The sequence below is a fragment of the Dromaius novaehollandiae genome, chromosome W (assembly GCF_036370855.1).
Source record: "Dromaius novaehollandiae isolate bDroNov1 chromosome W, bDroNov1.hap1, whole genome shotgun sequence".
NCBI lineage: Eukaryota > Metazoa > Chordata > Aves > Casuariiformes > Dromaiidae > Dromaius > Dromaius novaehollandiae.
The window spans coordinates 2,333,445-2,477,623 of record NC_088130.1 but is presented as its reverse complement, the minus strand read 5'-3'; the positions used below and the strand labels follow the sequence as shown (position 1 = coordinate 2,477,623).

Genomic DNA, 144,179 nt, shown 5'->3' with positions numbered 1-144,179 from the left:
CATCGTGGTCGTGAGGCAGGTCCAAGGTCAAGCCAGGAAGTCAGTCTACATGTCAGAGTCGGGATCAATGGGGTCCATGGCCAGGCGCAGTGTGACCACAAGGCGGGAAAGGGAGGGATGGATACTGGCATAGAGAGACACTCAAGGTTTGTGAGGGGTAAACAAAGCAGATTTAATCAAGGACTTACACTCCAAACTGCACGGGGAGCCCTGGGAACTGCGTGGAGGGGTCGCTGATGGGAAGCTGCTGGACCAACGGGTTGCATACCATCAGCTTCCCAGGGATCAAGCTGAGGTTCCTTGGTTCCTCCTCCTTGAGAATAGGGGTGAGATTTGCTTTCGTCCAGTCCCCAGGAATCTCCCCTGATCGCCATGACCTTTCAAAGATAATCGAGAGTGGCCTCGCAATGACATCAGCCAGCTCCCTCAGCACTCGTGGGTGCATCCCATCAGGGCCCATGGACTTGTGTATGTCCAGTTTATTTAAATGTTCCCTAACATGATCCTCCTCCACTGAGGGTAAGTCCTCCTTGCTCCAGATGACCCCTCTGGTCTCAGAGGCCTGGGATTCCTGAAGGCCAGTCTTACCACTAAAGACTGAGGCAAAGGCGGCATTCAGTGCCTTGGCCTTTTCCATGTCCTTTGTCACCAAGGCCCCTGCCCCATTCAGCAGTAGGCACACATTTTCCCTAGTCTTCCTTTTGCTGCGGATGTACTTGTAGAAGCCTTTCTCGTTGCACTTCACGGCCCTCACCAAACTCAACTCTGGGTGGGCTTTGGCTTTCCTAACCCCATCCCTGCATGCTCGGACAGTGTCTATATTCTTCCTGGGTCACTTGTCCCTGCTTCCACCCCATGTGCACTTCCTTTTTAGGTTTGAGTTTTGCCAGGAGCTCCTTGTTCATCCATGCAGGTCTCCTGCTGCCTTTGCTTGATTTCCTGCTTGCTGGGGTGGACCATTCTTGAGCTTGGAGGAGGTGATCCTTGAAAATCAACCATCTCTCTTGGACCTCTCTTCCCTCCAGGGCTGTATCCCATGGGATTCTTCCAAGCAGGTCCCTGAAGAGGCCAAAGTCTGCTCTCCTGAAGTCCAAGGTTGTGATCCTGCTCTTTGCCTCGTTCCCTCCTCTCAGGATCCTCACCTCCACCATCTCATGGTCACTGAAGCCAAGGCTATCCCTCACCAGTCTTTCCTTGTTTATTAGTATGAGGTCCAGTAGAGTGCCTCCCCTCGTTGACCCCTTGATCACCTGTGTTAGGAAATTGCTGTTAATGCACTTCAGAAACCTCCTGGATTCCTTGTGCCCTGCTGTGTTGTCCCTCCAGCAGATATCAGGGTGGTTCAAGTCCCCCATGAGGACTAGGGCATGCGAAGGTGAGGCTTCTTCCAGTTGTCTGAAGAAGGACTCTACTACTACTTCTTCCTGATCAGGCGGTCTATAGCAGACACCCACCACAATGTCACCCATGCTGGTCTGCCCTCTAATCCTGACCCATAAGCTCTCATCTGGCCTCTCACCTGTCCCTAAGCAGAACTCCATGCATGCCAGCTGCTCTCTCACATAAAGGGCACCTGCCCCTCCTCACCTTCCTGGCCTGTCCTTCCTGAAGAGCCCATATCCATCCATGTCATTGCTCCAGTTGTATAAGCTATCCCACCACATTGCTGTGATCCCAATGACATCATAGCTCTGTAACTGCACACATGCCTCCAATTCCCCCTGTTTGTTTCCCATGCTGCGTGCATTAGTGTACAGGCACTTCAGAGAGGCACCCAGTTGTACCGATTTGCCAGAAAGGGCATGAGAGCTTTCCCCATAATGCTGTCCTGTAGGCACTTCCTTATTTATGTGCATACACTTGGGGTGACTCCACTTTAGCCCTATTTTGTTGATTACAAGGTCCCTGCTGTTTACATGACCCCACACACTTTGCTTGCCAGCCTGGTCCACCCCTTCCTCACATGACTGTTGGTCATTCTCTCCCTCTGTCAGAGTCCAGTACTCCGACCAGTTTTTTTTTTTTTTTAAGATATTCCACACACAGTGCAATGTTTTATATAAAAGTTTACTTTGAAGGTATTTGATGTTACATGGGATTTTTGATTTAGCAGAGTGATCCAGCAATATACCAAAATCAATACAAGTGTATACACAGATATGTAATATATTATTTTCCAAATGCCAAAGATGGCAAAGAGCATTCATTTTCTAGGTGTTACAATTTAGTGATATGGAAATAACCAAAAATGAGGTGCATGTTTACCTTCTGAGTCAAAAAGGCCCCCCAAAAAGCCCACCACTGTGAATGCCCAGAAGTCTACTTATCTATTATTTTTAATCACAGTAATTTCTAATAGTACGTGTAGCTTTTCTGTCCAGCCAGTTTAAAGCATATTTTATATTTTTCAGTTTGTTTCAGCTTTTTCTCCACTTCTTAATTTTAGGTGTGGTATATTGGAGGGGAGAGAAGTGCTGTTTAGGATTACTCTTTCAGTTTTACATTTACTTTAAAACAGTTTCCATTTTTTTTTTGTTAATGATGTTATTTACAAACGTGTAGCTATAACTTTGTAACTCCTTACATCTCTGGCAAGAGTGGGAGCACACTTCTCATTTTGTTGTTTTATAGCTGTCCCAGGGTGTATTTAGATAATAGGAAGTAATGCTTTGGAGGAGATTCTATGATACTGGATGTGATAGAGTAGTGATGTCAGAGGTGAAAATCCTGGTGTAGTCAGTTGTGCCCTGCTCACTCTTCTAGGACAGGTAAAGTGGGTATGGATTTTCTGAGGTAATATGAAATATTTCATATTGAAATATGAAAGTCTTGTTTGTTATGTGTGGATATTAAGAATCCATAATGCTTTTAATAGAGATCTTACTACTAATTTCTAGGCTAAACTTTGTGGGAATCTAACCAAGAAACAGTAATTAAAAGTATGGCTTATCTGAATGGATTTTAATGGGACAAGGGATTGATCTCTTTCTTTGTTAGTTTAAGCCATAGGCATACAATATTGCTTTTTCTTAATTTAAGAAAAATCAAGCTATAAAAGCCTGCAGCATGATAATTATGTTTGCCTATGAAATGTTCTTAGCCTTCTGTTGTTGCAAGTAGTACCTACTAGAGCAGAGATGAAAGACAGGGGTGTGTGTGGGGGAAATAGCATCTCTTATTCAGCTTTTTATTTCCTGTATTTAACAGGACACTGCATGTGGTCACTTGTAGTGCTTTAGTTGTGTGCCTTTGTTTATGGCAAATAAAATACTTGCCATGTTTGCTGATGGCAAAATTGGGGAAAGGGGATATTAAACCCAAGTAAGTAAGTAATATGTACTCATTCCTGTGTTGCTGCATCAATGCAAGGGCAGGATTAGAACCTAAAACAAGTTCTCACCTTAAAAAAACGTTTATAGATTAAGTCTTTGGAGTCCTTCAGACTGACAAAATCAAAATAGAGGCTAAAACTTGACTCTAATCTTTGTGCCTAGGTATCATAAGCCAGTTTTTCCTTTGTACATGAATAGCTCTATTGCCTGTAGTTATTCTTGTTTCTCACTAGACTTGGCATGAGAAGAATCCCCTTCCCCCCTCCCCCCCCCCCCCCCCCAAAAAAAGAGGGGGAGGTGTTCCTGATGGCTTCATGTATGTTGCCTGTAGGCAGTGCAGCATAATTGAGGTGGAACTTCCTACAAGATCCTGTCAGCATAGATATAAGTCAAACTCTTGATGTTATAGTACCACACTTTTAATGTGGTTTTCTTATTTCAGTGGAAGCTGAAAACGTAATGCAAGATTGTCAGAGGCCAGCACTCTCTGACCAGGTTCTCTTAGATATTCCACACACAGAGAGTGCAACGTTTAATATAAAAGTTTACTTTGAAGGTATTTGATGTTGTACAGGGTTTTTGATTTAGCAGAGTGATCCAGCAATATACCGAAATCACAATACAAGTGTATACACTTATACAGTTCAATCACAGTACCAATGTGATCGCCATTACTGGTCTCTATAATATGCTCACCGTCACAATGCTGGGTGTCCCCAAGAAGGAATACGTGGGTTGAAGCCAGCCCAAGCCCATTGCTCTCTTCAAAATTCCTTTGGTAGTTGTTGAGGTTTTATACTCTGTGTTGGGCTGAGCCACGTATACACTTCCCTCATGCTGGTCTGGCTAATTCAGGGAGACATTCACATTATTTTGATAAACTTGGGAAGAAACATTTACACCTGGTCCAATTAACAGATATGGCTGCTTATCTAAAACAAAGGCCACCCTCTGGTCCCCCTTGTGTTGAGATAAAGTCAGCTCTGTACAACAGCAAGGACTAACGAGCTGCATCCACACTGTTCCTGAGCTTCATGGGGCACCTCACCCTCTGAGCCTTCTCCCATTGTAGGGGTTATTGGTCAGTCACACCCTGCTCTGTTGTTCCTAGTTTAAAGCTCTTCTTACAAGGTTGGCCAGCCTCTTGACAAAGATCTCTAGTAATGCTTCCCAATAGCAGATAGAACTGACTTCAGACCACGCATTTGTTTAGAATTTGGATAATCATTTCCCACACTTTCTTTAAATGAGTATCTTTTTTGTTAAAGCTAGAAAAGAGGATTGTGGTGTTTGCCACTCCCCTGGCCCTTTTCTCTGTGAAGTCTGGCTAAGTTACAACAGGTGCAATGCTTTGTAGGCATTCATTAAACTCAAGTGACTTGAGTTCACTTAAAGGTACTTTTCCATTTGTTTTTTTCCAGCCACACTCACTATCATTTTTGAAATAGCATGGAAGGAAGTATCTTTTCATGTTTTACTTCTATGGGATTCATTTAATACTTTTAACCAATGCAGAAAAGTTAACATTTGTTGGGCTAGAATAGATTTAAAAAACAAATTGTTATAAAATTTGGGATGATATATCTGCTTTCCATTAATATCAGTAGTTCCAGATTTGAAAGTGTTAGGCCCAATGTGATCTGTGCATAGGCAGTTGATCTGAGTGTATGCAGAAAGTTCAATTTAGGAAATTGCAGATTCTTTCTGCCTTAAAGTAGATCTGTTCAGAATGATTGCTAGGCTTTGTATGTAAAGTAGCAATTAGAGTTTTTATTTTCATCAGCAGATTTGAGCCTTGCTCCTTAAATGAAGTGCTTGGATTCGGTTTGTTCTAAGAGCATAGAAAGAACCTTCTAATTTTAAAGTAGCAAAAGTTACTTGATGGCGCAGTAGGATTTGTCTGATCATGCCTCTTGCATAGACTGTTGTTTTCATGGGTAACTTTCCTTTGTTAGATGGTTACAAATGTCAGCTTCTTTCATGACATTTCTTTGCTGCATTAACTATTTCTTAAGCATGAATAGCTGTTCCATACTGTTACATTAGTTTTATGAAATATTAAAAAATCATTCACCAAGAAGCTGAAATAAAACTGCTATCTGATGCTGCTCCCATTGAATTTGAAAGCAGAATTCTGAATAAAGTGCATAATAGGGTATTTTGAGTCACCTTTGGCCTAGCGTCTGCATTGTAGAGCTGTAGCTCAAGGAGACTTTTCTCCTTTCCCTTTTTGACATGTGCTTTTCTTTTTTTGTGAGATTCTGTACAATTTCTAGTTTTGTCTGGAAAAGAACTTGATTTTGGGAACAGTTAAAATTCCTTATCTTGACAGTTTAAAAAACAAAACAAAACACCAGTGTGTGCAGCAGCTGTTGTTCAGAATACATATGTTATTTCTGAATATCAGTGTCAATGTAATGAAGAGCCTTTAGTATGGGCCAGTTGCAATTGCTTTTGCAATAGCCTGGTGATAGCAAGCTATAGTATATTTCTCTATCTGAAAAGGGTGATTAGAGAGGATGTGAAAATGTTTGTTTTTATTTGTAAATAAGAAGCAGAATCTAATGTTTCAGCAGCTGCTTTTAGAGTGGTTTAAAGTAAAACCAGCAAACTTCAGTTGTGAGCATGAATGTAAAATATTCAGTGCATCCATGATTCAGGCTTTCTGTTTCTGGCTCTTCTTAGTACTAATTTGTCATGAATCTTTATAGATAAAGTGTTACCCTGTAGCCCTGTGATACAGTATTGCCATTGCTAGTAACAGCCATAAGCTTTGTGCTGAGTTTGCAAGGCCTCAAGACTGAGGCTTGTGAGGCTTGCTCTGTCTGAACTTTTCCTGTCCTGCCTGCAGCTGTTTTACTTGGTTTAGCTGTGACAGCAATTTCTCTAATTGACTAGCTGTCTATGGCTAATTTGATTTACTTTTGTTTATCTTTGTATGGTGCCACCATGGTTTTATGACTAACATAATGATGTAGTGTAGAGAAATACAGTCCTGGTATGATAACAGAGGCCTTGAGGAGTAGAGAGACAGGATACAGTGTAGAGGAGTGCAGGCATGGGATAATAAGTGATGGGGCACAGGCTATAAACAGCTCACCTGTGGCCAGTTAAAGAAATGCAGACCTGGAGCCAGACAAAACTCATTTTAAGGGTAACAAAGAGAACAAAGAAATAGTATCTAGCATATATAAAAACCACCATACAGACCAATGAAGAAAAAGCAAAGGTGTAAAAGCATGTTAGCAAACATATAAAAATGACCCCAAGTGGATCCTAGAGCAAAGAAGAAGCCATCAGCGCGAACATCATACTCCTCCTGGTGAAGGGCTACAGATACTGACAACTCACTGTAACACCTCCCCACAACCACCACCAGAATGAAACCACCGACCTTAGGACCAAGAGGAGCAGGAGAAACAACACCAGGGATGGGATAGAAACTAAGGAGTGTGTGTATAACAATTTTAAACATATTATTGTTCTTTCTTTTTCTGTGATAATTAGATCTGAACTAATAATGGTTAAACTGTTAAGATTTCAATTATGCTAACAGTAAATTTTTGTCTGTCTGTCTCTCTCTCTCTAAAATATATATATATATATATATAAAAAATATATATAAATATATATAATAATGTGTGCTTCCTCTTTGCCCATAAAAAAAATTCTTAGTGTAACAAAAGTCTGGCATAATAGACTCTTGCCCCCCACAGAACACCTGTTAATTAGTTAAGAGGAGATGTTACTGTTGGAAGTAAAAATGATATTTGCCATTATGGTGAATCTTGCATTTCTTCAATAAACTGGTCCATAGATTCAGGCCATAAATTGGTTTTTTTTGTTTTTTTTTTTTTCTTCTTCCCCTTGGGTTTAGGATGAAATATCTTTGGATATAAAGCAATTACAAACAGTTATAGTAATACTGCTTCACGATTGCAGATGATTTCAGGTGTTTAGGAAGTATATTCTCTTCCCCATTCTTGGAAGAATGTGATGATATAGAAATATCTTTATGAAGGTGTCACAGGAAAACCTGGTCTCCAAATGCATGGGTGCATTTGCATGGGAGGAGAGGGAGCTGGGGGCAGAAGGGTTCAGTCAGATATCCTTCTATTGTTTTGTTTTTCCAGAAAAAATTGACATATTTCTGTTATCTTTTTTTAAGATTGCGTGTGTGTGTGTGAGACTACTAAGCAATTTGAATATAAATTCTTTAGATCTGAGAGAGTTGGAATAATAATGGGGGGGATTCTTCTCTCACATCTTACACGTTACTTCAGAGGAGTTATTTGCAATTTGTACTGCTGTAAATGAGGGAGAGGCTCTTGGGGGGGGGGGAGGAGAAAGCTGTTTCTTCAGAGTAATGTTTAAATGGGAAAAAATCCTTTCATGTTCTCTCCTGGTGCAGATTTCTTTTCACTTTTTTGAACTTTGTTAAATGCGAAACTTTCTTTCATAAGCCAAAAAGAAAAGGGGGGGGGGGGGGGAATGAATCCAAGCAGAGACTAATCTAGAACAGCTAATAGACTGAGCCCTGGCATTAGTGTATAGATTCCTGTTTCTTCTCTAACCATTCTCCTATCTCTGTTTATTCCATGCTAAGCAGATGGCCCAGAAATTAGCCAAAGGCAGGAAGAAGGTGCAGTACAACCTCCATCAGTTTGATGTTATGCCTGTTCTTTTGGGGTTTTTTGTTTTGATTTTTTTTTTTGCCTTTTTATTTTGTGCTTTTATTTTCTGCATCCAGCAATTTTTGTTTAGGTTTATTTCTGAGCCACCATACCAGTTGACGTTTCTTGGAAATCAGTTGCCTAGTTGGCCATTTTTGTTGCTTATCATTAGCCATTTCATGTTAGAAATAGGTTAAAGATTGGATTTATCAAAGGGTATAGTCAGTACCCAAAATACATACCAAAGAAATAGGACTAATGTGGCAAAGGTTTTCTATAAACCATTAGATTAAAAAACAAGTGCCTTTTTATTCCTCTCTGAAGTGTTTTGCTTGATTCACAGATGCGTCAAATTGCTGGATGCAAAAAAGGGAAAAAATATACGCGCACAATTATATGCTGACTGACTCATATTTTAGTAATACAAATATGGAGTTCTTAAAGAGTTATTGGATTTTTTAAAAGGCACTTAAAATTGCAAGCATTTACTTTTTGTTTACAAAGGTACAGCTTCTGGAGTGAATTAGTGCTTTAAATACTATTTTGTCTGACTGTGAAACCCCAGAACTGCACTATAAGTTCTTTAAAACTACACCTGTGGCACATGTTTTTCCATTACTCTGAGCAGTCACTGTTGTTAGCCCATACAGAAGTTCTCCAGGCAAGAGATGCCTTTAGTCCTATAAATGGCCTTCTTTAAGGCAGGTATCACGTGGGGGAGACTCAGTTTGATTTTCATGGAATGTTTATACAGTTCATGTTGCAGTAGTGTATAACTATTGGATCAAGAAGGTGGTCAAGGGTGGCTTTTATGAGATTAAAAATTTTACAAATGACATCTAGCTCACTTTCATATCTAATGCAGGGATTCCACATCTTTGTGTTTATCTTTAACTTCTGAAATCTAATACTCTGTTCTGCATTGCTGTTCTGGTGACTGTCTTAGTGTGCCCTTGTTTGTGATCTAATATCATTATTAAGGATGTTACCTAATGTTGTTGACTCTATTCCATTTATCTGTAGGCTCCAGAAGGTGAATCTCAACCCATGACCGAAGTGGACCTCTTCATTTCTGAGCAGAGCTGCTGGTCCACTTTTATGTGCCCTTCTGCGCAAACTGCTGTGCAGATATATATGTTGTTGTTTTATTATTGAAATAAAATTTCCAATTAATTAACCTTTTTTCAGAAAACCATTGAATTGCTTTGGGGGATTTTTGTGTCTTTTTTTGTTTTTGCAATTCTATCAGTTCTGGTACTAAAATGGTTTGAAACTCAGTCTGATATTCTTTACTCAGGAAAAACATAAGAAATATTAGAGGAAAAAGTTTGGACCTATGGGAAGATTTTTCTTAAAATATAAATGTGTCCTCATTACATACTAGATAGTAAAAGTATTCTGTCTTTTATGATTATAGAAATCTTGATCTGTTCTTGTAGTAGTATTAGAACCCTATTAACAGGGTGCCTGTTGGGGCACATGCCTTGTAAATGGAGAAAAAGACTTTACTAAAGCTTTTACATTGTCTCACATGGTAGTCTCATTACCAAATGAGGGAGACATGGACTACAAGAACCTGTTAATAAGTAGCTATCAATGTAGCATATGAAAATTCAAACCCATCTTAACGTGTTGAAAAAATTGTCTAGGGAAAAAATAGGATTCCTATTTCAGCAAGGATAAATTAAAAGTTATCTGCTTAGGTAGGAATAATGAATTACACAATTACAGGAAGGAGAGAGGTAGTAATGCAGAAAAAGATGTGTTTTTTATTGTGGATTTCAAGCTAAGTTAACAGCTGGGCTTGTGAGCTATGCAGAAATACTGTTCAGAAGACACACAAAATAATATTTCCTCTAGTCATCCCCAGTAAGGCCTCAGCTTTTGCTCACATGATTGAGTCTCTCAAGGTTTTTATGTGATAAGAGAGGTTGGCATGTGTCCCGATCCAATATCGGGAGGGTTTCGTTACGATCCCAAGGATGAGATTAAGACGCTAAAACCGGTCAAATATCGTACAACCTTTTACCTTTATTTTCCACGAAGTGGGAGAAAAGGTGTGTGGGAGGGGGAGGCGAAGGGAAAAAGGGAACAAGGGTAAGGGGAAAAGATAGAGAAAAGTTGGAAAAGGAGAGAGGAAGCTAGCTACCACCACTCCGAGGCCGATGATGTTCCGCTGACTCCGCTCGAATCACAGCTCAAGCTGGGGGGCCTCCGACGAGGGACAAGGAGCGAGGGACGAGAGAGGGAGCGAGACGGGGGGGGGGGGGGGCAAACAAAGAAATCCCTCGGCAATTATAGCTTTTTCAAATTAAGTTTTCCCACCCCTCATGTGGTAGTTCAGACCAATAGTAATATTTGGGTCTGGGGGTCTCCTGCTCCTTATTGGGTCTCCTCACTGTCCCTAGGTAGGCCGTTTACTCTTGCCGTTTCTGCTGACAGGTGTGTCTCCATTCTTGGGTCCAGCCATTAGCTCTCAAGGTCCTGACAAAGAAGGTGATAACTCCAGCAATTAGCACTGTTTCAGCAGTGCACAGGAATGCAAATTGCTGGTAACGCCCTTATCATTCCCGCCTGCAGCAGCTCTGGGCCCTTTCTCACTGTACTAGGGAGTGCGGCCTAAAGCTTCAGCAAATTTAGCCACTCATGCCAAGCAGGTTTTATAGAAGTTGTGCTAAAAACGGACAATAATTTACAGTCCAGATCCCAAACTCTGCCCGATTGTGGTCTCGTTCAGTGCAGGCTCGGTGTGTCCCGGGTGGTCGCGGGGAGACCATCTCGGGGGGCGCAGCAGCCCAGTCCTGTTTCCGCCAGGGACAGATGGCTTGTTCGGGGTTGTGGCCTGCCTGCACCCCATGCACCAAGAAATGTTTAAGGCAAAAAAATTCATTCATCTGTCCGCCACAGCATGTTTGTCTGGTTATTAAGATTTTTTTCCCTCCAGCTAGACTCCCTTTTTCATCTCCCTGATGTCCCAAACATAAGTGTTTACAAAAAAAAAAAAAAAAAAGATTTAGGGGTGCATATGTCTTACTCTGGAGTAGGATACAAGTTCTGTTGTACTGAGTTAACCTACCACATGTAAGGGTGAGGCGGGGGGCACCGCCTGGACTCCCAGCAGGGACGGATACACAAACACAAGGCATACGATGGTCGATATGGAGCATTTATTACCTCTGCGTCTGAACGGGGTTTTCCCGGTCGAGGCAATAATGGAGCAGGGGATCCCTGGCACCGCTGAGCGTCGGTCCAGGGTGAGGAACACAGGGGCAGGGGGGGCACTAGATGAAGTTTTTATGTACCATACACATGCGCAGTAAGCATGTTGAGCTCATTGTTATTCTCGATTCAAAGCCCAGGTGCAGTGCCACCCTGGCACAGGCTCAACTACGTGACTATGGGTCAACATGCCCTGTTGATGCTCCTTTTCCCACGGAACGGTCTGGCTAGCTTCCATCGTCTATCTCCTTGACATTCTTCTGCACTTTCCCATACACTACATAAAAGAGATTCCTCTGAGAGATGTCTGTAAAGGAGATGGAGATGTTTTCATGTTATTACTCTCCTCAATTCCCATAAGGATGGCAAAGGACTTGCTTCCTTTGGTGGTCGAATGGAGAGTAAAGGGTGCGTAACAAAGCTCCTTAATTGGAAGTCAGCATTTTTTTCTAACTTTTTTTCCTGACTTTTCAGCAAGCTTTTTCTGACTCCAGTTCTTTGACCAGCAAGTATCTTCCACTGTTATGGACCTTCTGAGACTCTTAAAGAGGATGTTTGTTTTCTTAATAGAGCTCAAGAAGTTTAATCAAATTCTTCTGTCTTGCTTTTTTAACAGAGGCGCTCTAGTTCAGATAAGGAGTGATGCTGGGAATCCTCTAACCTGTTTTATACAGGTAGCTAAGCTATGTAATGTTTTCCTCTAACTTTGGAACTCATAAATCTGTCAGTTAAAAAAAAAGCCAATAAATCTGATCATTCCAAGAGCTAAGTTGCGTACAGTGTGTGTAGCACCAGTTTCAGCTGAATAAAGTCTTACTTGGTTTTAATGCAGCCCTCGAGCCTTATACTACTTAGTAGAATCTTAAAATACTAATGTCTAGATAAGATAAGATCTATTGGGGAGGGAGAGGCTGGTTTTGTGGTTTAAAGTGCAAGATTGAAAATGGGAAGTTTTAGCTTCCATTAGAGTTCCATGTGTGACCTTCTTATTTAATAGTGCACTTCAGTTTTCTGATCTGTAAAAGGAAGATTGTTCTGGTCTCCCTTCTCCATACCACATGTGGAAGTAAAATGGTTAATGCCTCATAGGCCTTTGCAGGCCTATCTAGCAAAAAACCATGTGCAATGGCCTTGCTGAAGTCTGTGTTCCCACCTATCCGAGGAATGTATTGTCTGTAACAAATTGTACTATCTGTATTGCTGGAGCCTCCTCTCCTGAAGTGATTCACTCCCTTTTTCTGTTTATCCACACACCTGGAGTCCTGTGCAGGGCAAGTCCTATAATCCAAAGGTATGTTAACTCTGTAATGGCCTCGTTAGGGGAGTTCATATCCGCAGAGGCTGGCACTCTGCTGCTCTGTGTTCTCCCCTAGAGCTATAGTGGTAAACTGCTGCTGCTCTGATCTGAACCTAAACTGTATTCCGGTTATTCCACGACAGACAAAAGCATGTTGAGTTTCTCTGGTGGAAAGCGCTACTTACGGTGTTTGTTCTGTCTAATACTTTTCAGAATAGATATACAGCAAAAGAGATGTACAGGCTATCTGCCATATATATATAAAAAATCTGTGTTTTTCTTCCAGAAAGTTGTGTTTAATAGTTCTGCAAGAGGAAAAGGGAAAGACATTATAATAGTGCCTATGAAACTTTCTTTGCAGCAATTGATCCTGTTAAGTGAAGTAGGTAATTTAGGAAAAGAGACCAAAGGGGAAGAAAGTAGAGTAAAAGAAGTGCTGTCCAGTAGCCAGATGCACCTGACTTCCTAGAAATCAATTCTAGTTATTTTGAATGTTTAAAAACATTCAGAATGAAGAGAAAAATTCTTTGGCACCAGTGAAGTTACAATGTTGTCTGCAGCTATAAGTATTTATTAGAGTCCATTTGAAAGCCTTTCTGGGAGTTTATCCATTAGCTATTTTAAATCAAACAGCTAGATTATAGACACACAGTCTTGGGTCCCACAGGTAATGATGTTTTAGAATGTAGAACACAATTTTAATCTTTGAAATTCTTTCCAGGCAAATAAAAGTGTAACTTATTTGAAATTTCTTAAAAAAATAAAAAAATCCATAGTACCATGTCGCGGCCCGAAAGGAGTCGTTCAGGACGACCTCCCTCCCCTTGGGACCAACGACCAAGTTCGTGATGCCCTTGGACTGAATTAAGGTGAAACGACACCAGCCAACCAGTTTTAAGATTTATTAACACAAAGATAAAGCATGTGGTCAAATAGGATAATTCAATGGCGAATACTGCAACTAGCTAGACAAGTCCCATGTCACACGTTTCAAACAGATCTTACCAACATTCAACAAAAGAGAGGGAAAAAGAGAGAAAAGGGGAGAAAGAGAGAGGAAAAAAAGATATCACCACCCGTGGATCCAGCGGCGTCCCGTTGGTCCTCTTCCTTTGGGAGTCTCGGCGGTGGGGGGGGGGCTCCCGTCTGGTGGTAGGTGGGTCCGCTTCACCCTGGGTGTAAGTTTTTGCGATGCGCGTGCAGTAATTACAACTCGAGCAGGGTCCGACCCTAGGTTCCCGCTGAAAAGCTCGGAATGACACGCGTGCAGTGGTTACAGCTCGAGTTGGGTACCTCCAAAGAGGGACCCTGAACAAAGAGATCCCCGGGCAATTATAGCTTTTTTCAAATTAAGTTTCCCACCCCCACGTGGTTTGGGTCTGGGGTCTTCTGCTCCTTATTGGGTCTCATTGTTGTTCCTAGGCAGGCTGTTTCTTTTCTCCCTTATCTTTTCTGTTGCAGTTTCTGCCGACAGGTGTGTCTTCATTCCTCCGGTCCCGCCATCATCTCTCAAGGTCCTGACAAAGAGGTGGTAACTCCAGCAATTAGCACTGTTTCAGCAGTGCACAGGAATGCAAATTGCTGGTAACTCCCTTATCGTTCCCGCCTGCACCAGCTCTGGGGCCCTTTCTCACTGTACTAGGGAGTGCGGCCTAAGGCTTCAGCAAATTTAGCTACTCATGCTAAGCAAGTTTTATAGAAGTTGTGCTAAAAACGGCAATAATTTGCAGTCCAGGTCCCAAAGTCTCTGCCCGATGGTGGTCTGGTTCAGCGCAGGCTCTGTGTGTCCTGGGTGGTCGCAGGGAGACCATTTCGGGGGTCGCAGCAGCCCAGTCCTGTTTCCGCCAGGGACAGATGGCTTGTTCGGGGTTATGGTTTGCTTGCACCTTATGTACCAAGAAACGTTTAAGGCAAAAGTTCATTCATCTGTCCGCCACATACCCATCATTCACTAGATGAATATTTAGAATACTTTCAATCGGCATCTTCCCACATAATGTGGTGCACCTTCTGTCCCTCCCTCCCCAAAGTAGTCCATGCTCCTAGCCACTTTGGGATTTTAAAATGGTGCCTATTTCCCCTCATAAGTGCTTTTTTCAGATCCTTTGAGAAAGTTTCTGAGACTCTTTCCTTTCTTTTTTCCAGTTCTCAGGAACCTCTCCCAATTGCCATGACCTTTCAAAGATGATTGAGAGTGGCCTTGCAATGACATCTGCCAGCAACCTCAGCACTCATGGGTGCATCCTGTCAGGACCTGTGGACTTGTGGATGTCAAGTTTGCTTAAGTGATCCCTAACCTGATCCTCCTCCACCAAGGGAAAGGCTTCCTTGCTCTGGACTTTCCCACTGGTCTCAGGGGCATGGGATTCCTGAAGGATACTTATTGAACAGATTGCAATTCATTAATCCTGCTGGATAATAGACTTGCATGGCAGAAAAGCATGCTTAGATGAAAACTCTATTTGTGGTGCATCTAATGGAGCTTGTAAAGCAAAAAAAAAAGTCAATAATGTAAAACAGCTTTATGTTCTAGAGAAGTAAATAATATGTAATGAACCTGACAAATGTGCACACTTGTAGCTGAGGGGAAAAGGCTCTTCTTGCATGTAGCAAGCTGGTGAATTTCATGCTTTCCATATTGCCATAGCATGAGGTGTGAGAAGCAATATCTGACTGTTTCTTTAAGTTTTCTAAGGGACAAGGAAGAAGGAGGTTGCTGTCACAAGACTACATAGGGCTGGCAGACACCACCACACTGTGCTTTGGAACATACAATTTCATGTGTGTTGCAAGGCTAACCAGTGACAAGAAATGAGGGGCTCTGCAACTGTAGCTCAGCTACCCTACAAGCAGTGTAGAGACGAGACACGACACCCCTGACCTCCTTGACCTCAAGGACTCTAAGCCCTCAGTTGAAGCACTCCAGCCACTACCACTACCTGACTCTACCGGGAGAATCACAGTGAAGCATGACCTCTAGTGGCGGTTTCCTTTTATGTCACACGTCGCATCTCTGTGAATGTAAGGCAAGGCAATCCGGCAATTTTAATAGGAAAGTAAATTTTTCTACTACTTTTAATTGCTGCTATCACTTTGGAGCAAATGTAAGAAAGGAAGTAGTCTGAACTCGATTTTTCTCTGCCTTGCTATGTTGATTAAAAAGTAAAGGGCTTAGATCCTTCAAGGTGTTTAGGTGACTTAGGTGATCTTATGTGCTTAAGCCTCATCAATTGCAATGGGAGGTATTTACTATAAATACTGATTTAAAAATCAGTGAGATTATATAGGCCATAGTTTGGTCTTCAGAATCTTTATATACACATGACAGATAAATAAAAAAAAGCATCTCTGCTTTAAGAGACTAGTCAAAAGATTTTTTTTTGTTTGTTTGAAAATTGAAAAAAAGGCAATAAATACGTTAAACAAAAAGATGAGTAGATAATGGAAACATTTAAATAAAAGGATTTAACTTTATCTGGGAAATAAAGCTGATTGTAAGATTTATTAGAGGAAGAGAGTGGCAGGAATGATGTCTAAATAGCATTATATAATATTTTGGATTTATTTGCTGGAGCTAACTGCATATCATTCGATAAGCTGTACAACAGCATAACTGAGTATCTTAAAGACAGTCACAAGTCATCAGTGTTTTGCTTTACATACTGGTAATGAACAAATCTCTTCTGCACTGCCTGTCCCATTCAACAGTCCTAGACATACCCCACAATACTTATGTGCACAGTAGTCCTATTAAAGATTTTAAATTTGAAACAAAGCATGAGTTTATAGATTGAAATTCTGTCCCTAATACAGTACTCCCACTGGTAGTTATGCTACTTCTCTCAGTAGGTCCAGCATTCAAGATTATTTAGTGAGACAAACAAGCTTTTGAGAATTGGTAGCAGGAGTTTCCGAAGCCTGTGTCCAGGTCTGCAGAGGCAAAAGTATAAACATTCAATACTGACCAAATGCAAATTATTTTGAGTGCCCTGCATTTCTGGTCTTGATGATGTAAATATTGTTAGATTATAAACTCGCTGGGAAAAGTCTCCTATGTTTGTACAGCTATGTTTTGCACAGCAGGGTTCTGGTCCATAACTGTGGTGCCTAGACAGTGCCTTAAGTACTAGCATAGATGAGGGGGATGCTGTGAGAATGTGAAATGCCAGGGCCATCACATAGCTGCAGAGTGAACATGTCACTTCTCCCCCGTTGGTTGTCCTTTGCCTTGTTCTGTTGGTAGTGGGGGACTGAAACAGATATTGGAAAGATGCTTATGAAATCAAGCTTATTAAGTCTCATTTTATGAACTCTGAACCACAGCCAAGCAGTACTCTTCATTTCCCAGAATGCCATTGTGACAAAGCAGGGCATGCTGGGAAATGTAGTCCGACATGGGACACATCTGGTAGCAGTTTTCTGTCCACCCAGGAGCTAACAGGGAGATAGACCCAGAGTGAAGTGCAGTGTTTTCTTTCTCCCTTCCTCTTTACTTCCCACCCTTTACAAAGGGTCTGTGCAGACAGCTTTTTTTGTGCTTTATAGTGGATGCTGTGCAACTTGAATGCTTCACAGATGGATGCTTCTCTTTGCTGTTGTGGTTCATGGTTACAGAGAGCAAAGAAAGCAAGGAGTAGGTTTAGTGATTAACTTAAGAGTCTGTGGATGTGTACAGGTGCCCCACCCTGGTGTTCACCTAATAAGTGGGGCTGAGGGGCACAGCTGAGTGGTGGGTGTTGCATATATGGGATGGACTCTGACACTTGGTTTCTCTGGGCTTTGCAGGATGGGCCAGTCACTCATTCAAACTGTGGGTTAAAGGTGCAGTCTCTTGTCTGGGGGTATAAGGGGTGCCCCATGACCTGAGGCAGGGAGGGGGTTGGTTATGGGTTTCATTTCTGCCTCCTACTCTTGGCAGGGAAAGATGGCTTGAGTGAGGTCGTACTTGTACTCATTTATGTCTGCCCCTGCTCTTTGGCGCCCCAGTGCAGTGCTGAAGGCTGTAGCTGTGTGGGAACAGCAGTGCAGCTGTCTGGTTACTTTCTGTGCTGGGGTTGTTTTGCTTTTATGGTGTTCTTGCAAGGCTTGTATTTAAAGGACTTATTGTTAATAGGACAGTGGATGGGAGGGGAGTGTTAAAAATATTTAGAGGTATTTGAGTTGACAGTTAAACACTTGGGAGGGGGAAAGGAAGAGAGATACTTATTTTCCAAGGTTTTTGTCCAAGACATCAGCAAGTGCAGGACAAATAAGAAGGTCCTAGAAGTTTTCCTTATTGATGGCTACAAGTGTCTGGAATGAATGGAAAAGATCTTACATCTTCTGCATAGGAGTAAAGTTGAGCAAAAAGTAACTATATGTAACCAGTTACACAACTGATCTTGCAAGGGAACTTACTACCAATATAACACAGACTGTACTTGTTGGGCTCTTAGAGTTTTATTGAAGTATAACTATGTACATAATTTTTAATAAAACAAGCTCTGTAGTTTCAGGGCAATCATTTGAATTTCTATTTGCCTCCATTTCAGATACATTGTTGGGAATTAAAAAAAAAGGGATAGCAACAAATCAAATGAAACTATTGACTAGTCTGGCAGGCAAATGAGTCCAACAGTGTACTTGAAAGGCCATTCATAAAAGCACTAATTTAATTAAAGTAGGCTTGCTTGACTTGTCCCTCTTCCCCCTCTCCCTGAACTGCTTGTGGCCCGTAAGCAGCATGTCCTACAACTTGGGAAGTGCAGCCTCACTTAGCAATGCTGATCTTGTCAGTAGAACAGCTGTAGCAGGTCAGCCCAAAGGTAGGCTTTGCTACCAACTTGCTATAGCTGGCCCAGGCAGTACTGCCTGCACAGCGATTTCTCTTCTGTGGGCTTGCAAGTTCCCTGGCCTTTTTCAGCACCTCCCTCGGCTCACACTCTGCTGCATAGGCAGGCTTTTCCGCACTTAGGTTTGCTCCTTAAGAGCTCCTGCTCCACCTGCAGATTTTCAACTACAAAATAGGTTCAGCACCCTGGTAGCAGTCAAGGGGCTGTGGGAGCTCTGTCCAACAAAGCATCTGAGCTGGCAGAGCCTGAGCCACACAGCAGCACCAAGAAGAAACAGCGAGTGATAGTAGTGGGAGACTCCCTGCTGCAGGGGATGAAGGCCCCTATCTGCTGACCTAACCTGTCATCTAGGGAGGTTTGCTGCTTGCCAGGGGCTCAGATTGGGGACATTGTTAAAAGACTGCAGACTTGTCTGGCTGTCCAGATCCAATATCGGGAAGGTTTCGTTACGATCCCAAGGACGAGATTAAGATGCTAAAACCGGTTAAATATCGTACAACCTTTCAACTTTATTTTCCACGAAGTGGGGAGAAAAGGTGGGGAAAAGGCGAAGGGGAGAGGGGAACAAGGGTAAGGGGAAAAGATAGAGAAAGTTGGAAAAGGAGAAAAGAAACTAGCTACCGCCACTCCGAGTCCGATGATGTTCTGACTCCACTCGAGATCTTCAGTTGTCGCAAGACCCCCGACTCCGTTCAAGATCTCCAATCCTCGCAAGCCAGCCCCCCCCCCTATTCACACAGTCTGCAGTTTTTATAGGCCCTTGCCCCGCCTCTGGGAGGTGCTTCCTCACTTGCCATGTAGATTAGCTGTCATGCGCAGTCCACCCCCTCGGAACCTTCCAGAAATGGGCTAGGGGCATCTGGGGGGGGGGTTCTCCTGCTCATGCGCAGATCGCAAATGTGTATGTGCGGTTCGTGCCAGATGTGCTGTTCCCCTAGAAGCCTTCTTCTGCCCTTTTCGCGCCTTTTTTCCCCGCGCAGGCGCATGAGGTTGTTTACCTCTTGGACAGCTCCTGGAGTGCCGTGGCAGCGGCAATGTCGAGACAAAACCGCATTTAGTACCGGTTCTCTACACTGGCCCGTGGACTATTAGCCCCTGCTGCTCTTCCACATGGACTCTGGGGACAATGGTCAAGGACATGGGGGCCCAGGTGGTTTTCTCCTTCCTGCTGATGAGGGGGAAGGACTTGAGGAGAAGCAAATGGATCCTGCAGGTCAACAATTGATTGTGCAGCTGGTATCCACAACAGGGTTTTGTTTTTATGACCATGGGACCCTCCTGAATGGGGCAGGGGACCTGGTAACAAAGGACACTGAAAAGGCCAAGGCACTCAATGCCTTCTTCACCTTGGTCTTTACTGGTAACATTTGCCTGCCTCCAGAATCCCAGGCCCCTGAGACCAGTGGGGAAAGTCTGGAGCAAGGAAGACTTACCCTTGGTGGAGGAGGATCACGTTAGAGAATATTTAAACAAACTGGACATACACAAGTCCATGGGACCTGATGGGATGCACCCACGAGTGCTGAGGGAGCTGGCCGATGTCATTGCAAGGCCACTCTTGATTATCTTTGAAAGGTCATGGTGATCGGGGGAGGTTCCTGAGGACTGGAAGAAAGTAAATGTCACCGCTATCTTCAAGAAGGTTAAGAAGGAGGATCTGGGGATCTACAGGCTGGTCAGCCTCATCTCGATTCCTGGACCCTTTTGCGGCAGGATATATTGATATGAAGCTTGCAGTTAGTCACTCAGAGCTGTACTTTAAATGACTAAGATGATTTTCAGAATCCTGTATGAGTGTTGAAATACAGATTTACCAACTTAATTGAATGCCAAATTTTCAGAAGTTACTGGAAACATTTTTTTATGGAAATTAAACTCTGCTCAAAAAATTTGCTATTAGAAGGCCATGAAGTCTTCACCACTCTGAGAGGAACAAAACTGAAAAAATGTTGTGATTAATATTTGGATACTGAGTATTAATTAGAAATAGCTGAGGCTTGTAAAGTCAGTTGGACTAAGTGACTAGACACATACCGCGTAAACTCTATTAGGTCATGGCCTTAATATGAACACTCTTGTCAGTTTTGTTGGAATTACGATGGAATCTTCATCCTTGGAGATGCTCAGAACTTGTCTAGACAAGGCCCTGAGCACCCTGACCTAACCTCGAAATCAGCAGAGAGGTAGACCACATGACCTCCAAAGGTCCTTTCCAACCTAAATTATTCCATGATTCTATATTATTTTCAAAGACAGGAAAAGACAGGAAATAAATAAACTCCTGGTGTTCTGACCCACACTTCTCATCAAGAGACACATCTTTAACATTCAAAGTTGGAGTAAGTTTTGACTATACTATATGCTGAGAACAACCAAGTAGTGGGTTCTATTTGGACATCTATTTACTTAGTGTTACCACACTAAGCCAGTCCACCACTTATTACTTTGTGAAGATCTTCAGAGTCTTTAAAAATACTACTTAACATAACTAGAAAACTGAAGGGTACATTAAGAAAATAAACCTCACTCTCTTGCTCTAAGTTGGTGCTATTCCCACTGGCTAGTCACATAGTCCAAAAACCTCTGACCCTTGATCAAAAACTTGCTGTCTTGTTGTATTTCCCATATCCCAATGCTGCTTTTTAGTTCTTCCACCTAGGTTTGCAGGGAAAGAAAGAAAGCACATAAACCCCTCTTACCCCTAGCCTTATGCTCAATGCCAACCACTATGCTCAACCCCAAACCCTCCAACCCTTATTCTCAATCACAACCTCTCCAACCCCAACTGTAGTGATCCTAACTGGAAGACTATTGTACATCAAGGAGTTAGTGATCCCCATAACAGCTGACCTGAGTAGGCACAGGCCTGTGCTGTGCTGCACGTATCCCTTGGCTGCAGGATAAACTTAGCTGGCTAATCGCAACAAAGGAGCCTGTAGGCAGCTCCCACTTGGCACCAGCGATTATGTCACCTGCATGTCCTTATCTTTATCTAAAAGTGAAGCAGCATGTTCTCACGTGAGCATCCTTTTGCTTGACAGTAGGCATGGTGAATAGAATTGTTTTCTTCTAAGAAAATCCTGTAAGAGCTCTAAAGACCAAAATGCTGGTGAACTTCTCCACGGGCAGGCTCTGCACAGCATGCTGTGTCCTGATTGAGAGGTCCGTCTGATACTGTATCATCTCAGGCTTCCCAGCATCAGAAGGTACATAAGATTTAATTGTTTATCTTTTATTCCGCTCCTATCTTTGAATATACTGATTAAACATAATATTATACTTAAAGATTTGAGCAGGCATTCTTTCTTACCAAGAACTGGAAGGAATTGGCACCTCCCCAGTGCGTAACCCGTCCAACCCCAACCTTGATGTTCAACCCCAACCCCTCCAAACCCAACCCTTATTCTCAATCCCAACCCCTCCATTGCCAACCCTTATGCTCAACCCCAAGCCTCATGCTCAACCCCAAGCCTCATGCTCAACCCCAACAACCTCAACCAAAACCCCTCCAACCCCAACCCCTGTGTGACACCTCACACAGCAAGACTTATGCTCAACCCCCAACTCCTCCTTTCTGCTAAACCCCCAACCTTTATGTTCAACTCCCATCCCAGTTCTGCCAACTGTTATGGTCAACCACAACCCCTATTCTCAATGCCAAACCCTTCAACCCCAACCCTTATGCTCAACCCCTCATACCCCAGGCCTTTTGCTCAACCCCAACCTAAAACCCCTCCATCTTCAACCCTTATGCTCAGCCCCGCCCCCCCCACTGTTATGCTAAACCCCACCCCCTCCAACCCAAACCCTTCTTCTCAACCCCACCCCCTCCAACCCCAAGCTTCATGCTCAACCCAAACCACTCCAACCCAAACCACTCTATTCCCAACTGTTATGCTAAACCTCAACCCCTCTACCCCTAATGCTCAACCCCTACTGTTATGCTCAACCCCTACCTCTCTAACTCCAACCCTTATGTTCAACCCCAACCTCCGCCAATCACAACTGTTATGTTCAACCCCCCAACCCCAAGCTTCATGCTCAATCCCAAACCATCCACACCCAACCCTTCTGCTCAACCCCAGCCCCTCAAACCCCATCCCTTATGCTGAACCCCAACCCATCTGTTCAACCCCAACCCCTTCAAGCTCAACCCTTATGCTCAACTCCAACCCCCTACAACCGCAATATCTCCATCGCCAACCCTAATGCTTAACCACAACCCCTCAACACTCAAACCCTTCACAACAAACCCTAATCCCTCTAAACCAAACCCTTATGCCCAACCCTTCCAACTTTGCCTAGAACTGTGGGCACTTTCCCCGAGCTCCATGGTACGTCCAGGAACACACTGTACTTTCAGTCCCCTTGGCAGCCCAATAACAGAATCAAAGTCAGAGTAAATACAGAACTGAATTCCTTAAATGCAGGATAGATTCCAGCCCCCCAATTCACATTTTTACATTCAAAAATTTAAGTGATAGACATTATCTTAGGACTCCGATAAATTCTAAGTCCAACAATAAAATGACACCTATATTTTCCCACAGAGTTCCAGTGCAAAGTATATAGTACACCATATTTTAACTTGGGCACAAAACTTGTTCAGAATGTCTGCAGACATTTGGCTGCTGTGTCATAAAAAAGTTTGGAGTACTCACTCCTGAGCTCTTCTATCAGTGTCCTTCATGTAGTTCCCAAACAGGCATTTGCTGTCCCAATGCAATAACAGTGAAGAGGTGGGGAGAAACATTTGAATTAGAAAAAAATAACTTGATAAGAAAGGGCAGACTCTGAAATACTTTATTGAGCCAACTCGTACCTCCGAGTGACTAACTGCAACTTGTACCTTGCTTATGGAATGTAAACACCCACAACCATGTAATAGATGTTTAGTCCAGAACAACCTGCAGAACATCCTTTCATGTCCCTCTCCTGGCTCCTACCCCCTCCTTCCACTTGGACACAAAGCACCCTCCAACATCCCATGACAAGTTTCAGATCTTACAACAGCAGATGAAAAGCCACAAAATCCAGTAAGTCCACAGAAGAGAAAGTATCAACAGTACTTAGATCCTTCCAAGACCAAGGAATTTGTCAGGTGAAAATGATGAACCCTGACCCTTCCCTCATATTCCTGCCAACTTGACCAGGGAAAACACCCTAGTCACACACCTATGTGGTTTTCCAGCACTATTAAAAATACTTATGTGCCCTGCTGAACATTCCTTCTCTAGCTGTGGCAAGTCTCCGGTGCGGCTGAAAAAGTTTTCACATTAATGAAATGGGAGAAAAATATTGTCTAGTCCCTGCTGACAGAAGAAGCTCTGAAGTCTGACAAATTCAATGCAAACGTATATATTTGAAACTAAGACCATCCTTTGCTATGCCTTCCTTCTTCTGTTTTCCACTACAAACATAGGATGAATTACTTAGGACGAAGCACTTACCAAAGGCACAGACTGACTGCAGTAGTCCCACGACAGCTTTCTTATCCAGAAACAGCAGCAGAATTCTTCAAGAGTACAGCTTTCTACAGAGTAGATTACCAACTCTATCATGATGCAGATTGGGTCTGTCTAAGATCATATTTATATTACCTCAATGGTTTTTGCAGTTAGATAACATTAATACATAGTAGCACTGGAAAAATATTTGTCCTGTACAGTGTACTTATGTAGGTAAAAGATAAGTTTAAAAATCATGAAGTACAGATGAAATTTCCTGACTTGCATGAATATGACATTTCTCCAGTGGCTGCTATCTCCACCTCCTGATTCATCATTACTGCTCTGTTTTAGTAGACCCAGTTGTTCTAGATGGGGTTCAAATAAAGGTGGAATCCTGCATTTACCTTAATAGTTGCAGGTGTTTCATATATTTGCTTTGTTCAGCCCAAAAGTACATTATTGCATTTAGTTGATCACCCATGGAGAGACAGCATGTGGAACCATCCTTCTACATAGTGTTGAGCTGGCCATGATAGTTCAGGTAGAGATGCCTTTTGAAAAAGGATACTAGTTAAAATAGATCATAGAGGACCATAGAGAGGGCTTGGCTACTAAGTTTAATGTCTAGGAAGAGTTTACACACCTTCAGGTGCCATCAAGCATAAAATGCGTCAGCCTTTTGGCTTAGTAACGCAAGTCACCAGTTGCTTTGACTGCACTCTGTTCCCAGAACTGTTATCCTAAGGAACAGTTATTTAGAATCTATCTTGTTGCCTGAAAGTTACTTCCAATGATTTGGCCCTGTGTCAATAAAAATTAATTTAAAAAAAATGAAAAACCAACCTACAACCTCCCTGATAGTTCAGTTCCTCTGGAACAATGAAATATCTCCCAAGAGAAAGATATTTCCCAAATTAGAACCTATTGTGGAATTCGCTTGCAGAATAGATAAGGACCAGTGGGCTCATAATAATCAGAACTAGTAGCAAAACCCATCCTTTGTCAATTGGTGTAGCGATCCCAACTGGAAGACTATTGTACATGAAGGAGTTAGTGATCCAGATAACAGTTAACTTAAGTAGGTAAGGTGTCCTTGTCTTTGTCTTAAGTGAAGCAGCAAGTTCTCATGTGAACGTCCTTTTATTTGACAGTAGGAATGATGAATAGAATTGTTTTCTTCTAAGAAAATCCTATAAGAGCTCTTAAGACCAAAATGCTGGTGAACCTCTCCATGGATGGGATCTGCACTGCATGCCATGCCCCGATTAGAGGGCTGTCCGATGCTGCACAGCTTGGGGTTCCCAGCATCAGAAGGGACGTAAGATTATCTATACTATCCGTGTATGGGAAAGTGTGGAAGAATGTCGAGGAGATAGGCGATGGAAGCTAGCCAGACCGTTCCGTGGGAAAAAGAGCATCAACAGGGCATGTTGACCCATAGTCACGTAGTTGAGCCTGTGCCAGGGTGGCACTGCACCTGGGCTTTGAATCGAGAATAACAATGAGCACAACATGCTTACTGCGCATGTGTATGGTACATAAAAACTTCATCTAGTGCCCCCCCCGCCCCGGTGTTCCTCACCCTGGACCGACGCTCAGCGGTGCCAGGGATCCCCCGCTCCATTATTGCCTCGACAGGGAAAATGCCGGGGAACCCCCGTTCAGACGCAGAGGTAATAAATGCTCCATATCGACCATAGTGTGCCTTGTGTTTGTGCATCTGTCCCTGCCGGGAGTCCAGGCGGTGCCCCCGCCTCACCCTTACACTTGGCGTAGTCGGCAGGATACACAAACGACAATGCCGTGGCCGAGGAGAGCGAAGGGGGAGGGCGAGAGTCAAGAAGGGACTGCTCACCTGCGGCTGCCAGGATGGCCCCAGACTGAGCCATGGGGGCCGGCGGCTGCATTGCTTGCCACGCTGGCAGTCCCCGAGGACTGGCCAGAGTTGGCACAGGGGGAAAACGTTACCCCAAAGGCGGTTGAATCCGCTTTACAGGTCATGCCCTTCTGTGCTGCTTCGGAAGCAGCTCGGAAGCTGGCCGGACGATTAGGGTGGGCACTGCTGACAGGCATTCGAGCCTTAGATAACAAGGTATCATCTTTGCAGCAATGAGTAAAGGATCTGGAGAAGGAGACTGGAGATTTGCATGATGCAAGGGCAGTAGCACAGGAGTTGATTACAACCCAAACTGAAAAGAGTCAGGAATTAACCCATAGGGTAGAGCAATTAGCTTTGCAGATGGCTAATAAGCACCACAGGCACTATGGGAAGGTGCCTGCTACTGTTTCTCAGGTGCGGGCGATTATAACTCAACCCTCCTGGGACCCAGAGGAGTGGGATGGCACTATTTGGAGTACTTCCTCTGACTCGGAGGTTGAATTTGCATTAGAAGTCGAACTGACTGCTCCCCAGGTCTGACCTCTTGTGCAATTGAAGGGGGAGAGACAAATAGATAGGGATACTGTAGAGCAGTCAAGGATTTATATGCCAAAAGAATTACATGAGTTTTTAACTACTTTCCAGCAGCAGCCCAGGGAGTCTTTGTTAGCCTGGTTAGTGAGAGCATGGGATGCAGGTGCTGGATCGCTTACTCTCGTAAGGGAGGAGCTGAATTTAATGAGCCCCTTATCAACTGATGCTCAAATACAGTATTATCTTACCCAATTAACTTCTGCATGGGATGGGGCAGGAAATGTTATTGTAACTCCAACATTATATCAATGGTTGTGCGCCGCTGTGGTAGGTGCTTACCCGTCCACAGGTGAGTTAGCCGCTACAGTGGGGGCTTTGGTAAACAATATAAGGAATTTTGCACTTGTTGGTGAACCGGATACTAAGCAAGTGAGAGCAGTTCAGAATTCCAAGGCGAGAAGATTGGCAGGGACTACTAAACTGAGTGGAAAGCTAATGAGGTGACAGATGTGGACTGATTTGCTGCAGGCAGGGGTATTACATGATGAGATAAATGGTCTTTCTACTGCTGACTTATTTAAGCAGCAGTTACCTGCTAATCAGCAATATCAGACACAGCCTACCGCTCCAGCCACAGCATGGAAATTGCCAGCCAAAAGACAATGAGGGGGAGGTGGGTCCCCTGCAATACGAGCATCCTTTGCGGCTTGGCATCCAGGGGACCAAAGCCCTTATGTACCCCTGTGAATTCGCTGGTGCTCTGGAGGAGAAATTGCTGTGCTTGCCTTAGTAGATACTGGGGCAGAAGTTACCGTCCTACATAGCGCGGTAGCTCCAGGGAGGCCACTATCCATATATGTGGGTTGGAAGGATCGGCCACCCCAGCGGTACAGGCAGTAGTTACGTTAACAATCGGCCAAAAAAAAAAAAAATAATTACCCCGGTTTTATTAGCACCGATTCGTGAGTACCTCTTGGGGATCGAGGTGTTACTGGGCAGAGATATTCAGACCCTACAGGAGCAGGGGTGGGCTGTAAACCCTGAGAAGGTACAGGGGCCAGACATCAGTGTGCAATTCTTAGGGATAGTCTGGAGGGGGCAGATGAAAGATGTCCCTGAGAAAGTTCGCAATACTATTCAACAATACCCTGTTGCCACTGCTGTAAAACAACTACAAGCTTTTGGGGGCCTTTTGGAGTTCTGGCGGACCTTTATGCCCCACTTAGCATATTTAATGCGGCCACTACAGCGTTTGACCAAAAAAAAAGGGTAGCCAGTGGCAATGGACTAAAGAGCAGCAGCAAGCCTTTGACCTGTGCAAGGAGGCGGTGGTCCAATGTTCCAAGATATTCACTCCATACGAGGGACAACCTTTCGACCTGGAGGTAACAGTTATGGGGGATAGGATGTCTTGGGGGTTGTGGCAGCAATGTGCCCACGCAAGGTGGGAACCTATAGGTTTCTGGTCCTGTTCCCTGCAAGGGGCCACAGCAAACTATACACCTCTGGAGAAACAGCTTTTGGCTGTGGTGTGGGCTTTGCAGGATACCGAACGAGTTACAGGACGTGACCCGGTGACTGTACACACCCCCATCCCCATTCAGGCATGGGTGACGGATGATACAGTCAGGGCCCATGTCGGGGTGGCCCACGCTGCAACGCAGTGGAAATGGAAACACTGTCTACAAGCCCGGTTTAAGAGGGGAGAAAGAATATGACTACCCTGCATGCAATCTTGTTAGGGGAAGTACAGTTTGAGTGCATGCCTCTATTGTCTGAGCTGGAGGGGCTCCCTCCCCTTGCTCCCCCAATAGACCCATTACCTGTCCAAGCGGCCCCTCCTTTTGGGACGTTATCTCCTGAGCGAGTACAAGCCAAACTGACCCGAGCAATCCCTGCTCGGATATCTGTAATGGAAGGGGGGGGATTGTCCCCTGCATACTTGCCTCTGGGGAGGTAGAATTCTATACATCTGAGCAACTTATGATTACTGAACGAAGAGTTATAAGCTTACATTTAAGACTTGACTGCCCTTCACACTGTGTATGGCTGATTACACCTTTGATACCTGTTAAAATAGCCCCACTCTTATTGACCTCTTCTCAAGATTTATCTTTCCAGGTATCCGTATCCACGCCAGTGAATGTCTCACAGGGAGCACCAATACTGCGAGGAATCCTGATCCACAGTGCTGGAGTGCCTCAAGTTCAGCAAACACCCTCAGTGCACTCTTTAGCCAGTGTGTGGGCACTAACTCCTCAAAAGGAAAAATGGCCTGGCACTGTTTTAGCAGATGGTCCAGGAGCCCCCGCTCTTGTTCTTCCTGATGGCGATACCATGCCTTTATATCCTCCCATCAACAGGTTGTCATGCCGGCATCTGGAAGTTGCTGTTGGAATGTCGCCTCTTGCTGACCACGACAGATGCCATTGATCTGCAAGACCATCCAGCTTCCCATGTAAATACATGGATTTGGCTCACACAAAGATCAGCTAACCTCTCTGCTTTCTGTATTGCAGGAGGACAATCAGTGGATGATGTCTTAACTGCATGTTACATAGGTGTACCAGCTCCACTCGTGGTATTGCAAAGTCACACTTTCCTAAAAAATGTTGACATTTCTGTTACTCCCATGAATTTATACGATTTGGGTATTGTTTCCCAAAAGCTGACACCTTGGGCTTGCTCTTTTCATAGAGCTAACATATCTAAAGCAGATACTTGCTTTCGCTTTGTGAATGCTGTCTCTGTTCTGCAGAATGTAACTGATATGCAGTTCATTTGTAATGACACTATGGATATTACCTATGCATCTGCTCACCTTATACTGCCATTAGGGTGGTTCCTTCTGTGTGGCCCTACAGCATATACATATGTGCTGGCCAACACCACAGGTGGCCTATGCACTGTAGGGCATGTTACTTTAAGCATTCCTCCCTTTATGACGGAGCGGCAGAGGACCCCGTAGCATATCCTAAGATGCCGCTTGTAACCGCCATCTAAGTTTATTTTCTCATGCAGAAGCTCTAGGCCTATTGTTGAGCCTAGCTGGGATCCCGGGGGTGGTGGCACATAATTGTAAACAGTTAGAGCATGTTGCCTGTGCTTTGGCTCAAAGCTTAAATTGGACATCTAGAGCCATTGCCTCTTTAAATAGGGAGTTGGGAGCAGTGCAGCAAGGAACACTGCAAAACCACCTAGGGATCGACTGCCTCCTACTGCGAGATAACCACAGACACCATGACTTCGCCGAGATGTGCTGTTTCAACATCAAAGATGAATCGGCATCTATTGAGAATATCAGCCACCTCGTACAAGGAGGACTCTTGTCTATCTCTTGCTTTGTATTATGTTATGTTTTGATTTCATTACTTTGTAAACTCCCTTGCCCTCATACCCCATGCCCTTCTGAGGATTGGGACGGCCTGTAACTAGCTTTCCATCGTTGGGGTGGAGTCTATGGGAAAGTGCGGAAGAATGTCGAGGAGATAGGCGATGGAAGCTAGCCAGACCGTTCCGTGGGAAAAGGAGCTTCATGAATTCTATTACCTGCGTTCCTGCAAAGTTCACTGGAACAAAGGGGTTTCACAGAGCTGCTCTCAACCCTTGTACACAAACGTTTAAAGCTGGCTAAAAAAAAAAATGCAGTGCTTAAGTTGAGATGTAAATTGGAAATACAAATCATTGATGCCTGAGACCATGGAGGTACAGGAGACATACTAAGCAAATGCTAACACTGAAGTAAAATTACAGTCACTGAGTGCATAAATTCATTGCTCTTGGAAATACCTAATTTAGTGTGTGTGTGTGTGTGTGTGTGTGTGTATCCATTTCCCAGGTGGACCTAAAGCTATAAGAAGTACTACTAAGAAAAATATATTAAATATTGCAAATTAAAGAGCACTAAGAAAGACTGCATATGAAGCAAGGTGGGACAGTAGTAGCTAATCAATGAGGTACTGAAAAAACAAGAGAGGAAAAGAAAGCCTGAATAACTTTCTCTTCAACAAGAAGTTAGAGATTCTAACACCCAGTAGAAAATTCAGTGACCACTAACCAGCTTCATTATATTGCTTATGTTCCTGCTTCTAAGAAAGGGAAAAAACCCCATGTATTAGGCAAGAAAAAACAGCCAATTTATGTTATGAACATCTAACACTTTAAAAGAAGGAAATTTGTACCTGATCCCTAGAACCCTCATTAAATGTAAATTCTGTTTACCAAGAGAAAGCAGGCATCTAACCCATTATCTGCAGCCAAGTGCTGCCTTTGCTGCAATAGTCACCTTCATACTTCATATTACCTGTATCCTTTAGAGTGATAAATGGAAAACTTCATTACAGGTTTACTGTCTTGGATAACCTTATGGATCACCTGTGGGAAAATAAGCTAAATCCAGGTAAGGGCAAGCTTCCTCCATAGCTTGCTACATGTGTAATCATCAGATAAGTTTTAGTGAGCTTTGCCAGAGCTGATTTTGATCCAAATCTAGTTTTCTTCTACTTACATTTACCTTCTGTCAACTTAAATGCAAACTCTGTGTGCAAGATATTGAGGATGCAATTAAGACGAGACGCTCCAATTATTTTTACATTGCTTTCAGCAGTAGCCTGAGATGAATGAATTGAAAAATGAAACCTCTTGAAGAGGAGAATGTTTTGTACCAATTAATTAAGAGACATCTAAGAAGGGTCCAGAGAAGCAGATAGCCAAGGCTCACCTTCCCTTCCCTTGAGTTTCTTTGTATATCCAATATGTAAAGTTCTACTTTAAAGTTACAATGGTAATTCTTAATATTGACAGTGTCATTGAGAAGTAGCAATCAATCATGAGCAACCTCAAATGCTCAAATGCCTGCTCTGCCTGTACCAGAAAGCCTACCTATACTGAAGAAACTTTGAAGATGCTCAGTTGAAAGATTCCATCTCAAAGCAACTCCCACACATCTTTCCTATTTCAGCTCAGCCCTGGGCCTTCAGTCCCTGACTGACCCACGTTGCAGGAGTATCGGTCTCTAGCTCAGCTATAGACATGTCTGTGTGTGGAGAGAAAACCTGCGGGAGATCTGGTGAGGAGTCAGTGACTGGCAGAGGACGTGGTAGCAGCCCCAGAGCGTGCTCTCTACCCACTGACCGAATGCCCGTCAGGGCCAGGCATGCATATTCCGCTTTGTCAGCAGTGTCCAGCTGCTTCCCAGCCAGCAGCTACTCAAGCTTAGCACAGCTGAGATAAGGAAATAGCTCTAGCAGATTTAAGGGGCCCTTGGGATACAACGAGGTGGGTCCTGCCTGGGCAGCCTCCCATCGGCGACCCCTTGGTGCAGTTCCTGGGGCTCCCCGTGCAGCTTGGAGTCTAAGGCCTTCATTAAATCTATCCCGTTTAACCCCTCGCGTGCCTCGAGTGTCTCTCTCCGCTGGTATCCGACCCTCCTTTTCCTGCCTTGCGGTCACATTTGGCGTAGTCGGCAGGATACCGGTGCGGAGATGCCTCTTTGGGGGCGAGAGGACAAGGGGGAGGCTGGGAGCCACGTTCCCGGGTGGCCCGCTGCGGGTCGGTGGGCACCCATGGCTCGCAAGCTGACGGGGTGGGTTGCCCCCGCAGCACGGCCGGAGCGAGAGAGTGAGCCGGGGGGATCCCCAGAGCGGCTCGTGGAGCTGGTCTCCAAGCTCCGGCTGGAAAAGCGGGGCTGGCGGCGTGAAAGGCAGCGGGGGATCTGGGGTGGATCCTACTGACTGCGCTCCGCGCCCTGGGCGAGGCGTTGCTGAGGCAGCGCCAGCGAAACGGGCAGTTGGAAAGCGGTCTCGCAGCCACTAAGGAGGCTCGCCAGCTGACCCAGGAGGCTGCAACTGCAACCGCGGGTCGAGCCGAGAAGCTGCAGCACCGGTGTGCCGCTGTGGCCGCCCGCGGTGCAAACCGCCGGAGGCGACAGGGAGGGCGGCGAGAGGTCCGTCCCCTGCGAAAAGCGGATTGGGAGCCAGAAACTTGGGATGGCAATGTCTGGGACCCCGACGAGCCCCCCCCCCCAGCTTGGAGTCAGACATTGAGCATGAGGGGGAGGCAGCTGCCCGGCCAGTGGCAGAGCAGCGGCTCACGGGACCGAATGCACCCAATATGCAAGGGACCACAACTCCCTCCCCCCCCCCCCCCCCCCCCCAAACAGCAGCAGCAGCAGTTGTAGCAGACAGCAGAACAAGAAATAAGACCCCAGCTGCCCTTGGAAGGCACAGGATTATGTTCAGATAGTGTATCAATAGCTGATGTGTCACACAGCGAATCAGTTGAAGAAAGCCCTTTCTGGCCCCCTTCCCATTCTTTTTCCACTCTTTGATGAGGACAAGCCAATAGCCATCAGTGGAACTTACAACTTGGACTTTGATAACAGTGAGTTAGTTGATTCTTTCCATGCCTTCGGACCAAGCGCTCCAGAAACTAAGTCATGACCCCGAAGTGAATGTTCTAAGAAAGTCTACTGATTCTGTCCCAGTTTTCAGAGCTACATTATCTCCACCTCCTAGCTTGCAAGCTAGTAATTTTGATGGAGCATCTTACCTTGGCAATAATGAGACACTAACACCAGCAGCAGATGTGTACAGTACTGGTTCAAGTAGCACTTCTAGTACCCTTAAGCGAACAAAGAAACCCAGGACAGCTTCCTTAAAAAAAGAAGCAGTCAGAAAAAAAAAAAGCCTCTAGAAGCTCCATCAGTGAAGGAAACACCACAAGAACCGTTTGACCTTAGCCAAGCAGATTCTGCCCCAGGTGAGGAAAAAACAGTATCTGAAACAAAGGTTGACTCAGTAAAACCTGAATGTATGGAACCTTCTAAAATCTCTGCTGAGAAACAGGAGGCCCTGGCTGTGCCTGAAGGATCCTACCCTTTGGATCCAGACAGTTTTGAAGAGATTAGTGCATTTAGCACTGAAGGTGGCAAAGTACAAAACTCTCCCCTTGCCAGTAAGAAAACATTACCACTTTCAATGGCACCAGAGGCTGTGGAGGTGACTCCACCTGACACTGGAGGACAAGACCCTCCAGTCAAAGGCCTTGCAGTGAGGCTGGAATTTGATTAATCTGAAGAAAAGGGGTCAGTGAAGACCAGCAAGAGAGCACTCCTCCTCTCAAAAAAGTAGGTAAAAAGGCTGGTGCCAAAATGCCACTATGGAGGCCAAAGACTAAAAAGTCAGTGGAAAAGCTTGATATGGTTCTCCAGTGGAAATCTAAAGTGATCAGGGCACTCATTTTACAGGGAATGACGTTCAAGATTGGGCTGGAGAGCGAGGAATAGCCTGGGCATGTCACATACCCCACCAGCCGCAAAGAGCGAGTAAACGGGCTGCTCAAAGAGCAGCTGTGCAAACTGTCCCCTACCGGTACCCTCACGGGTTGGAGCAAAAATGTTTGTCAGGCAACTGCCTGCCTCAACGATCGCCCACCGCGTGGCTCTACCCCGTATGCTTGTTTCAAAGGGGAATCCATCGAGTGGCCGCGTGCGCTTGGAGTGCAATGGCTGCACCCCCAAGCCTGCCTCCCCAGGTGAGCCCTGCCCGGGAGTGCAGGGTTGGGTCTGCAATCGCCACACAAAGAAATAACCCTGGAACCAGAGAGCCGCCATCTTGTGAGTATGGGGTTGGCAGTCACCATACCTCAAGGGTATTATGGTCGCTTGGTGCCCTGCAATAGTTTAGCTCTCTGGGGAGGGTGGACATCGTTGCAGGGGTCATTGACTCGAACTACCTTGAGGAGGTGAAGGTTGTGATCCACTACACCGGATCCCAACCCCTGCGATGTGCACAGGGAGACCAAATAGCCCAGCTGATATGTGAGTGGATAGGGGTCCCCCACTATCCAGGAAGGAGATTCCTTGCAGCCCACCCAGTGGTTTCGGGTCTACAGGGTGTGCTGTGTGGGTGCATGATCTGACTAAACCCAAATAGTCAGAAGGGGAAATCATTGCTGTAGTCTCCAAGGACTACATGATGTAAAGTCCAAAGAATCAGCGCAGGACAACCCCTGGCAGTGACTGTCATCATGGCTGTTGAATTTAGGACTATGGGGCAAACGCATTATGCTCCTGGTCTTCTGGGCTGATTAGTATGTGTGCATACATGTTATAATTTACTATATATATATATTTACTTATTTATTTATATTTAAAGGCATGTCTACACACTGGTGGCACCAACACCATGTGTCTGTCGGTCAGAGGGTGGAGTGTAGTGAGAGCACCTGCGGGAGATCTGGCGAGGAGTCAGTGACTGGCAGAGGACGTGGTAGCAGCCCCAGAGTGTGCTCTCTACCCACTGACCGAATGCCCGTCAGGGCCAGGCATGCATATTCCGCTTTGTCAGCGGTGTCCAGCTGCTTCCCGGCCAGCAGCTACTCAAGCTTAGCACAGCTGAGATAAGGAAATAGCTCTAGCAGATTTAAGAGGCCCTTGGGATACAAAGAGGTGAGTCCTGCCTGTGTGTCTGACCTGTGCGTCCAGCAGCCTCCCATCAGCCACCCCTACACGCAGCTCCCAGGGCTCCGGAGATATGGAGCACATGTTATACAAGGAGAGGCTGAGAGAACTGGGTTTGTTCAGCCTTAAGGTGGCTAAGGGGAGACCTTATTGCTGTCTACAACTACCTGATCAGAGAATACAGAGAAGACAGAGCCAGCCTCTTCTTGGAGGTGCACAGTGATAGGATGAGAAGCAATGGACACAAGTTGTAACATGGGACATTCTGAGGTGATATAAGGATAAAAGTTTTTGCCATGAGGGTGGTCAAATACTGGAACAGGGGCCCAGAGAGGCTGTGGAATGTTTGTCCTTGGAGGTGTCCAAGACTTGACTGGACAAGGCCCTGAGCAACCTGGTCTAATTAGACCTGATTTGAGCAGGGGGGTTGGACTAGATGGCCTCCAGAGGTTCCCTTCCAATCTAAATTATTCTATGATTCTATACTTCTAGGGAGCTGAAAAAGGTGAATCATAGCTATGGTGAAGAGGATTAATTTTTCTATGCAGGGATTTAGTGGAAAATATATGTGTGCAAATCAAACAAAATAAAAGATCAAAAATCACTGCCCTGTGCAATTTAGCAGACAGATTACTCCTCACACAGGCTCAATAATGGGATATATAGGGCAAATGACATAAAACTGATGAGTCCCATTTGGAATGTTTAGTTTTTGCAAAGATGCAGTACATAGAATGAAGATTCACTTATCTAATTCTTTCACTGTCTGTGAGTCTGTCCCTATGACGAATAATTTCTCTTAGGGGAAGTTATCCGATTTTACAACGGTTCTGATCTGGGAGTTTTGTTGGCCCAGGTTTCCTGCTCATAACAAAGGCAGACATGTAATAGGGCTCACAGCTGCCTCTTTGCTGCAGCTGTTAATTTTAATGGTTTGCTCACTTTTTTCATCTTGTTAGAAGGCAGTGTGAGGGTGTTATTTTCACCAAAAGTTTCAAGGTAATATCTCATACATTATCATGTTGCCCATGCAAAGTCTCACAGTTTATGACTTCCATAAAGCAAGAATTTTATTTGCAAGGACAGAGCATGGCATGTTATGTATGTAAACAAAATCAAATCCTTTAGGATGACCAAGTCCAACCACTTTGCTTCCAATAGTCGAAATCTTCTGAAGTGTGAAAACATGTTCTGGAATATTTCTGCTGATAGCACAATGCTATTTCAAGTATTTTCTTGATAGTGGTAAATCAACATGAAAACCAGATCTGAACAAAGATGGTGGGCTGACTGTGCTGAAACAGGTCTAACACAACATGATACCCTAGTGTCAGATCTCAGAATGTTCTTGCTGGGAGGAGATTCACTGATGTGTGAAGTACAACATTTTTGCAGGGTTCCTCCTGCTGCACAGTCAAGGCTACTCCATCAACACCTCAGGACCTTCTGAGGACCAAATAACAGCCCTCCTCATTTGTAAATGGCTTTCTATTTTCTTTTGTTAGTGGAAAGTTTGTGCAGGATGAAGAGTACGACTTAGGACCTATAGACACACTTAAAGCCAGGAATGTCAGTTTGGTTCATCTAAGCTAAGATGGCAAGTAGCATCTGAACCAGGGCTGATTAGTCTGCACCCATTGACTCACCAGATCACATGATGAGGGGCTGCTTGCCATCCTTGAGGGAACATTTTCTCCCACCTGTCCAAGGACAAGCCAGCATACTGGGGCACATGTAACTGAGAGGTACATTCTCCTAGAGTCACCACTCCCATCCTTTGGTCCTGGCAGCACAAGCTTGTATGGCAGAGAAGAGAGTTCAGCACTAAGCTCTCCTACACAGACTACACCAAGCACTATAAGGACATTAGCATCTAGTTCCTGCTTGCTGGAACTCCCAGCTGTTCTAGTTATACAGATATTAAGTAATAACTGTAGGCATTAAAAATCCCAGTTCTCTAGAACTAGGGAAATTGGTCTGAATCTCTTGGCCTAAGGCCAGGGTCCCTCAGCTAGGGTTTAATGTTGTCTAAACAATTGTGATACAAACTCTAAGTTCACAGAACTCCACCTTGATACTCCCTCGGGGAGGGGGAGGGGAATTGGTGCCTAACTAACCTTGCACTTAGTCCAGCACAAAAAGCTAATATTTTTACAACACTTGATAGCCTTAACCTACATGCTTTTCCTTTTGTATTTCCTGCTGCTCTTCTGTTTCTGACCTTAGCTTTAGATGGTAGCTGACACTTATTTTACTTTCCTTTAAGGTAGCTTTTCTAGACTGGGAAAGCAAGTAACACTTTTTGCCAATAGTCTTCTCTGCTGGCTGATAGGCTGAGGAATCCTGGCTGGGAATCTTGGGAAAAGCAAACTTATCTTGAGAGCACTCCCTGTATCTCTGGGATACTATTAGTAACCCTGGAGAAGAGTCTTTACTCAGCATTTTATATGTCCCTTCAAACAGATACAGTAGATAATGATTGGCAGTACATAATAGATTATGCAAGCAACTTGCAGAAGCTGCCTTATGGTCTTGCTACTCTGAAGCTCTTCACTCAGTGCCAATATTATGCCACATACTTTGTGAATGCCCCAGGGGCAGGGGCTATGCAGTCTGGTCTTCGTTATACCCCCAATAATTATGACCTGAAAAAAAATGTGTTGTTGACAAACTGCAGGATTCAATTTGGTGTTGAGGGGCTTCTGGACTGATAGTTTTATTCGTAGGAAACCATTCAAAGTGAATGTGATTGTCTCATGAGGAATGGGAAATACATGGATGAAAAAGGCTTATGTAGATTTCCCTTTTCCTACAAGGAATCTTCTAGGTACTATTCCTTTGGTTCCCTGTATCTGTGAAATTCTTGGCCACAAAACCTATCAGCTCTGTATTGCTCAGCTATTGAATGCTGGAGGATGGCAGTGGGGAGTAAATTACTACCTTAAGGCCACAGGACATACAAGTGGGAGCTCAGTTAAAGCAATGGCCCAGAGTTATTGAGAGAACAAGTTGCTTTGTTACATTCTTGATTCAGTTTTATTTATTTATCATACTCATTCCATAATTTGATTAGAAATACTCAATGCAGATCTTTGGACATTAACATGTACCTGAAATATAGCATAGTAAGATATTATCAAGCAGCGAGGAGCACATTGTCAATCTCAGCTCAGAGTCATTGTTCAAGAGGGTTTTATAACTTCGGAATTAAGATACAAATGCTGATTTTTGTTAATCATTTATTGACAAATACCACATTAAGTATTCCCTGGAAAATTCAGATATCAATATTGTATTGCATGCAAGTTACAAAAACATGACATTTTCATGTTTTTCAGGAAGAAAACACTACTTTAAACTATGATTTTCTTTTTATTTAAAGTGAATGACAACTTCAAGACCAAGAGGCCTGGTTTCAGTGCTTAAAGTTAGAATCAGAAGTGTATTTTAGCAGGCCCCTGTAAAGAAAGAGAAAGTAAACTTTAGCCCATGCAAAAGCCAACTTTTGCAAAAAGTAAATTTGCAAAGCCAACCCAGTGCTTTAACAATATTTTTGGTCCTCAGTGAAACTGCAGCTACAGCCATCCCAGGGTACTCCTGAACCACAGTACAAGAGTAAGTCAAGGAGACTGTTTATATTGTTCTGTGCCTGTTGGGCAGGTTTTAGTTCTGTCAGCCTTCACCAATCACAAAGGGTTTTTAGCTTACTCTAACACCTAGGCACTCAGCCCACAAACCAGTTACTCTCTCTCTGCTACAGGAAGCAATACAGAGGGCAAAGGGCAGGGATCCCTCTACCAGCTCTATGACCTTACAGGATGTCCATATGTGCTCTGTAGCTGAGGGCTGGCTCACACGATGACATGCCATTCAGAGGTTTTTAGCAGCTACTTCCTGTCCAACTAGGCCCTAACACGTGCTACTGAGGGAATTCCCCAGTCTAGGTCCTCAAACCTGCTTTAGTTAAGAGCTCATCTCCAGCGAAGGTGGTGTGCATGTGGAGGGTGTGGGAGCCAAGCTGGGATCATGCTACCAAAAAAGTGGAGTTCTTGCCTCCAGTGTAACACTAGAAACTTATATCCTCATCTCAGGGACACCAGATGAGCTGGAAGATAAGCTTCCATAGCTCCAGTCAAAGGTCCTCTCAAAACAGCTGTGAGACCCAACAAAATGATCTGTTGATCTATTTGCACTTATGTGGAGCAACAGCTCACTCCCACTGCCAGCAGACACAGGCAGAACTGCTGCTCAAAGTCTCTCAGTCTCTGCAGTCTCTGTTACACAGGAAGTCTAAGGCTCAAATCATGCTGACAGCTAAGAAAGATGAGTTTGTTCTACACTGAAGCTGGCTTTTCCTGTAGGGAACAGTGCGCAGAGTTAAGGTAATGCAATGTTATCCAGGTGGTCATGCCGGACATTTCCAAGTTCAGAAAAACCATCTTATACCTGTCCAGGCCTTTGTGTGTATCTCATGAGGAGAACCTGACAGAACTGGATTTGTTCAACCTTAAGAAGAGAAGGCTAAGGATGGGGGGAGGGGGTGCAGGTGGTCTTATTGCTGTTTTCAAATACCTAATGGGAGGATGTAGAGAAGATGAAGCCAGACTTCTCAGATTTGCACAGTTATAGGATGAGGGCCAACGGACACAGCTTGCAACATGGGAAATTTTGACTTGATATAAGGAAAACTCTTTTTCACCGTGAGTGTGGTCAAACCTGGAATAGGGGCCCAGAGAGGTGGAATCTCCATCCACTGAGATATTTAAACCTCAACTGGACAAGGCCCTGAGCAACCTGCTCTAAGTTGGCCTTGCTTTGAGCAGGGGGCTAGACCAGAAACCTCCAGAGGTCCCTTCCCACCTAAATTATTCTGTGATTCTTTTGGGATAAGAAAGATGTTCTTCCTTTCGTAGAGTGCCAGCCTCAGAGCACAGGACTGCTATAAGGGGAAAATAAAGGTTGCAGAACCACCCTAAATCTGGCTCACTCTCCCTTCCACAGACTTTGCTTTGCAGCCACTTTCTTATTAAATATGACATTACAAAAAATGTTTCTAAAAGAGTAAAAGTTAGTTTGCAATGGCTCTGTTGCATTTACAGCAGGTACAATTGCCTGGTCCTACAAGCTGCCAATACAATCACTCCAATGTATTTGTTAAGTAACTCAAAGTACCTGACTGCAGCACAGACTGAAACTGGCCAGACATGCAGATTTCCTCCTGCTTCTGACGGACAATGCGCTGAATGGCTGGGGGAAGGCCATGAGGGTTGCGTGAGAAGATCAGGGAGTAGCCATCATAACAGGAGCCATCCTCTTTCAGACTGCGGCAGGCATAGGTAATAGCATAGTTGTCATAGTCTGTGTCAATCACCCAGTAGTTGTCCCCTGAAACATCAGATCAGATGTGTTTGCCATGGTGGAAAACATAGGGCAAAAGCATACACATGCTCATCTAGTAGACAGAGGCTTTACATGGCAGGGACAGCTTCCCAAAGGACAGAAAGTCACCTCTGATTGTTTAGCTTATGTCTACACTGTGAAGTGAAGAATGGGGGCAAACATGGTGTGCCCCGAATCCACTATCTTCCCCATCACCTACAAGATAGACTCTTGTTCAGCCAGAATTTGTGCTTAGTGCATTTCCACATTTGGTTTTTGTGACTAGAGATGTTAGCTGGACCATCTCTCTTCAGGCTTTACATGGCAAAATCCCTTTATATTTCCTGTCTAGGTGGGTGTGTGGGGACAAAGGGCAGGCAGATCATATTTCCTACATGAATAGCCTCAGTAAAACATGGCTTGTATTTCCAGCCTTGTTCTTCAACTGAGTAGATTTTAGTGTGGTTTATCTGCCAGTACTGAAGGAATGTACTTTGTCATGCACTAGCAGGTTGAATCCTGCCCAGCTTCCAGAATTAGCCTCTCTGGCAACCCAACAGCTGTGGGAGATTCAGGCAGGAATTATGTAGGGGCAGACAGCGAGGGATTGGACAAGATAGAGTTAAGGAGCCGAAAGCCTTGGGAGGAATAAATAGCAGTATGTAGATAAGGTAGTAGCCGCACAGAATGAGAAGGAGTGATGATGGGAACATGACCTTCGGGAAAGTACCGATCCGGGCTAGAGCTTATATAAAGGGCTTGCTTGCTTGAATAAAGTTGATTCTGATCCAGCACATCAGAGTCCGTGAATCAGACCGCCACAGAATTACACGGTGTGAAGGATCCATAAATGAGGTGTGGCACATGGAATTTTTGTGAGGGGGACTTAAGGTAGTGCTGCAAACTCCTGTCATGCCTGTCTGACAGGATCAGTGCCTTATTGCTGGGATGAAGATTTGGGTCCATGTGTCATGTCCCACTAGTTATGAGGAATGCTGGAAGTCCAGGAAGAATTGCTTTGCTAGGTTCAGCACAGTGCTTGGCTGTACAAAACCTATTTGCAATGCCATCTCTCTCTAAGCTGTATCTTCCCTGTTAACTAAACTGGTGGACAGGTAGGGTCCCTGGGGAATCTCTGGATCCTACCCCTTCTGTGGAGATAAAAAGCACTGCTTGGAAAAAGCTTCCACCTCCAAGGATGCTTTGTCTCCATTTGGAACAATTTGAGCTCAGCTGTTTTGACGGCTCATATACTGAAATACAGAAGTCTAGGCAGCCATAAACTATAGACTGACCCCAGGGGGCATGAAGAAATTCACTCACCACCACTGGACAGGTAGCTAGCCAGGCCCTGGTATGTCATGTACATTTTTGCTGGAGTGGTTGGGTCAGGTACCGTGTACTGAGCAGCCATATCAGCACAAATTACCCAGAACCTGTAATGAGATCCATGGGATTGAAGAGAAAACCCTGCAATTTGTGCACTTCAAATGAATGTACCAGCCAAAGCCTCATTCAGGGCTTAGGCAAATACCAGGCTATGGTTCAATGCAACTGAACATCTCCATCCTTGGAGATATTCAAAACTCAACTGGACAAAGCCATGAGCAACTGGATCTAGTTGGCCCTGCTTTGAGCAGAAGGTTGGACTGGAGACCTCCAGAGGTTCCTTCCAAACTAAATTATTCTATGATTCTATGTACTTTAAATAACAGTTCTGTGTTTTGTCTCATTGTGATTAGCATTGGCTAGTTCTGTGGACTGCTGAAAGGAACTTCACTCCCTTTTCTATACAGGGTGATCTTACTTTTTATCCTGACTACATACTACATATTCATGGAAACAGACTGAGATCCTGCATGATTTCTAAAGAGGCCATTCAGAAAGCCACAACTATCATTTGTTTATTCTTCCCACACACATTGCATGCCATGTTCAGCTTCATTTGGCCTTGTCTCAAAATATTCTAGAAAGCTTTGCTATTAAACCTAAGGTTCAGGATAGCCTGCTTTACTCCACTGTTCACCCAGTTAAATATTTTTGGTTAGTTAACACTGAATAGCAACAGAGTTAGTATTAGCCTGTAGAAAGTCTCAGTTTTTCTTCTCTATAGCCTGAAAGCCACTTAATCCCTTCACATGTTGCAATCCCTTATAGTAGCCATCACCAAGGAACTCTTAAACTGCCTTCTATCTATTCAGGTCTCATGAAAGTATCCAAGAGCTAACTGAATATTTTCCACGGAAGTCTAAACAATATCACATTGAAAGACTCACTAATGTAACACTCATTTAAACTAATTTCCTTCCCTCAAACCTTCTAAGGAAATCTAATCTGTTGAGCTACTCACTTTCTTGCAGGCTACACTGGCTCCTCTCTTTTTATTCCAATTTATTTGCTTTACCAGTCTATCATTAAAGATTTGACTTTATCATTGAACTGGCAATTTTACAGTAGCTTTGTGATGGGCCTAGACCAGAACCAGGCTGAGAACTAGCTCAGGACTCAATCACCTTTGGCTTCTAATGTATTAATTTTATTGAGCTTCTCTTCTTGATAAAGACAACTCAGTCATGTTGTATGCTCAGGACAGATTACCATTCACACCATCTCTTTAGTATATCATGTCATCAGCTAGAATTAGAAGTTAGGCACACACTTACCCAAAAAGCTTCACTCGGCCTTTGGAAGATGCTGTCATTGTGCCATCTTCCTCAACAGTGTATTCAGCGGAGATATTGTCCTGAAGGAAAAGACCTTCTGGATCCTTCTTGGCTAGGGCATACCATTTCCCTGCATACTAAAATGAAAGATTATTCATGTCTGGATTAATCATCACTGGAAGACTGGCAGAAGACTAACTAGTCACCACCTGGCCTATGGTGAAAGTCTGAGTTTGGGTGGGTATGTACCACACAGGTTTTGCTATACAGTTCAACAAACTCACCTGTATGTTCTTTTCTGAGGCACTAAGCAGAATGGTTCTAGGAAGTCTGAGCTTCTGTATGCATTTACACTTTAGCACTTGAGACATTCATGGAGTGGTAGCCCAACGCTGCAAGCTGCTCTGAAATGCCATCCTGAAATGCCTCACCCATAACTCAAGAGCCACTGCTGTGAATCAGGCCAGTTGCTATTCCCATTTAGGCCTTGGTTTCTTTGTGGAGGATGGTGACGAGGAGACCAAATCATAGCCACAAAGCCATTATCAAAATGTCTGGAGCCACTAGCCAGTTTCCCCTATTGTTGCTGACAGGCTAAAGTTGAGCTTGTGCTCATGATCTTTAATGGTGTAAAGTGTCTACACAGAGAAGCAGATTATGCCCATGACAAAGAAGAGTGTGTTAGGGTGACTAGCTGCAAGGGGAACTAAAATGAGATTAAGAACAAGAATAAAATTCCTAGAAAAAAAAAGTGACCTTGAAAATTTAAAACCAATATCTGCTAAAATGAAAATAGGGTACAAGCAAGTCATTGCATGACTGGGAGAGCTTCAGAAGTTACCTTTATCAGTAGAAATAATGGGGGAAGCAGAACATAGCTCTCATCAATTGAACTCTTCAGCTAAAGCGATGAAATCTGTCTGGAAGTTACATGCTTAAGGAAGATTGAGATGGCGTTTGTAACCCTCAAATACATGAGGCTGAGCATAACACTGATTTATTAAAACACTAAGGTTATCAAATCACTTTCCCCAGAAATGTGCTTATTTTCAGCAAGTCTAATTTTGTAGGAAAAAAGTTCTGGAACACCACAAATTCTGGTTGTGGCTGGAAGTGATATGGTAGCATGTTTTGTAGACAACCAGTCAAAACAGGTACTGGCACATCATTCTGAACCATTCTAAAACAGTTAGCCCTGGTTTTCTGTTCAGAGGCAGACAAATGAGACACCCTATTTAGAACTTAAGACAGTCTGTGCTTAGGACACCCAGCTTAGTTAAAAGTTTGGGTTGACCTGACTCCCAAGAATGGACAGCAGTGGATGTAAATCTTCCAGGGTACTTGTTTGAGCTTTCCTTCTATTAGGGATCTAAAAAGTGTTTCATTCATGGAACTGCCCAAAACAGAGCCATACCAAACTCGAGCTAACAGAAGATTATGCCAATTATAATAGTCTAGCATCCCCAACATTTCTGTGGCCAGTGTGACCATAATGTCCAGCAGGTTAAACACTAGCAAAAAAGAGCAAACTATAGAAACAGTGTTTGAGAGACAGTATATATAAAAAGTTAACTTCCTAGTGAGGAACCCTTTTAGATTAATACATTCTATACACTGGAAAACTAGTTTATATAGTGATGCTTCTCCTGGTATATTGTGTTTAGCAGATGAAGTAGCCATAATTACCCTCTTTGGATCAAAATTGTCTTTCACAGAGAAAGACTCCACTGTACAGGTCTGAGCTAGGCTATATTCGACAGTGGAGAAGAGCAATGCCAGGAAAACATACTGTGCGTATTTCATTCTGCAAGACAAAAGCAAACATGCGGAGTCTTATTTCATGTAGCACATATCAATAGTTAGTGCTGTGCCTACAAATTAATTCCCCCCATTTTAAAACTAGTTTCATTCCATGCTGAGCACAGTACTATTTCACTGAAAAACCTGGATCACTGCTATGCCTGAATCCAGTCAGATTTGTATCCCTGACCACCAGTGGCAATTACTTTGCCAGAGTATTTTGCTTGCCATTTGCAATACTGCAATTCACATCACTTTTACATTATAAATAAGCCGGACTCTGGAAAAGGTTGGTAAGAGTTGATAAAATTAGAAATTCATTGAATTTTTGTTTTGACAACAAAGGTAATGTTCTGATGAGCTCTGGTAAAACCTTGTTGGTTGGAAATACATTGTTTCTAAATATTTCATGGTGCTTATCCATTTTTCTTTAAAACCAGCAAAACTGTGTTATGTTCAGTTTTCATCACCCAATCAGGCATTTCCTAGCTGTCTACTCTAATGACAAAATACATTTTAACAATAGTCTCAGTCAGATCATTTACCATACAAACTTAACAGATGATATTCAATCTCTGGAGGCTTGATCTGCCATTATAACACAGCCATAAGCTGGCCAAGGTTGTATTCATCTCCTAGTCTATGCCAGCTCATCCATATCCCAGCATGCTTGTTCCCAACACTTTGGGAAAAGAGAGCACCTACCTATACATTCTTGCAGAGTATTCATCCCTGAATATCTATTCTGATGCCAAGTTAAAACACAAATATTTAAAACTGAGCTGAGCTACCAACCCAAGGCTTCCAAACACCCAAGCAGCTATTCTGTTCCCAACTGCAGCCACACAAGCTTCAGTTTCCTATTTCAGGAGACTCTAACCTGATTCCTCTCTGCTGAAGAGACACCTACCTGTTGGGACAGAGATGCTGGAGGTCCCTGAGACTACTCTGCTACAGTCTTTGGACTGCAGTCAGCAGGAGAGTTTTTGCATGAATTGCCCTTCAGCTGCCTTTAAATAACGAGTCTGCAAAGTCCCTAATTGGTTATTTTTGCTCGTGTGCCTGAATAAAACGTTTAATCTTGGATAATCCATTATGTAAAAACCAATAGTAATCCCCACACTGGTGGGTCTGACTGCTATACTAATACAAACACAGCTTTTGCATAATGGAAAAAACCAGCCCAGAAAGCTGGGGCAGATCTATCATGAGTACTTCTAATACTTGCATCATCAAATTAAGGTGATCCTCCTGCAAGAGCTGATAGATATTACACATTATCTGCTGAATGGAAAACAAGATTTTTGCCTCTAAGTCCACATCAAAACCTTGGAGTCCCCAGTTCTCCTATGCATCGGAACTTCTCCATACACATTCTTCCCAGGTTGTCTCATCAACATTTCCAGTTGCACAAATGCTATAGCTCTCTCCTTCCCAAGATGTTCCTGCTAGAACCTTTCCACAGGGTTACAATAAAGCACAAATTAATAGGAAGACAGAAAATGCTTGAAAAAACTTTTTGGTAGTGAACTGCATCTACCTTGCTTATAATTTCTTTGACTGTCCAGAGAATTTCTCTTCTGCACAGGCTATTCATGTACCCAGACTTTTTCTACCCAGAAAGTCTCACCTGGGTAGAAGTTAAAGATGTTGGACATTTGTCCAGGACTTGCCAGCTTTGACAGTTACTTCTGCAACTGGGCTGCTGGACATCCAAAAGTCTAGGACATATCCATTAGGGATGACTCTACAGTTCCTACAGAGTAAGCCCAGAGTCCTGAACTTTTGGTACTGCTTCAACAGTCTGGACATTCACAGTAAGTCTGAAGCTTTCTAAACACGTTGGACTTGCTGCAATCACTTGTCCAGGAACTCCTGAACAGAAACATGCAACCCCTCCCCATGCCTCGTGTGCTTTCCAGACAAGTTTTTTAGGGCTGCCCCTCCCTAAAGATAATGCTTGCTGCTAGGGGAAACTCTGATTTGAGCTGCCTCTGTGCAGATTCCACCTACATTTTAGAGGCAGGTATTCTGCACGCACATGTCTGGGGGAGGAACTTGGTGTAATCTGTTCTTCCAAGTGTTCAGAGTAAAACTGTCTTTTGGTGGTTGTTTTGCATGCAAACCCTTCACAAACAACACCCTAAGTAAAAAGGCAGAAGCTTGCTGAGCACAGACTTGCTGCTCCCCTCTCATTCCAAAAGGCCTTGGTCCATTGGTCATGAGAGCCGGCTTGAACAGTACCTATTTGCATAGGCTGCTCCAGGAACAAAGCTCTCCTCTCTGGGGCATCAGAGCTGCAGGGGAGAAGTTGCACATGGAGCAGGCAGATGGCTTTGCTCATGGTAGGGATGCTAAGAGCCTAGAATAGGACCCCTTTGGAATTTTAACTTAGAGAATTTTTTTTCCATCAGCCATATCAAAAAGTAAGTACCCTTGTGGGTGAGAGGATAAATGAGTTGTACACTATGCCTTTTAGCTTTCTCTCTTCTGCATTCCTTCCCATGCTTGTTTTCATATGTCCTAGTTCATGGGAAGTGGCTCATGGGAAGCAGGACTGGCTTGGAGATGCAGATGATCCTGTAGGAATCCAAGCTTCTGCTCCTGACCCAAGATGACAAGAGGTCCCAGCTTAGTCTCCTTTCACCTGCTCTGAAGAGGGAGCTGAAGCACATCTCTTTTGCGTAGCTATGCAGCAGATTACTGCTAGCTCAACTTTCTGATCCACAGAGCCCTGCCACTGGGAAATTCCTTTGTAGGAGAACACAGAACTGCAAGAAGTCATTGCCACTTGTACAGAAAGTTTTACAGAGATTTACAGAAAGGTTTACACTTCACAACCTGAAACACCACCAACCAGTCTGTACTCAATCTCTGCCCCAGACATGCACAAACAGAATATTGGTAACTACCCATGAAACGTAAGTAGAAGCTGCAGAGGTGTCCACCCTGAAAGTTTCTGCTGGTAGTGGGCACTGTTCTTCCCACAAAATGTGCATTAAAAAAAATTCTCTCTTGAAAAGGAGACAGGAAGGCAGGGTGGTTAAGCCGTGGATTTCATTGCAGCAGGATGTTGTAGGTGCTAAAAATTTACATGAGCTCAAGGGTAGACTGGACAAGTTCACAGAAGAGAAATCCACTGAGGACTGCTAAATACCTAAAACCTGCTCCTGGCTCAGGAACTGCTTAAGCTGCAAATTGTTGGAGGCTGGGAGAGTACTTGAAGGAAGTTCCACTACATTCTTGCCCTCCTTTTTATCCTGTTCCCTAGGAGTCCACTTTTGGGCACTGTCAGGATACCATGCTAGATAGAGCTTTGGTCCCCTGGTACTGATGAAAGGGGGTGGACAGGACCCTGCCTAGCCAGAGAGTGACCAGAAGAAAGTGCCACAGCATGCCTCCCTAAGCAGTGATTGAGGGGGCTGAATGCATTCTCTGTGTCCTCATTAGTAGCAACAGGGCTGCATCATTCCACTCTGTATTGCTGCCAGCTAGCGTAGCAACGCCTCAGGATCTACATTTCCATAGAGCTCAGTGTTCTTGGTAAGTGGCTTTCTTTGGGGAAGATGGAAGACTTTATTGCTGGCCAGCATTATACTGCTTGTCCAGAAAGATTTTTGGAAAATACCAGAGGTTCCTTAAGAGAGCGCTTCACTCCTTACCCCACCTGAGGGTCTCTCAAAGCAATGGCCCCTTTTTCTCCCTGGGTATTTTGGACAGGCTTATCCAGGGACAGCAAGACCTGGAAGCATAGGGAGATGACATATGCTCAGCTGCTGTGACAAATTCCTGGGTGCGCCATGCCCTGGGCAATGTGGATATACCTTGTACTGCTTGAATCCTTGGCTTGTTTTTCTAGAATGATGCCAAATGACCATTCTCTGAACTATTCCTTCAGCTGCAGCTGTCTATGATAAAAGATCACTGCATATACTGTGCTCCAGAGATCATCAGGGTCCTGGAGGGATTGCACAAGGCTGACAGCTTTCCATACTGAGTGTCAAGATAACAAGCTCTGTTAATTCAGGCAAAACTTGTTACATAAGTCCTCACACACACTACACCAGCTACCTGTTCGGCTTCCCTAGACAGCACTCCTTTTCCTTGCATTCTTTGCCAACAGCATTTACTTTGTTTAGGAATGAAAGAAAAGCCAACTAAAAGCCCATTTAATTACTTTAAATTGTTTGGCCATTTAAAGAACAACATAAAGGTGCTTTTTAATCTGCTTTTTGAGGCCTGGATGCCCACTAACTTTTCAAAGGACTCTCACCTGAAACAGAATCCAAGTGCAGAACTGTTCCTTTCCAACACAAACAGAATGGTGATTTGAGAGAGACTGAATTGCAGTACTTACTGTAAATTAGAAAGGCTTCAAAACATTTAGTCTGTTTTCAACAAAAAAGGATTAGTTTATGTATGTTCCTGTGAGACATAGGTGACACCTGGAGCCACACTTAGGTGACCAGTTAATCCCATGGGGATTATACACATGCTAATAATAGCTAATTACAGCACAAGCTTTTGGTTGGTGGCCATAGCATTGGTCACTGCATTATTTGCAGTTTGCAGCAAGAAGAAAAAAAAATGCACTAACCAACCTTTCAGTTTCACAGTATTGTGGTAGTTTATGTTGGGCTTATAAAATAGAGAGGATTCTAGAAAAGCATCAAGGCATATTCCTGAATCAGTTAAACTTGATGTAACATGAAATGACTCTTCAAAAACAAAGAGGTACAGGACGAGCTGGCTAAAGAAAAGGAGGGCCAAAGGCCTTTCCAGGTCTTCCCATCATGATGCATGTCTTCAGATCAAGACTGAGACTGACCGTTGTTTTTCTCGAAGAGTTGGTCTGAACAAACAAAACATATATTCCATTTACTAGACTCAGCACAGGAGTAATCAGTAGATTTAATGGCCTGCAGTAAAACATATTTTCAGATAAGATGCTTTAGTGATACCTTCTGCCCTATCCTATGAAACATGGGAAAAGGAATTTTGGTCTTCCTGTTTCAAACAGACCCTGTCCTCATGTCTGTATTTATTGGAATAAGCACTGGGTAAGCTGTTCTGGGATTTATTGCAATTGCTCTGCCAGCTTAGATTTAGCAACATGTGCTAGCTCAGCAGCAGATGGCACATTGTAAGATCTCTAAATAGCCTCCCCCATCAGGCATTAAATTCCCTGCTGTCCAGCTAGCAATCAAGTTGTGTGCTTATTTACCGGGGTTCTTGAAAGCAACTAAATATAGATGTGTTTTGAGATGCCTTTGACAAATATCAGAGCGGTTATTGTTCATTAAGTAGAGAGGATTTCCTGCTCTAGCTTTAGCTCTAATTCATATTCTTAATAAAAGAAGGGCTTCCTTACAGAGTATCATATATGCATACTTACGTATTGGGTGACCTAGGTTCTATTTCCAGATTTGCCAAGGACTGAAACATTGGCAAATTTTTCTAGTCCCTCACCAAGACAAGAGGCAAAAGAAATAAGGCTTTCCCATGGTGGTAGAACACATGAAGGCCATTTGGTTAAGGAATGCTTAGTTTTTGTGACTTCAGCTCAGAATTGCTGATTTTTCCTAAATCAAGGAAGTGATACAATATAGATAGACAGGAAATCATTTGAAGTTTGTTCCTGTGTGATTCAAGGGTAAGGTTCTTGGGTATGTTACATCATTAGGTAAAAGCAAGATAAATCATTGCCTTACGACTTTGAAGGTGCCATTTAAATACCTCACAGTTTTAAATGGCATAAACTGAAATGCCCCTTTCCTTTCTGAAGTAAGAGAATGTCATTCTCTTGGTTTGAAGACCAGGGCCTCTTGCTCTCTTGTGAACATGACACAGCTTGAACAGAGATGGTACATATTCCCCTGCACTTAGCAAGTAAAAACAGAGAGCAGCTGAAAGCAGGAAGGAATGGACAACCACAGCTCCTCTGCTAGCAAAGGGGAGTCACTTCTTAATGGGAATGGTCTCTTCCATACTGTAGCTTCCATATAATACTAATGGAGTTTAACCACTAGCTCACTTTCCCTAGGCTACGTGGGCAAAAAGAAAGGCTCTAAAGCATACTACAATTCCTCACACACTACCTGCTTCCCTCACAATTTAAATGTTTACCAAGGAAGAGACCAGTGACTGGACTGTGCCAAGGACACATCAAATTGTTTGGAATGGGTTTAAGGCTTTCTATACTTTACTGGCTTGTATAAGATAGACATACTCTAGATGGTAGTGTTAAGGGTCTTCAGTCTCTTCCCCCCCCGACCCCAACCTCTTCCCCTTAACATACAAGCAGTTGTTTCATTTTGAGCAAATAAGTTGCGCTTACATTTTGTTATGCAGCGCTCTAATTAGAGACAGTGTTATGAGAAGCAAGAAAATTACTCTGTATATGGGCCTGGCTAGAGTCAATTCTTGAACTGAAGTTCCCTTAAAAAGTAGAAGTCTCAGCCCAGGATAAATTATGTCTTTTAGAGGACTGACTGCATAGCCTAGTCTGTAATTTGATGATTATATTAAGTAATGTATTAGAGATTAGCATGCTGAGGTTTGGCCTCTAAATTGGGTATTACAAGGAAATCGGTTTATGTAAGAAAGCTTGGAAAACCATAACAGAGGTAGCCATCCTATAAGTGATTATCTTCTGCTGAGCTTGATATAGGTAAGATCTCGGGAATACTGCATCCAGCTGGGAGTATCACATTCCCATAGAGAAAATTGAAGAGCAACATGGTATCAGCCTTCAAACATGCAAGCTGCTTCTGCAAGGAGAAAGGGAATAATCTGTTCACCATGAACACAGTGGATGGAACAAGAAGTATTGGCTTCAATTGCAGCCCCGGAGATTTAAATTAGCATTGGCAATATAGCATTGGTAATATTTTCTAACAATAGGGACATAGCGGCATTAAAATAGATTGCCTGGGGACACTGGATTCTCCATGTTCTGGGATTTTTAAGAACCATCTAGACAAATATCTGTTAGGAATGAGGTAGGTGTAGCTGACCCTGCGCTGTTTTAAAGGGATGGATCAGGTGATCACTTGAGGTCACTTCCAAGACTTATGATTCCATGATTTAAATTCAGGGCCCCAAGAAAACATACTAGGCAATAATTAATAACTTTCATTACAAAACTAGACAAAATGACATTTCTATTATGACCCAGTATTCACAATACAGCAAAGTTATATTCCAACATCTGGCTTAACACGGGTTGGTTGATCACCTCTGTTCTAGGACTAGAACATGTGTGTGCATAGACAAGTTATACTTTACATACCCTGATCCTCAGATCACTGCTTTATTCTCTGATTGGACAAAGCTCTAGACATTTATTACTACCCATTACATAGGGCAACAGTACACTCGTGTCATTGGGATTTAACATGCTTATATCACAGAATCACAGAATGGTTGAGGTTGGAAGGGACCTCTGGAGATCATCTAGTCCAACCCCCCTGCTCAAGCAGGGTCACCTAGAGCACGTTGCCCAGGACCCTCTCCAGATAGCTTTTGAATATCTCCAAGGAAGGAGACTCCACAACCTCTCTGGGCAACCTGGTCCAGTGCTCTGTCACCCTCACAGTAAAGGAGTTTTTCCTCATGTTCAGACAGAACTTCCTGTGTTTCAGTTTGTGCCCATTGCCTCTTGTGCTATCGCTGGGCACCACTGAAAAGAGTCTGGCCCCGTCCTCTTTACACCCTCCCTTCAGATACTTATACACCTTGATAAGATCCCCCCTCAGTCTTCTCTTTTCCATGCTGAACAGGCCCAGCTCTCTCAGCCTTTCCTCATATGAGAGACGCTCCAGTCCCTTAGTCATCTTAGTAGCCCTTTGCTGGACTTGCTCCAGTAGCTCCATGTCTCTCTTGTATTGGGGAGGCCAGAACTGGACACAGCACTCCAGGTGTGGCCTCACCATATGGGCTTATACAGGCCAATACAGAAACATTTCCAATTTGCTTATAGCTAGTATAAACTTCTGGGGGCACACATTGGCCCTTTATCTCTTAGGCTCCCTGCCCAATGTTTGCTTCCTTCCAAAAGTTACATTAAAGTTACTGCAATTAGCACGATCATTGCTTTTTTATTCCCACTAAGCACACTGAAACATGTATTGTAATTGTCTTGCTGCAATAGGCCTGTGGACATTTATCTGGTTGTAGATCAATGGAAAAACAAGGATTATCTCTCACTCCATATGTTCTGGTGCTTTGAGAGCAGAATCTCAACTGTGGTATTCCTAGAGCTTTTGTCATCAGGCTTTGCAGCAAAAGTAAACTACAGCATCAACCCCAAACCCTTTAGCATTCTGCTGCCTTAGCAGCACAGAGTGGATGCAGAGCTGGCTGCTGTACTGAAGTGGGATTTTAAGTTATAGGAACCTGCTGGCCAAAGGAGCTATTCAGTTTCTGTACCATTGCCTGATTTTAGCACAACCACTGTGCAGTCTTGAAGATGGTTGAAACTTGAACAGCAAGCTGCTGTATTTCACTCTCCAAGTTATGCCAGATTCCCCAATGGCCTCTCACTCATCTGTTCCAAGACACCATCCAAGCCTGAGGAAACCTGAGGATTATCTGATCACCAAATGCAAAGGTGGATCTTTTAGGTTTGGTTTCCTGGCATGCCTAGTATTTACTACTACTGTAACTGGGTTCATAAACACTGTTTGCAGATTTTATCATTTTAATCATAGCTCTTGTGATATTTGTTTAAAAAATTGGATATATATTTAATTTCCTCAGCTTCTGGAGTGCAGTGATTACCCATTTCAACAAAGAAAGCTTAGAGCACTTGTATTTTCAGAGAGGATAAGGGTGATAACTACAAGCTAAGAAAGGAAAAAAAACAAACGTGAAGGGAAACAAGCTTTCTGGTCCCCAACATCAGGAAGCAGCAAGGACTGGCTGCCCCCTAAGGAAGAGGGAGCCAAGCACGATAACAAGGCCAGCAGGACAGGGGCCGTGCCAGCCAGGGCCCAGTCCCACAATACCTGAGGAAGGGAAACAAGGCAAGCCCAGAGTTGGTAGCCAGGTTCAATCAAGAGTGCAGAACATGAGGCAACTTTGTGGTGATGAGGAAGGTCTGAGGTCAAGCCAGAAAGTCAGTCTGCAGGTCAGGGTCCAGATCAACAGGATCCATGACCAGGCACAGGCATAACTGTGGCTAAGCGAGAGACTGGTACTCCTACAACAGATTGTCAAACAGAGAGCAAAGGCCCAGGCCTAGGCCCATGGGCAGAGGGTGTGGGTGGAGGCCCCAGGTAAGGCTGGTCAGGGCCATTAAAGCCTATTAGTGCCCTCAGGGCCCTGACAGCAGCAGCAGCAGCAGCAGCAGCAGCAGCAGCAGCAGCAGCTTCCCTCAATTCCCCCCCACCCTCTCAGGTGTGTCCTCACACTTTACAGAGATCTGGGTTCAGAAGGGGCTTTCTGTAGAGTGATTTAATTGCTGTGGGTTGTCAGTGGGCTATTTCAGGAGACACAGAGCCAGGGCAGGGACAGGGAACGGGACGTGGCATAGGAGACTGGGGGGGGGGGGGGGGGGTTTACAGGCTACCTATGAAAGGCTACATAGACTGGGTGGGCTTGGGAAGCTGGGAAAGCTTAGGGGAGGGGTCTTGGGTGCCCCTGACAGGTCCTGAAGGTGAGGCTAGGCAGACTTGGCGGGGGGGGTGTCAATTAGGAGACTGGGGTTGGGCAGGGGGTCAGTGCTGAGGGGAGATCAAAGCACATGACCAGGCTGGTCACTCGGGAGGAGTCATAGGAACAAGGTTCTGCACAGCCATAGGTCAGGCTCCACAGTGCTCAGCTCAGGGCTCAAGAAGGCCTGAGCTAACTGTCAGGGAGCAGCAAAGGCTGGCTGCTCCCTCAGGGATGGGGAACCAGGAGCCAAGTGTGACAATGTGACCAGCAGGGCAGGGGCCTTGTCAGTCAGGGCCCAGCCCCACAGTACCTGAGCAAGGTGAGCAGGGCAGACCCAGGGATAGCAGCCAGGTTCAACCAAGAGTCTGGATCATCAGGCAAGTCTGTGGTGATGAGGAAGATCCAAGGTCAGGCCCAGAAGTCAGTTTGTGGGTCAGGGTCTAGAATCATGAGCAGAGGGTGGTGTGCTGCAGTGTGTGTGCCTCCCAGGTGAGGCTGATCAGGGCCATTAAGGCCTATTAGTACACTCAGGGCTCTGACAAGCAAATCTTTGTGCTTCAAGCTAGTCTCAGGATATTTTAATGGCCTGATTTTTTTTTTCCCCTTCCTTGAGGGAAGCCTGAAGGAAAGTGGTTGTTTGCTTGAAGTGAACACCCTTACCACATTTTGTGATGAGGTAACAGATCAGAGCCTATTTTATTCCCCGTGTTATCCCCAGTATGCCTTCTAAAGATGTGAAGCGTAGATTGTATATTGAGTATTCTTGGGGACTTATGTATCATTTTGGATCTAGGTCCTTTTTTTGTTCACAGAACTAAAGAAGCATAGCACCAAAACTACAGTACCTATAAGCTCTAAGTTGTTATAAACCATGATGTAGAAATAGAACATCTTCTCTCCTATCATATACTGCAAACAATAAGTGCTCCTTCCAGTATATTCCAACAGGACATTTATTTTTTTTATATGACGTGCATCTCAAGGTGCTTTACAAAAATGATACTGTAAGTAAGCAGCTTGAGTAGTACTGGATAAGCCAGGATGTATGTGCCAGCCCTGAAGATGGATTTAAAAGCTAAAACCAGAAACACAAATTGCCAAAGCCAAAGGAAATTATAGATCTGTACGTGTATGCAGCCAAAGGCCATGAGCCAGACACCTTGCTTCAGTAAGCTTTAACAGACACAGTTTCAATCTGCAACAGAAGGTGGAAACAGACTGAGGAGAGAAGGTTTAAGTTAGAATATCCCTCTGCACTTCAAGGAGAGAGCAAGAATGAACATGAAGCTGATTAATGAGTCATGGAACTAGAAAATAAGCCAAAGGCTTTGCTGTACAACTGTATTTCAGTTTGCTGTCTGTGCTTTCTCTGCTGAAGAAAAGAATAGCTTACGTTATATTGCTTTCAATTTGAAAATGACCTGAAGGGAATCAGATTTTTGCCCCATTTAAGCTATAAAAGATATTCTAATCATTTTTTTCCCCAGAGGACGTTTTTTGCTTTAAACCTTAAACAACTGATTGTCTCTGAGATAGGAGTAAATCTTCCATGGATAGAAAACTTGAGGATCTTTCCCAAGGCATTCTTTTCTTCAGCTGAGAGCACTTAGGTAGCAAATTGATTTGTGTTACAGAGGAGTCCAGTGGCTTCAGTCAACTCTCAGAGTCCCAGATACGTTACCAACTGTACAAACTTACAACTAGAATATTCTTGACCCAAAGACCAAGTGTACATCCACTTCAGATTGGGCAACAAACTGGAGGAGTTGAGAACTGCAATATTGATTTGAACAGGTAGTTATCAATGTCAATTATGAACACTGTCGCTATACCAAATTAAGCTAAGTAATGAACATTAAGCGTCCCTCTTTCTGCAAGGAGAAAATGAGATGATTTTTCCACTGACAGAGCAGTCCATAGAGTGCCCAAATACCAGTAGCAACTTCAGCAAGCCCTATGTCAATTAAGTACCTACAATTCCACTACAGGAAGCTATGACCACTCCTTACACTAACTATATAACTTACCCAATTGTTGTTCTCTGGAATATTAGTACTTGTTTCCTCTTTGCTGCATCCTTCTACCTGCAGATGTGCATTTATCCAATGTCATGTCCTTCTTTACATTTTTCCCCCATGTGCTTGGAACCAGGCTTTAAGATTACACAAGTCTTTTCCAATTTCTTATCATTTCTTAGTTTGGAGCTGCTCTTATCAGTGGTGCTATCCTCAATCCTAAAATTCTGTTTCTCTGGTTACTCAGAGGAGTTTATCCTTCAAGAAAAGGCTGTTTTCTGTGAGTACATTCATGTCCAACATCCTAAAGTCTTCCTGACAGGACCAGTCCTTGAGGTATCTCAATCTCTATTATCTTGTCATACTGTCAACTGCTCTCTAAAGTCACCTGAACGTCCATTTCTTTGAGCATCATTCCATGCCTGGTTTAGTCATCCTTGAGCTGTTGTGGTAAGAATCACTCAGCATCATTTGTTCCCACCTGAATAACAATGAGTAGATTCTGACCCATTCCCTTTAGGATTCTTTCAGCCTTGACTCCCACCTTTCCTAATGTTCCTCTTGACATGCAGCAAACTCTTCTGTCTCCTAGATCATTTCCGATGCCAGGAATGTGGTTTTTCTCAACAAGAAATCCCAATAGTGTGGACCAGCCTTTTTGAGTTTGGTCCTCTCTCTTCTGTTTATCCTCCTGGCTGATCAGCAGCATACCTTCTCTTTTTTAATCACTGTATTCTCTATACTGTCCTTATTCCTCCCCAGGGTTTCAGTTCCTGGCTATTTCTATTGTTTCTTCCTCACTCCTTGTGGGCCCAGTAGCTCTTTTCTTCTTCCCCATTACTTCACCATCTCTTCTCTCTTTGTTTTGGAGCACAGAGTCAGTTCCTCTTCTCCATTTCTTCTCTGCTAGGCAATCTTTCCCTCTGCCTTTTTCTTGTGACCATGTTTCCCACTAATCAGCTCCCTCATCTAAGGTTCTTTCCTTTTGTTCTGCAGACATCTGAAAACTTTAAGTTGTTCCTGCAGCCTCTCCTCCATTTCCTCAATGATGTTGCATGAGCAACCCCACTTCTGCCATTCCCTAGTTCTAAGGACTTGAATTTCAATGTTAGTATTCCTTAACATAAAGTTATATATAACATATATAAAGTTTTATATATGTTTTTCCCCTTGTATTTTCCCCCAAACCATGCCAAGACTATCTGGGGAAGGTGGTAGCACAAAGAATGCACATGATAGAGATTGGGAAGACTTTGCTGATCTTTTTCATTCTTCAGCTTCACAGGACATTTAACCAACCAGGTAATCTTACCCAAGGTTCTGTGATTTGTGCTAAGAACTTTTGATACAAGTCAATTGAAGGATCAACAAACTCACATATTCTTACTGCAGAAATTGCCATTGCCACTGTATTGTAACCGTTTTTAAAACTGAGTCATCTCCCCATAAAACTAAAAGGAGGAGAAATTATGCACATCTACAATTGATACAGAGAGGATGAAGATAAGAAGGAATGTCACCATGCCAAATATGATGGACACTCTCAAGGTTCAGGCACCTTTCCAGTCTTGCTGCATAGCGAAGATACCTGTTCTCAAAGATGTCTCTCCCAAAACACCTAATGTTGCCAAATCCCAAACTGACCTATAAGGCCTAAGGGAAGAGCACCTTGCCACTTCTTGGAAACCCAGAACTTGTGCTAGAGTTCTGAACACTATAGGAGTGGACCACTTATAAAATGTCATTCCCTTGGGAATGGAACAGCTTTTGTTGATCCTCCAGCATAAAATCTCTCTTAGCACTAGTCAATTATTAAGGTAAAAAAAAAAAAATGGAGTTTATTTTAAAGCTTAGCAGGATTAATAAAAAAAAGTTTTGCATTTAGAGAGTTTTAAAGAAATAAAATAGCTACCTGATAGCTAGCTTTAGGTTAGCTTGAAGAGGTACTTTCTCTGTCTCACCAAGTTATGGAGCTTGAAAGCATGAAAGCTGGCATAAAGTCAAGAGCATACCTCTTAATTGTTGCCTATGCAGAACAGGCTACAGAACTAGGTTAAAACTGTCCATTTACATGTGTGTATTTTGCACCATTTTGTCCCTGGGAGATCCATTCAGATTCAAACCTCCCATTGAGGGTTAGCTGTAATTCATAAAGTCAATATTTAAATTAGGCTATTAGCTTGAAAATATTTCTCTCAAAGGATTAATAACTGCTACACCCTAGTTTTGGAAGAGCTGATATCCCTTGGGAATGGCAAGATGGAGTCATATCCTGGTTAAGCAGTAAAAGTTCTCTGATGACTATAAAATACATGGTTTACCCTTTGCAATTGAAATACTAGCTCCCCATCCTTATGCACACTGATGGGTGGGGTTTTAAATTTAATTACATTATCCTTTACAATTCTGCTACACTTCAGGCATCATCTACCCAGCAAAATGAACATGTGTCTGAATAGCCTGCATGGATTAGCTCAACCTATCCAGCATGAGCAACAAGAAGGAAGTAGAGATATAGAATAAACAGCTAACACTTGAGTTGTATCTTCTGTAGCCCTATGACTGGTCACTAAGCCATACTTCTGTACTTTTGCTGCTATATTTTCCCATACCAGACAGACTAAGCTGCAACAGGTGTGCTAGCTCTGGCTGCAGTCATGCAACATTTGGGCTGGCTGCAGTAATGAGGAACCCTGAAAGTTTGAAGTTTCTTAGCAGATGAGATTAAGGCTGAATCTTAAGAGATTTGTGTTGTGGTGCCATCTAAAGGCTCAGAGAAAGAAATGGAGGAGAAAGAAATATTGGAGACTTCTGAGAGAGATATCTATGTTTTCAAATGCTAGCTCTTTATCTGAAAAAAAATCCACAGATGACTGCAATAATTAGCCAGACTATCAGTAAAAAAGGAGATCTGACATAGGAGGGGCAAGAAACATGAATATGATCCCCACTAGACTCAAGAGACTTGAGGCAGGAAGCTTATTCTCAGACACAAGCAGATGACATGAAAATATTACTTGGTAAATTAAATAAGCTACAATGTTCTTATGCCAATGGATGAATAAACCAGAAAGGTTTGAGTGTAGCTGTCAATACAGCAACCTCTGAGGATAATGTTTAATCAAATTAGTAACTTGCAGCTCCAGCATCAGCCTCTTCATTAGAAGGAAAGCATTGTTTCCCATTAAGGAGGGGCAAAAGCATATAATCACAGAATCATTCAGGTTGGAAGGAACCTCGGGAGGTCTCTAGTCCAACCTCCTGCTCAAAATAGGATTTTTTCAGCTCAACCCCCAAGCCAAACATACTCAGCTATTTGCATACATCTCAACAAAACAACCACACCCCTTTATGTAAGCTTATACATAAAGAATGAAGCCACACAACCTGAAAAGCACCATATGGTACTGATTCCAATGGACTCCCTGTTCAGATAAAGGTCATCCTGAATATATCCTTCAGCTGTATAGCTGTGTTGTGATCTCCATTTGGTACAAAATCCAAATCAAGGCCAGTCTTTGACATTGAAATAATTAATGAAAGTGGCTCTGAACTCCTGAGAAAGCTTCTCTACATCCACAACTCTGAACTCTTGGGACAAAGAAAGTCCACTAGGACAAGAAAACTGCCAGGACACAGTATGCTAGGCTGTAATAAGAGCTACACCTCGCCTTAGACTGCCTCCAAATTCCAGGAGATATGAGGCTTCATTCTTTTGGGATATCAAAATCCAAAATAAAATTGTTGGATTCCTGACAAGTTTTTTAAACATTTTTATCTTACCTAGCCCTTTTTCTCCTTATCAGTACAGGATAAAATGAAGTTGGCAATTTTACAATATTCTGGAAGCATCCAGGTTGATACTGGGAGGGAGGCTATGGAAGGTGGAAGGATGCCTCCTGCTTTCACCATGCATTAGTTAAGAAAAACTGCATCAAGGAAAGTTTTTCCTGGTGTCTAGCCAACAGTTTCATGATATCTAACAGACCATCTTGGGAGGCTGCGAGTTCTCAGAACCACAGGAAAAATAGGTCCCTTCCAGCCCTAAGAAGTTGTTAATCTGTATCACTTCCACCAGGCACATGTCATTACACTTACATGACATTATACTTACCTGACAGATGTTTGCTTGGGAGAGGATGGCATCTCCATTTTTAGAGGTACATATGATCAAGCAAGACAATCTGAGTGCTTCACTATTCTTACTGTTGAGAAACCCCTTCTAATGTCAATCTGAAATCTTGTCCCATCCAAAATGATGATGGAGAATTGACTGTTCCTTTCCTTTTTGCAGTAGCCTTTTATGTATTTGGAGATTGTTTAGTCTAGAAAAGAGAGGACTGAGAAGGGACATGACAAACCTAACTCCTTCGGTCTTTCCTTATGGGTCACATTTTCCAGCTGCCTTACAGGTGACACTTCTGTTCAGTACATCCTCATATAATCTATTATATAATAGAATGCACATCCTTTTCTGCATGGCATTGTTGACATATGTTCAGCCTGTGATAAGCCCAGATCCTTTTCTAGCTAGTGATTCACCATCCTGAATTCTATAGGTAACTGTTCTCCCCATATGTAGAGCCTTACACTTACTCTTGTTGCTTTGTATTCAACTTCCCCTGTACACACCTGTCTCCAACTCAGTTCTAATTTTGTCCTCAAACACATTTACAGACTCCCAATCTTGGCTTATATGCCAATTTAATATGCATATTTTCCACCTCATCAGTCAGGCTATTAGTGAAAATACTGACAAACTCTAGACCCAGGACAGCCCCCCCCCCCCCCCCAAGAATCCTACTCAATTAAACCTTCTATTTTGTTAGTGTACTATTAACAATCACTCTTCATTTTCCAAATAGATTTGTGACCACCTTATGGCTACTTAATCTAGGCTACACTTCCCTCATTTTATGAGAAAGAATATCTCACATGTCATTTTCTAAAGTCAATATCTATGACATCTGTTACTTCTATCCATAGGTTTGCTACCCTGGCACAGAGGAAATTAGATTGGTTCAACACAGTGGGTTCTTAACAAAACCACAGTGGCTGCTACTTATCTCCTTGTTATCATTTAGATATTTACAAATAATTTATTTGTTCTAGTATTTTCTCAGGAGCTGAATTTAAAGCTGTCTGTTGTAGAATTCTCTAACTTCTCCTTTTTTAATAAAGGAGTCATTATATTTGCCTTTTTCTAGCATTTCAAAACCTCAAAAATTCTCCTCAAATTGTCAGAAATAACCACTAACAGCTCAGAGGATACTTCAGCTAGCCCTCTAAGTACCTGATTAGGTATTTTCATTAGGTTCACCAGATGGAAAACTTCAATTTAGGTAAGTACTTATTAACCTGTTCCTTCTGTATGAGTTGAGTTTTTACTTCTTTGTTGTGGTGTTAATTAGCCATCAAATTACTTCAATTTTTAATCTGAAGGTCAAAAAAGTGCTTATTATCCCAACCTCTTGGTGTTGGTTTTGATATTTTTCCCTTTCTGTTGAGTAGCAAGTCAATGCTTTCCTTGATCTTCCTACTCTTACCAATGTACTGATAGAACAGTTTCTTGCTACACTTTATGTCCCTTATTTTGCATCTTGACCTTTCTGACTTTGTTTTTTACTAGTTCATGCTATATTTTATACTTGTCTTTACTAATCTGGTCTAGCTTCCACTCTCTATGCTTTTCTTCTTGTGTTTGAAATTAATGAAGAGCTCACAATTTAGAAACTGGCCTCTTACTACACTTCCTATCATTTCTCTAAGTTGTGCTTTTGCCTATAATCACATTTCTTTAAACAACTGTCTGCTCTTCCTAACTCATTTTTTCCTTAGTTCTTGTTTCCCATAAGTTTTCATTTCATGGTCACTGACACCTGCCTTCCATCTTCGCATTTTCAACTAGTTCCTTCCTCTTGCCTAGAGTCAAAACCTAAGTAACCCCTCTCTTGTTTCCTCTATCTTCTGCATCCAAATGCTGTCACAACATATTACAAGAACTTGTTGTGGCGGACTGATGAATGAATTTTTTGCCTTAAACATTTCTTGGTGCATGGGGTGCAGGCAGGCCACAACCACTGGGCTGCTGCGACCCCTGAGATGGTCTCCCTGCGACCACCCGGGACACACCAAGCCTGCACTGAACGAGAACTTCTATAAAACCTGCTTGGCATGAGTGGCTAAATTTGCTGAAGCTTTAGGCCGCACTCCCTAGTACAGTGAGAAAGGGCCCAGAGCTGCTGCAGGCGGGAATGATAAGGGCGTTACCAGCAATTTGCATTCCTGTGCACTGCTGAAACAGTGCTAATTGCTGGAGTTATCACCTTCTTTGTCAGGACCTTGGGAGCTAATGGCTGGACCTAGGAATGGAGACACACCTGTCAGCAGAAACGGCAAGAGTAAACGGCCTACCTAGGGACAGTGATGAGACCCAATAAGGAGCAGGAGACCCCAGACCCAAATATTACTATTGGTCTGAACTACCACGTGAGGGGTGGGAAAACTTCCACCCTCTTTCTCACTCCCTCTCTTGGCCCTCGCTCCTCGTCCCTCGCCGGAGGCCCCCCAGCTTGAGCTGTGATTCGAGCGGAGTCAGCGGAACATCATCGGCCTCGGAGTGGTGGTAGCTAGCTTCCTCTCTCCTTTTCCAACTTTTCTCTATCTTTTCCCCTTACCCTTGTTCCCTTTTTTCCCTTCGCCTCCCCTTCGCCTCCCCCCCCCCCACACACACACGCCTTTTCTCCCCACTTCGTGAAAAATAAAGGTAAAAGGTTGTACGATATTTGACCGGTTTTAGCGTCTTAATCTCGTCCTTGGGATCGTAACGAAACCCTCCCGATATTGGATCAGGACACTTGTTGGACAGTCTGTGATCTGATGTATTCCTTTCCCTACAGATGTCAAACAGTTAAAATTCCACATTGTCATCAAGTCCTATGTTTGGAACAATTCTGCTAGTTGCTCACAGAAAGGTTCATCTACTCAATCTCCCTACTTTGGTGATCTAGAGTAGATTTCCCCCGTGACAGTGCTGAGCAGATTCTTGTCCCTCAATATTCTGGACATCTGAGCCAGTATATGCACCATTAATATACAAAGCAACACCTCTTCCTTTTTTCCTCCACCAGTTTTCCCTTAGCAATCTTTTCATTTTGATATTCTGATTATGTGAATTATCCCAGCAAGTCTCTACTATGCTAGAATCAGAAACTGAAAATCCTCTTATTTCCCAGACATCTTGCTCCAGCATAAAGGTATCTAAGATGTTCAGCCAGTTGACTCAATATCCTTCTTATTATGTCTCCAACAATCCAGAGAACTGGCAAAGAGAAAGGGAGGAAATGGGATTGTTAATAATTTGTAGGTCTTTATCCAGGTTGCCACTGTTTTACCTGTGATCTTTTGAGGACAACAGTTCTTTTTTAAGCCATTCATCACTGGTTTGCATAACTCCATGTGAAGATGCTCACTCCCTTTTTCATGAGATGGGCAGATACGGAGCCCAACAGCTCATGAAACACTATTCTGTCCCTGAGGGAGCCAAAGCCCTCCTCATGCATCCATCTCCTGAGCTCTTGACCCTCAAATGGAAGGATTTATAACACTGCCACCAAAGCTCCTTCTCTCTTTATCCTCCTCCCAGACACTCATTTGATCTGCTTTGCGCCATTTCTGGTAGTATTATTAGCACTCACACTGACAGGCAGCCTGCGATTTTATTGCATGCGCAGGGTGACCCTCAACTGTCTTCCAATAACATATAGGATTTAGACTGATGGTTCCCTCTATTCCCCTCAGGAGGGAGTCACCAAACATCATCTGCTTCCTCTTAGGAGTGGTGGCCATTAATCTTGTGGCCTTTGTGGCATTTTGTCTTCCACCATGATGCTGATCCTTGCTTGCTGTTAGGACAGCATGGTGGTTCTTGCTCTTGAGAGGTGGCTACATGAACATAAAATCCCATCTGTCTCCAGATTCATTCCAGGCATACAGCCTGCCCTTCCTCCATTGCCATTGATGTGGCAAACTGTTCTAGTTGTCCCAGGTGTTGTTTTGTCCATGGGGTTTCAGCCCAGCCACCACTACCTGAAGTTCTACAATTTTCTTCCTAAAGTGATCCCACCAAGAGGCACCTCTCATACTGGATGTTTTCCTATTTCTTGGTGTTCACTGGCAAGAAATGTGGGCTACAACCCTTGCAAATTCAGTTCAAAACCTCTATTGAAGCATTCAGGATTGGTGTCCCCATCTGGGCACAGCCCTTATAGCAGCGGATAGAGGAATATGTGATAATGGCGATGGCTCTGAGAGAGCAGCATAAACTCTCCATTCTTGTTCTGTCTATTTTGTTCCTTGTTATCACAGAATCACAGAATACTTTAGATTGGAAGGGACCTCTGGAAGTCCAACACCCTGCTCAAAGCAGGGCCAAATTAGAGTAGGTTGCTCAGGGCCTTGTCCGGTCGAGGTTTGAATATCTCCAAGGATGGAGATCCCACAACCTCTCTGGGCCCCTGTTCAAGTGTTTGACCACACTCACGGTGAAAAAATTTTCCTTATATCTAATCAGAATTTCACATATTCCAACTTACATCTGTTGCCTCTCATCCTATCACTGTTCACGTCCAAGAAGAGTCTGGCTTCATCTTCTCTATATCCTCCCATTCGGTAGTTGAAGACAGCAATAAGATTTTTCCCCTGAGACTTCTCTTCTCAAGGCTGAACAAACCCCGTTCTCTCAGCCTCTCCTCATACACCATGTGCTCCAGCCCCTGACCATCTTGGTGGCCCTCTGCTGGACTCACTTGAGTATATCCATATCTGTCTTGTTCTGGGAAGCCCAAAACAGGACACAGTACTCCAGATATGGTCTCACCAGTGCTGAACAGAGGGGAAGAATCATTTCCCTCAACCTGCTGGCTACACTCTTACTAATACAGCCCAGGATGCAGTTGTCTGCCTTCTTTGATGCAAGGGACACTGCTGCCTCATGTTCAACTGGGTGTCCACCAGGACTCCCAGATCCTTTTCTGCAGAGCTGATTCCTAGCCAGTCAACCCCCAGCCTATACAGGTGCATGGGGTTATTCCAGCCCAGATATAGGACTTGGCATTTGCTTTTGTTGAACTTCCTGAGGTTCCTGTCTGCTCATTTCTCAAGCCTGTTGAGGTCCCTCTGAATAGCAGCTCTGCCCTCCAGCATATTGACCACTCCCTCCAATTTTGTATCATCCACAAACTTGCTGAGGGTGCGCTCTGTCCCATTGTTCAGGTCATTGATGAATAAGTTGAATGAGATTGGACCCAGTATCAATCTCTGAGGCATACCACTAAACCAGCTGCCATCTGGACTTTGAACCACTGATCACAACCCTTTGAGCCTGGTGGTCCAGCCAATTTTTTACCCACTTTATCATCCACTTATCTAGTCCATATTTTACCAATTTAGCAAAAAGAATACTGTCGGATAACATGTCAAAGGCCTTGCCCAAGTCAAGGTATATGTATGGGAAAGTGCGGAAGAACGTCGAGGAGATAGGCGATGGAAGCTAGCCAGACCGTTCCGTGGGAAAAGGAGCATCAACAGGGCATGTTGACCCATAGTCACGTAGTTGAGCCTGTGCCAGGGTGGCGCTGCACCTGGGCTTTGAATCGGGAATAACAATGAGCTCAACATGCTTACTGCGCATGTGTATGGTACATAAAAACTTCATCTAGTGCCCCCTCCCCACCCCCGGTGTTCCTCACCCTGGACCGACACTCAGCGGTGCCAGGGATCCCCCGCTCCATTATTGCCTCGATCGGGAAAATGCCAGGGAACCCCCGTTCAGACGCAGAGGTAATAAAGGCTCCATATCGACCATAGTGTGCCTTGTGTTTGTGCATCTGTCCCTGCCGGGAGTCCAGGCGGTGCCCCCGCCTCACCCTTACACTTGGCGTAGTCGGCAGGATACACAAACGACAATGCCGTGGCCGAGGAGAGCGAAGGGGGAGGGCGAGAGTCAAGAAGGGACTGCTCACCTGCGGCTGCCAGGATGGCCCCAGACTGAGCCATGGGGGCCGGCGGCTGCATTGCTTGCCACGCTGGCAGTCCCCGAGGACTGGCCAGAGTTGGCACAGGGGGAAAACGTTACCCCAAAGGCGGTTGAATCCGCTTTACAGGTCATGCCCTTCTGTGCTGCTTCGGAAGCAGCTCGGAAGCTGGCCGGACGATTAGGGTGGGCACTGCTGACAGGCATTCGAGCCTTAGATAACAAGGTATCATCTTTGCAGCAATGAGTAAAGGATCTGGAGAAGGAGACTGGAGATTTGCATGATGCGAGGGCAGTAGCACAGGAGTTGATTACAACCCAAACTGAAAAGAGTCAGGAATTAACCCATAGGGTAGAGCAATTAGCTTTGCAGATGGCTAATAAGCACCACAGGCACTATGGGAAGGTGCCTGCTACTGTTTCTCAGGTGTGGGCGATTATAACTCAACCCTCCTGGGACCCAGAGGAGTGGGATGGCACTATTTGGAGTACTTCCTCTGGCTTGGAGGTTGAATTTGCCTTAGAAGGAGAACTGACTGCTCCCCAGGTCTGACCTCTTGTGCAATTGAAGAGGGGAGAGACAAATAGATAGGAATACTGTAGAGCAGTCAAGGATTTATATGCCAAAAGAATTACGTGAGTTTTTAACTACTTTCCAGCAGCAGCCCAGGGAGTCTTTGTTAGCCTGGTTAGTGAGAGCATGGGATGCAGGTGCTGGATCGCTTACTCTCGTAAGGGAGGAGCTGAATTTAATGAGCCCCTTATCAACTGATGCTCAAATACAGTATTATCTTACCCAATTAACTTCTGCATGGGATGGGGCAGGAAATGTTATTGTAACTCCAACATTATATCAATGGTTGTGCGCCGCTGTGGTAGGTGCTTACCCGTCCACCGGTGAGTTAGCCGCTACAGTGGGGGCTTTGGTAAACAATATAAGGAGTTTTGCACTTGTTGGTGAACCGGATACTAAGCAAGTGAGAGCAGTTCGGAATTCCAAGGCGAGAAGATTGGCAGGGACTACTAAACTGAGTGGAAAGCTAACGAGGTGACAGATGTGGACTGATTTGCTGCAGGCAGGGGTATTACATGATGAGATAAATGGTCTTTCTACTGCTGACTTATTTAAGCAGCAGTTACCTGCTAATCAGCAATATCAGACACAGCCTACCGCTCCAGCCACAGCATGGAAATTGCCAGCCAAAAGACAATGAGGGGGAGGCGGGTCCCCTGCAATACGAGCATCCTTTGCGGCTTGGCATCCAGGGGACCAAAGCCCTTATGTACCCCTGTGAATTCGCTGGTGCTCTGGAGGAGAAATTGCTGTGCTTGCTGTAGTAGATACTGGGGCAGAAGTTACCGTCCTACATAGCGCGGTAGCTCCAGGGAGGCCACTATCCATATATGTGGGTTGGAAGGATTGGCCACCCCAGCGGTACAGGCAGTAGTTATGTTAACAATAGGCCAAAAAAAAAAAAAATAATTACCCCGGTTTTATTAGCACCGATTCGTGAGTACCTCTTGGGGATCGAGGTGTTACTGGGCAGAGATATTCAGACCCTACAGGAGCAGGGGTGGCCTGTAAACCCTGAGAAGGTACAGGGGCTGGACATCAGTATGCAATTCTTAGGGATAGTCTGGAGGGGGCAGATGAAAGATGTCCCTGAGAAAGTTCGCAATACTATTCAACAATACCCTGTTGCCACTGCTGTAAAACAACTACAAGCTTTTGGGGGCCTTTTGGAGTTCTGGCGGACCTTTATGCCCCACTTAGCATATTTAATGCGGCCACTACAGCGTTTGACCAAAAAAAAAGGGTAGCCAGTGGCAATGGACTAAAGAGCAGCAGCAAGCCTTTGACCTGTGCAAGGAGGCGGTGGTCCAATGTTCCAAGATATTCACTCCATACGAGGGACAACCTTTCGACCTGGAGGTAACACTTATGGGGGATACGATGTCTTGGGGGTTGTGGCAGCAATGTGTCCACGCAAGGCGGGAACCTATAGGTTTCTGGTCCTGTTCCCTGCAAGGGGCCACAGCAAATTGTACACCTCTGGAGAAACAGCTTTTGGCTGTGGTGTGGGCTTTGCAGGATACCGAACGAGTTACAGGACGTGACCCGGTGACTGTACACACCCCCACCCCCATTCAGGCATGGGTGATGGATGATACAGTCAGGGCCCATGTAGGGGTGGCCCAAGCTGCAACGCAGTGGAAATGGAAACACTGTCTACAAGCCCGGTTTAAGAGGGGAGAAAGAATATGACTACCCTGCATGCAATCTTGTTAGGGGAAGTACAGTTTGAGTGCATGCCTCTATTGTCTGAGCTGGAGGGGCTCCCTCCCCTTGCTCCCCCAATAGACCCATTACCTGTCCAAGCGGCCCCTCCTTTTGGGACGTTATCTCCTGAGCGAGTACAAGCCAAACTGACCCGAGCAATCCCTGCTCGGATATCTGTAATGGAAGGGGGGGGATTGTCCCCTGCATACTTGCCTCTGGGGAGGCAGAATTCTATACATCTGAGCAACTTATGATTACTGAACAAAGAGTTATAAGCTTACATTTAAGACTTGACTGCCCTTCACACTGTGTATGGCTGATTACACCTTTGATACCTGTTAAAATAGCCCCACTCTTATTGACCTCTTCTCAAGATTTATCTTTCCAGGTATCCGTATCCACGCCAGTGAATGTCTCACAGGGAGCACCAATACTGTGAGGAATCCTGATCCACAGTGCTGGAGTGCCTCAAGTTCAGCAAACACCCTCAGTGCACTCTTTAGCCAGTGTGTGGGCACTAACTCCTCAAAAGGAAAAATGGCCTGGCACTGTTTTAGCAGATGGTCCAGGAGCCCCCGCTCTTGTTCTTCCTGATGGCGATACCATGCCTTTATATCCTCCCATCAACAGGTTGTCATGCCGGCATCTGGAAGTTGCTGTTGGAATGTCACCTCTTGCTGACCACGACAGATGCCATTGATCTACAAGACCATCCAGCTTCCCATGTAAATACATGGATTTGGCTCGCACAAAGATCAGCTAACCTCTCTGCTTTCTGTATTGCAGGAGGACGATCAGTGGATGATGTCTTAACTACATGTTACATAGGTGTACCAGCTCCACTCGTGGTATTGCAGAGTTATACAAAAAATTGATATTTCTGTTACTCCCATGAATTTATACGATTTGAGTATTGTTTCCCAAAAGCTGACACCTTGGGCTTGCTCTTTTCATAGAGCTAACATATCTAAAGCAGATGCTTGCTTTCGCTTTGTAAATACTGCCTCTGTTCTGCAGAATGTAACTGATATGCAGTTCATTTGTAATGACACTATGGATATTACCTATGCATCTGCTCACCTTATACTGCCATTAGGGTGGTTCCTTCTGTGTGGCCCTACAGCATATACATGTGCTGGCCAACACCACAGGTGCCCCATGCACTGTAGGTCGTGTTACTTTAAGCATTCCTCCCTTTATGATGGAGCGGCGGCGGACCCCGTAGCATATCCTAAGATGCCGCTTGTAACCGCCATCTAAGTTTATTTTCTCATGCAGAAGCTCTAGGCCTCTTGTTGAGCCTAGCTGGGATCCCGGGGGTGGTGGCACATAATTGTAAACAGTTAGAGCATGTTGCCTGTGCTTTGGCTCAAAGCTTAAATTGGACATCTAGAGCCATTGCCTCTTTAAATAGGGAGTTGGGAGCAGTGCAGCAAGGAACACTGCAAAACCACCTAGGGATCGACTGCCTCCTACTGCGAGATAACCACAGACACCATGACTTCGCCGAGATGTGCTGTTTCAACATCAAAGATGAATCGGCATCTATTGAGAATATCGGCCACCTCATACAAGGAGGACTCTTGTCTATCTCTTGCTTTGTATTATGTTATGTTTTGATTTCATTACTTTGTAAACTCCCTTGCCCTCATACCCCATGCCCTTCTGAGGATTGGGACGGCCTGTAACTAGCTTTCCATCGCGAGGGTCGAGTGTATGGGAAAGTGCGGAAGAATGTCGAGGAGATAGACGATGGAAGCTAGCCAGGCCGTTCTGTGGGAAAAGGAGCATCAACAGGGCATGTTGACCCATAGTCACGTAGTTGAGCCTGTGCCAGGGTGGTGCTGCACCTGGGCTTTGAATCGGGAATAACGATGAGCTCAACATGCTTACTGCGCATGTGTATGGTATATAAAAACTTCATCTAGTGCCCCCCCCCCCCCTGGTGTTCCTCACCCTGGACCGACGCTCAGCAGTGCCAGGGATCTCCTGCTCCATTATTGCCTCTATTGGGAAAATGGCGGGAAACTCCCCGTTCAGACGCAGAGGTAATAAATGCTCCATATCGACCATCGTATGCCTTGTGTTTGTGTATCCGTCCCTGCTGGGAGTCCAGGCGGTGCCCCGCCTCACCCTTACACTATACAACATCCTCTGCCCTTCCCCCATTATCCAATGAGCCATTCATGTCATTATAGAAGGCTATCAGGTTCTTGTCCTTCAAGTGCTTGGACATAGCTTCCAGGAGGATTTGTTCCATAATCCTCCTGGGGACTTAGGTTAAGCTGACTGGCCTCTAGTTCCTCATATCCTCCTCCTTTCCTTTATTGAAGATGGGCATGGTGTTTGCCTTTTCCCAGTTACCAGGAACCTCCCCCAATTTCCATGGCCTTTTGAAGATGTTAGATTGGCTTTGAGATGGCATCAGCCAGCTTCCTCAGCACCCTTGGATGCATCCCATCTGGTCCCATGGACTTGTGTATGTCCAGTTGGCTTAAGTGCTCTACTGTCCTCTGTTGTCAACTGTTCTATTGTCCTCTACTTAAATTCCCTCCTCTGTAAAACTCCCCATTTGCTACCTCTTCTATTGCAGTTCTTTAAGGAAACATTAGACCAACATATGTCAGGAACTTTTAGGGGTAGAGTTGATACTGTCTTGGGGCAAAGGATGAATTGGGTCACCTTATGAGGTCTTGTCCTTATGAGGTCCCATTTTGCAATTCTTTGCAGAAGGGAGTAATTAAAATAAAAAGATGGGAATGTTGTTAGTACGCATCCAATATTATTGTTTTTGCTTTACAATGGTCTCTTGTGTATTGGAAAGAGTATCCATATGATAACTACTGTCATTTGACAAGACAGCTGTCATTTGACAAGACAGCTGTATTAATAGCATAGGTGGGGTTCAGGTACTTCTCACTGTTTTAAAGCCTGTTCCACATGACTTGCTTCATACTACTGCATCCAGACTTAGTATGATTGTGAAAGTCCATACTACTAGGTGAAATCCAGACTAACAAATCTGTCAGCATGCAGCTGTAGAAGTTCTTCATCATTACTGCCAGTGTTTGGGCAAGATCAGCTCAAGGGTGAACTGCAGCTGACTGCAGCCAAGCCCAAAAGGGAGAGCTGATAGCATTAGGCAGAGGAAAGCCTCTGAAGCAGGTTATAGTTGTGGTATGGCCTATAATGGTTGAAGGTGATCAGTTTAGTCCATAATTTTAAGTATCATGGGTTCTATCTCCCTGAGGCTAAGCTCTCCTCTCTTGAAGGTGTTCTGTAGCTTGAGCCCAGTTTAACAAAAAGATAACCTTGTGTACTGCAGTGTCTGATGCTACAACACAGCTTTCAGTGCTAAGAACACAGCTCATCTCAAAGGCACAAGCATCAACAGAAAGATCATCATGAGATTTCTGTTCCACATATTAGATGTGCAACTTCCCTTCTCCAGCATGGAGAGCAGCACGAAAAGATCCACACAGCTAACCAACCAAAACCCTACCAAAGCAAGAGACAGAACTGCAGTCAGTTTTTCTCTTCAGTGTTAGAGAGATTTTATCTTTTGATGCTGGATGTTAGTCATGTGGTTCAATGCACTATTCTGCTGGGAGAAACTCCAGTGCGCATTCCAGAACAGTGCACAAAAGGTCATTCTGAAGGTCACTTCCATCTTAGCCAACAGCAAGTTATTTTACATTTATTATATAAAGCACAGGCCAGAGCTGCTATACATTTCCCATAACAACAGGTTCACACAGTTGATATCCAGTCTGCATGGACATTCAGACTGTATGTGTACTTACCTTATCAAACCTCTCATTCTTTTTAGGCTCACCCATCATTAACCACCTTAGCAGTGAAATTTAGAGTAGCCAGTAAACATACATTTTCGCATGTTGTGCCGATACTTCCATTAGGCTAAAAAGACTGACAGATTTAACATTCAGTGAAGACTTTCTTAGACAATCTGGGAGAGCAGGAATAATAAGCTGTTCCTCTTGTTAGCCAAGGATTAGATCGAAGCAGTATATACTTAATTAGACTTTAAAAAGCTTATTTCAATGTTAGGAGATGCAGTTTGCTGTTTCTGGTGCTCAATATCATTATTTCAGTAAGTGTTCTGCTTATCAGGAGAAAGGAGACTGTTTTAAGATATTCTGAACACTCATTTTTGTTTGCATCTAGATTAAGGAGAGGAAAGTTGACCCATAGCTTTTTTAGAGGTCATCTAATCTGTTTGGTTGAGAAGATCTATCCTCCCACATACTCACCTTCAGCACTATAAAGGAATATCTTCCTGATGACAATCTCTCTTCGCAGTGTTCTCTCACTCCTGGCCATTCTAGAAACAGAATTTTAGAGCAGATCTTCTGTTATGAATATTTAGGGACTACATCAGAAAGACGAGTGCTGTTCGCATAGACAGTATTCCTGGGCTACTACCTATCACAAGACCCAGGAATCAAGGACATTCATAATGAGCATTAGTGAGGATGATGTGGAAAAGTTTCTTGATGGCAACCCTGTTTTTGCCAAGCAGTACTTTGAGAAGAAGATGAGAACAGAGTCTTGGGATGGCAATGAAAGTGACATCCTTTTTGAGCTGATCCAAGACATGCAAGAAAGCATCAACATGGAGAAAGTTGTTTTCAAGACCCTGAGAAGAATCAGCTCTCTCATCCATGCTGACCGCTGCAGCCTTTTCATGTACAGGCAGAGAAATGGCACACCTGAACTGGCTACAAGGCTTTTCAACATCCAGGAGGGAAGTACCCTTGAGGAATGCTTGGTCTCCCCAAACTGTGAGATTGTCTATCCCTTGGACATAGGCATCGTGGGCTATGTTGCTCAAACAAAGAAAACCATGAACATCAAGGATGTCAGCAAGGTAGGTTTGTCATTTATCCACTCAGTAGAAGAAAGGCTCACATGCATATTAGTACAGGGAGGGCCAGGAAAAGGCAGAGCATCTCAGGGATTGTACAAATCTCATGCAGTGTAACTGCTATATGAAGGGAAACCAAAGCAGCAGTTGTCAGTCTGTTAGTGGTTTTTAATTTCTTTTTACAGAGTGAGGTGGATCTAAATGCATTGAATTACACCAGATGTTAATGCATTGCAAATATGTGCAGTGTCATACCTTACCCTCTCTCAGGATAAAAAATAATCCTCTTCTAGTGCAGCAGAGAAGAGAGCCAGGTATTTGCTGCAGTCAGACCTGCATTGAATATACATGGATTTTTCCACACACATCTATATTCCATGAGTAATTGGAAAAGAGAGCAGAAACCTTTATAGAGAGTCAAGAGTTTTCCAACACAAAAGGCATTTGAAAATATTTGCTGTCTGATGCAACCTGGACCAAAAGACATTTTTATCAGCCAAAAAGAATGGTCCTTAGAGCAGGTAGGGCTGTTGTAGCCTGTGCACAGGAGAACTTCATAAGAAGCAGCAAGAGACAAACTTTGGCCAAATAACCCCTTTTAACTAACACTGCAATACTAGGAGGGATACAAGGAATTTTAATGTTATGTTCTTATGCATTCATGAGAATATTTGGCCATCACACTCCTTGGTTGAATCATGTAAATTTGCATGGTATCAATTACAATCTGCTTGCTCTAATCAGAGTTATAAAACTAAAATCCATGTGACCAAAATCTGGTATTTGGGATTATTCCAGCTATTGTTTGCTTGTTACAAAAAGACCATCTGTTTATCTATCCACTCTGTGTTCAACATCAGTATATCCAAATGCTTCAGCAAAAGCTTCCCTGTCTAACAGGGAGCACACTAAAACATTGGTTTGGTATTGCAACCATTCTTGTGCAAAGGATGTACCAGAAGATAGATTTTTTTTTTAAACCTGTCTGTTTAAATATTTCACCCATCATACTGAAGAGTTTCAGAGCTGTGAGCCCAGTGCTGCACTCCAAGTCTAGCACTTTCAGGCATTGCTACTATTATGGCAATTCCTTTGAAAGACACAGAGTCTGAACGCTTGGTCTACCCCAGGCAGCAGGGAAGACCAGAAGTGGGGCTGAGGCATGGGGAGTAGGTATATTTGAGAGTGATTATTGATTTAGATGCAGTCTATTGAATATGCTCAGAGGCTCCTATACTTGGGGCTCAGTATATTCTACCTCAAATAGAAGTTATTGTAGCTGAAAGCTTATCTGACAGAGTAGGGAGAAGATTGGTAGGTGAGATCCCATGGGAGGCAGCTCTGAAGGGCAAAGGAGCTCAAAAGAGTTGGCAGGTCTTTAAGGGCAGCCTCCTCCAAGCACAAGAATGGTCCATCCTGATACTCAGGAAAATGAGTAGATGTATCAAGAGACTGCCTTGGCTAAACAGGGAACTCCTGACTGAGTTCCAATGCAGAAAAGACATATACAAGAAATGGAAGCGAGGACAGGCTACAAAGGAGGAATATAGAAACATTACTTGGGTATGCAGGGATGATGTTAGGAAAACCAAAGCTCAACTAGAGTTGAGACTTGAAAGGAATGTCAAGGACAACAAGAGTTTCTAATACTACGTTAACAGAAAGAAAGCAAAAGAAAAGAAAAATATGACCCACTGCTGAATGGGGTGCATGATTTAGTGACAGCAGACACAGATAAGGCTGAGGTATCCAATACCTTCTTTGCTTTGGTCTTCATCAACAAGGTCTCCCAGGCCTTCGTGCCTAGAGACAAGATTCAAGGAGGAGAGGAACTACCAGTAGTGGAGGAGGATTGAATCTGGGATCTTGTGAGAAAGCTCATCCCATACAAGTCCATGGGATGAGATGGGCTGCATCCGAGGGCATTGAGAGTGCTGGCTGATGTCCTTGCAAGGCTGCTCTCTAGCATCTTTGAAAGGTTGTAGAAAACAGAGGAGGTCCCCAATGACTGGAGAAAGGCAGCTATCTTCAAAATGGGCAAGTGCCAAGGCCCTGAGCACACTCCCCCACACACTTCTAGGAATTTAGCTGGCTGTGTTCAAGGTCACCTCACTGATAAGAGCTGTTGTGAAGAAAGAGCTGGAAAAAGCCTCAGCATAGGATCCCACCCCCCTTCATTTGGGAGCTGCTTTTAAGCTGAGCCTCTCACCCTTGGCCCCTTCCTGAGCTACATTGCAGCTATGTTACAGCTATGCCTGTGCCTGGCCATGGATCCCATTGATCCAGACCCTGACCCACACTCGTGGACTGACTTCCCAGCTTGACCTCCGACCTGCTTCATCACTATGGACTTGTTTAGCAATCTGGACTCTAATCTGAAGCTGGTTACTGTCAACGGGCCTGCTCTGCTCACCCTGCTCATGTACTGTGGGACTGGGCCCTTGTTCGTGAGGCTACTGCCTCTGCCTGCCTTGTTACCATGCTCAGCTCCTGAGTCCCTTCCCTTAGGGAGCAGCTGGCCCTTGTTGCTCCCTGACAGCAAGGACAATCTGGGAGCCCTGAGCTGAACAACATGGACCCTGCCCCAAGACTCCCCTGGGCCTTACCCCACAGTGACCTCAGGGCTCCATAGCAACCCTCCCAGCCCTGGGGCTCCTCAGTGCCAACCCCTCCTCTCTGGCCTGGCTCTGGGCACCCCTCAACAATACCCCTGAGCCAGCCCTCCCCCCACCCAGCCTCCATGGCTCCTCAGTGGCAGCTTGATCCCCTCCCCCAGACCACCCCTGGACTCTATGGCAACCCCAGACAGCATCTGTATGGCACCACAGCAACTGTGGACTGATCCCTGTCAACCCCAGCTAAGACCCACGGAGCTGCATGGCCCCCTGAAATGGCCCCATGGTGACTCCTGACCTGGCCTGGGAACAAGTGGACAATGAGCATGCTCCAGCTAAGACCAAGACATTTCATAACAAGTACCCCTCCAAACCCAGACCTTTGTAAGGTGTGAGGACACACCTTGTTTGGGGGGAGACTGCTGTCAGGGCCTTGAGCACACACAACCCCTTCTAGGAGCTTGGCTGCTGCACTCAAGGCCAGCTCACTTGCTGATAAGAGATTTTGTGAAGAAAGAGCTGGAAGAAACCTCAGCAACAGCTCCCCCCTCCTTTGCTTGGGAGCTGCTTTTAAGCTGAGGCTCTTGCCCTTGGCCCTCACCTGAGCTACAGTTTCAGCTGTGTTGCAGCCATGTTCATGCCTGGCCATGTAACTTATTGATCTGTACCCTGACCATGCTTAACCAACCTGATAGCCTTCTATGATGGAATGACTGGCTGGATAGCTGAGGGGAGAGCAGTGGATGTTGTCTACCTTGACTTCAGCAAGGCTTTTGACACTGTCTCCCATAACATCCTCCTAGGCAAGCTGAGGAAGTGCAGGCTAGATGAGTGGACAGTGAGGTGGATTGAGAACTGGCTGAAAGGCAGAGCTCAGAGGGTTGTGATCAGCGGCGCAGAGTCTAGTTGGAGGCCTGGAGCTAGCAGTGTCCCCCAGGGGTCGATACTGGGTCCGGTCCAGTCTTGTTCAACTTATTCCTCAGTGACCTAGATGACGGGACAGAGTGCACCCTCAGCAAGTTTGCTGATGATACAAGACTGGGAGGAGTGGCTGAGACACCAGAGGGCTGTGCTGCCATTCAGAGGAACCTTGACAGGCTGGAGAGTTGGGCAGAGAGGAACCTCATCCAGTTCCACAAAGGCAAGTGCAGGGTCCTGCACCTAGGGAGGAATAACCCCATGCACCAGTACAGGCTGGGGGCTGACCTGCTGGAAAGCAGCTCTGCAGAGAAGGACCTGGGGGTGCTGGTGGACAACAAGTTGACCATGAGCCAGCAATGTGCCCTTGTGGCCAAGAAGGCCAATGGTATCCTGGGCTGCATTAGGAAGAGCACTGACAGCAGGTTGAGGGGGGGTGATCCTTCCCTTCTCCTCAGCCCTGGTGAGGCCACACCTGGAGTGCTGTGTCCAGTTCTGGGCTCCCCAATACAAGAGACATATGGAGCTACTGGAGCGAGTCTAGCAGAGGGCCACAAAGATGACTAAGGGACTGGAGCATCTCTCATATGAGGAAAGGCTGAGAGAGCTGGGACTGTTCAGCCTGGAGAAGAGAAGGCTCAGGGGGGATCTTATCAATGTGTATAAATATCTGAAGGGAGGGTGTAAAGAGGATGGGGCCAGACTCTTCTCAGTGGTGCCCAGTGATAGGACGAGAGGCAATGGGCACAAACTGAAACACAGGAAGTTCTGTCTGAACATGAGGAAAAACTCCTTTACTGTGAGGGTGACAGAGCACTGGACCAGGTTGCCCAGAGAGGTTGTGGAGTCTCCATCCTTGTAGATGTTCAAAAGCCATCTGGACAGGGTCCTGGGCAATGTGCTCTAGGTGACCCTGTTTGAGCAGGGGGGGTTGGACTAGATGATCTCCAGAGGTCCCTTCCAACCTCAACCCTTCTGTGATTCTGTGATTCTGACTCAGACCCACAGACAGACTTCCCAACTTGACTTCGGACCTGCCTCATCACTATGGACTTGTCTGGCAACCTGGACTCTAATCTGAACCTGGTTACCATCACTGGACCTGCTCTGCTTGCCTTGCTTGGATACTGTGGAACTGGGCCCTTGCTGGTGAGGCAACTGCCTCTGCTTGCCTTGTTATGCTCAGCTACCAGCTCACCTTCCCTTGCAGAGCAGCCTGCCTTTTACTGTTCCCTGACAAGAAGGACAATCTGGGAGACTGCAGGCTGGTCAGCCTGCCTTCAGTCCCTGGAAAAATAATGGAGCAAGTCCTCTTGGAAGCCATTTCTTGGCACATGAAGGAGAAGGTGATTGGGAATAGCCCATCATTAAGGGAGTGGCTATTGGTTCTGGCAGAGTTTGACATATTAAAGTTTATGTTTTACAAGATCTTTACAAAAGAAGAAAAAAAGTGCATGTGTTGCAGGCATAGGAAAACACAGCCAGGTCTCTTGATACTAGTTTTATCACCTCTACTTTGTCCAATTTTCTGCTAATCCCTCTCCCCAAGCATTCTTTAGAAAAAACTTTCTTTAGGCATTTTGAGCCCACAGGTTTCTGGCTTAATTTTAAGACTGTAGACATTGTGCATAATGCTTAATTTGGAACTTCTCCTTTGAACAGTGTGCCCAGTTCAGTCCATTTGTTGATGAGCTCACAGACTACACTACAAAAAGCATCCTTGCAACACCCATCATGAATGGCAAAGATGTAGTCGCTGTCATTTTGGCTATTAATAAGCTGAACGATCCATTCTTCACCAGCTCTGATGAAACAGTAAGTGGCCAGTAGTTAAGTTTCTATCATGCAGTTGTCCTTCTTGCCACATAACATAGACTCTTCTACACTAGGGATGTTTGCACTAGTGAAGCTCCACTGGTGCTAATTTCCCTACAGGAAACTCACCCTGTAGCGAAAGAGGCTTATAGTGAGGTTGCTTATCTCAGTAAATTACCGGGGGAAGTTACAGTGGGATAAGCCTCGTCTTAGACCAGTGCAAGGGAAAGCATTTGCCCTTAGGAATTACCATGATATTGTTGAAGCAGTGTTATGCAATCCAGTACATGCAAGGCTGCTACTGCATTCAACTCAACCTCACTGTTTGCCTTTTCAGCTTTTCCTGAAGTACCTGAATTTTGCCTCCTTAAACTTGAAAATTTATCACTTGAGTTATCTTCACAATTGTGAGACTTGAAGAGGCCAGGTAAGACTAAAAATTCAGGTGCCAACATTCCATCTTCCAAATCTGGGGTTATACCTCAAAATCAAGAGAGTGTATTCTTCTGATTTAAAAGGTATAGCCAATCTGCTTCAAAGATATGTGCCTGAAGAGCAGAGAGAGGTGTCCCTAAGCAATTTTGGGATACAGGTTCCTTAATCACAGTCCCTCATTAATCTCACTTCCTGCTGCCATTGGCAAAATGTAGGAGTTGGAGCAGAGACATCAGCTTCAGCAGGATTGAGCTCTAAGTGTATTTTGTTAAACTCAGATTATCTGGCAGTCAAACATAAAACACTCTTGGGGCATTTTACCTCTTCAGCTAGCAGTACCACAGGGACCTCTCAAAGCAATTAAGATTTTTTTTTCCTCAACTGGTTATTAAAAATGTTATAGAATTGATCCTTAGTATAATTAAAATAATTTCCATATGTTCTCAGTAAAGCCTCTAGCACCTGTTAAATTTGTCTCCTTAGGTATAAATGAATATATTTGAGAGTCTTAGAGTATTTTGAATCAATATAATTCAGACCCCAATCTTTCTGGCAACTGTTAGATTGTGAAAAGACTCTTGAATTCACTGGGATGAATGTGAATCCATGGAATCAGTTCTGGCAGCAGACAATTGAGATGCAATTGAGTCTATGGTTCATGGCAGCCATGCTGTCGTCTCCAGTGGGAATCCATATGGGGGATAAATGTCTGTTTTAGCACAATGGATTGAAAGATCAAAGCTTATTTTCAGACTTCTAGAACAGCACTTAACTGATTATCTCATGTTCTTGATCTGACTGTTTCAATAACCATAAAAATGTGAATGATGAATAGTTATGCAATACAGCCACCTAGTAACAATGCCAAGTTATTCAACTAATGAATTCCTAAGATGTATTCCTGTTATAGGCTTAGTGGTAGCACAGTAGAGGTTGACTAGGAGGATGTTAAGGTTGCTAAGTCACACTTGCAAAAGCTAGGAGATACTGTAAGTAATATGACCTCTGCAGAGACGATCGAGCCTCCTTGTGTTTTATGTATTATGAGTCTTCTTACATGACCATATAATATGTTTTGTCCAATGCCTTTATATCATTCAGTGAATGGGCAGTTTTTCAGTGTTATTTTCAATCCTTTTCACTGAACATGTGGCTTCAGGCCTTACTTATTGCACCCTACATAGGCCTTTCAAACCATCATTCATTTTTCCCTAGTAGTTTGTATGGCATCATCATTATCATATCTGAGTGATGCACAGAGACCAGTGGCATTACATTTCAGCCCCTTAGGAGTACTAGAGCCATCCCTATTTATGAATTAGAAACTGGGACTGTGATGCATGTAAGAACTGTCAGAAATGGTGAGGAGGACTTTAAACTGGGAATGTTGGGGGGACAGCGATAACACCTTGCACTTAAGTGAAGTAATGGAGAGTAGGGGTGGTAAGTGCATGGGGCAGGGTGATGGGAACGAGAGAGAGCCCTTGGGAAGGATAGAACAGGGCAAAGGGACACTTGCCTCAAGTGTGCATATACAAATGCATGCAGCCTGGGAAACAGAGGAGGAGCTAGAGCTCTGTGTGGTCACAAAACTACATCGTTGGAATAACTGAGATGTGGTGGGACAGCTTGCATGACTTGAGCTCTGTGATGGATAGATACAGGCTCTTTCTTCAGGAAAGACAGGCAGGGAAGATGGGAGGGGTTCCCTCTACATGAAGGAGCAGCTCAGATGTATGAAGCTCTTCCATGGGACAAGAGACAGCCTAGTTGAGAGCTTGTGGGTCAGGATCAGAAGAGAGGCCAGTAAGGGTGACATCATGGTGGGAGTGTATTACAGACCAGCTGATCACAGTGAGGGAATGAACAAAGTCTTCTTTAAACAACTCAAGGAAGTCCCCAGATCACAGACATTGATTTTTATGGGGGTGGGAGGGGGGGGGGGATTTAACCTCTGAAACATCTGCTAGAATGGCAACACAGCAGAACGTAAGCAATTCAGATTTCTGGTGGGTGTCAGGGATAACTTCTTGATGCAGATACTGGATGGGCCAACCAGGGGTGAAGCAGAGCTGGATCTACTATTCACTAACAAGGAAGAACTGGCTGGAGATGTGATAATCAATAGCAGCCTTGGCTGTAGTGACCAAGAAATAATGGAGCTCAAGATCCTGAGGGGAATGAGGAAGGCAAGTAGCAGAATGCAGACCCTGGACTTCAGGAGAACAGATTTTTGGCTTATTCAGGGAGTTGGTAGGTGAGATCCTTTCAGAGGCAGCTCTGAAGAGCAAAGGAGCTCAGGAGAACCAGTAGGTCTTTAAGGACAACTTCCTCCAAGCACAAGACTGGTTCATCCTGATACTCAGGAAAACAAGTAGATGTATCAGGAGACCTGCTTGGCTAAACAGGGAACTCATGACGGAGCTCCAATGCAAAAAGGTGGCATACGTGAGGTGAAAGCAGGGACAGGCTACAAAGGGAATAATTTAGAAACACTGCCTGGGCATATAGGAATGGTGTCAGGAAAGCCAAAGCCCAACTAGAGTTGAGACTTGAAAAGGACATCAAGGGCAACAAGAAGACCTTTTACTGTTACAGTAGTAGTAAAAGTCTGAATAAGGAAAATGTGGGCCTGTTGCTAAAAGGGGGCAGGTGATTTAGTGACTTGGTTGAGCTTTCTCACAAGATCCCAGATTCAATCCTCCTCCACTACTGGTAGTTCCTCTCCTCCTTGAACCCTGTCTCTAGGCACAAAGGCCTGGGAGACCTTGTTGATGAAGACCAAAGCAAAAAAGGTATTGAATACCTCAGCCTTATCTGTGTCTGCTGTCATTGGACATTGCACTGGACAAAACATGTTATATGGTCATGTAACAAGACTCATAATACATAAAACACAAGGAGGCTCAATCATCTCTGCAGAGAACATATTACTTACAATATTTCCTAGCTTTTGCAAGTGTGACTTAGCAACCTTAACATCTTGCGTGGGGTTGGAGAATGTCATTCCCTCACTCTGCATTTAGCTATAATCCAACACAATGAACCGTATTATCTTTAAAATTGACCTTCAGATCCAGATCCCAGATTTCTGCTATTTGAACTATTGGTAGAACTGATAACATGTCTTACTTTTAGTTTTTAGTTTCCCCCCCTTTTTGTGGGTATCTTACATATCTGCTGGCACAACAGCAATATACAAACTCAGCATTCTTGGATTATATTCCAGATTAGAGCATTCTGTAGGAACCATCAGACCTTTCAGCCTCTGGATCTCTGTTCTATCCTGCAGCCCTTTCCTTATCTCCCCTGCTCCTAGTCAACCTCTCCACTAAGCCTATAACAGGAATACATCTTAGGTATTCATTAGTTGAATAACTTGGCATTGTTACTACTAGATGGCTATATTACTTAACTGTTCCTCAGGTTCCTGAAGTCTCTCTTGTTCCTCTCACCCTGCACCCTGTCCTTTTGACCCCTGTCTGCCACTTCCTCTCTTAACTGTGGGTCATCCCCATCATTACTCATTTAAAGCTCTTCTCACCAGGTTGGCCAGCCCATTGGCAATTATGCTCTTACCTCACTTTGTCAGGTGGATCCCATCTCTCCCTAGCAGTCCTCAGTCCTCAAAGTGGGTCCCATGGTCATAAAAAACAAATCCCTGTCAATGACACCATCTGTGCAATCAGATGTTGACCTGCAGGATCCATCCACTTCTTCCCAGGCCTTCACCCTTCACCAGCTGGATCAAGGAGAACACCACCTGGGCCCCCATGCCCTTGCCCCTTGTCCCCAGAGCCATGTAGTCATTCTTGATATGTTTAAGGGCTCCCCTGACACTATCATTGGTACCCACATAGATAAGCAGCAGAGGGTAACAGTCCAAGGGCTGGACAAGCCTTGGCAGTCTCTCCGCAACATCCCAGATCCAAGCCCCCAGCAAGCAGCAATCTTCCCTAGATAGCAAGTCAGGTCAGCAGATGGGGGGGTTCTGTTCCCCTCAGGACAGTCTCCCACTGCTATCACTTGTCTCTTCTTCTTGGTGCTGATGCATGGTTTAGGCTTGGCCAGCTCTGATGCCTCCCCAGGTATGGCTTTCACCCCTCATCTGCTACCAGGGCACTGAACTTCTGTAGTTGCAGGTTTGCAAGTGGAAATTTCTCTTGGACTCAGAAAGCAAAGCACACATGCTCACACACATACACACATGTTCAGGCTAACCAATACATCTTCCATAAGTGACTCGCCTACTCTTTCATGGAAACAGAAGTTCCCCCTGCTACCTCCCACTTCCTTGGGCCACTAGACCCTCTTTTTGTTGCCAGAAATACTTGCCTCTCTCACTGATTAACCTCCTTTTCTTCAGCAAATAAAGCAGGCAGCCTATAAGCAACAGCTTCCTTAAGGGCACACCCCCAGAGCAAGTCTGTGCATGGCATGGAATAGGGTAGGAGTCCCATGGGGAAAAAGATCATATGGTGATGCAAATACACAAGAGAGCTGTGTTAAAGCTATGAGGACAGCGTTAATTCAGATATTTCCAACTTCCAACCACTTGACTTTGCAACTCTAATGTTAACTATTTGGGATGTAATATTTTACTTACAGAAAAGATACCACTCCAAAGGTAGAAAATGTAAATGGGGCAATCTCTTTAGGACTACTACATTTTTGCATTACATTTCTAAGGTGGGATTTTTACATAGCACATAGCATTGGCCTAACTCTGCTCTTCAGAGTACATCCTTCCCTAATAATAGATCATGAATAAGCAATGTTTTTAAGTTCTGCAGTATAGAGTACTATTCCACTTTTCAGAAACTATGGCATAAAAGAACAATTACTTCCTTGTTCCTTCCCAGGAGAGTCTATGCTCACATTTGGTTCTTATCCTGCAGGTGCTGTTGTGGTCAGCTAATAAAGTTTTTGAGGAACTGACAGATATAGAGAGGCAGTTCCACAAGGCTTTTTACACAGTGAGAGCATATCTGAACTGTGACAGGTACTCAGTAGGTCTCCTGGACATGACCAAGCAGAAGGTAAGCATTCACACGTGTTATACTAACACAGTGCATCTTTCTGCGCTGCAGAAAGAGGCACTAAGGGGCACACACTAAGGGGCAATTTCTGGGGATGTTTTATTTTGGCAGTCAAAGTGCAAGTCATGTTTGAGTCATGATTACTGGTTTTGTTTGGCATTTTTTTCTTCCATTATACAAATGAAGAACCTGGGGATAAAGAAAGAAGGGATAGAGGAGAGAATTTATCACTGAGAACCAGTACCAGTAGAGGAAACCTGGGACAGGCTGGATGTGGAGAATGGATAAGTAGACAGAGATTGAGAAGACAAGGGAAGGGGCAGATGTGTCTGACAATTAAACAGCATTCCTGGCTAAAGCCTGGAATGCAAGCCCAACTTCCCAAAGTCTGTGGATAGCAAAAGTATAGTGAGATATCTGTGAAACCCCCAGTGGCAAAGTGTCCATCTTCTTCAAGTACTCATCCACATAAACATTATCCAGGCTGTTAGGTGAAATGTTGATACATGCAAATACAAAATGATATAATGCACCTGATATTTCCTAAATTAAGCACACAATTCTGCTACCTAATAATGATCTAGCTATATTTTGTGCCTTGTGTATAGAGTACCAAAGACAGCATGGTAGAGCAGCAGGTATTTTGTGGTTTAAGGCAAAATACACTTTTTCTACATTAAAAATATTACTTTCATTTTAACAACAGGAATTTTTTGATTTGTGGCCAGTCCTGCTGGGAGAAGTCCCCCCCTACTCAGGACCTCATACTCCTGATGGCAGAGTAAGTAATAACCATATTTTTTTAATTCTTTCCTGTCTGGCTGGATTCTCTCACCATTAATTTTAACAGCACTCTTTCTATTTGTAGGAAATAGTCTTTTACAATGTTATTGATTATATCTTACATGGAAAGGAAGATATTAAAGTCATCCCGTGAGTACACTAAATATTGGTACCCAGCCTACTGCTATTGTTTCTGCATAGTATATACTGATACAGAGCATAGCTGAAACAAAGACTCCCCATGATTTAATGAAATCCATAAGGAAATTTTCAAAAAGGCAATAAAAGACTGAATAAGAGAGCCAGAACATATATTGGTGCTTTGACTGTAAGCTCTGTAGGGCAAAGGTTATTCTTTTGTTCTGGGTTTGTACAGTTCCTAGCACAATGGGGTCCTGGCCTATAACTTAGTCTCCTAGAATCACTGCAATAAGTCTGTATTGATGGATACATGGAAATAAACTGCTTTGATTGTCTGCAAATGCAATGTCTCCCTTATCACTCTGTACCATCACCCCTCATAGGTGCACTTACTGCTTTAGCAGATATATCCATCTCACTTTCCCCTTCTGTTCAAGTATCCATTGCCACTGCCCTTCCTTTCACATCTCAGTCTGGGTGATCTGCTTAGTGATCTGCTGACCTTTTATGGTTACTTTCACGAATTGTTCCCCTGCCAGTCCTCAAACTTCCTTGCTCCTCTCCTTTCCTCTGGGACTCAAACCCAGTCTCAGGGCCATCTTTGACCTTTCCTGACCTTTCTCCTGACCCTAGATACAAGCTCTTTCTTCTCTCTGGAAACTACCCCCTTTTCTTACCATTCAGTTTTTCATACAAACCTTGGGTACCATTTGACCTGAGCTCTGTGACAACTTTCTCCACAAACCACCATCATTCCTACTGACTTGGCTCTCCAAACTATGGCTTCCAGAAGATCTCCTCTCTCTTTGGTCTCCCTTCACCCCCTCCTTCCAAAAGATGGGAGGGGAAAAGCAGTTTGTTGAATATCCTTCTGATGGAACTTTCTAGCCAGTCATCGAGTCCAACAAGTTTCTTTCCGTCTCTCACAGCTCCCCTCTACATATACCCACATAATGTACTCTTCACCTCTTGAGATGCCTTCTTTTGTACCCTTCCACCTCCTTAAACACCCTCACTTTCCACCCTTTCTCATGCAGCTTTCCCAAATGGGAATTCTCTTGGTTCATCCAGCTACCCCCATCATTCAGAATATATGAATTTCAACACACCAAAACAGAATGTAGCTGAATATCAAGTGACTGAAATATCTGCCATACTAAAGGTGCATACTTATGCATCTATATAAGTTAGACATCCAACTTCATGTATCAAGAAGGCCTTCCACTATTTTTTGTAAAGCATCGTTCAAAAGTTCAGTCTGTGTAAGACTGGCAGGACTTGTCACACTTTTTACCTGTTTCTTTTATCTTTCTGTGTGTTTAAATCCTGAAATACAACCCCCGCTTCCAGTTACACCTTTTTATTCTAAGTGAAATATTCCAAAGACTACAATATTTTATGAGGTATTCTGTATTGTATCCTTGGTAAAAGTTCTCCAATCTTAGTTACTAGAAAGAGCCTAATTCCATATAAAGCATTTACTTATGTGAATAATTTTTGCTTGCACAAATAAGTTCTTTGACTATAACAGGACTGCTTGATAACTAAGAATGAACCATGCAAATGAAGGTTGTGCAATTAATCAGATACATTTCAGCTCCATGATTATTAGCCTTATGATAAATCTATATCCTGATTTTCCTTTTTCTTTCATTCAGAAATCCTACCCCAGAACACTGGGCACTTGTTAGTGGACTCCCAACGTATGTGGCTGAAAGTGGATTTGTGAGTATTTAACTTAGGTTTCATTAAGGGTTTCTGACAGGAAGGTAAGCTAACACTGCTTTTCAACAATTCAATTTTTGAGTTTAGTATTTAAACTTCACAGTGCTCACATTGTAAACACACAATGTTTTTTTGATTCTCTACATTTGCGACATTATGAATGCGGCTGCAGATGAGATGTTTAACTTTCAGGTATCATGAAAGTTCCCAGTGCTATCAAGAATTCCTTTTTTTTTTTTTTTTTTTTTTACAGAAATGCAATTTAGAAACAGTATTAGGCACATAACGTTCCTTTAGCTCATAGCTTTGATGTAAAAAGGGAGTGCTGATGTATTTAAAAAATATATTAAGTATGTGGCCTCTTTCTGCTTGCTATTGCTTCAAGGAAGGTCCTCTGGATGAATCAGGATGGACTATCAAAAATGTTCTTTCCATGCCAATAGTCAACAAAAAAGAAGAAATTGTGGGTGTTGTCACATTTTATAACAGAAAAGATGAGAAACCATTTGATGAACAAGATGAAATTCTCATGGAGGTATAGTTCCTTGCTGTGGCTGAGAGTAGTTCAGTTGGCTGATAGAAGTCATTGTTGCTCATTGTTGTACACCTGTACAAGCAGTCTCCAATGTTCTGCAGCTATGTTGTTTTCTTTTTTGTTTATATATGTTTCTGTATCTTTTTTGTTTATATAGGTATTATGCAGTAGCTTGAGGACTGTGAAATTAACTATATGAAATTTAGGCTCTTTCAGTTTTCTGGAAGCTGAGCAGATGATAGTGTTGTACCAGAATTGTGAATAGATATTTCCATGATCTCCCTTCAGGGCATCCATGCACAACTAGCATATGGCCATCTAGCCCTTTCCTGTACCACCCAGGACTTATGGAACACACTGTGGAGCTGTGTATGGAATGCTGATTCAGTTGGAGGAAGAAGCCCTTCCACACCCAGTTGTGTTTACATCATTTAGTTTTAGCATTCTTTGATCTGACACTTAATTATAAACAGCTGCTGTATAGTAACATGGCCATTTTGACCTATTGTCTAAAGGTATAATAGTTTGAGTCACATGGGCTGGACAGCACACAACAAATTGGACAAAACCAGCATGCACATCTATGAGAAATAGTGTGTCCAGCTATTGTATCTGTCAATGACGTCTGTAATTTAAGCCACTGCTGCTGAAAAATGTTACTATGCTAGCTTCAAATCCTATATAGACATCCAGCTCTTGGCTTCTCTTGAAAAAGATTTCTGTTAGCAAACAAAAGGACTGAATTACCAATTCAACTTACATCGGCCACTGAACAGCAAAAATATTGAGACCAAACACAAAGAGTCACTAAACATGTATGAAAGGTGACCAGACCATCTTGTTTTCCCTTCCAGATCCCAAGGTTTCCAGACTTGCTCTCACAGTTCTGATGTCTGCCTTTCCACAGGCATAGAGTGTTATACCAACCACTCATACCAACACCAAACTAGCTTTCCACATGCTGAACTGGACTGAGGTTCCTTGAGCCTCTATAGTACAGATACTCCTGAGACCTAGGCAGATTTGTCAGTTGAGGAGTTGGTGTACCAAAGAATCAGTAGTTGTTGGGAACCGACAGGTTCAGAACATACACACAATCTCTTATTGCTAGATTGTGGCCAGTTTAGAACTTATGTTTACCTAAAAGTATATAATGTAATCTTATAGTTCTGTATCTTTAAGAAACAGATGCTTTGGCTATTTCAATGTTTCCTTCTTTTTCCCTCTCCAAGTCCTTGACACAGTTTCTGGGCTGGTCCGTACTCAACACAGATACATATGATAAGATGAACAAACTGGAGAACCAGAAGGACATTGCTCATGATATGGTGCTCTACCATGTGAAATGTGACAAGGATGAAATTCAAGAAATTCTGGTACTGTCTCAAAGTGTGTATCAATCATACCCCCTAGTGTACTGAAGTGTGGACTGGTCAGTGTTGAATAGCAGTTGCGTCTGTGGATATAGTGCCTCCAATCCTAAAGTAATGCTTCTGTCCCAGAAGAGTCCTTCAACCTTTTACAAGAGGGACTATGTTCTCCCCTGCCCTGAGCTCCACTACTTTTGATAGGGAACAAGCCCAAGGAGCCATTACCTGAGAGTATTCAGAGCTCAATTCTAGGGCCTTTTTTGCTCTGAAATTGCTAAGGCTCAGCCATATGCCTGACAAGAACAAATTCCACTGTACGGGCCGCCCCCCCCACCCACCCAAGTTACAGGCTACATCCATTCTTGACCACTGAGAGGCAGCCACCTCTAAGGTATGAAAATGGCATCCAGAAATACTTACTGTGCTGCACTACAGCAGAACAGAAGGGCAAGTCTTTATTTTGATATGAGACTGACTGTGGTCTCCCTTCCACCTTGGAATGCTGAGCTATGGTCTTTCGAATTTTGTTCAGTAGCAGCAGCAAAGCCAACCCTAGAGGTGGATTCACACACATGCTACCCATAGCAGGGCTACCCAGTGGGGTAATGGAGGAGCTAATTCAGCCTCTAGCACCTCCTTGATATGGAGGATGCATGAGTTAGGGAATGCAGTTGGGACACTGTGTCCAGGAGGATTTTTGCAAGTGGGGGAAAAATTAACCAAAACAGTCTTCTGGGAAAAAAAAAAAAAAAAAAAGAGAGAGAGAGTGTGAATATGGCAACCTGCCAAAACCATGGAAGGGAGACACTTTTATAAGGAAGCCCTGGTAAAGATCAGAAATGGAAGTAAAGTCCAGAAGAGAAAATAGAATTCATATGTGAGAACTGTGCCAAATGGGTTCACACTAGAATGCCCCAAAGCCATGCATCTTGAGATCCTATGGGATTCAGTAGTCAGTCTAACATGTCCATACTCTTTGTAGCCAACACGAGAAAAGCTGGGAAAGGAGCCAAATGAGTGCGAGGAAGAGGAGCTGGCAAGTATACTGGTAAGAGCTGTGCACTGCTGGACTTGACAGCAAGGGCAAACATTTGCTTGGCAGAGACAGGAAAAAGTTATCCATGGTGATAGACTGGTACCTGTCAACATGGCATCTCAGTACCTGTGAACAGTAAGGGCAAAGCCTACCCTCCTTCTGCTGTGCTAAGTGTGTGTTCGTGCATGTGGGAGGGGGTTATTAGGTATCAGGGAACATGTTCCAGAGCTCCTGGGAAGCAGCTGCTTTGTGTCAACTATTGCACAAGGAGCTCAAGGCTAATCCAAGAATAGCTCAGCCACCTGGGCTTGCCATGCATTTTGCTCTCCAGAGCAGCTACAGAGGGCTGTAAGGCTTCCCCTCTAAGATCTGTCAAGTTTGGCCTCTCCAAACTATATCAAATTTACCAGAAGACTGCTTACCAAAAAATGCATTTGATAAACCCCCCCCCCCCTTTCTCCCCCTAACAGGGTTATCTTAAAAAGCTGCATTTCAGTCTACCTGCATGTCACTAAGAAGGTAAATTTCCAACAACATCAACATGGTAAACTTTTATTGAGAGAAACTCATTTCCAAATGTTTCTAGGGATGGCATAACTAACATAGAAACAATCAAATCCACTTTTTTTTTTTTTAACAGAAGGAAGAACTCTCAGGGCCCACCAAGTTTGAAATCTATGAGTTCAGGTTCTCTGATTTTGACTGCACTGAACTAGAGCTGGTGAAGTGTGGAATTCAGATGTATTATGAACTTGGAGTGGTGAAAAAGTTCCAGATCCCACAGGAGGTAGGAGTTGGCAATATCTGGGACTCCCACCTTGTCAGGAACCTATGGACAAGGAATGGCCAAGCTTCCTTATGCTTAGAGCCACGTAGCAGAATCGTCATATGGTTGAGAGCCTCGAGACATATGCTACACACCCCACAGACCTTAGAGCAGACAGAGCCCTGGTTTATAGGCAGGAGAGGACCGAGTCCTGGGTCCCATCACTCCACTGTGGGATGCGGCTGAGTGTGCTGCTGGGTCCCTTGGTAACCCAGTGCTGTTACGTCAGCAGGCCCAGTTAGCTCAGTTCCTCCTATAACCTGGAATTTTGATTTCCTTGAAAAACCCTTATCAGCACAGCCCTGCTGCCAATCAAGTTCTTGGAGCCCTCGTCAAACTCCTTGGTTACTGCATGTGGCTTTAGAGTACAAAACTGGCTTAGTCTGCTCTGTACTGTGGTGGGATGGAAAGTGCTCCTATCCTGTTGCAGGTATGGGTTTGCTATCTGGTCTATATGGTGGAGGACTGCACCATGTAGAGTTTGCTTCACTCTTGCTATGTCCAATATCATTAACAGTGGGACTGTATCAGCATGGTTCCCATGAGGAACACAGGCCATTTATTTGTACAGCTAACGTATGCTGAAACCCACACCACAGGTTCCTCTGCTTTCAGTCTCCCATTTAACACAGTAATGTCTTCATATGGTGCAGTTTGTATATGGCTTCTTGACCAGTGATGGGAGTGGCATGACCCCAGTGGGAAGGAGCACCCCAAAGGAAAAGGTTGAAAGCCTCTGATTCACAACTGCAAGCTCCTTTACCACAATTCATACCTCTGTAGGACTTGGGAAACTGGCATTTCAGCAGCTGTGCTGCTCACCAAGAGATTTTTCAGAACAACATGTGAAGTTTATTTTCATCTAGTAGGATCTAGTGTCAACTGCACAAGGAGTTTTTTGCCAGATATCCCTCACCTTGGAAAGGCAGGCTGGAAAGTATGAGGGAAGTGAAGGACTCTGAATGGAAATTACTTCTGTGCTTCATATTTGGTATTCTGGCATGAGTCATTGAAAAAACCCACTCAAAGCACCTACTGTGGTATAATTAACTCTTGATACTCAGGTAAAAATAAGATGTTCTTTGTTGGCACTCTGAGCAGTTAAGATTAAAAAGATACATATTCATCCCTGATTTGTTTGTTTTATACCAAAAAAGCCTGTAACTACAAGATCTAATGCTTATGTAGTAGAATGCAAAGAAAAATATACCTTTGTTATCTAGTGCACTATATTACTATTGCTTAGGTAAGATAATATCTTCTGTCTATATCTCAAGTCCCATGGAACCACCACTCTTTTAAAATAAGAATTTATATTAGCAATTCAAAATACATGGGAAGGAGATGCCCCAACAATGACAAGATAGTGAAACACAGAAATTTAAGAAATTCACAAACACTAGAATGAAATCTGTTTTCCTCCAGACCTTGCTCTTTCTCATTTCCCCCACAAGCATCTTTTTATTTTATAAATCTTACAAAAAGAGAGAGAGAAACATCTAAGAAAGCAGAGATTTGCATTTTAGACCTCCCTCCCATTATGCTTCAGTATAATAGTGTTGTCAGGGAAGCCTCTTTTCCCAAAAGCGAGTATGTCTAATACAAGGAGTCCACCTTGGAGATAGAGGATAAGATCCCTATCACATTTCAAAGAATAGTAGTAGGAAAACTTTTGTAATATTTGTGTATAGTGTTAAAGGCAAAGAACCAATGCCTTTTTCTGATAGTTCCATCTCAAAGGGCTTATACAGAGAGAGGCAGCACAGGTTGTTTTCTGTTTTTCTAAGCCCCAGGTTCCTTCTTAATTCTCAGTGACAACTAGTTCAGTGAAAAGCTACAGACAACAAAAAACAATTAAATAATATTATGGTTTCTGCTTCCTTCCTCTGGCCCCTTTTATAGAGCTGTTTCACCTGTTCTGTATTCTTATCTGTGATTCCTGTACACTATTCTCAGAGCAGAAGTCACTGGCTTCAACCACAAGCAAGTTAACATCAAATGAGCTAACATCCTCTTCCCCAATTTGCAGGTGCTGGTAAGGTTTGTGTACTCTGTCAGCAAAGGTTACCGGAAGATAACTTATCACAACTGGTGCCATGGCTTCAATGTCGCACAGACCACGTTCACACTTTTAATGGTAAAGTACTACCACCACAATTAATTCTGTGGCATGGTTTTTTATTTATAGGAGCACTTATGTAGTGCCCTGGAGGTCTGCAAGGTTCCCTTAGAATCCTGTTATAAGATAAAACTTTGCTGTTTCTAGCACAATTCCTAACAAAAGAGAAGATCTCAGTTTACCTTAAATGATGAGTCCATATGTTACATTTAGAACTGAGTGACAAATACTACCCAATGAATGGAGTCCTTTAATTGTAATAGGCATTGGTGTTGAATAGCTTCCAGATTAAACCCTTCTGCAGGGGAGGGGAGAGAGACCACAAGTCTTCCTTCACTGGAAGGAATTAGCAGGAGTTTGTGATATAGTAAGAGTCAGACTGACATTAGCTTAGATGAAGCCAACCCCTCATTTTCCATTCCCAGGCAGGGTAGCCACAGCTGTAAACCCCTTACTAGCCTGAATGTAGCAACTGCTGTTTCTCATATGCTGTCAAGGCAACAGATACCCCAAAAAGAAGAATGCATCTCAGACCTCCTTTCCACACCAGCTACAGATCAGCAGCATCATGCTCCAATAGGAAGGGAACAGGCCACAGAACTGAGGGCTGAATTATACCTAGTGCCCCCCTGAACATTTGGTGCAATTCAGTTTGGGAACAGGCTCCTCATTGCCCTGTGCCCACAGAGGTGCAGGGGTCCTTTGTGAGGTACTTTGGATCCAGAGGATGTGAGTGTCCCTAAGGCACTTGGCTGCTATGCTGGTAGTTAACCAATAACACAGGTAGGCATCTAGCATATATGCACTATACATGTGCCCACATAAACCCCTACTTAATTCTGAAACATTTTGTTTCCAGTTGCTTTCCCATTCTTAACTCAAGTGTATCATGCATTGTATTTAGCTTCACAAATATTTTCAGTTCTCCTGGACTGTTTTAATGAGGAGAGCCCTGTCACAGAGCAGTCACAGCCCAATGTCTTTTCCTATAAGAGATACTAACATGATATACAAATTCTCACCCTCCAGACTGGCAAACTTAAACGTTACTACATAGACCTTGAAGCCCTTGCTATGGTGACTGCTGCTCTGTGCCATGATATTGACCACAGAGGAACCAACAACCTTTATCAAATGAAGTAAGCACTTTCCTACCACTTTAGACCATTTCCTAGAATGTTTGGAGGGAGTACAATCAGACTGTGATCACACCGAACTCCAGTACAGTTCTGTTTTATATACAAAGAATAACATCCTCTCTTCTGCAAATAAATTTTTCTTTCAACTCATCATACTACCTTGGGCTGACCAGCGGGGAAGCTTTAATTTTGCAGTGCTCTCTGAGGCTCTGTGTCTCATAGCAATCTGGCCCTAGCTGTTTGTTAAAAATAGGACAGTTAAAGGATGGGCCAAGTGCAATGCAGGTGCCTAGTAACCTCAGCATCATGGGAGACTCAGGATGCTGCCAGGAGCATCCTGGTCATGAGGAGTCTGCTTTTTGCCAGGAGGGTACCTATGCAAAAAGCACTATGGCTGGCACTGCTTGCAATACCTGTGGAAACAAAGTACCTACAAGCATTGAGGGAGCTGCTCTGATCAGTCAGGCCTCTACTGCAGACTTAAGGCAGCTTCAGATCACATTGCTTTTTCAATGCTTGCTGGCTGTACTGACTTACTGCTTTTTGGAGCTTGTTGAAAAAGTGCAGGGCTGACTGCTGCTTTGCATACAACAGGGTTTTGGAGGGATTCAGCTGGGAAAGAATGCAAGCACTGCTGTTTTTCCTGTTCCTCTGGACATAAATATGTAGTTACTCAGGAAGAAAAAAAAATGAATCAACTGTCTCGTGATAAAAAAGTGTAACAAATTTAAATATTTCTTCTTGTTCATAAGTACTGTACTTCTTGCACTTCTTGTTCATAAGTGCTGTACTAATGCTTTTAATTTTTCATTTACACAACCAGATCTCAAAATCCTTTAGCAAAACTTCATGGCTCTTCAATTTTAGAGAGACACCATTTGGAATTTGGAAAGTTCTTGCTGTCAGAAGAGGTTTGTAATGCACAGTAATGTAAGAACCTGAATAATTTGCTTTCAGTAAAATCTTAAGCAGCAATTGACAGAGCTGCCAACAACTTCTGTGATTCCTGTACACAGGGTCTTGGGACAAGTTCTTTCTCTGTTTTGGATTTCTGAGAAATTGCAGCAGTCTCCCACTCCCCCACCCCCATTACTGTTTGCTCACTGAGGACCAAAGCTCACAAGCTTCTAAATAAGTGACATGATTTTATCAGAAGCCATATCAATAGCTCCCTTGGACTACCTTAAATCATAGGATCGTTCTCCCCTAGCCCACCCAATAGGGCCAAGTGCTGACAAACTCAGTTAAATTTTTCACTTTAGGAAAACTCCCACTAGAGCCAAGGGAGGTTTACATGTTGTGTAACAACTTAAGGACATAGCGCCCCCCCCCCCCCCCCATTCAGAATACAGCAAAGGAGATTAGACACCAACAGACAGTGAATTGGGGTCTTAACCCTCACACTTTATGATTGCAGCTGAAGCTATTAAATAAAGACACATTTGAGAAAGGAAGATGACCAGTAGCACATAACAAAGCAGTGCTTGGACTTTTGGCAGCTTCTTTTGTTTGCTTTTTAGTCACTGAATATATGTCAGAACCTCAACCGGAGACAGCATGAGCACATGATTCACCTGATGGAAATTGCCATTATAGCAATAGACTTGGCATTGTACTTCAAGTAAGTCACATACACTCTATATATGCAAGAAAACAAGTAGCTGGTACTTAATGAGTCTAAAACATACTGCTTTATTCTGAGAGCCCCTGTGTGCAGGGATTCTCTACACATATGCTGCTTGGAGGTACAAATGCAAATCCTTGTGTGCAGAGATCCTCTTCACAAATGCTTCCAGGAAGTGCTCCTGAAAATTCTTTTCAAAGTGTGTGTGTTTAGGATTCAAATCATTTTAAAAAGAATTTTGAACTTTTACTAATCAATTGATTTACATTTTTTTAGCTCTCAGTTGCTAACAAGGCAGTGTTGTATAATCCCTCAATAGAAAGAGATGTCTGATTTTATTTTATTTTTTTACCCAGTAGTTTCACATTAAAAATACTTATTAATGCCAATGACCTGGTCAGGGCTTCATTGACCTCTCTGTGAGAGCAGCACAACCTTATAAACAGAATATCAAAAAGTAGGCAGCCCATTCTTCATGAATAGTCAATCTAGAATGTATTTCACTACCAAAAGCCAAAAAACCTGAAAGATTTAGGGCAGGATGTACTAATTCTCCAGGGCATAAAGCTGGAAGTCAACAACATATGCCAAAGCAAGGAGCTTTCAAAATACACTGCTCTCAAATGCCTGCATGAGAGAGTGCTTCTGTATTTTGCACTGAAGAGTCATTAGGTAAAATACAAACAGCCCAAGAAAGGAATTTGTCTCCCGGCTTCCTCACTCGCAACCTGAAATTCTAACCCTTAGTACATGTCTGTCTCTCTTGCAGTTCTTGCTGTACAGTAGTACAGCATCAACAAGAACAGCAGAGCGACCTCCATCTTTTCTCTCGAGCTAATGGACAGGGCACTCTCTTAAAAAACAGGATCTGTGATTTTAAAACTCCTCATGCTAAGGAGGACCTAAGATCCAGGCCTCTTACTTTGTAGGTAGGGACTCCAATACCTAGGTGATTTTATAAGAGGGAGATGCCACCACTTTGTTACCAGATGAGAACAAGTCAATGTTTGTAGTCCTTGGTTCATAACCAAAATAATGATTTAGGTGCCTAAGTTCAAGCATGGCAGGCTGCAAGTCCAAATTGTGTGGGCATCCAAGGGAGATGGAACTTCAGATACAGATGTCCTTTGGCATTTCTTCCTGGCTGAGCCTAGACACAGCTGGCATGCTGGACAGGAATACCTATTTCTTACCATTCAAGGACATCTAACCAGGGTTTGCTAAATCTATGCTCAGACCTGAGCATCTAAGATTCAGACAAAGCAATGCTGACAGCCCACACACCGAAGTCTCTGTGGATATGGCCTAAGCATCTTTTTTGCTAATACTGAAACAGCAGCTTTTTCAAGATTTCATGCCACTCAGGAATATAGACACATTGTATATAATTCCACCCAGCCTTTGCTACACAAATTTAGGCATATAAATAATGCTAACAAAGTCTGTGTGCATATATAAAGATAGGTATCCTTATAAACATTCCAACACCAAAGCCAATTAGCTTTCATGAAAGTGATGATACATGCTTTTGTTGAGGCCTTCCTTGAAGAACTAAATGCCAGGACAGCAATGCCAGAAATGCTTTTGTAAAGGGATTTCAAACCCAGATTGGCTGTCTATTTTTAACACATTTGTTTCCCCATTTGGGGACTTGTTTGTTGTTTTTTTCTTAAAGAAAGAGAATAATCTTTCAAAAGATCGTTGATGAATCTAAGACATATGATAGCACAACTGCCTGGACTGAATACCTGTGTCTGGAGATGACAAAAAAAGAGGTTGTTATGTGAGTAAATCAATTTCTGAGAGATTAATGATGCAGAAATTCCTTCCTGGGCTGACTGGTGAGAGCTCCAAAACATACCTAAACCCATCAGTATGCCCAGTATAAAAAAAGCTCCTTTTGCTTTCTCGGCAATAACCATCCCTGGCTAGAATACCTCGTTCTCAGTTTCCAGTCTGAATTGAAGGAAAAACCCTTTGGCTTTGTACTATTAGTACATTGTTGAGCCAACCTTAGAGTAACCATCAACACACACTAAATGATTGTCCACTCAAATCTGATCTTCTGGACCACCCTAGACATAGTTCACAAAGAAAAAACTTTAAATGGTGCCTTGCCAGATAAGTGGCTGATCTCAGGAGGTCTCTTACAGTCCTACATTCCTAACAGGTAAAGAGATCTCTCCCAAACCATAGAGCCATCCTATGTGCCACAAACTGGGGTCCTTATAAAGTTGGTAGTCTGTAATGGCAGAGTGAAAAGAATCCAGTGTCCTTAATCATTCTTCCTGATGATGGCATCCAGTATTAGTGATCTAATAATGCTGTTGTAACCTAGCAGATGTTCTGCAAGACACCTTGCACTGTGATGAAGTACACACGGAACCTCACTGCAGTCTGTGCTATTAAATCTCCATGAGGAAGTGGCAGGAGTTACCTTGAAAGTCATGAAGATCAGCCCAGCAGTGATCAAAGCAAAGAACATCCCAGTGACAGAAGCAAGCAGTTCACTATCATGAATTCATTTTAACTGAGAGTGATACTCATTGCCTGCCCTGTCAGGGCCAGTGTTGCTACACCAATCTAATCTTTATCATGAGGGAGCACTACTACCTATAGCATAAGCATCCCAGGCCCACTAGAAATAGGATGAAGGCTTTAGGGCAGAAACTAATTCCTGTTCTGTTCTTTAGGGCCATGATGATGACTGCCTGTGATTTGTCAGCGATCACTAAACCCTGGGAAATCCAGAGTAAGGTCAGATGCCTGATACAGTCTGCTCTCTCTAGCTGTACTTCAATATAATGCAATTTGCTAATTTGTCTGCAAGCAGCAGCAAGGCTTCCTACCAAAAGGGTGTTAGAAAAGTGATGGTTTTAGATGAATAAATCAAGACATTCTAGCTTTGGGCTCATAATTGTGAATTATGTAAGGAACTCATGTTTACATAAAAACCCCAAAATGAAACAACCTCAAGCACTTAGCTTCCTGAATTACAATGAGGTTTTATGTGCATAACACAGAACTGTGTGGGTTTTTTTTTTTTTTTTTTACAGCAATACCTGCTTTTTGGTCAGCTGTTTATTTGTCTTCTGGGAGTTACTTCTTGAACTGCATCCATTTCATCAGTTTCTAAATAGGAAACATTTGAATTTAAAGGAGGGTAAAATAAATAAAACCCATCCTCATATTCTTCCAAAGTTCCTTCCTGGAGGGAACAGTGGGCCAGGACTGTTCTTGAAAGCTACAATTTGGCAACATGGGAAAAAGGACAAGTGAGAAAAATCCAAGCAGCAGCTATGGCTGTGTGACCAACCTCAAACTAAAGAGTCCAGCCAAGAAGCAAGTCCTTGCAGGGAATGTGTTGGGAACACTTAATAATAGACAAGCGGTGAACCAATGAGCAAAAGGAAGTTCTGCAATTCCATTGCCACCACTGCCTTTCCCAATAGAGGTTCTAGGGAGAGCAGTGAGAGGCCAAGTGGGTGAAGGTGGTGGTGGTGGTGGTTGGGGAGGGGGGGGGTTAGACAAGATTAAGGGATAAAGGAGACAGAAGTGAAATTCTCTTCTTAGTGGAGACCTAAAGTGTTTCAAGTTAGAAAGCCAAACTATTTTTTTTCTCTCCTCCAAAATGCAGGTAACTCTTCTAGTAGCAGCTGAGTTCTGGGAACAAGGAGAGTTAGAAATAAGCATACTTCAGCAACAGCCTATTGTAAGTAGCATGTAAGAGCCAGACAGCTCAGTCATTATCATCATGCCTCAGAGTGCTGTGAGTCTTCCTGACACTGTCATCACAGTCCAAATCCCTCAAAAGATGTGGATTTTTAAATAGGCAAGAGCCTTTGGGACAGTATTACTTTGTACTTCTGCAGGAGTGGGGTAATCCAGCTGCTGCCTGTGTTAGTGACAATGCCTTTATGTATTGACATGTCCAGCTCTCCATATAGTTAGATGGACCCCACTGACTGTGAACCAGCAAGAAATGACTGTCCCCCTGGAGATTTTTGGGCTTGTACATCAAAATCTATTCCCTTATTGGGGGGGGGGGGGGAATGAAAGACCTACTTAGTCACAGGAAAGCAGAGATGAGCAGTGATATATGGGGGGGAGGGGTGTCCAGTAATGAGAAGGAGCTACAAACGCAAAATTCACAGAGTACAGAAACAACTTTTGTTAAATGGATGTGTTCTAAAGCAGAATTTCACAACATTTAAGGAAACGTAAAAGACACTCTAACCTTTTTTTGAGGGGAAAAAAAAAAATCTCTTGACCAGCTTGCATACCACTAGGGCGTTTTTGATGGGGGGGAGAGTCATGAAATAGTTAGAATTTAGGTAAATTATATTTTCCAATGTCACACAGTTGTAATTCTGCTGCTATAATTACAAATATTTTAATTTGCCATTGACAGAGTCAGCGGCTGCTTCCTGACTTGGCCTCCCACCTGTGTGCTTTGTGGGTTTTTTTAATAGAAATCCTTTCATATGCTACCTCTGACATCTTATATGCCTACTGATGCAACAGAAACCATATGTTAAGCAACACTGCTTTCAAAGAATACAATTTGATGTTCAGCTGACAGTTTAGAAAATTAAGGACCTCTTTAGCACTTTCAAGAATGTGATCCTTCTCTCAGCTATCCTGTTGCGAGGCAAAAAAAAGATTAAACCCTCTGTCCTCCCCATCCATAGATACTGAAAGAGAAGTCTAAAACTATTACTAAAATGATGAAAGAAATGAACCCACTTCATTCTTCTGCAGAGAAGGAAGAGGGCTGTGAAAGGAAGCCTTTATGAATGGCACAGAGAACTGCTAGTCTGACACACCAAGGCAGTCCTGGGGAGAAAGCAGAGGTGGGGTTTTATTTTATGAAGCATTCTCATAAATCATGAAAGACTCATGTTATCCCTCAGCCCATGATGGACAGGAGAAAAGCTGCTGAGCTTCTGAAGCTTCAAGTGGGTTTTATTGACTTTGTGTGCACATTTGTGTATAAGGTAAGCAAAGCACATTCTTGCACACCCCACGTTACTCAAGATGTTTTCAAATTCTAGTCTCCTTGAGAATTCCTGGGGTAGCCACAACACTTAGGAACAGAGGCATAGGGAGAAGAGACAGTGGCAAGAGGAATCTTATGTTTCTGCCAGTCTCTCCTCTGCCTGCTCTCAAAGGAAAAAAAAAAAAAAGGAAAAAAAAAGATAATGGAAATAGTTGCCAGAGAGATCCTTGGCAGAGAAAAGTCTGGGAGCATCTGTGCTATGAGGAAGTACTTAAATACTACAATGACAGTTGGGTACAAAACTTCTACTAGTGAAGGACACAGGAGTAAAGAAAATAATGAATTTTCCTCCTGAGTTCAACATCTATGCAGCCATAACAAGAGTGTCATTTCCAACAGCAGCCTGCCTGTGGTGCAAGAGAATGTATGTGATAGTGCAGCATTTTCCTGCTATCTTTCTCAACTACTCTCCCTCAACATGTGCAGCAGCAGCTATGCTGGGCCATCCCTCTTCCACCGGAGCAAAGACTGGAAGCACAGACCACTGGCAGGGAGTCTCCTCAGAGATGCCTCCTTGGCCCAGGGAGAGCTGGCAGGTCTCAGCAGAAACAAGCTACATAGCCAGTTCTGCAGAACAGGCCTGTTCCAAGGCTGAACTCTCATCCCGAGTGGGAGCTCCTTATCCCAGGATCTCCTCAGACACAGGGAGGGAGTGAGACCCACTACTTCTCCCCTAATCATTGACTGCACCCAGGAGGAAGTGTTTCTTCCAACCAGCTGTCTCTCTCTAGGGTAGCACAACATGGGCCCCTGTCATGCCATTAACACTTCCCCTGAATGAGCCAGACTGGGGGGGGGGAGGGGGCGCTGTCCTCTGGTATCATGGATGAATGATGTATTATCTCAGCACTGTACTATTTGACGGGTGTGTTTGGATCAGGAATTTTCACGTTTCCATAAAGAAATTCAGCCAATGCTTGATGGGCTGCTGAACAACAGAAATGAGTGGAAGACTCGTGCTGATGAGTATGATGCAAAAACAAAAGCTCTGGAGGAAGAGAAGAAAAAAGAGGAAGAGAAAATGGCTGCCAAGAAAGGTCTGAAACTATACTTAGCATTTTCATTCCCTGCTTGAAATCTACTCATGCAGCATCCTTCTAGACAAAACTCTCTATACAGCAGGCTTTCCAAAAGCACAGGTTTTGCCATGTCTGGAGACATGGTTCAGGGGTTACAGCAGAAGTCTGGATGCCAAGAATGGTCTCCTCAATCTTGTTCCACTGGCAAGGTTTAAAAAGAACTCCAAAATACACCTCATCTTCGAAACTGACACCTTAATTCATAACAGGTTGTCATAAAGGCCACCTGCACAAATGCCCAGGGACTAATACCTATAAAATTGGTCAGACTATGTTCAGTGCCAGTTCAAATGCAACTGTAGTCAGCAGGAAGTTCTTTGCAATGTAGGCAGGTCCCTGGGGAAGAGCAGGGGTGCATCCTTAAGGACATGAGGGCCATGTATTTGATGTGCTGTCTGCCAGGATGTGAAACAGGACAATATAAGGAAAGCCAATGCACTCCCAGGGAGAAGACTCAAAGAACTGCAGTTCTTCCCATTTCTAGCCAAAATTAGACAGTATGTTGGCAGTTTACTTTGTTTGCATCTATTTTTTTTTCCCTCTGGGCCCAGTCTGGCTGGCAATTAAGTTCATCAACCTCAGTGAGTTGTATTAAAGCCTTCATTAATGACTGTGGTTGATAGGCTGAGGATGCATTTGACTCTCTCAGATGTGGAAGCAATGTTCTCTAACTGCCTATCCCAAGAGGTCTGAATAAAATTTTGTCAGAACTCTATGGTTTAGAATTTATAAAAGCGACCTAAATGTCTTTTTTCAACTTCATTATTAGAAATTAATTAAAAATTTCAAAATTAAATGCTTTGACTATGATTTGGGAGAATTTCTGAAGAATCATTTCCTGGCTAAGTATTCAGCGTTTAAGTTGGAAATCTTTCCGCTAGCTGTAAAAAGCTATTTCAAATCAGCTTTGCATAATATTATTACTTTGCATAATAAACGACTCTAAGCATGGGTACTTTAGGTATGACATACATTGATCACTGGATACTTTAAAAGTGTTAAAAATAAAAAGACTTTAAGAACTAAAAAGGGATTTCAAGACATTTATGACCATATTGCTGATTCTTTGTTTCTCTTTATACAGCAGATGAAGTAACCTGGAACAGAGGAACAGCTCCAACTTCTAAAACCTGTACTATACTTTAGACCTATTCCCAATAGCATATACACTACCCAAAATGAGAAAAATCTTGTTATTAAAATAAATAAATAAATAGATAAATAAACAATCATCATGGCATACAGATACATTCCTGGTTTAACCACTCTGCTACTTGGATTAGGCTTATTACTAGCTATGGAAGGGCCAAATCTTGTTTGCCTTACTCAATTGCATAGTCTTCCTGATGGTGAGGCGACAGTTCTGTCGTGTCTCTCATTCCATTCAATGCACCTGATTTTGTCAGGATGGTGCAGATGGCAAGTCCATCTATTTGGCCTGATAAATTAAGTTGCATGACTATGGAAGAGGCATTTCTCCTGCACTCTGAAACACTTCCTATGCCTGTGTATGGCCAGATGAATTGTTTGCCTGCTCAGTGCAACTATGTGTGATTGACCACACGTGCAATCATAGCCTGCAAGGTAGGAAAACTGAAGAAGAGCTTAATTTATTACATCTAACTGTATCTTATAGAAGGACATGGAAAAGCCATCTATAGGTAAAGTATGAAAACTGACCTTCGACACCAGCAAACCTTGGGGTTTGTTTTGTTTGTAAGAAACTGGGCCAAACTTTAGCCTGGTTTAAAAAAATTACAATTCCATTTAAGTCCAAGAAACACATGATGACATTAATTCTACATTCACTTAAAGATTTGAACAGGCTGTTATAAGGCATTGAGCCATGCATTCAAGCTCCAGTAGCTACCCACTTCATGAGCAGGATTCATTTTGTGCACTAATCAAGGCAGGTGTTCTGTAAACATAATCTGTGATCACATAAAGACTGTATCATCATGAATTATTCACAACAGTTAGGGTTGCCCAAGCAACTTGAATTGTGGCATCTCCTAACTGTTCTGTTTGACTTTGTAATGCCCATATTCTTTAACACAGTCCCCTTCTGAACAGTGTTGTTAAGGATGTTACGAAAGCCACAACCTCTGGCGGACTGTGGGACCTGGGGAATTCCTCCTTCCCAGCCGCTGAAGGCCAGCCTGGTGCAGTCTCAGACCCAGGAGGTCTCTCTGTCCCAGTCCAATGGATGCAGCTGCTGCTGTTTCCCATTTGCAGGTTTGGCCAGTAGCAAGGCTGAGCATGTGTCCCAGAGAGAGACACACACACACACACACACACACACACACAGGCCACTAACATGGCCAACCACACAGACTACCACAGAGCAGTGCCTTTACCAACACCCACAACTCTCACATAAAACATAAGTACAGATAGCCCAGTCCTGTTCCTCCTCTCCAGCTGATCAGGATTGAAGTTCACCAGTGAAAACACACATGCCCTCACTCTCTAAATTCACAAACACACTCACATTCATGGATCCCTTGAATATCAGCACAGCCTCTAAGTCCATCTAATATCCATGACCGGATCCTGGGCTCCCTTACCCAGTATGCAGGTCTTCACCTATTCGCCATCTAGTCCAGCTTGATGCTCGCTAGCAGATGCATGCACTCACACATTCATCTCATAAGCACCCCTACAAACACGGATTCCTTGAATATTAGCACAGGCTCTCAGTCTGCCTAATATCCATGCCCATACCCTGGGCCCGTTTACCCACCACTGGCTCGAGCCTTGAGTCTTTTCAGATACAGGTCTCCTCCTACTCACTGACTGGTCCAGCTTGAAGTTTCCTAGCAAATTGCTTATACACATAAATCCATGCACACAGGATTAAATTCACTGGGGAAAAATAAACACACCTAGGTCTTTCCAGTTGCTGACATTTAGACCTCACATATACACATACACCCTGGTCCCTCCAGTTGCTGACACATAGACCTATAGGCCCTGTGACCCGTGGCCCCTTCTCCAGTTGCTGGCACTTAGACCTTGCCACACTCACACATAGGATAGAATGTGAGAGAACACAGAAAAATTAGTTAAGAAAAAAAGATTTAATAAGAAGATAGGATAGACTGTGGTGATCAGCACAGGGCTCAGTCAGACAAGTGTACTGACTGGCAGCCTACTTAAATGCAACCAGCCCCTTTCATCCCCCCTTCTCCCTGTTTCCCCATGCTTGTTCCTCCCTCTTCCACCCTGATTCCCCCTCCCCTTCACCACCTTTGGCCCTTGCTCTAAACAACCCATAATAAGTTTTGCACAGTCCCACAGCCCCCTCCCCCCAAGTATCCCATAATACTCATGTTAGTCTTGTTCTCCCCTTCTTATCAGTTACAAAGTTCAGGTTGATCCTCTTCAAGGCTATGCCTGAGTAGTGGCTGAAGAGTTCTGGTCTTCATTATTGTCTCCATTATCACCTACTTGCTAGATTTGTGTATCTGTGTGCTTAATTTATCACTTTCCTTGTTACTTGTTATTTCTCTTGTACTGATTAGTCCTTAACCAGATAACTTAATGAAGTAGATGCTCTCACATTCCACATACCCTTACAGTAAATAAAACTTAAAACCCAACTGAAGGGCTGTGTGTGTGTTCCAATCGAAAGTAATCCCCTCACCATGTTTGTTTGTTTTTTTTTAATGGGCACTATAGACAGCAAAGTTGAAAGGTTTTATGATGATTTATTTTCAGCATTAAACTTTACAGGGTGAGCCAGTGGGTTTTAGGTATCTTCCTCGTCTTAGGTGGCGTCTATGGTGCTTCTCGGTCCTCCTCAGGCATATCTAGGACACCAGAACTATGCAGTTAAATAGTATAACTTCCCATCTGGTCTTACCTCATGATAATCTATATAGGTTTGAGAGTGGTAGCCTATAGTTCTTCATGGTGGTGTATAATCATTACCTGATTTGCTAAATACTTATAATTAACATAATTTATAAAAAAAAAAACCCAAACTTTTACAATTGCTAAAATTATCACTATTGTAGAGCCAGGTTAAAAATTTGTGCAATTGCAGGGAACCTCTCTGAGTACAACAGTGAGCCGCACACGCCGGTGCCTATAGCTCAAGGCTAGCATCTGCTACTGAGTGAGGTTCTTATGACAGCCTGTGTAGCTCAACTCAGGCTTGCCTTAGAGTTTACATTGTTGCATTACAGCTTTGAAAGCAATTGCTTGTTGACAAAGTTGTAGCAAAATCTGTCACTCTACAAAAGCATAAAACAAAGCATAAATCAAAGCCACACAAAAAAAGCATAAAACAATAAGGTTAGTATATAAGCATATAAGTAGATCTTGTTAAGGAAATTTCCACTATACTCTAGTTTTGCAGAAAGAACATGCAAGGTCACGCATCCTGCAAGCAGAGCATCTTATCTGACCTTGCCTTAGCCCTGTTTTTTGTACAAAGTTGAAGAACTGCAAAGAAGCCAGTTTAATCCAGCCAGCAGTACAACAGTTGTTCAAAGGTAACAGCAGAAGGGGTGCAAAATCAGCTAATGAATAATTATAAGATGGACCATTTAAAGCTGGCATGGAACTACCTCATACTGTAACACAGCAAGGAGATTGGTAGAACTAAGAATCGTGGATAGATCTGATTGGTTATGTAAACTAAAGTATTGAATATGTAACAACTTACTATTGCTTAAAAGTTGTAACAAAAAGCTGCTCAGTGTCCTTCTTGTGCTCCAGCCAAGAGGCACCTTATTGCTAGCAATAAAACTTAGCAACTAAGAAATATGACTCCTGCTGCTCATTACTGTTGCCTGCAAATGAACAAAAGAGAACAGATAATTCTATCAATCTAATACACAAGCTACATCTATTTCAGTAGTATAGGTAAATGAAAACATGCAATTGCTTCTGAGGGATATGATTACATTTTGGACCTGCTGTGAGCAGGGAAGAGGAGCTGGCCAGAGCTTTGAGCTATCTCATCCTTCTGTTCAAAGTGAACAGCCTGAAGACATCAGCAGGGCTTGAGCCTCATCATGCATAGTTTTGTATTAGAACAGATACTAGACAACCAGCTCCTGAGGAAAACTCAGCATCAATGAAACAGAAATAAATATATTGTAAATTAATCTTTCTGTAGGTCAGTGTTTTGTAGGGCAGGGCCTTCAGGTTTATCCTCAAGTCTAGCACTCAGTAGTTTCACTCAGTTGCAGCAAGAGTCCCTTGGATCCCTAGGAAAAGTCCCTTCTTCCATGCTCGCTGAGGCTTAGCTGTGGGTCTGCTTGCAGTTGCTCTCAGTAGCCTCCCAGTCTGTGCTTCAGCTCTCTCCCACACTCTTCCCATCTTGCACACTCTGGAAAGTTCATCTTCCCTCCCAGCACATTTCACTGTTGTCAGTGCAGATACTATGGCCTCCCCTTCCAGAAAACAGTAACCTTTTAAAGGAACATATCACAGACAATATAGATATTGTACATCAACTGGCAAAAGAGAACTTGTAGCTAATGCAGAGGTCTGTGACACCTATAAATTATAAATGTACTAATCAGGATATAATTAATATTAGCTTGCCTTGAACATGAATGTGTGTACTAAAATAGTGTAACTAACAATAGCATATAAGTATTTTCTAACACTGTGATGGCATAGCCAGACACAATTTTACATAAATATGCGAGCAATGTGATCACCAAAGTGCAAAGATGGGTGTAGTTGCACTTAGGAGTCATCCAAGTAACAACAGTTGGCAGACAAGGACAAGATAAGCACAAGGGACTGCAAATAGGCAGGACATACTCTTGAATACACAAGAAGGATGACTAGCAAGACAAAAGAAAACAAGACAAACAGTATCGAAAACAGAGGAGACCTTCCTTTGCTGGGGCGGGGGGGGGGGGTGGTGGAAATAGCATAAAAACATCAGGTACAAGCAAGGAAAATCAGAGACAAAAGAAGACAAGCCGACTTCAGTTACAAGTTTTCTCAGCAAAGAGCTCTCAAGCCTGATTACCTTGACCTCCGTGACTAAGAACCACCAAGGACCATAGCTATAAGTGCTAATTATATGACATCAGCTCTGTGGTATTGTATACTCACAGCTAATTTAGAATATGATTGTCAAACACTGACAGTTTTGTATATGTAGTAGTGATGATTAACCATTAATATTGTGTAAGAATTGACCATTAGCACAAAGTGTGTCGTTAATGAATGAATTTAGTAAAGTTTAGTTTTAAAGTTGAAAACTGGCCTGATTTGTCAGTCTTCTAAACAATCCCATCACAGCAATCTCTAATTCCCTAACTGATATACACATGCACACATATATATACATATATTCAGTTGCAACAAGATTGCTTGCTGGACTTGGATGAACTACCCTGGCAAAGTCCATACAATACAGGTGCCCCAGCAGTGCTAGACTTGCAAGACAGCAAAACAGAGCTAGACTAGCCCAACTTACAGTATTAAAAAAAAATAAATCTCTTTTATTCAGTTCTTCAGATACTCACAGGTGCTAGAGGAATTAAACCACTAACCTCTCTGAATGCTGGAGAAACTAGAACAAGGGTAGGGAGCAAACTAATATCACACCATTAAAAATGTATAAATCTCAGATCTAGTTGCTGTTAGATCTAACACTGGCTGGGGAGAAGGGGGAATAGAGGATACCATTATTAAAGCATGATCTCTTTGGAGGGGGTGCAGGGTGGTTACATGGAGGGAATCAGGCTGGCACATCTTTCTTAGACTTCTCATGAAGTATCTGACTTATTTCTATATGCTATTCCAAACAAATAGCATCTGTACTAAAGGACTCAGCAGCAAGGTTGTTTGCAAATCGCAAGAAGCAGCAGTGACACAGTCAGCGTGCTTTCTTCTTGGGAGGGCCCACAGAAATATGCTTCTGGCAGAGCTATTCAATCTTGATGCATTTTCTTCTCACCCACTGAAAGCCTCAGTGCAGCAAGGTGACACATACACTGCTAAATGTGTTTGTCCCAAGGAGCTCATGCTCAGCACTGCTCAGAGCTGGTACCTTCTAGAGCAGACTGGGTCACGTCTACACTGCATAGTATTTAGTGTGGGTCTCCTCTGGGTTACATGTCATGTCTTTGTGGAGCCAAGACATAATAATGGGAGGTGGGAGTGTTTTTTTTCTGTTCTCAATGCCCCATAATAATGCAAGGACGATGCTGCAAAACACCAGAGTGCTGCTTTTACAGCAGGATGTGAAGGGCCTGAGGGTGTGTGAGAACACAAGGCCTGCTGGGATAATGTCAGAGGACTGTGGAAGGGAGCTAATTCTGGCTTAGTCTCTTCCATAATGCCTATATGGAGCACATACTATTCATAACCACACTTGCTTTTGTCTCAGATCTAGCTGTTAAGGATTGCCAAATCCAGTGGACTTCAGGACCCAGGGGATTCCTCCCCTCTGTGTCTGCTAGATGTGAAGCTGCTGCCATTCCTTGTTCCCATGTCCCACCAGTAGCAAGACTGAGTGCAATTCCTAATACACGCACCCTGTACTGACATGGTTAGTCATCAGCAGATTAATACAGACAGGAGAACAGTGCCTTCACAGACAGCATAAATAGCCTGATCCTATTTTTGAGGATTGTTACTCAGGGAAAAAAAACCTTCATGGATCTCTCTAGTGTCCAGCCTCCAGAGCCCCATCTCTCCAGTATCTGACTCTCAGACCTCTTGTTCTACTTGCTGATGTTGCAAAAAGGATGTTGAGACAGGCTTAACGTGGTCCATAGCTGGTGGTGTACATTGACTTCAAAGTTACCATAGTTTAAAAAAAAAAAAAAAAAGGAGAGAAAAAAGAGAGTGAGAAAAGGGAAAACTCCCCAGAGATCAGATGGGAAGAGAAGTGATGGGCGTGGGGGGGGGGTCCTCAGACAGGCATCCTCCTCTGGGCTCCTTTCCAGTACAGCAGGTGGTCCTCTCTCCCCAATACTTTTCCCACAGTAACTATACAGTTTTCATCAGGACCTGCTCAAACATCCTATTGGTTGTTCCTGCTTATGAGGCTGTTAGTACTGATTGGAGCATACTTTGACCAGGAGCAGGTGCTGCACAGTGATTGATTGTTAAGCTTTGTACAGGCATATTATTGGGTAATATTTAGTGGATAGGTGGGATCCCATAGGAGGCACCTACAAAGGGCAGAGGAGCTCAGGAACACTGGCAGGTCTTTAAGGACAGTATCCTCCAAGTGCAAGAATGGTCCATCCTGATACTCAGGGAAATAAGTAGACATAGCAGGAGACAGGCTTGGCTAAGCAGGAACTCATGATGGCGCTCTAATGCAAAAAGGCAGGATGCAGGAGGTGGACATGAGGACAGGCTGCAAAGGAGGAATTTAGAAACATTGCCTGTGCATGTATGCATGGTGTTAGGAAAGCCAAAGCTCAAGTGGGGTTGACGCTTGCAAGAGATGTCAAGGGCAAAAAAGAGCTTCTACCACAACATTAGTAGTAAAAGGCTGAACAAGGAAAATATGAGCCTGTTGCTGAATGGAATGGGTGAGTTTTAGTGACAGCAGATACAGATAAGGCTGAGGTACTCAATGCCTTCTGTGCCTTGGTCTTCACTAACAAGGCCTCCCAGGCTTCTATACTTATTTGAAAGGTTTCAAGGGGAAGAAAAAACTACCAGCTGTGGCTGAGGATCAAGTCAGGGACTACTTGAGAGAACTCAACCCATACAAGTCCATGGGACCAGATGGGATGCATCCAAGGGTGCTAAGAGAACTGGCTGATGTCTTTGCAAGGCTGCTCCCTATAATCTTTGAAAGGTTGATGAGAACAGGGAAGGTCCCCAACGATTGGAAAAAGGCAAATGTCGCACCCATCTTCAAAAAAATGCCAAAAGGTCAACCAGGGGAACTACAGGACAGTCAGCCTCATTTTTGTTAGGTTATGTGAGAAAAGGCTCATCTTCACAAACACAAAGGAGCCCAGAGGAACAATGGCAGGTAAGGGAACCGGAATAATATCCTGACCCAGCCACTCCTAGGGCCATCACAGGAGAGGCATCAGACCTTAAAAGGTTCATCTTTACAAACATGAAGGAACTCAGAAAACAATGGCAGGTGGGGGAGCCCCAATAACCCAGTCAGAGAAAGAGACACCCTGCCCCACCCCTCTCAGGGCTGTCACAGGGGAGCCATCAGCCCCATTGGCCAGGTGCGAAAACCCTCAAGATGAGTCAAAAGCAGTCAGATTCTCCAAAAGACTTTTTACAAAATAACTTTTCCCACAGTTGCTAGGCCCTGCCAGAATAGCAGAAAAGGAGTGCTTCCAGAGCATGCCCATGATCAAAAGCCACAGGGGAGACTTTCAAATTTTTCAGTCAGTACCCTTTTGTCATAGACCACCTTCTGCGTCTTCCGGAGGGGCCTGGTTTCTATTGCCCACATCTGCTTGGTCCTGACAATAGAGCGCTGCTCTATCATGATCTTTTTAGGGTCGTCACTGTCTGGATTTACGCCATAATCCAACACGAGAGCCCTCAATGCCTCAAAATTGATCTCTTCTCTGTTTGTTGCATTTAGAGTGATGTCTTTAATGTTTAAACAGCACTTTCCTCCAGACTGCAAGTAGCCATAGGATTTGGGGCCCGATGATGCAAACTCAGTAATGTGCTCATCTGGCAGCAACTTGCTCATCAGCTTGCCTAATCAGTCACGGGGGGGGGGGCAATCCCCTGGATGGCTCACGAATATCATAGAATCTGTGTCATGAGAAAGGCAATGGTCTTGTCTTGCAGGGCTTCTAAGAGATTGTAAAGCTCTAGGGGCGCATATGCCATGGTGAAGCAAGCTATAAAAATGTTAGTGTTGCGCTACAGAGTCACATGCCCTTTGGCATGCTTCCACGAGACAGTGGCTGCATCCTCATTGATAAAATCACAGGACACATCATAAGCCAGAGGAAGGTAACCATGAAACCCATCTGGTTCTCTTACAATGGCGGTGTTGGGAAGGTTGGATCCCTGTCCAAATTTACCCCACAGATGATTTAAAAACAGTTTGGCAATTTGGCATTTTGCAGGGTTTTTCTTAATACATTCAGGCTTCAAAGCAACGTCTTCTTTCTGCCTATAATCTTCAACATATTTAGCTTTTTTGTCATCATCTGTGCACCAGGCTGGGGAGCCTGAAGCTTCCTGCTTCTGATGGAGGTATAGTTTTATATAACCTGAGAAAAGGCTGCTGTCCCTCTGTTCAGAATGCCAAACCATATAGATTTCACAGACCCTGTAGCCCTTCTCCAGAGCCTTGTTCAGCTCTGGGATACAGTAGGTGCACACCAGAGCTCTTTATTCACTGCTGTGGGTGCAGAGGGCCTGGCAGGTTTCAGCACAGGTACAGCACAAGGGAAACAATAACTTGCTGTTTACCCTCACAGGAAGAATAGGGAAAAAGAGCCCACGAGGTGGGTACACCTTTACTTTGACCACCGAAGAAGTTTGCTGTCAGGGTGTCGAAATTCTCAAAAATAATATTTTGGTTGTGGAAGCGGGCCCACATAACTTTGATTTTCAGCAGTGTTGAAAAAATGGGGGAAATAACCTTTGCAGCCCTCAATATCCAAAGCTTGAGGAAGGCTGCTTATTTTCATGGGTAAAAAAAATTGAAAGAGTCTATGAAACATATACTCAGCCTGGGGATGTCTATGCACATGAGTTTACCTCCTTGGGTGATTAATTGCACGTCCATTTTTTTCTTCAGAAGCTGGCTAACAACAAAGCAGCCATCATAGCCTTTGGCGTTATGTGCTAGGAAAGTGTAGCCCCGAAACTTTGCGTCCATAAACAATCCCAAGAAGTCCACGAGGCATGTGTCCCCTTTAAACTCCCATTCTCCTTCAGTTTTCCTTTCCAGCCTTTCTTCTTCATCCCAAGGGGCAGCTGGTGTTAACTCCATGGCAAAAATGTAATTTGGGAAATGTGCCCTGGTTTCCAACATACATTCCATGTCATAGTAAATATAGCCCTGCCCTGCTTCTAGATTCTTGATCACGAGCATGAAGCACTGGTGCTGGTTTAGGTTACAGCTCTGTTCATAGCACGTTCTGCACTTCCAACCTTTACATTTATGATGCTTTTCCACATAGGCCTTGCACTTCTCACATAAAATCATAGCCTGACAATCCATTTGTTTTTTCATAGCCAGGGCCTTGTGACTCTGTAAACATTCCCCAGACCTACACAGCAGTCTGCAGCTGAGGCACCTTATTCTTATGCCCGTGTTAACTGCACAGCCGTGTGACAGGCAGAGCCAGCAATATTTACAGCCATGGCCATGATTGGACAATGTATGATAAAGCTCACAAAAATTCTTGCCTGAAATAACTTCCTGATGTCCCTAACACCACAATAATATTCATCATGTAAAAGGAGGAAACAGGGACCCTTTTTCCCCTCAAATAGGAGGATGACATGTGATGATGAGCCTCAAACAAGGGGATGTCACTTAGTGTAACCTTCCTGTGCAGGGACCACCCCAGTTTGTCATGTAGCTCTTTTGCTCTGCTTAACAATTCTGTGTCTCTCAGACCCCCTCACTGCTGTAAGCGCCGTGAGACTCCCAGCAAAACAGCAATTACTGCCGCTGTTATTTAGATCAGTTAAATAGCGCCACTTTTTGTCTATAGCTTTGGAATGGGGAAGAGACTGTAGAGCTCTGTGCCCCCCACCCCAATGGCTTTTACAATAATGGTAGCCAGGTAGGAAGTCTGATCAAAACACAGCTCTCTTACTGTGCAGGAGAGTATTGACCCAGTCTAAAAATTTAGCAGCATTCATATTGTTTAAATTAATAGTGGGAGAATATAAAGAGTCATTCATGCTGACAGCTTCAAGATAGAACTGAGCATAATCACCAAGTTCAAACAGCTGGCATAAATGATCAGAAATTTGCTCTACACCCCAAACAAATGTTTCTTAAGCCTCATGTATTGATATCTGCTCTAAATTAACAAATCTGTATTCTTCTACATATCGCCTAGCCCCAAACCTCTGGATTGCCCATTCCCACTGCCAAACATGTTCCATGGAAGCCACACGTTGAGCTGCTTCCCCCCCGCCACCTCCCCTGCTGCAATTGAGGGCAGGGGTAAAGCTGCACTTTCAAATGCCCCCTGGGGCTTGGGAGTGCTGCTGGTGGCCCCTCCTGAGAGACATCCAAATTGGGAACTTGGGGGGGGGGGGGGGAAGGGGGGCACAGTCTCTTGCCGTGCAGGGGGCTGCAGTAACAGGGAAGTCCCTTCCAGGGGATCATCTGCCCCAGCAGGCTCAGAAAAGCAGTTTGCATTTGAGGGACCTTGTGGTCCCCATGCCAACACCATGCTTGTAGTGATGCAAAATTCATTTAGCTTGCCTTATTAGCAACCTTTGTTACAATAGTGTTTTTGATTTGCTAGACTGTAAAGCAAGGCCCCAGAATTATCAGTATAACAAACTCTTTTTTGATCTGCGCCACACCAGTTACTCCTCCACAAAAAATAATAGTTGTAGTCTTTGAATGCTAAAACCATTTGCTTACCATGTCTGCCCCCCCAAACTGGCTTAGCTTTACTACTTAATGGCATTGTTTGTAACTGTGAGTTTTGCTTCACTGTCCTGTGAACAATAGCCACAGCCTTATCAGCACAGCCAGCACTTGTATGGCCACCTTCCTGACTTCCAACACTCTGTCATAGCACCACCACCAGCCCTTTTATCACCACCATCCTGCCTGCTACTCCTCTGTACCTGATAATAATCATGGCCTTTCAGCTTGGCAACACCCCCATTGCTCTTTCTGCAGTAGCTGTGGTCTCTAAGAGCATAGGGCTGCAGGCATGGGTCTTGCTGCTTCCACAGAAATCATGGTCTAACAGGACAGTCTTGATTGCATGCTCAGTCTCTACCTCTTATTTGCAGCATCAACCTAAGGATAAGGTAACACATATAGCACCAACCTGCACCCCATAATGGTCTTACAGGTAGCTGTAAGCTCCCCCACAGCTGTGGGCAAAGGGAGCTCCCCCACCACCACCTGCCCCCTCTGTGTGACACTTATCTCAAAAGATAGTGTCTGATTTATGGAACCATCAGCTGGGTCTTCTGATTCACATGGTCTTTTTCAGGGAGCCCTTTGGGGCTTTTCCTTATTGTCCTCACACACGCGTTCTTCTGAAGTTGGCATTTTGTTCTGATTTTCCATTTTAACGGACAGTGTCTTGCAGCACAGTCCTAAACCCAAAGGCTGCCCCAGTAATGCTGCATGGTCATCCTGGAGGTTTGGGGCTGGATGCAGGAGCCTCTTGGTGCAGCTCACAGGAGTGGTCTCTTCTTTGTATGAGGTGGGGGTGTGTGCAGGGGCCCCTTAGTTAGCATCCTACAATGGGGCCTGTAGTCCTCAGGCACATTCCAACTAGTTTGTGCCCCCCCCCATCCACCCTTTTGGGGCCCCTGCCCTTGTGAGCTTCCCCTCACTCTGAACATGATAGGGCTTGTTCAGCAGACTTGTAAAGTTGGGGGGGGGTCCTGAACCTGTATTTTGCTTTGAATTACTTTCTCTTCACATTTAAACTTTAATTGTTAATTTCATTATCACTTATTAAATAATGTTTTATACATTTTATACATACATATATAAAGATAGGTAAATTAAAAATATCCATATCCATAAAAGTGTATGTATAGTGTATATATATACATATATAAAATAGATATAAAATGTGTATCTGTGTATAAATAAAATATATATTTATCCATATTTGTATACCCCTATACATATATATATATAAATGCATAGATATTTATATCTAAGCACTTCCTGGTCCAAAGGAAGCAGGCAGGCAATCAGAGGGTGTTCTGAGATCATGTGTGCATGATGCTGTCAAAAATGGCAGCCAACCAATCACAGGGCAGTATGAAAATACATGGGGATATGACACCAAACATGGCAGCCTGCATGTATGAAGTGGGAAGGGGCTGCCTGTTCTGACATCCTTCCAGGGTAAACAGGAAAGGGTCGTTTGTCCTGCCAGCCAATCACAGGGCAGTCTGAGAACACATGGGGTATGATGTTTTACAAAATGGTGCTCCCCCGGGGGACAAAAAGAGGTGGAGCAAACTGACCACTTGACTGGAACGGGGGAGGGACTTCCAGGGCAAGTGGGACATGTGACTGTAAGTAGGGGTGGGGCTTCTGCAGGAAGTGGGAGGTGTGGCAGCTTCCACTTCTTATCTTGGATAAAGGCTGCACTTCTACTACTCAAGGCATTCAGAGTTAGGCTTCCAGATGCCTAAACAGAATTTTTACCACCGATTTCTTTGGGAACAAAGTTATGTCAGTGGTGAACACATTACCCAGAAAGCCCTCAACTCCTTTGAGAACCATGGGATGTACCAGAGCTCAGCACTTTGCCTATCTTAAGTGAGTGTTTCCATTTGCAAATACAGTAGTCATATATGAATCAACATGCAGGTAGAATAAAAACAAAAATGAATATGTAAACTCACCCTGAAAAAAGTGAGAATAAAATCAATTGAAATAATAAGTAAGCCTCCTCATTCCTCAAGCAAAACACATCCATATAACCCAAAGTAGTCTCCACTTGAGATTTGCATTTTATTTCAATGCTATTTCTAACACTGTTTTGCACTTTTTCCAGTCCCTGTGGCACATTTGATAATGTGCAACAATAATAGTCACCAGAACATAATAAAAGGTGACTGTTCCATGCCCAAAATACCCTAGTGTTAATCTGCTTATAACCTCTGTAATTGAACAGCTTGGTATCTCATTACCACATATGGAAGACCAGAAAAGGAAGCATCCAAAAAGTAAGTGGAAAAAGTATGGTAAGAAACCCAGCTGTTTAAATCCTAGCATTATTAATTGAAAAGATTAAATGAATTGTGGGGAATATGGAAAAAAGAGTGGGGTACTGAAGAGGAGCAAGGCACGTGAGAGAAGGGTAAAGGAAATGAAGTAGCGTTCATGTTATGAAAGGGTTTCCAGTGAGCAGAGAAGTTCCACTTCCATAGTTGTATCTCATCACAGAGATGATGGCTCCAGTAGACAGCATACTCTGGAGGCTGCACAATGATTGTATTGTGAAACACAAACCAGGTCAATATCATCTATTGCATGCATAAGCTTATAATTCTTCCTGTGCTTGATAGAGTAAAAGGCCTTGAAGCAGTCATTTGCTTTATCTTATATAGGAATCCAGCCTGCCAAACAATATTTGGAACAACACAGAAAGCACCATTTGCAGATAATAATTTAATTTACATATTTTAAGATATGTAAATTACCTGACAGCTATTATTTGGTATATCATAAATCCAAAAAAGTGAAGTCATAACAGCCATAGAGCCATAGTAGACAGGGGTGGGAGGTAAATTTCAACACTGATCAAAAAATGATCATCAATATAATGATAATGTAAGAATAAATTATGTTATCATAAGCTTGCCTGAACATTTGAGTTTAAAAGATATTCCTAATTTATATATGATACTTAGAGAAATAATCATGTAGGCTTTTGTATTGTCTTCTAATTATATGAAATGTTAGCACTAAGAAATTTGGGGTTTTGTCAGCTGATGACAGTATCAAAGATAACCCCATTGAACTTATAACTGTGTTTTCTTGCTTTGCTTTTTTTTTTTTTTTTTTTTTTTTTAAAGCAATTACTTACCAGTAACTGGAGTTCCTCAAGCTGATTGGTCCACATGTACATTCACATTGGGGGTGGATGTGTGTCCTGTTATCCAAGACCAAAAGATTTTCTTATTGCAGTATCTGTAGAGAGCATACTCATGCCCAGTTCCCCTCCATGTTGGGCACATGAATAAATTCAGTCCCTTCTCAGTCACAGAAAATTTAAGAGATTATTAAGATACGCAGGCAGATGACTAGGCCCTGGCCTGAGGTTTAGCTAACTGAACAGACCATGAGAAACTACTAGACATTACAAGAGAAATTGCTGAATATAACAAATTACACAGTGAGAAGCTGACAGAAGTTACAGATAACGCTATGAGGAATGGCTGGATTTTGCAGATGGCTAAGGGGGAAATTATGTGAGAGATGGCCAAACTTCATAGATAACTGGAGGGGAGTATAGGGGATCTTTTGGGGAGTACAACATTGCAAGGCCAACAGTGCCTAGGTAACCTTATCAGTAATATCACATAAGGCCGAGATGACCTAGGTAACAGTATCAGAAATACCAAATTTGGGTCTGGATGAAGCAAACCTGAGACCAATGGGAAAAAAGTAATTAGGAGCAGGTTGTTTATTTGAGAGGAGACAAGGGTGGAGAAAGTGAGGGATCAAGATAGATAGAGGAGAAATACAAACATGGGAAAATAGAGGGGGGGCAAAAGGGGCCAATCTCATGTAAGCAAGCAGCTGGTCAGTACATTTGCCTGATTGAGCCCTGTGCCTGATCACCAATCTATCCTATTTTCTTATTAAATCCTAGTCTTAACTATTTTTTTCTGTTTAAGTTCACTCTCTATCCTATGTGCAAGTGCTGCAAGGTCTAAGTGCCAGCAACTGGAGAAGGGACTGTGGGTCACAGGGCCCATAGGCCTAGGTACCAGCAACTGGAGGGACCAGAGTGCAAGAGGCCTGGGTGCCAGCAACTGGGGAAAGGACCATAGGTCATAGGGCTCATGGGCCTGGGTGCCAGCAGCCAGAGGGACCAGGGTGTGTGCATGTGTGTTCACTAAAAGGCCTAAGTGTCAGCAACTGGAAAAAGAGTCACAGGTCATAGGGGCCCATAGGTCTAGGTGCCAGCAACTGGAGAGACCAGACCACAAGAGAGATCTGGGTGCCAGCAACTCAGGGAGGGACCACAGGTTACAGGGCTCATAGGCCTGCATGCCAGCATCTGGAGGGTGTGTTTATATTTCCTTATTGAATTTTAATTGCATGTAATTCACTAGCAAAGATCAAGCTGGACTAGCCAGCAAGCAGGAGGAGACCTGCACCTGGAAAGACTCAAGGTCTGAGTCAGTGACCAGGCAAGGGGCCCAGGCAAGGATATTAGATGGACTTAGAGCCCATTCTAATACTTGAGGGATCTGTAAGTACGGCATGTTTATGAATTGTGTGCATGTCTCTGGGATACACACTCAGCCTTGCTACTGGGCAGAGCTGCAGACAGGAACAGCACAGCTGCATCCATGGGACCAGGATGGAGAAGCCTCCTGGGTCTGAGAGTGCACTGGACTGGGCTTCAGTGGCTGGGAAAAGAGGAATCACCTGTGTCCTGTCCATTGGATTGAGTGACTTTCATAACATCCTTAAAGATGTTCTTGTCTGAACTTAGAGGGAAAGAATGGTGAAAACTGAAAGTACAGGGGGATTACAGAATTTGAGGAACTTCAATTTTCCCAAAGACTGAAAAAGAGTAACTGTTTGCATGTAAGTTCACCCTGGAAGTGATACACAGCAGTAAATACCCTATACATTCATTTATCTAGAAGTGACTCTTGGAATCCTTCAAAGAAACAGCCACTATAAAACCACTTGATCAAAACACCACATCAGTTCAAGATATTTATAAGACAGGCACATGAGCATGGATCAAGCTTAAGATGTTAGAAATGGAGACATTTATCAGCAAGGCCACTGAACATGACCTGAGTTCACATGACATTTGCTCTAATGAGAGCAGAGGGCTCTACCTTGGTGTCTCAGCCAACCTCAGAACAGCTCTCTATCCACTTAAATTGTCTATGCATGAAGATGACCATTCCCCTGGATCTGTCAGCTATCAGATCATTCTGAAGTCATTCACATTGAAGAATCTGATGCTGGCAAAAAAAAAGGGGGGGGGGGGAGAAGGAAAAAAAATAGACAGAGAAGTCCCAAGATGTGCAAGTAGGTATCCTGAAGGTCAGGAGATATCAATCAGTCCCCTCGCTGTAGAGCCAACTGCTTATAGTTATCATCCTGAACTTGAGGATTAAAGCATTAGTTTCTCAAGTCCAGAATAAGGTCCTTCTATCAAACAGTACCACCTCTGAAAACTTTCTGAATAATGGATCCATATTCTAAAGCACACAAGGCCAATAAGAAGTTCACTTCCTACAGAAGAAAACACTTATGAAGAGAGTCCTGAAAAGAGATGGTGTGCGTTAAGGGAGGTTATATGGGCCGCTGCCTCCAGTGGGCTCTAGGACCCATGGATCCCTCCTGCCTGGCTGCTGGAGCCCAGCCTGGTGCACCTGGAGGTGTCTCAGTCCCAGGCCAGACACAGCTGCTGCTCTCCCATTTGCAAGTTCAACCAGTAGTGAGGCTGAGCATATATCCCAGAGACACACACACACAGAAGACAGTGACATGGCTAGCTACAGACTGCCACAGACAAGGTGCTGCCTACAATACCATCTACATAAAACACCACCAGAACTTAAAAAAAAGCCCATAAGTATAGATAGTCAAGTCCCCTTCCTCCTCTCTGGCTGATTGGGATTGAAATTCACTAGTGAAAACACACATGCCCTCACTTTCATTTGTTCTCAAACACACACACATTTGCAGATCCCTCAAATATCAGCACAACTCCTCTGTTCGATATCCCTGCCTGGATCCTGAGACCCCTTGCCTGCTATCAGGCCCCCTACTTGCTGGCTAGTCCAGCTTTAAGTTTGCTAGCGAATTGCACATACACATACCAGGTTAGGAGAAAATACAAGTAGTCCACAGAATCACAGAACCATTGAGGCTGGAAGGGACCTCTGGAGATCATCTAGTCCAACCCCCCTGCTCAAGCAGGGACACCTAGAGCAGGCTGCCCAGGACCCTGTCCAGACGGCTTTTGAATATCTCCAAGGATGGAGACTCCACAACCTCTCTGGGCAACCTGGTCCAGTGCTCTGTCACCCTCACAGTAAAGCCTTTCCTCATGTTCAGATGGAACTTCCTGTCTTCCAGTTTGTGCCTATTGCCTCTCACCTTGTCACCGGGCACCACTGAAAAAGAGTCTGGCCCCATCCTCTTTACACCCTCCCTTCAGATATTTATACACCTTGATAAGATTCCCCCCCCCCCAGTCTTCTCCAGGCTGAGCAGTCCCAGCTCTCTCAGCCTTTCCTCATATGAGAGATGCTCCAGTCCCTTCATCATCTTTGTGGCCCTTCGGTGGACTCACTATGTCTCTCTTGTACTGGGAGCCCAGAACTGGACACAGCACTCCAGGTGTGGCCTCACCAGGGCTGAGGAGAGGAGAAAGATCACCCCCCTCAACCTGCTGGCAACGCTCTGCCTAATGCAGCCCAGGATACCATTGGCCTTCTTGGCCACAAGGGCACATTGCTGGCTCATGGTCAACTTGTTGTCCACCAGCACCCCCAGGTCCTTTTCCACAGAGCTGCTTTCCAGCAGGTCAGCCCCCAGCCTGGACTGGTGCATGATGTTATTCCTCCCTAGGTGCAGGACCCTGCACTTGCCTTTGTGGAACTCCATGAGGTTCCTCTCTGCCCAACTCTCCAGCCTGTTGAGGTCCCTCTGCATGGCAGCACAGCCCTCTGGTGTCTCAGCCACTCCTCCCAGTCTCGTATCATCAAGAAACTTGCTGAAATTACAAAGTTCTCCTAGTCTGAAATACTGCCTTGTCTGTACACAGCAGCATTTTCAGGCAAAGACACTATTTTGGCCTAATTCTGCTCCTACTACAATTACTTCATGGGGACCTGCTGAGTCAAATGCCAGCTAAATGCCTTGGCAAAGCTTTGCCCTGAGCATACAACAATCTGAACTTCTCTCAACCAGATTCAATTTCCCCCCCCCCCCCCCCCTTTAAGCATGAGACAGCCACTACAAAAGCCTTTTATGCACTTTCAAGGTATTTAACCCTGCATCCTTTCCTGCAGGAAAGGAAACCAGATTGAGCTACAATGCAGATTCTAGTTCTGAGATGTTTGCAATATATTTTAAGGAAATCCTCAAACTGAAATGATAAAGAACAAAAAAGAAATCTTTAGTACAGTTTATTTTAAAATTCTGAAGAGTCTTACATATAGAATTGGAGTGGATTTGTTTTTAAACTTAGCTTCCACTTTAACTGTGCCATGCCAAGTATCCTCTTCAGATTAACACAGATGTTGATGCTTTTTATGCAGGTACTTCTACAATTTCAAAATAGTCATTGGGTAGAACCACATAGCCTTTTCCTGCCAATATATTTTTTCTTTCCGAAATTGAATAATCTCTTGCAGTTTTTCAATTTGTCTTTCCTGACGCCTGCATCGCTGTTGTGCTGTCTTAAGCTTCTTCCGCAGCTTTTCAACTTGTTCCTCCAGTTGCCAAATTCGTTTTCGCTGATGAACTGTATCCTCTACAGTATAATTGTGATCACAGAAAACAGCAAGATTGCTAGGGGACTGGAGAGGAGGCATCAATAGTCCAATATTTGGACTTGCAAATTTTGCATCTATTTGAGATAAAGAAAAGGAAGGATTTGGATGTAGTGGTAGTACAGGAGGTGGTGGTAGTAACAAGTCTTCTGGCTGTTCTGTAAATTCTTCAGACTAAAATAGCAAAATAAGAGTACATATGGTAGTTGAAAATGACAAACAGATTAGTTGCAGCCTCCAGTACAATGTAAACAACCAGGAGAAAAATTAGTAAGACAAACCTCAAAGTCTACATTTTCAAAACTGACAAACAGATCTGGGCTCATTTTGTCTGGATTCTAAACTGGAGATACATTGAAGAAGTATGGTTTTCAGAGCTCTCAAACTCAAGGCTAACTTCAAGAGTAATAGTGATTTCTGGGCTCTTCAGTTTCTGATTACTCTGAGAATGCTTAGGCCAAATACATATACAATTAGTTAACAAGCCTTTATCACCACCATACACAATAAAGGCTAGCTGTAAGAACTCAGGCTGCAGTTCTACAGGATTTGGGGGGAGGGGGGGAAGCAAGCCATTGCCATTCTACTTCCCTTCATCTCTCCTTTTAGCTGCATATCACCAAAGCTTACTTTGCATTCCTGTGAGTCAATTCAATTCACCATCTCAGCAAAAAACTAATCCAGAAAGAAATGATTCATTTTCTGTTGAGTTAGAATAAGAATCACTTCAATGAGGGGGCTGATAAGCTGGCAGAGGGGTGAACATAGCAAGACATACCACTTAAAAGCATATGCCTTTTGACTGTCCATCAGAAAGCAACAAGGGCTGGCTGCTCCCTAGGGGACAGGGAGCTGGGCACAATCACACAGCCAGCAGGGCAGGGGTCTCATCAGCCAGGGCCCAGTCCCACAGTACCTGAGCAAGGCAGACCCAGAGATGGTGACCAGGTTCAACTAAAAGTCCAGATCATCAGGCATGTTTATGGTGATGAGGCAGATCCAAGGTCAAGCTAGGAAGTCAGCCAATGGGTCAGGGTCCAGATCAACAGGGCACAGACACACTAGAGACCAGCACTCCTACAACATAGCTCAGGAAATGACTGAAGCCCTAGGGCTGAGCTTAAATGGGGCTCCTGGACCCACAGTTAGGGGGTGTGGGAGGAGGCCCCAGGTGAGGCTTGTCAGGGCCATTAAGGCCTATTAGTGCAATCAGGGCCCAAACAGCCTCACTGTTTTGGGACTGCAGCCTAAGTGTTCAGTTTCCATTGGCTCACCATGTCTCCTTAAACAGCTCGCCAATGCCAAAAAGGGAAGATACAGCTCTACCTTTTTCCTCACTCCCAGCCACGTGCTTCTGCCAGCTTTCTTAGCAAAGGGTAAATAAAAGTCACTAAAATGACAAAGCCATGGACTCTCTCCCTCCGCCTCAAGAAGCTTTTGCCATTTTAATAAGTTAAAGCAGCTCAGCAAGAGGTATGACCAACACTGAAACTGGTACAAGGAAAGAGAGGGAAACAGGACTGCACAGTTGGCAGATGGGATGGGGAAAGGAGAAGCCAGCTCCACCCACCCCCCTTTTGACAGCAGCAAAATACTAGATCAGATCAGCTGCACATGAAACTGCAGCCTTTATCATGCTACCCCTAAATAGGTTCAGAGCACTTGCCTGATTCAAAACAGCACAGATCTCCTACCATACAAGTAATGGTCAGAGAAGAAATTTAGATCCTTTCTGCCTCAAAGGAACATAGGTCATTAAGAAACACTTCTGTTCACATGAAGGTCAAAAAAGTACTCTTGAAACAAAAAAGGTATGCATATTGACTGTCAAACAGAAAAGCTAAGAAATTCTCAGAAAATTGACTTCAATGCTTCTTTCACCATCTCTACTACTATTACTACCCATAAAAGCATAGGAAATTCTCAGTGTTGATTACTCTATTTAGATTACAAAATCTGAAGATTGTCAGCAGCTCCTGAGACATTAAAGACATCCTTAACTTATCCATCAGTTGATGAGACATACTATGTAAACAACCTAACATCTTGCTTTAAATTGAGGGTCAAGATATTACTCCTGCACAGACTACAATACTTCACCAAAAGCAAAACTGACTATTCAGTTGCTCTCTGCATTGATTAGAAGTTTCATAAGTGCCCAAATATCATTAATTACTTTAAGAGTACAAAAACAGACAACCATCAGTCGTGTCTCAACTGTAACAACTGAACCACTGTTATTCTCACAGCATACCCATCAGACTCACATTTGAAGATTCTAAACATTTTAAACTATATTAGCTATCACTCTCAAACTCCTCTAAGAGGAGGATTATAAGACAAGAGTGTGATTAGCAGAGAAATTTATCCTTCATGGGAATGCATGCAAAAATCTGATAGTTGCCAGACAGCTGGCCTCACACAAAGACATCTACTTCCAGCTCATATAGCACAATTTCTTTATAAAGGTCTAATTATTGCAACAGATAACAGAGAGCAGATTGCTTATATCACTGACACATCATGAATGAATTTATTTCTTACAGCCAATAAATGGTTCTCCTAAGATCCTAAAAGGAAAAAGCTGCAAGAATAATTTCAAATTACATAATGGTAGAAGATTTGAAAAAAGTCATATTTCAAAAATCAATATGAACTCAGTCCCAAAACCCAGCAACAATTACCACCATCTATCATTATAATTCCTTGAAGTTATGTGACAGTTCACCAAGAACTGCTGTGAGACAGGGATGCATATCATTAAATCCTTCTCCATAATTAAGAGGCACCCTTTTGTGTTTTAGCAGATCAAGACATAGTAGTGAAGTGGGGGAGTATGGCTTGCTACTGGATCCTGATGTACCAATCCAGTTTTCATAGATGACCCTATACCCCCATCCAGCTTTTAGACTAGAAAGATTGGTCACAAAATTATTTAAAATAAACATAGAAAATGCATTTGGTAGAGCTATTGGGGAAATATAAATCAAACTAAAAACTAAACTGTATTTACCTGGAAATTCTCTCTCTTTCCTTACATATCTTGTACCTTTATTCTTTTCTCTCTCTCATTGACTGCCTTTCATTTTCCAGTTACATTCCCTCTTTATTGTTACATCATTTCCAATGTTATATATAAAACCAAAAAACCAATCAAGGAAGAACCCCAGTTTTCCTCTATGCACTCTACCCCATTGCTTTCTGTCATTCCCCAGATCTATAATCCCCATTCTTTCATTTGCCTCTTCCCCTACTGCAAAGGAAGGGAAAAGACTTATTACTGTACATCTTTTATAGAAGCTATGAATCCATCTTCTTAATTGTCACCTTGTGATTATTATGTCAAGAAGGAAGAATTAATAACCCATTATCCTCCTATGGTAAATTATTTAGCAGCACAGTAAAGGGAATACTTCTCACAGGAGAACATCATCAGATGTTTGGATACAGTAACAGACTGGTCTGTCATGGGGACACAAGATTACTGTTACAGACAGGGCAGAGATGGTTTAAGGACAGAGAGACAGCATGTGCAACTACTATGTTGCCTTTCTATTTGCATCTTAGCCTACCTCTGTTAAACCAGAGGCCAGAGTCCTGGCTAGAGTCCTTCAGAGAGGACAGTTACATCTCAGAACTAAGATACATAAGACCTTGCATGTCAGTAGTAGCTACCAGTCAGCCCGAGAGAGTAAAATGCAGTTTGCAAATGTTACTGAAGGCTACTTAAGGACACTCTGAATACATTAGAAATACGGTTGAACTTATTTAAACTACATAGCAACAACTCCTTACTTTGTTGCTCTTACATATATTTCAGCACAAGGTTTTTAACAAAAGTTACACTTCCATATTTTTTGTGTATACACACAGAAGAACAGGTGAGACAGAAGAACATTAAAACATTGCAGAGATGCATTCACATTCTCTGGAGCCTCAGGCAACCAACCTTTCAGTTCCTCTCAAAACACTCCTGAGAACAGCTGATGAACTTGTTTGGCTACCTCATACCTCTCTTCCACAGCTCTCCAAGTGCTTTTGAGCACATATGTTCAGATGATATACCTGCAATCTACCTCTTCTCCCCCTCTCCTTCAGACCCTGCAATACAAATATACAGACAACTTATACACATTCAAGTGTCTCAGACCAAAAGGATTTCAGGTTTACCTTTTCATTAGGCTCAGTATAACAGAATATCGTGGGCACAGCATTTTCTTTCAGGAGTTTGTTGTTGCATTCTCTTTTAAAGCAATCAGGAGTAAAGTGTTCTGAACAAATACTGCTATACTTGGTTGGCTTGAAGTTTTTCCTTTTAACAGCAGCTTCCCATTTCTTGCAAAGATCAGGTCTTGTGAGAGGAAACCTATAAATAAAATATACTTTCCACTTTCCTTAAAAGCTTTTTAACATGGTTTAGTATTGTAGCTAAGCACACACAAAATACCTTTGATATTGTGACTTACTGCACCATTACTTAGGTTTTCCTCTTGTTAAACAATGTACAGAGCCCAGTCCCTTGGGATTATTATTATGCCACGGTATAATACAAATGCATAGGCCAGCTCTTCTGGCTCTCTGAAAAGGCAGGTTTTTGTACTATCCAAAAAAATCTGTGCCATCACTAAGCTTTTCACAGAGCAAGCATCAGTGACATGAGCTTAGAAAGCAAAGCTTTCAATAGCATATTCACAGGAAACTCCTGAAACTTAGGGCTCAAGACACACCCAAGAGCCCACAAGAAGCAAGGCTAGGTAGTGGCAGCCTTGACTGGTAACAACTGGGACAAGAAAGGCATCTGTCTCCCAACACACAGATTGTGTAGCACCAGGAAGACAGGACAAAACAGACTTAGGGGAGGGAGGCAGTACTTTTCACAGGGGATTTGCACAGCACCAGGCACACAAGAAGTGCTGCAGGGAAAAGTGCTTCACTAAGACTATAGCAGCACACGCAGGAAAGCTGGGAAAGACTACATCTCTTCGGGGAAGATGCACAGCGCCAAGCATATCACAAGCAAAGAGCAGCCTAGCGAAGTCTCAGTAAGGCACTGAACACATCCTCAGCACACAAAGCTTATATCTACTACTCCTCTCCCCCACAATGCGCCACTCACGCAGTCAGTCCAATTCAGTTTCCCCACCCACTACCACCACACCCACACAACCTCTCCTTAGCGCGCGCACGCCCTTCCCTCTAGTATGTGCCCCACCCACTTCGCACGCACTCGGTTGACATGTCTTAACCTCCCTCTCGCTGCTATGCTACGTGCCCCCTCCCCTCGGACCGGCGCTCTCGCTTTCACAGAGAGCGCACGTCCGCCGACACTCACTTGTGGAAGGAGATGGGCTTCTCTTTATCATATCGATTCCGGCAGCGGTAGGCAGAACACGACTGCACCATCCTTCCCCCCCAGCCCGTCTCTCCTCCGACGGCACCCGCGCTGAATCGCCAAGAATACGAAGTCACAGACACTGCTAATTCACTACACCAAGCCGAGCCCCCCTCTCAATGACCTTTCAAGAGTGATATAAACAAGACAACCTCTCCCCACTCCAAAATGGAGGTAGCAGCTTTCGCCCAACTCCCGTGATAACACCGCACCACGCTCACTGATTGGCCGCTCTCCGCGTAGAGGCAGAGCCTTTCTGACCGGTCCACCAATAAGGTCGCAGCTTTGGAACATGACGTGAGTTTTCATCACTCCGCCCCTTCCGTGATGCAGGTTCTTCCTTTCTTTCGTTTGTACATCTGCTCCACCGCAACACCCCAGCCCTCTTGTGTTGATCCCTCTAAGCCAGTCATAGGTGTCGGAGCTTGGCCGCCGCTCTGAGCAGGGATTGTGCTATCCCCTATCCACCTGAGACAGGGATACAAAACCAGCGGATTTTGCAGCGTGGTTCTGCTCTTTGTGTCCAGAAAGGAAACCTTTACATATGGGATCGAGGGAGGAAATTGCTGCCCTGTTACTCCCCCAAGTCTATAGTGCCCCTGCTGCTGTAGTAGAGGGGAGCCTGAAAGGGATGCTTAGACCACTTGGGCAACTTTAACACTTGCAAACCACTGTGAGCAGCAGCAGAAATAGGCACTGGAGCTGAGGGCTGAGAATGGGAAACCCTACTATAGAAATCTCATTCCCACAAAAAGCTGTACAGCTAGGGAAAGAAGCTTTCTCCCACCTTGCAGCAGTGTCTGCTAGCCAGAGGTTACTAGGAGAGCTGAAACACACCAAGAGCCATCAAGGGATTATGAATGGGATTTTCCACCATGGCATTGCCCTAGACCTTGTTGATAGGATGCTCCCTCCATCTCAGGCACAGCTAGTGGGAATTCAGTCAGTTTTGCAAGTCTTGGTTTTCACAAGAGCAGGAATTTGCCTTTGTGAGCTTGTAAGCTTACAAAACCCCACCTTTGTAAGACTGAAATGCCTAACACAATTATATTAAGGATATGAAAAATCTAAATTAATTTTGTTCACCAAAGTTTGACTCTCAGGCACATAATCTAGATAATAAACTAGATAAGACAGATCAATGCATTGTTGAAAGTAAACTTTTTAATTTGAGGTGGCTTCTGCATTTTTCCATTTTGTAGATCTACACTCCCACTCTGCATTAGATCAGTGTATAGAAGAGCTGTCCTATGTCAATGACCAATGAGCTTCTCTTAGATGAATGGCAGAGACCTAACTTTAGCATCACCTACTGCAGGAAGTAACTCAATTGAGCTCTTATATCTCTGTGATAATATTTTTATTCTCTGCCAGAAAATGTAGTAACCAAAAGCATCTTGCAGAACAGGGTCAATTCCCACAATTGCAGGTCTTTTAAGACACAGGTAATGTGGCCTGATGCCTCTGCTTCCTAAGATAGACTATTATAGCCTGGTTATCATTTAAAACCTGGGGACAGCAGTTCTGCAAAAAGGTTATTAGTTTGTATAGGAACACTCTCAAGAACAGCAACAGCCAACATTTTTTAGAGGAAGCAAGTTTCTTTCTTCCTCCTCCAAACCCCTCTTTTTCCTCTCACATCCTTCATAATCTCCCTTTCTCTTCAACCCCCACAGCCCTCTTGTTCCTTAATGTGTCCCTCTTTCTCTCACAAAATCTTCCCTCCTCAGAAGGATACCATTTCCTCCCTCATTTCTTCATCCAAGTTCTCCAAACTTCTAATTCTGTATTCCTTTATTTGAGAAACTCTGCAGCCCCTTTCTCCCAAATCACCAAGCTTTCTACCTCCTTAGAAATCTCTATGGCCATCCAGGTAACTGTCTCTTCAGATATCCCTCTTCCCTCAAAGTTCATCAGAACCTTATGTCTATAAGTGGCCTCCTCACTTTGCTCCTGTTAGGATCTCCTTTTTCCTCTCTCAGTTCCTCCAATAGTTCCCCCTTGTCTCTTGAGGACTTCCAGACATTTTTTCCTCTCTCCTTCTTCTAAATACCTCTCAATCAGATCCTACCAATCTCCCTGCCTCCACCCCCCCCCCCGACCTCCTTGTACCTCTCTTTAGTTCTCATCTCTCTTGTCCCTACAGTCTCTTGTACCTGCCCTCTTCCCCAGCTCTGTCCTGTAGGGCTTAGGGATTTTCTCATGAGATATGTTGTCCTCTTCCAGATTCCCTCTATACTTATTCCTTCTTCCCACCTCCCCCAGGTTTCTGTGAAGTACCTCTATCCCCTTCAAATGCCCCTCTCTGCAAGGATCCTCTTTCACAGTGCCGCCCAGCCTCATTCTCAAAACCCCTTATTTACTACCCAGATTCTTATCCAGTATTGTACTATGGTTTCTCTGACAATGACCTCAGATCCAAATGAAGCTCCCCAACAAAACCTTTTCTCATTCCCTACCCAAGATATCACTTTCCCACTCTACCTGTCTTCTCTGTGCCTGCTTCATAAAGGGAAGAAGAGGGAAAGCTGCTCTGTTTTGAGCTTGAAGGCTGTGACTTCTCTGCCCAGACACCCCTCTCTGCCTTTCCCCTGCTCATAGACCATCCAAACTGACAGGAAATGGACTGAGGCAAGGAGAAATATGAGCTGGCTGCAGAGAAGATACCGAACCACTGTCATTTGCTAGTTCAGGAGTATGACAGGAAAAGTCCATAGAGCAAGAAGCTGCAGTGATACTTCCACAAAGCCACTCACATTAACTGTTTTCAGGTAAAGGATATAGTAGTGTTGGCTGAGTATTGCTAGTATATTCAGTCAGCAAGATGAAGGGAGTGGACTAGAAAGAACTTTCACCAACTGTCAGGATCACATAAATGTCCCCTGACACAGAGAATTTTTAATATACTGAGTGGGAAACAATTTTCTCATCCCATAAGAATTTCAGAGATTGAAGGGGGGGAAGGGAAATTGTCCCAAATAAAGATGAAAAGTAAAAAAAGAAAATTCAAGCTTGAAAAACAGAACTTTTACATTTAAAAATGTTGAAAAAGACACTTCAGCTATTTCAAATCATTTTTTATATTTTTTCAAGACATGTCAGATCCACCTTTCTTGTGAACAACTTTTGTTTCAACAAATCAGCATTTAGTGATGGAAAATGTTTCCCTACTAAAATGCTCAATCGGATCTAATTGTTAGTTGGGCTTTCCAGAAGCATTAAGCCCTGATCTCTGCATTAACCTGCATTGTTTCATTACAGATCAAAAATCCAATGCACAAACATATCCCTACAGTCTTAGACACACATAATATTCTTTACTTTTCTGTTGCAGGATGCATACTAAAGCATCTGTGAGTCAGTGTATATGGGATACCCATTGACTCAAGCAAGGCACTTGGCAACAGTGTCCTACACCTTAGCTGTGCAGTGAATTTGGGAGGCAAAGGTTTGCAGTAGCACTTCGCCTTTTCATCGCCCACCTTCCCAGTATCACCTTTCTAAAGCACCATAGGGAAATTACCTGAATTATGGCGAGTGATGTGAGTGTATGGATATGTCACATACTGATACTTTTTGACTCTCATTATGCAAGTTTAATATTTCCTTGCTGCACAGCAATTTGCAAAAGGTAATTAACACCAGACTAGTGGGATGATTATTGAGTATTACTGATTGTGCTGTACAAACACAGGAAAAGAAAAATGGCCCCTTCTCACAAGACTAAGGCAACGGGTTTGAAAACTGCCGTGCGGTTTGAAAACTGCCGTGCACGGAGCTGCATCAAGGAATCCCATTAAGTGACTCTTTTTTTGCTGCAGGTACCTGAACCCGTGGGTACAGGGGAAAGTTTGAGGCTGGGCAGTGGTCCATGGTTGGATTATGCTGGACTGCTGCTCTGTGCGCTCGCGTGCCCCCGCAGCTCGACCCTGCTCTCTCTCTCTCTTCTCCCCGCTGCCGGTAGCTCTGGGGGGAAAGGAGCCGCGCCCCAGAGTAGGGGCGCGCCTGCACTAGCTGCAGGGAGGCGGTCACCGCTGGCGAGAGGCTGGCGGGGAGGGGCGTTCGACATGCATCTCACCGGTAGGAGGCTCAATCAATGCTGCGAACCGAAGACGGTGGGTCCTGGGCGGCAGCGGAGAGAGCTGGCTGCGAGGATACAGCGCTGTGCGTGAGGGGTGAGCCTGACCCCCTTGTTCTCTACAGCAGAGACCCAGAGCGTCGTGCTGCCGTGGATGCGGCCGTGGGGTGCTTTGCCCTGGGCGCCGGGCTAAAGTGGATAGGGGGAGCCTACACTCCGTGCGAGCGCGCAGCCGAAGGAGGAGGACACCCCCGCCCAGCCCCAGCTTCTCTCGTCTGGCACCGGTCCAACGGGGGAGGGCACTCCCGCGCGTGCCCTCCACCTCTTCTCGCCCCGCCGAGAGGACGGGGGCACCCACTGACTACCCCCCTCAGCCGGCCGGCGAGGGGGGCAGGATGAGCGGCGGGCGGAACGGGCGAGCGGCCGTGAAGATGGAGGCCCCATTTTACCCCGAGGAAGGGCTGGAGTTGCTGTCCGATTTAGTGCCGTTGCCGGGCTTCGGCACCGCTAGCGGCCTCGGGGCAGCGGCAGAGCAGAAGCTGCTCGGCACCGCAAAGAAGCGGGACCTGGCAGCGGCCGCCTCCTCGCCGCTCCCGGGTTCCTTTTCCCTGCGGCCGCCCGGCAGCACCCGGAGCAGTGCAGTGGCGCTGCACCTCCTCCCGCCGGTCCCTGCTACTGCTGCCCCGCTACCGGGCTCTGGAGTGGGCGGTGGGGAAGGAGGAGAAGCGAGCGCCCGGGAGGGCCCGGAGGCCCCTTTGGGGTCGACGGTAGAGCTACCGCTGCTGAAACTGCCTCCAGCTGCCGATCTGGAACAGCTGCTCATCCACAGCAGCTCGGGCTTAGGACCCAACAGTCCGGGCTCAACAGCGCCCACTCCAGGGACCAGCGCGCTCGTATCCGCTGCGGCTGGAGGGCCTTTCCTCTACCGGCAGCCGGTGACGCAGGAGCAGGAGGGCTTTGCCGACGGCTTCGTGAAGGCCCTGGCTGACCTGCACAAACAGAACCAGCTCCTGGCTGCTCCGCCGCTCTCTCCGCCAGGGCCTTGCTGCCCTTCCCATCCAGGGCCTGCCGGCAACTCGCAGGCAGTCTACACCACCTTGAGCAGTTTCAACCCAGCCAGGCCACTCAGCCCCTCCAGCAGCTCGTACCCCACCACGGCAGCGCCTCCAGGCTTGGCCTTTGGAGCTGCGGGGCTGGGGAATGAGCGACTGCCGCCGGTGCCAGGCCCCACGCGGCCCTTGGAGGAGCCACAAACTGTGCCTGACGTGCAGCTGGCCGTGGGTGGTGATGGTGGGAGCAGCACGCCGGTGCTGTCGCCACTGGACGCAGAGAGCCAGGAGCGGCTGAAGGCAGAGCGGAAGAGGCTGAGGAACCGGATTGCGGCCTCCAAGTGCCGTCGGCGGAAGCTGGAGCGCATTGCCCGCCTGGAGGAGAAGGTGAAGGTGCTCAAAGGGCAAAATGCCGAGCTGGCAGCCACAGCCAACCTCCTCCGTGCCCAGGTCACGCAGCTCCAGGGACGTGTCCGCAGCCACCTTTCCTCTGGCTGCCACATTAATGCCACTAGCCCCACCACCGTTGTGCAGCCCCCTGATGTACCATCTGAAGCGGCCGCTGCATCGGAGACCAGCACCTGCTGAGGGGTCATGCCATGGTGACAAACTGAGGAAACCCTACAGCCTTGCGTGGGGGCAGCACAGAAGAGAGACACCCTACCGCGGAGGGGTGGCCCAGGGGCACTTGGCTGTTACCAGAGAGGCTGTGGTTGGGAGAGGCCCTTGGCTCCTGCTTTGATCACTTCTCATCTGCCTGCCCTCCACATGGACACACACACACACACACACCCTGCACAGTGGATCTCAGCAGGGGAGCTGAGCTGAAAGCACTGGTGAAAATGCCCGTATCTGTCCTTTATCATCATTGCGCCTTCAAGGGATGCAGACTTGTGCTGGGAGCAGGAGAAACCTACAGAGTTTCCTCTGCAGGAGCTGTCTTGCAGCACCACCAAGCTGCATTTTGGGGACAGTTTTTGTCTTTATTGTGGGGGAAGCAACAAAGGAGGGTGTGCAGGAGGGAAGGCATAGTCCAGAGGGCTAGGAGAGATTACTGACAGATCAATATGCTGAGTATCTTAGACTTAAGATCACTTTTTATTTATTAGTCTAGAGAAGGAGGTTCCAGAAACTGGCTATTAAGTGTGTTATAAGGTATATTTATGTTGCACTAAGTACAAAGACATTTTTATATTGAGCATTTAACGTTTAAAGCCGACTTCAAGTCAAATTGCTGCATTTAAAAGTAAGGGTCTCTGTGGATTGTGCTGTTTGTAAGCAAAATACTTTACATTCCAAAATTCTTACAGGCCTAAAATAATTCTTGTTTACAAAAAGATCGAACTTTTATTTTCCCAGGAGGAGGGGAGGTAATATTTCCTAATACACCTTACTGAAGCGTATAGCTATGGATAAGCTTTTCAAAGCTTGAAAAAAAACCCCAGAAGCATACACTTTTTTAAAGGTGTGTGTATTATATATATATTTAAAACATAACATGGCAATGGATTTTTTCTTGGTATTGATAAAGATTTTTTTAAAATACTGTCTTTCATTAGTGCTTTAATTCGCAGTTGAGAGTTAAGACAAATATGTGAATGCTTTTGTAAGTAAAGCACATGAATGGCTTCAGTTTTAAAATCAAGCCTTGGAAGAGAATGATTATATTGTAATTCTGAAATAGGAAGAAATATATTTCAGATTCAGTCATATGAAAATGCTTTTCTAGACTGCAAGCTTTATATTTCTTGTGCTGGTGCAAACTTGAGATACTGATGGTTATTTAATGAGACTTGAACATTTTGGGGGGCATTGCCTAGATCTTATTTTTATAGATACATAGTTTTGGAAGTGGTTATTTGGCAGAAGAGCTTTACTTATGCTTTTTCTTTCTCTGCGTACATTCCAGTTGTGCTTGCTCTTTATGCGGTACAGTAACAATTCAGTGCTGCACAGAAAAGTGCTCAGATCTGGGTGGGAGTTTTTTTATAATGTAATTTCATTGTAGTCTGTTCAAATAAATCATAGAAACATTATGGAGAACTAGATTTATTTTTTCAGAAGAAATCTATATTTTTCTTGTTTTATTTTAAAGAAACTTTCTCTAGAGTACTAGAAACAGAAAAAGAAGCAATGTTAGAATGTGAAATGAATTTCTGGTTAGGAAGGGTTGGTGAGTTTTTGGGGGGGTTGTCTAGACTTTACTAGTAGGAGAGAACAGAAAAGGAACTATTTTCTTTGAGTAGACATTCTCAGATTTTTTTGGATGCTTTAGATCATTTGCTCAATGCTGTGGTCTACCTTGCTTTTTTATTACTTGGATCTCTATTTTGGGCATTCCTGTTATTTACCGTTGAGTCCTGTGGTACTGTTTGAATGCCAAAGGTCTACTCAACAAGAATTCTATTGCCCCAGTAAGAATTCTAAGGCCCCAATCCTGGTTTTACCATGAAGGAGGGAATAGATTTCCTTGTGAACAAATTCTGTTACAGGACAGAGCCCAGTTTAACCTTTGAAAATGTTTTAATCAACTCCTGTGTAATAATCGTGTGGTTAAACTCGGAGACAAAGCTTAGAGAGGTCATAGTTTCTTATCAATTGGTCTACAGGGGGGTTTGTGTGGGGAGCTGAAGGGGAGAGAACATGGGAGTCTTTAGGCACACAAACCCTTATTGAGGTCTGCTTAAACCCATTTAGTAGAACATCCATGTTACCTCTCATGACAGCTAGGTTAGATGCTTTTAAATATGTAAAGGAGGATTACAGGATAAATCAGATTGGAAGGGACCTCAGGAGGTCATCTAGTCCAACCTCCTGGATCCAATTATTGTGTAGTAATTAATACGTGCGTTTAGTCTGTCCTGACCTAAACCATGACGGGGCTCAAAACTGAATGCAGTATTCTAGATGTGGTCTAACAAGTGCTGAGTAGAGGGGGATAATCTCTTCCCTCAATCTACTGGCTATGCTCCCTGTACATTAGAAATACAAATGAACAGCTACAAAATGATTTTAATCTTAACACAGGCTTTAAAGAATTCTTGCTAAATGCTCTCAACCCTGAATAAATACAATCACTAGTAATGCTTGCTATCTTAATAAATTATTAAAAATGAATTAGTTGTTGATATGTAGCAAACATCACATGTGTGACCGCAAGGGGGGCAAGAGAGGGTCAGATACCGACGGAGAGAGACACTTGAGGCACGTGAGGGGTTAAACAGGGTAGATTTAATGAAGGCCTTAGACTCCAAGCTGCACGGGGAGCCCCGGGAACCGCGCCGAGGGGTCGCCAATGGGCGGCTGCTGGACGCACGGGTCGGGCGCCCAGGTGGGACCCACCTCGTTGTATCCCGAGGGGCCCCTTAAATCTGCTAGAGCTATTTCCTTATCTCAGCTGTGCTAAGCTTGAGTAGCTGCTGGCCGGGAAGCAGCTGGACACTGCTGACAAAGCGGAATATGCATGCCTGGCCCTGACGGGCATTCGGTCAGTGGGTAGAGAGCACACTCTGGGGCTGCTACCACGTCCTCTGCCAGTCACTGACTCCTCGCCAGATCTCCCGCAGGTGCTCTCACTACAATATGTATTTGCAAAGATGCTGCAAAACTACAGAAACTACTTAAGATTTTTTTTTAATTTAAGTGCATCCCACAGTAATGGAGAAAGGTAACACTACCGGGTAAATACGTGTATATAAGATGCTTAGCTTGGCTGTGTATATAGTGAATTCTTTAAAGAATCCTGGAAAAATACATACTAAGTATATGGATGGGCATTTTGCTGTTTCAATTCATGTATTTGCAAATGAGTGCAGGACTGGGTAAAGCTCTTGTATCAGGACAAAGGACAATATTGTAAATGCCCCATGCTATGCTGCACTCAGCAGGTGTTCTTCACTCCTAGGTATCTTTCCTGGTCAGTAAAAGCTTAGCAACATGCAAAGAAGGAGCTCCATAAGACATAGAGAATCATTGCAATCATTCTTCCCAAATGGGGGCAAGGTTATAACATGAGGGCTAATGAGCAGCCCTTTTGCAGCATGGTAGTATTAGAGTCAGGAAATAGCACACATCATTACCTCTCTGCCTTTTGAACTTTCTGCAAGAGCAATCCTACATCCAGCCTCTTCTCAAAGTTCTCAAGTATTAACTTTTCTTTTAAATAGTCTGCTTTATTCTCACTCTACTTGATGTGCAATAGATGCTAAAAGTGTTGACGCACCAGTTCTATTGAATTGGTGAAGTGCTTGCCAAAAGGTGCCTGTTCCAGCTCTCTGATGGAAGTTACTCTTCTGATAGTAGAGTTGACAAAGAAACGTGTGCCAGTGCCTCAGCAGTTACTATAGAGTGACTGATACCTTCATAAAAGACTCCTTTCATGTAGTAGTTAAGATAAGACACAGGACTTTATGCTGATGTGACCAAACTGTAGGCATATGGTTCCTTTCCATTGATTTTGCTAGAGGTTAGTGGCCCCATAGCAGAGGTATAAATGGCCAGCTTGAGCAAATAACTCTTTAAACCACTATAGCAAAATTCAACAGCACTTTTCTGCCATAGCTTTCAGGCTTGATTGCTTCAACTTTTTTTTTGCTTCTTCCTTTATTGTCTTCTAAAATGTATCAATACCCTGACTATGGCCCCTATAGGTTCCTAAATCATTAAATATGAGAGCAAGTAAAAAAAAAAAACTCCAATCCATTTATATGATTTGGATGAATGTACATCATTTTCAGTAGTTGCAAGCATATGGGTATCTGTCTCACTGAAAAAAAATAGTCAAGTTCATTGAAACTTAAGTGTTTTGGTTTTCCTTTTTTCTCCATCTTTCAAAACTGTACCAGACTTTGTGACACTTGTGCACACTACTGGCTAGTCCAGAAGAAGAGTCTCACTTTGTGACTTAATTTACAGACTACTCTCATTCCCTTTTGGTCTTATTTTGCATTCTCAATATGTAGCTATGACAAATTAACGTTTCTCTTTCTTTCTTTCCCTTAGGTATAATCTCTCCTCTGGAGATTGTGCAATCCCTGTTCTAATCTGTTTTGGTTACTTGGAAGGTTGCCTGTGTTGCATTGGCAATTCAACCACATTCAAAATTTGCGATCTTCATCTAGATGTGGAGTATCTTCCTATCTAGGTGTTACAGTAAAATAGTTTGAGTCATAGGTAACATTCATTCTTCAGAGATGGTAACAAAGCTCTTATCTCTTGGGCAGTATTAGGAGGAGTATTTGTGGTTAGGGATTCTTGTTCACTCCTTTCTTGGGCAGAAGGAGGGAGGAGCCACAGACAGTTGTTGCCCATGCTTTCTGTGAATACAGGGAATGTATTCTGCTATTAATTCAAATGCTTTCATTACTAGAAAAACTGATTAATTTGCTTCACACTTGAGAATGCATACTGACATCTTTCAACTCCATAAGTTGTATAGACATGCCTGTGTGGTTTCTATGATGAGTTTTGCTATAACTCTGGCTAGAACCCCTCTGGTAGGCTTAGAAAGCATATCTCAAAATGCAAATGCTCCCTAAACTCTGAGAAGTGTGGGTCTTCAGTAATGAGAAGTTCTGATTTCTAAAGGAGGTGATTTTGGTGTGGTCCCAATGCTTTTTCAAAAGCCTCTGATGCTCTTGCAAGAGGTAGATGTCTCTATTATAAATTGAGCAACTATTTTTTGGTCCCAGTGAATGGATTTGGACTCTTCATTGGATATACAGAACACTTCATGTCATAAATCACTATTGAATAAAATACACAAATATCAAAGAGCAGCCCTACAACACTTCTCCATTGTCTTGGTTGTGTTTGTTTCATTACTGGATGAAGAGTATTAAGATGTTTTTTTTTTATCAACTGTTCCCATCTCACTCTTGACAAAAGAGCAGTTCCAAAGTTGAACCTTGTGGCATCCTGCAGTATAACAGCTGTTGGAGTGGCGGTCTTATTCAGCAATTAATTTCTAATCCATGATCTAGCTAGATGATATTTACTGAGTTATTGTATAACATTGTTTAGTGATGTTTGAAGTACAGATAAATACTATGCCTGAATTATTAGTTCACAGCAGAGAACCATCATTGCCTGAGTAAAGTGGAGAACTCTTGTAAACTGTGCCCCATCCCACAGCAAGTGAAGCACAGCACTCCTGCCTGATGTGAAAATATGAGGGGACTTGACTTTACAGGCTAAAGGATATGGGGGAGGGGAGGAACCTGAGGGTTCCCCCACCCAAACCTTCACATTTTCCTTTAATGTAGGACATGTACAACACAAAATGCAATAAATGTTTAAGGGCACTTATTTAGGATATCCTCCCTTTGTTCTCTGATATCTTCAAATCATACTAATTTAAAACCTGCCCCACTTAATTGAGCAGGCCCAGAAGTAAAGCTCTTGTGTGTGTGTGTGTGTACCATTTTTCCTTTTACTATCTTTCATGGGAGGTTAACTACCACAAAAATAGTGGGAAGGTGACAACCAATGGGGAGTTAAACAATCTTACTTGTTATGTCACATGATCCATGACCACAAGTAGCCAGGACCTCTGTTTCATTTATAGTCTGCAAGATGGCATCTTTAGCAACACAGTGCCTTCTAAAATGCTGCCCAAATGTTAGCTGACTACTAATTCAGATTAGATTGTGCCAGTTACTAAATTGATATTATAATTTCTTGCAGTGCCTGAAAATCCTTCAGGGCTGGCTTCCAATAACTGAGATCACAGCACAAGCTGGTATATCTGTGGTATGCAGTATGGTACCACATGTCCCAGTAGATCAACAGTATATAATAAAAGCTCCATTTTTTTTTATTCCTTTCTCCAAGGTTATAGTTCTTCAAATCAGCAACCTCAAAAAACCCTCTCCTGCTAAATCAGGGAAGGAATAAAACCATTATCTCTGATACAGTATTTGATAGTAATATTTACTGTATTTTTATGGGGGTGGGGGAAGAGTTTCCTAACCCTGATTGCTCTTAAGAATGCTTTTTATCTTATTTTGTTGTTATTGTTTAAGTGTTTTCTAAACTTGTCTAATCTGGAAATTGTGTCCCTCCCTCTTCTGTTTGACTAGCAGTTTCACCCTTTCCTTATTTATTTAATGCCATGGTAACCAGCACACTGAAATGTCATCAAGTAAAATTAGAGTTTGAATACTGACTGATGGTGCAAAGTTCTGCTCTCTAATAAAATGAAGCTCATGAAGGACCAGCTCCAAAAGGCAACTGTGCCCTGTCTTCAATCATTTGCTTTAATTTTAAGGCTTTCCCTGTTGCTCAACATGTAGCAAAACAAGTTTTTGTGAGTCCCTTGAGTGTTCCGCTGTATGTAACATATTAGATATTCAGTAATATTTTCCTTAAAAAAAAAAAAAAGCAAGCAAGCTTTGGAGAATTTATTTGCTTTGCTGCAAAGTACTATTGATTACAGAGACATTTAGGGTAGTTCCGGCATGTGAACCAGTAATGTAAACATACTTTTGTTTATTAAGTGCTCTATTTATACAGGAGTAATTTTACCTTGATCACATTTAGCTACTTGGGGGGGGGGGGGGGGAAATAGCTTAAGTGTTGCAATATAGCATTGTGAAATTACTGGCTAATAGAAAATGATGAGCAAGTCTGCATAGGGCTCTTGCACATCAGATTTTGGCCACTGTTCAGCTGAAATCCTGTGATTCTTGACCACAAGAAGTAGTCTTAATGTATAAGAGGCTCAATTAGGAATGGGTCTATCAACTTTTCAAAGGCAAAAGGAAAAGAACTCAAGATCAGGCAGTGGCAGGGTTGTTCTGCTACAAAGGGCCATCTGAGCCTCTGCAGCCTTGCAACTCAAGTTATTATTTTAGAGTCATGTCTAGCTTGTGCTCGCTGCATGAAAGTAACCCAAGTAACCCTTAGGCTAGTAACATCCCCATGCAAGCTCTTAAGGGGAAAGATAACTGGATCTATGCTTCTAAATAAGGTTAGTGGATGAAGTTGCTCTTCAACTTCCCTGTTTCTCATTCCTTGGAATTGTGAGGCATTTGTCCAGGGTAGGATGTCCTTTTAGAAGTGCTAATCTAAGTCTGGCTTGTTCTCTCTGAAATTTCTGCCTAGGCTGAAAACCTTTCAAAGATTTAGGGCACCAAAGATGCACTGGCTGTGTGCTATTCCTGATGGCAAGTGCGATCTCACTCAGTCAGAGCCCTGTGAGGAAGAAACAGCTTTGAGCAGGAGCAGGCTGGTAAAGTTGAAACCCATCTTTTTTTTTTTGAGCAAGATGTATTTTAGACAGCCTGTCTGCATTAATTGAACAGTTATCTGTCTCTCTCCCTCTCCCTCTCACCTTGACTCTCTCTCTCTCTATCTCTCTTTCCCTCCTGCCTTGACTCTCTCTCTCTCTTTCCCTCCCACCATGACTCTGTCTCTCTCTCCCTCTCGCCTTGACTCTCTCTCTGTCCCTCTCATATTGACTCCCCCCCTCTCTCTCTCCCCCTCTCGCCTTGATTTTCTCCCTCTCGCCTTGACTCTCACTCTCTCTCTCCTTGACACGCTCTCTTACCTCGACACTCTCTCTCTCCCCCTTTCCTTGACTCTCTCCCTCTCCCTGACACTCCCTCTCTCCCTTGCCTCAACTCTCTCCTTCTCTCACCTTCACTCTCTCGCCTTGACTCTCTCTCCCTCTCACCATGACTCTCTCTCTCGCCTCGACTCTCCCTCTCACTCTCTCTCTCTCTCCTTGACTCTCTCTCTCTCTCTCTCTTGCCTCGACTCTATCTCTCTCACTCTCTCTCACCTTTACTATTTCTCTCTCTCGCCTTGACACTCTCTCTCCTCGACTCTCTCACTCCCTCTCTTGCCTTGACTCTCTCTCTCTCTTGTTTCAACTATCTCTCTCTGTCCCTTTCTCGCCTTGACTATCTTTTTCTCGCCTTGACACTCTCTCCTTCTCTCTCACAACTCTCTCTCTCCTTCACTCTCTCACCTTGACTCTCTCTCTCCATGACTCTCTCTCTCCCCCTCTTCCCTTGACTTTCTCTCCCCCCCCTCACCCTGACTCGCTCTCCCTCTCACATTGATTCTCACTCTCTCTTTTGCCTCGACTCTCCCTCTCTCGCCTTTAACTCTCTCTCTTGCCTTGCCTCTCTCTCCCTCGCCTTGACTCTTTCTCTCTCCTTGACTCTCCCTCTGTCTCCCTCTTTCACCCTGACTCTCTCTCTCTGGCTCTCTCTCACCTTGATTCTCTGTTTCTCTCACCTTGACTGTCTCGTGCTCTCTCTCATGCCTTGACTCTCTCTCTGTCCCTCACCTCGACTTTCTCTTTCTCTCTCTCTGACCTTGACACTCGCTCTCTCTCTCTCGCCTTGACTCTCTGTCTCTCCTTGAGTCTCACCCTCTCTCTCTCTCGCCTCTCCTCTCTCTCACACCTCGACTCTCTCCTCTCTCTCTCTCTCTCACCTTGACTCTCTCTCTCTCCCCATCTCGCCCTGACTCTCTCTCTCTCACACACACCTTGATTCTCCTTCTCTCTCTCTCGCCTTGACTCTCTCTCTGTCCAACTCTCCTTGACTCTCTCTCTCCCTCCCTGGGTTTGACTCTCTCTCTCGCCTTGACTATCTCTCTCTCTCTCGCCTTGACACTCTCTCTCTCTCTCTCCCTCGCCTTCACTCTCTCACTGTCTTGCCTTCACTCTCTCATTCGTTTCAACTCTCTCCCTCTCTCTTACCTTGACCCTCTCTCTCTCTCTCTCCCTCGCCTTCACTCTCTCACTGTCTTGCCTTCACTCTCTCATTCGTTTCAACTCTCTCCCTCTCTCTTACCTTGACCCTCTCTCTCTCCCTCACCTCGACTCTCCCTCCCTCTCCCTCTCTTGCCTTGGCTCTCTCTCTAACCTTGACTCTCTCTCTCGTCTCGACTTTCTCTCTCTCTCTCACCTTGACTCTCTCTCTCACCTTGACTCTCTCTCTCTTTCGCCTTGACTATCTCTTTCTCTCCTTGACTCTCTCTCTCGTCTCGACTTTCTCTCTCTCTCTGTCTCTCGCCTAGGCTCTCTCTCTCTTCCCTTGTCTATCTCTCTATCTCCCTCACCTCGACTCTCTCTCTCTCTCTGGCGTCATCTCTCTCTCTCTCTCGTTCTTCCCCTCTTGCCTTGACTCTCTCTCTTCCTCTCTCTCTCACCTTGATTCTCCCTCTCTCTCTCTCACCTTCACTCTCTCCCTCTCTCTATGGGCTTGACTCTCTCTCTCACCTAAACTCTCTCTCTCCCTCTGTCGCCCTGACTCTCTCCCTCTCTCTCTCGCCTTCACTCTCTCTCTCTCTTGCCTTCATTCTCTCTCTGTCCCACTCTCCTTGACTCTCCCCTCTCTCTGTGCTTGACTCTCTCTCTCACCTTGATACTCCCTCTCTCTCTCACCTTGACTATCTCTCTCTGTCTCGCCTTCACTCTCTCTCTCACCTCAACTCTCTCCCTCTCTCTTACCTTGACTCTCTCTCTCTCTCTCCTGGACTCTCTCTCTCCCCTTGACTCTCTCTCTTTCATCCTGACTATCTCTTTCTCACCTTGACTCTCTCTCTCTCTCCTCGACTCTCTCTCTCGCGCGCCTTGACTGTCTCTCTCTCGCCTCAACTCTCTCTCACCTTGACTCTCTCTCTCTCTCAACTCTCTCTTTCGCCTTGACTATCCCTCTATCTCTCTCACCTCGACTCTCTCTCTCTCCTTGCCTTTCTCTCTCGCCTTCACTGTTTCTTTCTTCGACTCTCTCCCTTACTCTTTCTCTTTCCTTGATTCTCTCTCTCTTTCTCACCTTGACTCTCTCTCTCACACACACCTCCCCTCTCCTTCTCACCTCGACTCTCTCTCTCCTAAACTCTCTCTCTCATCTTGACTCTTTCTCACCTCAACTCTCTCTCTCTCACCTTGACTCTCTCTCTCTTGCCTTCACTCCCTCTGTCTTACCTTGACACTCTCTCTCGCCTCGACTCTCTTTCACACCTTGATTCTCCCTCTCTCTTTCTCACCTTGACTCTCTCGCTTGCACTCTCTCTCGCCTTGACTCTCTCTTGCGCTCTCTCTCTCTCGCCTTGACACTCCCCAACTCTTTCTCTCCATTGCCTTGACTCTCTCTCTACCTCTCACCTTGACACTCTCTCTCTCTCGCCCTTGCCTTGATTCTCTCTCTCTCTGTCCTGCCTTGACTCTCTCTCGCCTTGACTCTCCCTCTCTCGCCTCGACTCTCTCTCTCTCCCTCGCCTTGACTCTCTCTCTCACCTTGACCCTCTCTCTCTCTTGCTTCGACTCTCTCTCTCTCGCCTTAACGCTCTCTCCCACTCTCACCTTGATTCGCTGTCTCTCACCTCAACTCTCTCTCTCTCTCGCTTTCCTGCCTTGACTCTCTCCTTGACTCTCTCTACCTCTCGCCTTGACACACTCTCTCTTGACTTGACACTCCCCTCCCCTTGCCTTGAATCTCTCTCTCTCACCTTGATTCTCTCTCCCTCACCTTGACACACTCTCTCTCTCCCTCTCCTTGACTCTCTCTCTCTCTCACATCTCTCTCTCTCTCTTGCCTTCCCTCTCTTTCCCTGTCGCTTTCTCCCTCTCACCTTGCCTCTCTCTCTCTCTCACTGTGACACTCTCTCTCTCTCTCTCCC

The 144,179-nt window shown here is 44.0% G+C and overlaps 5 protein-coding genes across 6 annotated transcripts in view; 3 read left to right on the top strand and 2 right to left on the bottom strand.

Moving 5' to 3' along the window:
* The window catches only part of LOC135324351 (amyloid-beta A4 precursor protein-binding family A member 1-like), a 20,934-nt gene extending 11,761 nt beyond the window's left edge, over positions 1-9,173 (top strand). Inside the window, exon 5 of the mRNA XM_064500401.1 lies at positions 9,029-9,173. Within this exon, the coding sequence (XP_064356471.1) occupies positions 9,029-9,160 (132 nt within the window). The 3' untranslated portion in view covers positions 9,161-9,173. The remainder of the gene's footprint in view (positions 1-9,028) is intronic.
* A 28,584-nt stretch (positions 9,174-37,757) lies between these two features.
* LOC135324173 (purpurin-like) lies at positions 37,758-44,521 on the bottom strand. Of its 2 annotated transcripts, XM_064499881.1 has the most exons (5): positions 44,405-44,521; positions 42,719-42,855; positions 41,379-41,491; positions 39,849-40,061; positions 37,758-38,134 (listed from the first exon to the last, which is right to left on the bottom strand). In XM_064499881.1, exons 1-5 carry the CDS (start codon positions 44,519-44,521, stop codon positions 38,124-38,126), a joined length of 591 nt encoding a protein of 196 aa, XP_064355951.1. In that variant the 3' UTR covers positions 37,758-38,123. The 2 variants fall into 2 exon arrangements, with proteins under 2 accessions (XP_064355951.1, XP_064355950.1); XM_064499880.1 differs by having other exon boundaries at positions 37,758-40,061.
* A 28,460-nt stretch (positions 44,522-72,981) lies between these two features.
* LOC135324274 (rod cGMP-specific 3',5'-cyclic phosphodiesterase subunit beta-like) lies at positions 72,982-102,793 on the top strand. Its single transcript, XM_064500175.1, is given in 22 exon segments — positions 72,982-73,392; positions 78,585-78,737; positions 79,075-79,164; positions 84,071-84,211; positions 84,918-84,992; positions 85,080-85,144; positions 86,794-86,859; positions 87,004-87,052; positions 87,246-87,395; positions 88,628-88,771; positions 89,748-89,813; positions 90,442-90,588; positions 92,657-92,764; positions 93,776-93,885; positions 94,709-94,796; positions 95,406-95,506; positions 97,185-97,292; positions 98,203-98,266; positions 99,147-99,221; positions 100,423-100,506; positions 101,449-101,605; positions 102,735-102,793. Coding segments are annotated over 22 exon segments (2,511 nt in total).
* An 18,848-nt stretch (positions 102,794-121,641) lies between these two features.
* Positions 121,642-127,654, bottom strand: LOC135324185 (THAP domain-containing protein 1-like). The gene is made up of 3 exons (XM_064499916.1): positions 127,356-127,654; positions 126,194-126,389; positions 121,642-122,197 (listed from the first exon to the last, which is right to left on the bottom strand). Exons 1-3 carry the CDS (start codon positions 127,424-127,426, stop codon positions 121,796-121,798), a joined length of 669 nt encoding a protein of 222 aa, XP_064355986.1. The 5' UTR covers positions 127,427-127,654; the 3' UTR covers positions 121,642-121,795.
* Positions 127,655-131,425: 3,771 nt separating this feature from the next.
* Positions 131,426-134,578, top strand: LOC135324257 (transcription factor Jun-like). Its single transcript, XM_064500139.1, has one exon. The coding sequence runs from the start codon at positions 131,889-131,891 to the stop codon at positions 133,128-133,130; it is 1,242 nt and encodes a 413-aa protein (XP_064356209.1). The 5' UTR covers positions 131,426-131,888; the 3' UTR covers positions 133,131-134,578.
* Positions 134,579-144,179: the final 9,601 nt, after the last annotated feature.

Bases quoted from the DNA above. Each gene is read 5' to 3' on its own strand.
- LOC135324257 (XM_064500139.1), top strand. From the start codon at position 131,889: ATGAGCGGCGGGCGGAACGGGCGAGCGGCCGTGAAGATGGAGGCCCCA.
- LOC135324173 (XM_064499880.1), bottom strand. From the start codon at position 44,521: ATGAAATACGCACAGTATGTTTTCCTGGCATTGCTCTTCTCCACTGTC. The intron at 42,856-44,404 runs GTAATTATGGCT...CTTTCATTTTAG, and splicing joins ACAATTTTGATCCAAAGAGG to TATGCAGGGAAATGGTATGC. The intron at 40,062-41,378 runs GTGAGTGAATTT...CTGATGTTTCAG, and splicing joins TAGCTACCTGTCCAGTGGTG to GGGACAACTACTGGGTGATT.
- LOC135324185 (XM_064499916.1), bottom strand. From the start codon at position 127,426: ATGGTGCAGTCGTGTTCTGCCTACCGCTGCCGGAATCGATATGATAAA. The intron at 126,390-127,355 runs GTGAGTGTCGGC...TTTTATTTATAG, and splicing joins AAGCCCATCTCCTTCCACAA to GTTTCCTCTCACAAGACCTG. The intron at 122,198-126,193 runs GTAAACCTGAAA...TTGCTATTTTAG, and splicing joins ATACTGAGCCTAATGAAAAG to TCTGAAGAATTTACAGAACA.